The sequence below is a fragment of the Crinia signifera genome, chromosome 2, assembly GCF_055691185.1.
Source record: "Crinia signifera chromosome 2, ASM5569118v1, whole genome shotgun sequence".
In the NCBI taxonomy this organism is placed as follows: Eukaryota; Metazoa; Chordata; class Amphibia; order Anura; family Myobatrachidae; genus Crinia; species Crinia signifera.
The window spans coordinates 34,262,677-34,406,855 of record NC_139218.1 but is presented as its reverse complement, the minus strand read 5'-3'; the positions used below and the strand labels follow the sequence as shown (position 1 = coordinate 34,406,855).

General features: G+C 45.8%; 1 protein-coding gene across 1 annotated transcript; it reads left to right on the top strand.

Annotated features, from left to right (window-relative positions):
• The first annotated feature begins 26,812 nt into the window (after positions 1-26,812).
• Positions 26,813-88,892, top strand: MRPL39 (mitochondrial ribosomal protein L39). The gene is made up of 10 exons (XM_083171882.1): positions 26,813-26,969; positions 28,263-28,469; positions 44,278-44,417; positions 48,195-48,294; positions 71,043-71,110; positions 76,382-76,494; positions 80,039-80,104; positions 81,620-81,770; positions 84,233-84,280; positions 88,765-88,892. Exons 1-10 carry the CDS (start codon positions 26,819-26,821, stop codon positions 88,810-88,812), a joined length of 1,092 nt encoding a protein of 363 aa, XP_083028008.1. The 5' UTR covers positions 26,813-26,818; the 3' UTR covers positions 88,813-88,892.
• The last annotated feature ends 55,287 nt before the right edge of the window (positions 88,893-144,179 follow it).

Here is a 144,179-nt window from a genome sequence, read left to right as displayed (position 1 = left end):
AACTGCAAGTGGATTGCGATTCATGCACATTTTCTGTTGCTATTTCCCCTCGCACATGCTCAATGCCTACGGTACGCATGTGCAGTCATACGATATACGCTCAATTTTCAAACTCATTTATTAGAAATCCATGTTCAACAGAGCCATTAAACTGTAGAGACATTTAAAGACTTTAAGTCAATCATTTTTATAAAGGGAGCAGCAGAGTGATTCATACATCAGTCCAGCATTAACTGAAAGCAAGCGGCGATGTCAGTTGTTTGTTGCAGCTCTATATTTATTTCAATACTGATGAATGTGATCCGTGCACTGCAGGTGAGGCAGATGTTACGGTACTTGTTTCCTGGCACGGCCACAACGATCATAATCGCGGTAATCGGGGGGTAAAATCGGGGCCATCGCGGGCATCGCGGCCACTAAAAAAATCGGGTGCGATGGGCCAGACGCGATGCACGCGATTTCCCCATAGAGAACAATGTTAAATGGCTCAATTTACCCGCGATGACCACGATTTCCCATAGGAAACAATGTGAAATTGCTCAATTTACCCAAATTATCATAGGGAACAATGGTAAATGGGCCAAAAACACCCCTGAACATAAAAATGTCACCCCAAAAGTACTATACGCCACCCCGCGATCAACGTGAACCCGAAGCGTGGCGAGCGCAGCAAGCCCGCGAGGGGCGGCGGTACGCGTCCTCCGACCTTTTCATGCCCTACTATCCACGTCGGCGTGGAGTTGAGAATAAAATAGTGTGGCGAGCGCAGCGAGCCACCGAGCCTGAAGCGTGGCGAGCGCAGCGAGCCCCGCGAGGGGACGCGGATACCTTCACAGTTATACGCGTCCCCTCGCGGGCTTCCCAGGTGTCCATGGCGACGCGGACACCTGGGAAGCCCGCGAAGGGACGCGTTTACCTGTGAAGGTATCCGCGTCCCCTCGCGGGGCTCGCTGCGCTCGCCACGCTTCGGGCTCGGTGGCTCGCTGCGCTCGCCACACTATTCTATACTCAACTCCACGCCGACGTGGATAGTAGGGCATGAAAAGGTTGGAGGACGCGTACCGCCGCCCCTCGCGGGCTCGCTGCGCTCGCCACGCTTCGGGTTCACGTTGATGGCGGGGTGGCGTCAACTACTTTTGGGGGGACATTCCACTGCTCTGTGGGTTTTTTTTGGGGTTTCTGGCCCATTTACCATTCTTCCCTATGCTGATTTGGGTAAATTGATCCATTTAACATTGTTTCCTATGGGAAATCGTGGTCATCGCGGGTAAATTGAGGCATTTAACATTGTTCCCTATGGGGAAATCGTGGGCATCGCGTCTGGACCATTTAAGCATTTTTAGGTGCACACGACGCGACCGACCAGATTTTTCACAGTTTTCAATGCATTTCAATGGAAAAATCGGGGGCATCGCGTCGGTCGCGTCGCGGCCCACTAAAAATTACCCCCGATGGCCGCGATTGTGGCCGTGCTAGGAAACAAGTACCGATGTTACTTTGGATTTGGGTGGGGTTTTACTTCAAAGTGAGATCTATATTGCAGTGTAAAAATAAAGCAGTCAGTATTTACCCTGCACAGAAAAAATATAACTCACCCAAATCTAATTCTCTCTTCACATGTTACATATGCCCCACCTGCAGTGCACAAGGTTTTGTCCATCTAAGAAGGATTTTGTCAGAAAGAGTGAACTAGAATAAGGCCCTTAGTCTCTTTCAACAGCCATCTCTGAAATACTGGTTAAATGGTCAGGTCTGTGACATATCTGCTGTCAGGCTGAGACTAAGAAACTACTGTACAAAAAAAAATAAAAAAAAACATTTAAAACCCCCCCAAAAAATTGCTAAGCAGTTAAGTGGGTTTGAATAGAGTCATGTACTAGCTCTAAACTGCGACCCGATAATCCTTTTTCTTTACATTGCCGGAAAAAAAACTATTATGTCAGTAGTACAGTAAAATATTATCAACAAGAGCAACAATAATTCTGGCAGCGTTCCCACGACAGTAGCATAGCGGGGTCTGTCAGTATTTCCTCCCACCCCATAGACTCAGCACCATCCATCACCTACAGTATATTTCCAGCACGGAAGATACAAATAGCATTCTGCAGGTTTTACAACAAAGCAGACAAGGGACCTACAGTAATTCTGCTTGTCCCGCAGCTGCACAATAATCGCTATTTGGCGATTTAAGTACAACTGCAGATGCGCGCCCACCTTGGAGCACATGCTGCATGGCTCAAATTGCGGTTACATCCCGAAAGAATGAAAAGTGGTGGTGATGAGTGGGTGGCAAAGGGACGTTGGGGAGGGGGGGGGGGAGGGGCCTGATCCGGACATGCCTATGTGTTTTCTGGGTGGAGTGACATCACACGCAGCCGCTGAAAGGCAGAAAATGACGGCACTGTGTCTGCCTTCGCATTTCTGGGATGTGTTTGCATTTCTGCAATTCGATTGCAGTTATTGCATACCTCCCAACATCTGAGTCTGAGAAGGAGGGACATTGCACATGCCGAAGTCACGCACCTGAAATTTTGGGGGCATAGCCTAGAGACAAGGGGGCATGTCCTATGAGGGGCTCCCATGAGGCCACGTCCCCATTTATGCCACTATGGGGACATGGCCAGTGGCTCTGTGCCCCCAGCCCCTCTGTCTCCGTGAATTGATGCTGTGCGTCTATTCCCCCCTCTGCAATGCTGGGCAGGGGGCAGAGGCGTACCTACATATTCATAGGCCCCATAGCAAAAGTTTGTAAGGGCCCCCTATTTAGCACCTGATGGTGATAAATGTATGTAAAAAATATTAGTTAGACAGCAAAGATGGGCCCCCTTCAGCTCTGGGTCCCATAGCAGCTGCACCCCTTGCACCTATGGTAGTTACGCCCTTGGCAGCGGGGACTCCCGACTTCCCCCTACTGCGGGACACTGCTGGCACCGAGCGGGAGGCAGGACCATCCCAAAAATCTTGGTCGTCCTGTGAAAAGCTGGGAGGTATAATATTGTGCAATTCGTTTACAGTTATTGTGCAATTGCATTATGGGGAGGAGCTTGGCATGGTGGGTGGGGCCTTGCTCTGTGGTGGGTGGGGCCTTGCTCTGTGCTGCATGGCCCCCAATATGCGAGAGACGGCAGCTGCAGTTTTGCTTTTCTTAGTAAAACTGCAAATGATCCTATATTAGGCCCTCAGTCCATATTCTCTGGTTACAGTATAAGGAGAACATTAACAATAATTAAAGAATATTCATCATTTCACGTACAGTCCTAACATGCATAAACACAGTGAGAGAGTCTATACACAGGCTGACGAATACCAGGCAAGTGGTTTCTTTGTTTAAGTAATATCTCATAGTGCGACGTATTATTTAAAATATTAACACAAACATCAAGGGGCTTATATTAGGACACCTTTAGCAGCCATTCTTTTGCCTATAACATAGAATATAGTTTGAATTGAATTATTAAGTTTTTTGGTACTTCTTTCCTAGCACGGCGCCCGGCGGGTCCCATCGCATACCATAACTTAAGGTATGCGATGGGACCCGATCAGACCCAACCGACCCGATTTTAAAGGTTTAAAGACGTTTCCCGTACAATTAAAAAAATCGGTCGCATCGCATGCCATTATAATGGCATGTGATGCGATGCGACGCGACCGACCCGATTTTGCCATTGGACCCAATGTTAAATTGTACCTCAGACCCGATTTTACATTGGATCCAATGTTAAATGCCCCCCAGACCCGATTTTTAATTGTATACCCACCCTGATGGGTAATTACTATGTCAAATGCCCACCCATTGTTAACGCAACGCCACTGTCAACGTCAACCCGAAGCGTGGTACACATCCTCCGACCTTTTCATACCCCCACTATCCACTTCGGCGTGGAGTTGATTTTATATAGCCTGAGCCCGAAGCGTGGCGAGCAATACGTGTGAAGTAATGCACGGCCCCTCGCGGGGCTATCTGCCCTCCCCACGCTTCAGGCTCGGTGGATCGCTGCGCTCGCCACACTATATGAAATCAACTCCCCGCCGACGTGGATAGTGGGGGTATGAAAAGGTCAGAGGACGCGTACCGGTTGGCGTTGATCGTGGCGTGGCGTTAACAATGGAGGGGCATTTGACATAGTAATTACCCATCAGGGTGGGTATACAATTAAAAATGGGGTCTGGGGAGCATTTAACATTGGGTCCAATGTAAAATCGGGTCTCAGGGACCATTTAACATTGGATCCAATGTAAAAAAAATTCAGACCCAATGTCATACAATGGAAATCGGTGGCGCCGGGCTAGGAAACAAGTACCGTTTTTTTTTTTTTATTATATTTTTTTGGTACTTTTGCTAACATGTTGTTTTTTAGTTATTTGCGTATATTCAATCCTTACTTTTTTCTATTAAAAGTTACACCACCATCACAGTCTGTTGCATTTTACAATTGGGAGTAAAACACTAATAAAAAAGCAATAAGGAGTAACATGGCTATCTCTGCCAGACAATAATAAAAGGGGTGGACGTGGCCTCACTGCAAGTGGGTGTGCCCTTGCAGGAAAGGACTTAAAGTGGTCCTAGAGGGGTGGGAGAACTAATTTCCTCCTGTCACCTATTTACCCCTCCTCCCATTAGGCAGACCCAGGGCCAGTGGTAGGGTGTGTTATGATGTCCGCCTGGACACGGGGTGGAAAACTGGAGACAGGAGTCAGGCGTGAGCCCGTAGCCGGGACCGCCGGTCAGGACGGCCACAGCGAACCCTACTCTGACTCTGTTGAGTCCCCCGGGCAGATGACAAACCCCTGCAGGAACTGGACTTCGCCTGTGGCCGCCGCGTTCGAAGGAGCCGGTTATGCCAGCTCCAACCCAGATGCAGCTAGGTCTTAGGATAGGACAAGGGGCGAGCAATCGTCAGGGGGTAGCTCAAAAGGATAAACTAGCTACTGGGCCTGGCTGGGAAAGCACCCCTGACTACCGGCACCTGGCCAAAGACGGGAATGCGACCCAGTCACAGACACAAGAGACAGATGGGGAGTCACCAAACAAAGGGTAACAACAGACACGAATCCCCAAAGCAAAACCAGGACAGAACCAGGGGGCCCTACCTAGAACGGAACTAAAATGGCAGGGTATGGGAAAATAAATGTAACAGACTGGTAACCACCAGTGAAGGAGGCAGGTAAAGCCCACGGCGGGGCCGAGACCGGAACTCCCAAATGAAATAACAGGCTGGTCAGCCAATCAAATAAAAGAATAATGGCAGACTGCCAAAATGCAAAAGGCAAGAAAATAACCAGGCTCCACAGGAGCACCCAAGGCTGGGGGACAGAACGGGGCAGATCCAGGCACCAGAGAAGCTGAACCAGGGCAGCTGGAACGAGTGACCAGGAGCAGAATCCCAGACCGGCAGGAGCTTCAGAAGAAACTATAACCGGCGCCATGTTGTCTGTGTTCACCCCTTAAGAGGGATGGGGCCGCCAATCCACGGCCGCCCGCAGCACCAGCCCCCAGCACCAGCCCCCAGCCTAAATTAACTTCAGGTGGCCGAGCGCACACTACTAGTCCCTCGGCGTCCCCTGTTGCCCGGCAACCGCTGAGCGGCTGCAGGGGAACGCCGAGGACTGGATGACGCGCTCCCCTGCTGGGCGGAAGTGACGTTCAGCCGCCGGGCGGAAGTGCTATACGGACGCTCGGCGGTGCTGGGCGGATGTGTCCTGTGCACCCTCCGTGCACCGTCCCCCTGCCGCCGGGCGTCTGCCGCCCTGACAGGGTGTTTGGCATCCCCCTGCAAACTATAATGCTTTTTTGCTAGAATTACCGTACAGGGCCAAGGTAGAGGTGGAACTAGTTCGATCCTCACCATTACAGGAGTTTGAACTCAGTTCCACCATGTCCCCCCCACTTTAACAACCTCTTAATAATAATGCAACCTAACACCATATCATACCCCACACAGTGATTTCCCTTACACCGTATTATGCCGCAACCAGTAATGCCCTTTGCAATATATTCACTCATAACTTACCCCCCATCATTGGTGGCAGTGGAGTAGTGACAATTGAGCGTGTTAAAGGTGCATGCCCAAAAATAGGAGGGGGTTTCCTCACGGTCAGGGGCATGTCTTACATTGCAGTGCTCTGCGAGCTGCTGACCATGCCTTGAGCCCCTGCTGCTGACCATGCCCTGAGCCCCTCTGTCTGACTGAATAGACATTATGCACATACATACAGCTTCTATTCCCCGCTGCTCTGCTCAGCAGAACAGCGGGTAGCAGGGGGGACTCTCAACTGCAGAACACTTCCGGGACAGTCCCAAATTAACGGGACTGTCCTGCATAAATTTGAACAGTTGAGAGGTATGCTATAATGCCCCTTGCACCATATTATGCCCCACACAATTTTGCCCCTGACACAATATTATACCTCACAACATAATGCCCTTATAATTGCTCCATTACCCGTTTGTTTCCAGTGGTTTTTCAAGCTGCTGCTGTCTATCGTATTCCCAGCAATGGATGTACTGTATGTGCTTGCCTGCAAGTCCTCTGTTCTGTCCTCCTAAAATGGCCCCCACCTCCTCTAGCATCCCACAGAACTGTCGCTCATTTTGGATAGAACATTTTTCAACAGTATTCTATGCAGACGGCCTGATACAAACAAGGAATTAAATTACTGGATGGGTATTAAAAAAATACTGCAGTCACATGGTTTTGCTATTTAATTAAAGAACAGAAAATGAGACAGTTAATTTTTATAGAAATCACCAATTGTTAATTAGTTTGTGAGTGTGTGTGCGTGTTTGAACCCGGGGTGTGTCATCACCCTGTGTATAAACCCCCTGGAGGCAGCAGCTGGGAGGAGAACTAAATCCCCCAGCAGCCACCTCCCCTTCCAGCAGCCCCCTCCACAGTGGAAAGCGGGAGGAGAGACCCATCCCTCTAGAGATGGACAAAGTGACTCACTAAAGAGAGCGGTGATCAATTGATCGCTCGGTTCTTTTGAACGGCTCACTAGCACACTTTGGAAAAAAATAATGGTTATTTACGGTTTGAGTGTAGTATCTGTTAGTTTTATTTACAGAAGAAAATCCTACTAACCAAGGTCCTCCGGCGAAGTTCACTTCCTTTTCTGTCCGATGTAGTCCAGGTCTTCTTAAAAAAACAAACACCCGACTATTCCGGCCGGTACCCGTGACGGACTGAGGAGAGACGCTCATGTTTCATCTTCAGCGCCTCTCCTCCAAATGATTCTATTGGCTGCTTAGCGGCCAATCAGGAGCCGAGAAGTAAATAGTAAATGCAAAAAATACAAATAAGCCAAAAAAAATCGTATTTTCCTATGAAAATACGATTTTTTTTCCACTAATTCATCTTAGTAAATTTCCCCCATGGTGTGGAGAGTACTCTGCGGAGCTGGATGAACTACATTGCCCTGATGACTCATGAGTCCTTGCAAGTAGTTAAGTTCAAGAGTTCAGTGAGTTCAGCACTCAATGAACTCTTGAACTTAACTACTCAGCATCGGTGAGTTCACTGATTCATACAGCCCTAATGAGTCAATCAGTACAGTTCCTCTAAGCTACCATGTGTGGCACTGCTGTGCTTAGGCAAATGCATTGTATGAAAACGAAACTGAACATATTAACAATAATACCCCTTTTACACCAAAATCCCTGGTCGGTCCCTGGTCTTTGAACACGGGAGTTTCCAGGGTTGGACCCAGCTTCATACCCCATTTACACAGCAATGTGACCCAGGTCGGACCCAGGTCTGCACCGTTTACACTGAACCTGGGTCAGCCCTGATTTTCCCTATGGATGACATTAAACATGTCCATTTTAGGACTAATAAAATGCCATCCAACCTTCCCTCAATTATTTTAAATAAAAATTAAAAGACATGACAAGTTAGCATTGAAAAATGTTGGTTTGTTTATTTTGTAAAATATTTTTCAAAAAGTTTTATTCAGTGCTCAAGCACACACCCCAGCCCCCCCCCCAAATATAAATATATAAATGATACTGAATCCAAATATGATTTCTGTGTGCACTGCCCGTATCCTTCCTGACTGCTGTCTTTTGCCACTGCAGCGCACTGTGGAAAGGCATCCAGCACTTCTGGTATCCTTTCAACACTACCTGTATGTCCCAACCTGGGTTGGGACCATTTACACCGCCTACAACCCCAACCAGTGTTCAACCCTAGTCAGGACCTGGGTAGGAGACCAGTGTTACTGGACCTGGGTTGGCGCCTTTTACACCAACGCTGACCTGGGTCCGACCTGGGTCCAACCTGGGTTATTCCTTGGTGTAAAAGGGGTATAAGCCTCCAAGAAGTACTGAAGAACAACTGTTCACCTTTTAGTGAGCAACAGCTCACTCACTCTTGTAAAAGAACGGTTCAAAATAACCAGTTCACTCATGAACGACACATCTCTACATCCCTCAATATACAGCAAACGTACTCGGGATAGAGAAAAGAATTTACTAGACAACCCACAGCGCAATTTAAACTCAGCCCAGGAGATACAACAAAGCCTTCACCGTGGCTTTAAAACATAGAACATACAACAATTTTGTGTATATCCACTGGCGAGTTTACAGATATATAACACTTACACAATGTGCTAAGGTATATTCGTTTAGAGTCTCTGTGATCTAAAAGAAACTCAAAGGAGAAAAGACCATAGTGCAATATTGTCTGAAACAAGATGCTGGTTTGATGTTGTATTCAATGCACTCACATTTCAGATAGATATTGTAGGCATATCAAAAGGTCTTTTCCATCCTCTCCAATCTGTCACATGAAAATGTCCCTGTGGACTTGATTAGAGGTATATATAGTGCAGAGACGTTTTTTTCAAAAGTACAAAATAACACTTTATTAGATACACTCACATGTGGTAGGTAAAATCAAGCAGAAAAAAACCCCTCAGGGTGTCAGGATCCCGGAACTGTGCCCTGGAACATGCAGGTCCTTCAAGCAACCGACCAGCGGTGGATGTTGGAAAGTGCAGTCCCTCTCTTGCGGCCTCAGGAACAGGATCCGTTCGGTGGTGTTCACTCAGCTTAAGCGCGCTTTCGGGCTAATGTGCCCTTCCTCAGAAGCGTAGTGGACACCATCGGACGGGGCCTTCTTATACCCCCCCCCCATACAATTAACAGATTCTCATCAGCTGTGGCAGCTCCGATATCCCGGAAGCCGCGCTCCGATCTCAGTAGCCGGAAGTGACGTCACGGGTGTCACGTACATGTCCCTCCGTCAGTTTCCTGGCTGTGGAACGCAAGTTTTTCTTTCTTCCGGAACGCACCACCATTACTTATGACGCAGGTCGTATTCGATCCATTATTGGTGGAGACCAGGTTAGATGGTATATCATAAATAATGGGGCATGAGTCCAATGCACCCCGTGAGCTGATTGGACTCATGCCCCATTATTTATGATATACCATCTAACCTGGTCTCCACCAATAATGGATCGAATACGACCTGCGTCATAAGTAATGGTGGTGCGTTCCGGAAGAAAGAAAAACTTGCGTTCCACAGCCAGGAAACTGACGGAGGGACATGTACGTGACGCCCGTGACATCACTTCCGGCTACTGAGATCGGAGCGCGGCTTCCGGGAGATCGGAGATGCCACAGCTGATGAGAATCTGTTAATTGTATGGGGGGGGGGGGTATAAGAAGGCCCCATCCGATGGTGTCCACTACGCTTCTGAGGAAGGGCACATTAGCCCGAAAGCGTGCTTAAGCTGAGTGAACACCACCGAACGGATCCTGTTCCTGAGGCCGCAAGAGAGGGACTGCACTTTCCAACATCCACCGCTGGTCGGTTGCTTGAAGGACCTGCATGTTCCAGGGCACAGTTCTGGGATCCTGTCACCCTGAGGGTTTTTTTTCTGCTTGATTTTACCTACCACATGTGAGTGTATCTAATAAAGTGTTAATTTGTACTTTTGAAAAAAACGTCTCTGCACTATATATACCTCTAATCAAGTCCACAGGGACATTTTCATGTGACAGATTGGAGAGGATGGAAAAGACCTTTTGATATGCCTACAATATCTATCTGAAATGTGAGTGCATTGAATACAACATCAAACCAGCATCTTGTTTCAGACAATATTGCACTATGGTCTTTTCTCCTTTGAGTTTCTTTTAGATCACAGAGACTCTAAACGAATATACCTTAGCACATTGTGTAAGTGTTATATATCTGTAAACTCGCCAGTGGATATACACAAAATTGTTAAACGTACTCGGGATGTAATAAAGTCCAAAAGTTAAAAAGTCAATATAAGGGTAAAAATATATAATAATCCAGAGGTATGGAAGCCGAATTCTCCTGAGCTCACCCGGGTAGGAGGCAGGTAGAAACAAAGTGGACCGATGGAATGGACCTTAGGCTTTCTCCTCCTGGAATACGCTTCACTCTTATATTGACGTTTTAACTTGTTTTATTGGAATAAATACCTCAGACTTTTATTACATCCTAAGTACATTGCTGTATATGGAGGGATGGAATGAGATAAAGTCTAAAGATACTTTTTGAGGAACATAAGGACCTCTCTATTGGTGAGTGTTGTTCCCTTTGGAAAAGCTTGAATATTATACTTACCTACATCTATATCTAATGCACACAGGGTTCTTGGACAAGGTTGGTTCCCCGCATCACCTGCATCAGTATTAGAAGATTTCACAACATTTGCAAACTAATGGGATACTGTATATCCATTTCTTCTCTATTCTTCCAGAATGTAATGGAGATAGAGTGTAGGACGTGAGGAGAAATCGACGTCGATTTTAGAGGGACAGTGCTTCAGAATATACTCTTTTGCCTTTTAAAGGTAAAACCTACCGCGACCCCCTCATGTGATAACAGGAGGTCTGGTCTGGTCTGTAATGGCGGCCTTATCACTGAAGATCAGGGAAACATCCACTGCCCACCTATAACTATATGCTGCTGCCAATTATAGTGCGATTGGCCAATCCGGCGGAGCCTGGTTCTACTGTATTATGATAAAGGGGACAAACCCTTTTGCCTTTTTTTTTCCAGTCATTCTTCTATCCATTTATACTGTCTGCGCTACTAGATGTGGTGTAGTGAGTGCCTGGACACAAACTATACCTCACTGGGTGATTTCTATAATCCCTACTAACTGGCTGGCGGCCAGTATGGAGAAAGTTCCATTTGACAAAAACAAGGCGCATACATTCCGGCAGGTTTGGGATGCCTGGCTCTCCTGGAATGAATGAGTCTTTCATAAATTTTCTTCCCTTGTGTTTTAACTATTGGGCAGATATTTAGGGCCTGATACAGAGATGATTGTTGGTGTGCGGAATGAGCAATTACAGAATATCTGCGCATGCGTACCGTCTTGCGAGGGGAAAGAGCTTCAGAAAAAAGCATAAGGATCGTAGTCCCAAACCCCCTGCAGTTTGACCGACATGTACTGACAGTTGGTATTTCATGCCCTACCATCCACTAGGGCATGGTGGGAGAAAAAAATAGTTTGCCGAGCGCAGGGAGGCACCGTGCCCGAAGCATTGCGAGCGATGCGAGGGGATGCAGTGCATTGGAAACTGTGTCCTGTGTCGACATTCGGGTAAAAAACTGTGAAAAACTCCATTTCGACCTTTTTACTGTTGACCTATTGTTTGTGTCGACCTATTTACCTAGACCCATGTTGACCTACACCCATGTCAACCTTGACTCATGTCGACCAACTTTCTGTAGACTAAACGATACCAACCCTTGAGGACAAATTGGTCCCAATTTCCCCTGAGCTCCCCTGGGAGGGCTCACATACGATCTGGCATCTGATGTGCCATTTTTATGTGCATTTATCACATGTAATACTCCCATGGAGCTAAAGGCGGGAGGCAGGAGAATTAAAAAAAAAAAATAACATTTCAAATAATGGATGGCTCTCAGCCAATCAGCGGCCGTCCCATTTTATTTCATGTTTTTTTTTTTTATTCTACTGCCACCCACTGTCCATAGTCGGCTGCCGGCCAGCCAGGGATGCAGAGAGGAGAGAATGTCTCTTCTGCAGGCACATCCCCGCTCACGACTGCACATACAATTTAACCGACTCCTATCCGATGTGCAATGTCAGACACATCCGATTTGGGCCGTTGTAATTGGGTGAAATCGGGCCCAATTCAAGTGTATGGGGCAGTTAACCCAATTGTATGTGTATGCTTATGTAATTACCGTGTTATACGTATTATCAGTGGATTTGCAAGTAAAACTACAATATAAATATATATTAAATGTTGGACGGGGCGGCATTTACCTGATCACTGGTCACTGCAAATTAACAGCCGTGCGATAAGGTCTGTAAGGTAAGTTCCAGCCAGTAGCCTTCTGTCTTACATGTTACAGGCTGGAGCAGATTGGTGGGCGCATTATATCTCTCCAAGCTTTGAAAAATAGATGATGACAACTAGTGCACTTCCTAAAAATAAAAACTTCTGCTCTCCTTTCTTTCATCATATAAGGCACAACAGCAGAGCTGTAGGTCCATTTATACAGTACACAGACTCCAGCTGAAGGGGGCTGCAAAGGGGGCTTGTGAACTTGGACAGCAGTCAGCAGTGACTGTAGCAAATCTCTATAAAATGAGTGGAGAAAGATCTGTCCTAGTTTAGCAACCTACTTGGTGCCCCTCTAACAGCTGAAGCCTGGAGGCACGTGCCTCCAATGTCTCTGGGAGCTACACCTAGGGCCGGAATCAGCTTTGGGTGCAATTAAGCGATTTTTGCACAGTGCTGGAAGCTTCAAAGTGCAGTCATATCCCATAAGGATGCGATTGCAAATTTGTGTAACAGCAACGAGTGTCAGGGGGCAGCGACACAGCATGTCCCAGGAGTGGACGGGACAGTCATGTCAGGACCATTTCATACTTGCCTAACCTTTTAGAATGGCCAGGAGGCTCCCAAAAATCGTGTCCCCTCCCGGCCCCCACGGAAAGGTGGGCAAGCCTCCCACATGCCCCCAGAACTCCTGCACCCACTCGCATCTCCTTCGCACGCAGGTTCAAATACCGCAATTCACAGCTCTTTGGGAAGGGGTGGGGCTAAAAGGAAACAAATGGCATAATTTAAGCCCCGCCTCCTGCTCGTAGACCTGCAACTTGCTGTATTTGCTATACTGGGGGTGGGGCTCGATGACACTGATATCAGTCTCACCCCCAAACTGCAGCTGACAGTTCCAGGCTTCTGCCAGAGAGGAGACAAGTTGATTGACAGGAAGCCGGCATTTGTGGGTGCGGATTTGGCTCGCTTGCCCCGTATATTTGTTGTGAACTTATTTCAGAACGACATCAAGTTGAAGTAACTGTTTTTACAATCATTGAAACTGGAACAGTAGTTTAAAACTAAACATCTCAGAACTGTTCATGGACCAACAGCTGTGCAAAAAAATATCAACCTAATCCATTTAATCCAGGAAATACTGGTCTTCAACAATAAATCCAGGGCTTGTTCTGTTCCTATTAGTAAGGAGCATGGGGTCCCTCTGCTACAGTGGAAATTAGTGTGAGACAGCTGTAGCCAGGCTGGGCTGGTCGCATGATAACAATCATGGAGTTCCTTGTAACATACAGGGGCACCACCCCATGGTGGGAACAGTGCAGCTGTCTCTGGGACCTGGGTTCCTGACCAATTGACCACTAGAACCTGGCTTGACCAATCCATGGCTCTTCATGTTCTAGGTAGCCCAGGAGCAGTCTGATCCTATAGATGGCAATGTGAAAGCGTGATGTCATAGTTCACATAGCCACAAACCATCCCACCTGCACGCAGTGCAGATGCAGTAATGCAGCACTGCAGTGAGTGATTCGGCGAGGCATACTGCTGTTTGCCGGCTGTCAGGACCCGGGATCATTTGTGTTTCCGGCTGTGACCTTGGTGGCCCAGTGGAGGGCGCTGGAAGCAGGAACTTGGGGTTACTAGGTAACTGGAGTACATACACAGGACTGAACCGTAAGCTGGACACAAGGATATGGCTGGGAGAGAGTATTGGCTAATACCAGGAGCAGAGAAGCAGGGTCTTACCCGCCAGTGGTCTTAGCCAGGGAACCCTGCAAGGGGCTTTGGTCTTTGATGCACCCGGTAAGCAGGTCGCGACCCTCTGTTCTGATCCCCTGATCCCAACTGTGTGTGACTGAAGGTCTTTACTCACTGGGAATGAGTATAGCAGGTAGGTAATACTGGTAATAGTCAGTCTGGGTATCACTGGTATCGCTGTCAGTCTGGGAACCGAGAGTGCGGCCTGGGAGCCGGTAGTCTGTATGAGCCTGGGAGCCGAGAGTCTGCAGGGGCCTGGAAGCAGATGGTCTGTATCAGCCTGGGATCCGAGGGTCTGCAGGGGCCTGGAATCAGATGGTCTGGGTTGGCCTGGGAGCCCATGGTCTGGGTCGGCCTCGGAGCTGAGGACTGAGAGACGAGGAAGGTGTCAGACTGGGAGCCGATGGTCCTGTGCTGCAGTAATGCAGCACTGCAGTGAGTGATTCGGCGAGGCAGACTGCTGTTTGCCGGCTGTCAGGACCTTGGTGGCCCAGTGGAGGGCGCTGGAAGCAGGAACTTGGGGTTTCTAGGTAACTGGAGTACATACACAGGACTGAGCGGTAAGCAGGACACAAGGACATGGCTGGGAGAGAGTATTGGCTAATACCAGGAGCAGATAAGCTGGGAGCCCAGGGTCTGGGTCAGTCTGGGAGCCCAGACTTTAGCCAGCTTTTATTGGCTGGCTAAGATGATGTCATTGTTTGTTCACAACCTGTTGCTGGGTTTATGGATGCCATGGTCAGACAGTATTTTTGATGTGTTGTTGTAAACTGTCAAATCCTTGACAGTGCCAGTCACTTGCTTCTTTATTTTCCCCTCCCCTCTCACGGGTACCGGACACGGTCTGGACAGTCGGGATCCCGACAGTTATTTACTAGAGATGAGCGGGTCAGGATCCCCGAGATCCGACAGATCCGAGCCGGCTCGGGTGTTCCCGCCTGAATTCCGGACCAATAACGAGGCCGAACGTCATCATCGCGCTGTCGGATTCTCGCGGGAGCGGGATCTTATAAAAGACGCACGTGCGCCCGCCATCTTCACTCCAATCTTGGAGAGGGAAGAGGGTGGTTGGGAAGCTCCGTGTGCTCCGTGCTGTGCTCTGTGCCATGTGCTCCGTGACCTGACCTGTGCCCTCACTGCCCTGTGCTGTGCTCCGTGCCATGTGCTCCGTGCTGTGCTCCGTGACCTGCCCTCACTGCCCTGTGCTGTGCTCCGTGCCATGTGCTCCGTGCTGTGCTGTGCTCCGTGACCTGCCCTCACTGCCCTGTGTTGTAGACTTGTGGCCTGAGCCCTGTAGTGTGATTTAACTAACTAGGTGCTGCAGTGCTCACACGCAGGGGCTGCAGTGTCCACTGTTCAGGGGCTGTCCTGTGGCCCGTGCCCTGATGTGATTTATTTAGCCCTAAGCCCTGTGTTGTGATTTATTTTATTTAGCCCTGAACCCTGTGTTTTTTTTTGTGATTTAACTAACTCAGTGCTGCAGTGCTCACACACAGGGGCTGCAGTGCTGCTGAGTAGTACACTGTGTACAGGGGCAGCATTAATACAAGGGGCTGTGTCCAGTGTGACGGCCTATATCTTATCCATTGTCCAGTGTCACAAGTCACTCACGACATATATCCTGTGTCCTGTCCTGTGTGACGACTGACGACATATCCTGTGTCCAGTGTGACGACATATATCCTGTGTCGTGCTGCAGTGCTCACACGCAGGGGCTGCAGTGCTGATGAGTAGTACACTGTGTACAGGGGCAGCATTAATACAAGGGGCTGTGTCCAGTGTGACGGCCTATATCTTATCCAGTGTCACAAGTCACTCACGACATATATCCTGTGTCCTGTCCTGTGTGACGACTGACGACATATCCTGTGTCCAGTGTGACGACATATATCCTGTGTCCAGTGTGAAGACATATATCCTGTGTCGTGCTGCAGTGCTCACACGCAGGGGCTGCAGTGTCCACTGTCCAGGGGCTGTCCTGTGGCCCGTGCCCTGATGTGATTTATTTAGCCCTAAGCCCTGTGTTTAGCCCTGAACCCTTTGTTTTTTTTTGTGATTTAACTAACTAACTCAGTGCTGCAGTGCTCACACACAGGGGCTGCAGTGCTGCTGAGTAGTACACTGTGTACAGGGGCAGCATTAATACAAGGGGCTGTGTCCAGTGTGACGGCCTATATCTTATCCATTGTCCAGTGTCACAAGTCACTCACGACATATATCCTGTGTCCTGTCCTGTGTGACGACTGACGACATATCCTGTGTCAAGTGTGACGACATATATCCTGTGTCCACTGTGACGACATATATCCATTGTCCAGTGTGACGACATATATCCTGTGTCCAGTGTGACGACATATATCCTGTGTCCAGTGTGACGACATATATCCTGTGTCCAGCGTGACATATATCCATTGTCCAGTGTGACGACATATATCCAGTGTCCAGTGTGACGACATATATCCAGTGTCCAGTGTGACGACATATATCCTGTGTCCAGTGTGACGACATATATCCTGTGTCCAGCGTGACATATATCCATTGTCCAGTGTGACGACATATATCCAGTGTCCAGTGTGACGACATATATCCTGTGTCCAGTGTGACGACATATATCCTGTGTCATGCTGCAGTGCTCACACGCAGGTGCTGCAGTGCTGCTGAGTAGTACACTGTGTACAGGGGCAGCATTAATACAAGGGGCTGTGTCCAGTGTGACGGCCTATATCTTATCCAGTGTCACAAGTCACTCACGACATATATCCTGTGTCCTGTCCTGTGTGACGACTGACGACATATCCTGTGTCCAGTGTGACGACATATATCCTGTGTCCACTGTGACGACATATATCCATTGTCCAGTGTGACGACATATATCCTGTGTCCAGTGTGACGACATATATCCTGTGTCCAGTGTGACGACATATATCCTGTGTCCAGTGTGACGACATATATCCTGTGTCCAGCGTGACATATATCCATTGTCCAGTGTGACGACATATATCCTGTGTCCAGTGTGACGACATATATCCAGTGTCCAGTGTGACGACATATATCCTGTGTCCAGTGTGACGACATATATCCTGTGTCCAGTGTGACGACATATATCCTGTGTCCAGTGTGACGACATATATCCTGTGTCCAGTGTGACGACATATATCCATTGTCCAGTGTGACGACATATATCCTGTGTCCAGTGTGACGACATATATCCAGTGTCCAGTGTGACGACATATATCCAGTGTCCAGTGTGACGACATATATCCTGTGTCCAGTGTGACGACATATATCCTGTGTCCAGTGTGACGACATATATCCAGTGTAACGGGCTGTGTCGTGCTGCAGTGTCCAGTGACCAGGGGCAGTGTCCAGTGTCACAGGCTGTGTCCAGTGTAAAAAATCAGAAAAATAAATAAAAGTATTAAAAAATTTTTTTGGGGGGAGGATGATGGAGGAGGAAATAGTGGGAGATCAGCAACCTGATAGAACTTCTGAAGCTGCTACCACCAGTCAGATTCATGATGGCAAGGCCGATGGTCAAAGGCCTAGAGGCCATGTAAAAGCAAAGCAGAAATCAAATTTTACAATGGTCCATAAAAAAAAAATTAAGTCACGTGCGGAGAAAAATAAAATTGGCAATATGCCGTTCACCACACGCAGTGGGAAGGAAAGGCTACGGCCTTGGCCATTGTTTCTGACTGATGGTACAGCGTCTCAGAAGAATGATGGTAGCCCTTCTGCTACTACAAAAAAAAGAATGAAAGTTTTTAAGACAAAGGCGAGTTCACAAACGTCACAAATCCCAGAGGAGAGTCTAAGTGTGTCCGTGGATGCCATATGTGAGCCGGACCTTTCAAATACTGTTTGTGAAGAGGAGGTTCATTCCACCATTTGCATGCCCTCTGCAAGTGTGTGCAAGAGCATCCCCAGTCAAGATTTTGACCTGGTTATTGAGGATGCTTCTGAGGAATTGGATGTGGATTCTGTTGGTGAAGCTGGCACACAGAGGGATGCGGATGATGACGATGTTGGGGATGATGTTGTTTGTTTTAAGGCACCGACGGAGACAGTTGTTGTCCGGGGTGTGGAAAAGCCCATTGTCATGCCAGGGCAAAAGACCAAAAAATCCACCTCGTATGTATGGAATTATTTCTACCCAAATCCGGACAACAACTGTCAAGCCGTGTGTAGCGTTTGCAAAGCTATTGTAAGTAGAGGTAAGGACGTGCAGCACCTTGGGACCTCCTCACTGTTACAGCATTTGCAGCGCATCCATCAGAAGTTTTTGTCAAAAGAAACTGTGAACAAACATGTAGCAGCCCGCCCAGCGTCACCGTCCTGCTCCCCTTTCTCTGTTAAATCCAAGGTCCTGCAATCTCCTCAAACAACTGCATCATCCCCATCCTCAGAGATTATGGGATTGGGAAGTAGTCCTGCACCCAATGTCATGATCCTGACTGAATCCTCTCCTATCCTGGATTCCTCAGAAGCATCCTTATCAGGTACACCTGTTGCTTCTGCTGCTGCTGCTGGTGCTGCTGCTGCTGCAAGAAAAGGGACCAGGAATGCTAGTCCTGATCACTTAGCCAAGCAACTGACTGTAAGTCAATCCTTTGAAAGGGGGATGAAGTATGCCAGCAGTCACCCCGTTGCACAGCGTATTACTGACGCCATAACAACTATGTTGGTAATAGACGTGCGTCCAGTATCCGCAATTAATTCTGTGGGTTTTACCCAGTTGCTAGAGATCCTGTGTCCCCGTTACCAAATTCCATCTAGGTTCCACTTCTCCAGGAAGGCAATACCCAGGCTGTACACGGACATTAAAAAAAGCGTTGTTACTGTCCTTAAAAATGCCTCTGTACCCACTGTCCACTTAACCACGGATATGTGGACAAGCGGAACAGGGCAAACAAAAGACTACATGTCTGTGACTGCTCACTGGGTGGATGTATTGCCTTCAGCAGCAGCACCAACAGCAGCAGCAGCAACATCATCTCCCATTGCTATTCAGAGGCAGGCTACACTGTGTATCACCGGTTTCAGTAAAAGGCACACAGCGGAAAACCTCCTAGAAAAACTATGGGAAGTCATTGCGCAATGGCTTACCCCACTTGGACTCTCCTCGGGATTTGTGGTATCCGACAATGCCACCAATATTGTGAGTGCATTACATGTGGGCGAATTCCAACATGTCCCATGTTTTGCTCACACAGTAAATTTGGTGGTGCACCATTTCTTGAAAAAGGACAGGGGTGTTGAAGAGATGTTGTCCGTTGTTCGGAAAATTTGTGGACATTTTCGCCATTCTGCAAGTGCGTGCAGGAGATTGCAAGACTTGCAAGAAAAGCTAAATTTGCCCTGCCATCAGCTGAAGCAAGAGGTGGTCACGAGGTGGAATTCCACCCTCTATATGCTTCAGCGGATGGAGGAGCAGCAAAAGGCCATCCAAAGCTACACCTCGACCTATGACATAGGGAGAGGAACGGGAATGCACCTGAGCCAAGCTCAGTGGAGAATAATTTCCGTGGTGTGCAAGATCCTGCAGCCCTTTGAGGCTGCTACACGCGAAGTTAGTTCTGACACTGCCAGCTTGAGCCAGGTCATTCCCTTGATAGGTCTTTTGCAGAAGCAGTTGGAGAAATTGAAGGAGGAGTTGAAGTACACTGATTCTGCTAGATATGTTGGGCTAGTGGATCACGCCATTAGTTCCCTTTGCAACGATCCAAGGGTCGCGGATGTCTTACAATCAGATCTTTACATTTTGGGGACAATGCTGGATCCTAGGTTTAAGTCTTACATCGTGTCTTTGTTACCAATGGGAACAAATCTGCAGAGGTGCAAAGACCTCTTGGTCCAAAAATTGTCAGCTGAAGCGGAACGTGGCAGGCGCACAACTTCTCCTTCAATTTCTACCACAGGGGTTGCGAGGAAAAAGCTAAATTTTCCTAAAAGACCGACTGCTATTCAGTCCGGAAATCTATTTGACATCTGGTCCGGACTGAAGGAGCTTCCTAGCATCATGGACACGTCGACTGCCACAGACTATGATGCTATCACCATTGAAAGAATGGTGGATGACTACTTTGCTGATAGCATCAATATAGGTATGTCAGACTGTCCATTCCATTACTGGCAGGAAAAAAAGGCAATGTGGCATCCTTTGCACAAACTGGCTTTGCTTTATTTAAGTTGTCCACCCTCCAGTGTCTATTCTGAGAGAGTCTTCAGCGCAGCTGGGAACCTTGTTAGCGATCGGCGTAGGAGGTTACTTCCACAAAACGTGGAGAAGATGCTCTTCATAAAAATGAATTTCAAATTCCACGAACTGGACCTCCTTCGCCAACACTTACGTCCTCCTACTGCACACAGTCCTCCTGTATTGGTTGATTCCAGCGACGACGAATTAATTGTGTGTCAAGAAGAGGATGAGGCTGAGGAATCTGACGCTGAGGATGACCTCTTGTAAAGCCAGTTTGTGCAATGCCCATTGCCTTTTATTTTTCGTGGGGGCCCAAACAAACCAATCATTTCAGCCACAGTTGACAGTCCCTCCCGCTGCAGTCCCCGTCGCTGAAATGATTGGTTTGTTAAACTGTGCATGTCCTGTATTCAACATAAGGGTGGGTGGGAGGGCCCAAGGACAATGTCATCTTGCACCTCTTTCTGCGTCGTTTTGTGGGCTCTTTGGAGCGTCATTCATTTTAAAATCTTTGATGGATGAATGGTGGGGAGATGGGCGATTTATCTTGCCACCTCATCTATTATAGATTCAATGATGTCATCGGGGACATCCATGAACTCACCCTAACTATTATTATCGTACTTCTTTTTGGATGGGATGTCCCGGATGGATGGCTGGGTCGGAGGGCCCCAGCAAATGTTTTTCTTCTTCTTTTTTCATCTTTTTTTGGCTCTAGCCAGCCATACCAAACAAATTAACCTTAGCGGTAAATTGGGTGACAGATGTCGCAGACTCATTGACCTCACAAACACCACAGTCTAGGGTGGACTAGATCTCCAAACCTGGGGTCCTAGAGAGGTGGAGGAATTTGTTCATCTGCCACCAACTACCCCCCTCCCCTCCACCAATTAGGTGATAAATGAAGAGGCGACTGGAAATGTTCCCCAGTACACCAATCAGTTTATTATATTATCAATTAATAATTAATCAGAAAATCAGGCCAGATAGGGGTCTTATTAGATTTTAAAGTGATACAAACAGATACTAAATATATCTTTTACATATTCTCGCCTTTTATTTTTTTGACTTGAATTGACAAGCGCTTTGCTTTCCTTTTGTGGTGAGTCTTTCGTAGGACTCTTGTACAGAATTTTTTGCAGGACTCTTTTTTACAGGACTTTGGTCGATACGTTGGAAAGCAGTTGGTGATTTTGCACTTAATCGACGTTTCACCCTGGTTTCCTCACTTTTCTTTTCGGAAGACTTTTCTGAAGACTTCATCACCTTTTGCTTTTTGGGCGTGGAGTAAGTTGTACTCTCTGCAGAGGTTCCATTGCAGATCCTTTTCCTGGGAGACTGATCATTTGGTAGATTTTTCTGTTGCATTTCTGTACTATGGCTTGGTCATTTTTCTTTCTGTTTTGTACAATCGGACATGTAAATGTCAGGCTGGGTGGTAGGGCCCTACCTCGTCTTTTGGTGCCTTTTGGCTCTTTGGAGCAGAGACATCCATGGTCTTCGCCATTCCTCTAATTATCATATATTTTTATTGGATGGGATGTCCCGGATGTCGGGCTGGGTGGGAGGGCCCCAGCCAATCTTTTTCTACCTCGTCTTTTGGTGTCTTTTGGCTCTTTTGGGATATGATGGATGGATTGATGGATGGTTGGTTGGGAAGAAGAAGGCCCAACAGCTGCTGATGGTCAGCGTACTAGACCAAGCGCGTGGCTTCGGGAGGAACACACATCAAGTGGTGAAGTGGTGGAATGCACGCCTATACAGTCTGTTCAAGCTTGATAAGCAGGCAACTGTTCCCAGCATCCAGAAACCACTTGACCTCACGCCAGATAGTGGTCTTATTAGATATTAAACTGATACAAACAGATACTAACTTGCAGACACAGTCAATGCTGCACCAAACGCCCACTGTTCCTTGGCTGCACATGCCAAACTGCAAAATCAATCCACATTGGGCTCTTGGTACTTGTGTGGAGGTTCTTCTAACAGAGGAGCGCAGCTACAAGGACAATTTCAACTGCCACCCTATCTGCCCCTGCAGTGCTGCTCTGCTTCTAACATGTGCCAGGTTGGAAGTGTAAGGTCCACCTGTATGTGATGCCCACTGCTGTCGCCTAGCCTAGACATCCAGCTACCTCAGGATAACCTTTTGGCCCTACTACAGTAAATGAAAACGATTTTGTAAGCTATGAGGTGATCAAAATTTACTAGAAATGAGTGGAAACTAATGTTATTGAGCTTAATAACACTTTAGGGGCAAAAACAGGCCTGAAAACTATTATTTTAGCAATTTTTAGCATTTTTCCAAATAAATCCAGATCCAAAACCAAAACCAAAACCCGCAAGGGTGGTTTTGCCAAAACCAATCCAGATCCAAAACACGAAGGGAGATCCAGATCCAAAACCAAAACCAAAACCCGAAAAAGTGCCCGCCGCACATCTCTATTATTTACCCGACATCGGGATCGCGACTGTCAAAACGCCGACAGGCAGGTGCCCGACGGCCACCCGCTATTTTCCCTCGTGGGGGTCCACGACCCCCATAGAGGGAGTATAGAATAGTGCCCACAAGGGGCTTTGTTACACTCAACATGCTGTCTGAGTCCGGGCAGTTGGGATCCCGACGTCGGGCTAATGACTGTCGGGATCCCAACTGTCGGAACCCTATACCACACCCCCTCTCACAGCCATCAGCTCCAGCACCTCCTCATCCCTCCAGTGCGCCATGTCTCATCCCCTCTCTGCAACATTAAATGGATGTCACTTGTCACCTGATCTTATTCACCAATCAGCTTGCTTTTTTCACATCCTGTGTGAAAACCCCAGGTCATGCGTGTTCACACTGGCGGACACCCATGTAAGTCCCAGGAATACCCTGCAAAAATACCATGTGCACTTCCCGGGTCATTACACCCAGGAATTTCACACACACCCATTCACACTGAGACACGACACGGTAAAATCACAGTTTTTTGTGGCAGTTAGAATGGGGTGTAACACTGCCCAGCAACCCAGGTCCGACCGGGTAAAATCATTCTTTTATCCCATGTCAGAATGCCGGGTTGCTGTTTTTTTCTTTTGCCGCTTTCACACCACCCAGAGACCGGGGTCAACCCAGAAACAACCTAGGTCGAACCCGGGTTATTTGTGCAGTGTAAAAGAGGTATAAATTTAACTACTAATATTTTTGAGCTACCTTTAGTAATCTTAAGTCTGCCATTTTTATTAATATGTCCTTTAATTTTAACAAATGTATTGAGTCCCATTTTCTTCCCGTTTTTTTTAATTACTTATTATTTGTATTTTCTTAGAATTAATGCACCAAAGATTCATTATTGAATTCCAAGAAAATATTATAACATAAGTAATATATTAATAGATAAAAGGATAAATTATACTTTATTTTTATAACGCCATTATATCACTTTTATTGCTAGGGGTCGTCACATGTTTGTTGTCCAGGGCCCCGACAGACCTTAAGTCTGCCCTGGAGGCGACTAATGTGGGGTACACACCAGGACAATATGGCCCAAAACGAGCCAATTTAGATACAATCTCGACCGATTGTATGTAAATTGGACATGTTTTGGGCCATTTTGCAGCCCTTTTGATGCAATCCCGATCCGATGCGCTTCCCCGCGGGTCGGTCGGTCTTTTCTGAGATCCTACCTGCTGCAGGTAGGATTTCAGAAACGACCATTGTAGTGGGTGGGGGTCGCGATCGGATGACGATCACATTAGGGGCATTTTCGTGGCAGGTCGGTGGCGCCGTCAGCTCGTGAGCGGGTCGTACGATCCTGTGACGACCCGCTCACGAGCACCATCGTCCTGGTGTGTACCGGGCATTAGAGGGTATATGATTAATATGTATATAAATACATAAAGCGTCAATACAGAGAACTATAAGGTGATCTGGTTACCATGAGGTCTGCACATAGGACACGTGGTCACCCACTGAGGTTGGAGGAGAAGATTTGCACCCAGCGAAGGAAGGGATTCTTCACAGTAAGGGCAGTAAAGTTATGGAATATTCTGCCTGAGACGGTTGTGATTGCAGACTCAATGAATATGCTTAAAAAAGGTAAACACCGTCCCGCAAATGCACGGCCACCCCACAGCGCGAATCTCCGCACTACGCTGCGAGCAGATGCACCCACACAGAGGAAAAATCATTCATTGGTCGCTCAACATTGAATGATTTTTCCTCTTTTCGCAGATATCATCTGACATCATCCACCCTCCCTGAGCAGGAATGGGCATGCCTGTGTTCGCAGGGGTACGAACAGTGTTTTTAAGATTGCGCCCACTGAAAAGCTGGGTGGACCTCAGCGGCCAACTGACCTCTGGCTGCCAATCATTTTATGAACGTCCCCGGCCAGTGAAAAACTCACCAGAGGCGTTCGCTCCGGGGTTATCCCATGAGCATGAGTGACTATGCGTATGATTAGCCCCTGTACCATTGGGGATGGGGCCGAATACAGACCTGTGCGAACAGGACTGAATAAGCCCCTTTGTAGAGTGGAGAAGAGGGCCAGTGCGGGAGGAGGTGTCCATGGTGCTGTGCAGCTCCAATGAGTCCTATAGCCTACTCATTTCAGTGGGGGACCTACATGCTGAAACTCCACAGAAACTGCATTACTATAGCTTATTCCTTTCTACAACAAGTGGAAGCCTCGCTGAATAGAATGGGTGAGAGAAAAGATTGGAGGCCATAGAAATGAATGGAAAATACAGAACAATACCAGTTAGTATGCGCGTATAAGCCCCTGCTGGTTACACAGACAATGCACTCCCATGGAGGTTGGTGGCCACGGTAAGTGCAGTCTTATAAAGCACGGCAATTACAAAAGCAGCGTCCAACACAATGAAGGCACTAAGGGGCCCATTTATCAATGTTTGTGGCTAAATCCCTAAAAACACCCGGTTTCAGGGATTAGGCGGAAATATTAAGTATCACCCTATGTATGTAGGAGGGACCGCAGCAGGAATCTACGATCCTTGGTGCGATCCCCCTGCTTCGTCGCTGGCCGCATCCCCCATAGGTTTCTATGACATACTTGCCGACTTTTGAATTTGCCTCTCCGAGGAGAAGCCCGGAGAGGACAGCCGCATCTCCTGATTGGGGGGGGGGGGGGGCGAGGACAAGGCTGATGACTGAAAGCCCCAGGGCTAAAATGACGTGAAATGATGTGATTTGCGAGGGGTAGGGAGGGGGACCTGATTTTTGTGAGTCTCCCGGCATTCGGGGAGGGAAGGCAAGTATGTTCTATGGGGGATGCGAAGCTGCCCGATGTATCAACACCGGGCAGCAGCGATTTGCACCCCTGGACTACTGCCATTCTGAGATGGTGGTAGTCTATGGGCTAAGGATCGCAATGCTGTCAGGGCAGTGCGGTCAGCAGTGCGGTCAGCAGTACGGTCAGCAGTGCGGTCAGCAGGGGATCAGCGCTAATGGCGCATGTGTAGATCCGCTCAGCTTCCGACTCAGCAGAATGCAGGGACAGGCTCCTTTTGGAGCCCTGTTCCTGCGCCTCAGGGATGATACATCCCACCGATGGATCACATTTTACAATGTGATCCTGGGAGGTAACATTCCGCCCTGATCGCATTGTAACCGCGATCCATAATAAATGGGCCCCATAGCAACCACAGGCAGGCATCGAACGGCAAAGGGAAATTACACTCTCCGAGGTGTTCGCACAGGTAGGGGAAGGCGGGGGGCTGGCAGGGGCCAGCAGCAGGGGAATGCCCAGCATTTTAAGGGCGTCCCCAAGAAAACGCTGGGCGTTTCCCAGTACTTAAACTGTCTTCATATTTATTAATGTAACACTTTTTAACACTTTAATTGCCACCTCTCAGACATTTGTCACCTATACCTCTTATTACTGCAACACTTAACATTCCCTGTACGATCGCGTATGATCTGGATAGGTCCGAAAATACGACCTAATTTACTAAGCCTCCTTATTCTCAGGATTCATATTTTCCGATGCCATGCCTATTTGGCTTGCTGACAAATTTACCGGCAGCCAAATATGGATGACCGCCAGCATCGCACGGATCAGTCAGATCCGAGCGAAGCTTCTCTGTGTAAAAGATAGGAAAAATAAATAAATGTTAAAAAAAATGGCTTGTGGTTCCCCCGCTCAGCTATAACCAGCCCCGGGCTCTTCGAATCGGCGACCATCGAATGATTTTGTCCCTTCATGCATGTAATTTCTCTTCCCAGTCCTACAGGGCTGTGCAATAATTTATCTATGTGCTCCTGTAAGTGCAGCATATACGCCTAATATATTACAATATTTTCCTACTGCAGTTTGTGGGTGGAAAAAAAAAGGGGGGGGGGGGGGGGGGACACTATGTAATATTTACCACATAAAAATAAGGAATGTTGCTGAGGGTGAAAGGGTTCAGTATATGATCTCTGAAAATATACAATAGGGGGTACTGATGTGATTGATTATATAGAAATCTCCCACACCATATACTCTCTGGTTGCATTGCCAGTCACTGAGTGCCCCCTGGCGGCGGCAACAGGGATAGGCCGGAACCTTTGTAACATGTTTTCTGCGTGTTGGGGAAGGATTTGTTCGCGCACCCATAGGGCAGCATGTGTTGGGTATGAATGTCACATTGGCCGCTGCACCGGTACCGGGATGTGGAGTAGACCCAGGATGGCAGTGAGCTGCGCCCTGCGGGCCGGCCGGGGAAGTGAGTGGGGTTTTAGCCTTCTAACAGCTTTATGGTGTCATTATATAGCTGCTGCCTGTACCATGGCGCTGTACAGTGTACTGCCTGTGACTGTGTCAGTGCCTGGTGGCTGTAGTGACAGTCTGACCCCGTCCTGGCTGCTGTATGTGCACTCACCTCTGCCTTTCCTTCTATGTCAGGGATGGGGAACCTTTGGCCCTCCAGCTGTTGTTGAACTACACATCCCAGCATGCCCTGCAACAGTTTATTATGGCCAAATAGCAAAACTGTATCAGGGCATGCTGGGATGTGTAGTTCAACAACAGCTGGAGGGCCACAGGTTCCTCATATCTGCTCTATGTCAGGAATGGGGAACCTTCGTCTTTCCAGCTGTTGTGGAACTACACGTCCCAGCATTCCTTGTTACAGTTTTGCTATGTGGCCATTCTACATCTGTTTCAGGGCATGCTGGTATGTGCAGTACAACAACAGCTGGAGGGCCGAAGGTTCCCCATCCCTGCTCTATGTGATACAGAGCTTTCTGCTGCTTTCCCTACTTATATTCACAATCACTAACAGCAGTGTGATACATGGGCAGATACATCAACCATCGATGAACCCTTTTGCTGCAATGTTAGGTGCTCACCCATGTAACCCACTTCTGACCTTCCCATTGTGTGAGACAGCTGCTTTTCCTACTTATTTTCCACAGGCAAAAGTGTGATATAGGTGCGGATGCATTAATTAGCTAATGACAACCCCCCCTATGACAACCCCCCCCTATGCAGAAAGAAAGGGTTATTACTGCTTCTTCAAAATGTACTAAAGGACAGGCTAGCGATGCAGTTGGCTTCCCTTAGGGCTATTTCACACACTACGGCTCCGGCCGGGCGGCGAAAACCCGCACGACCAGGAAGCCGTGCCGCACTCAGTAGTTTAGAATAGTGGGGATGGCCACAGCCCGGCAGCCGTCCCTTTCAGTGGTGGGATCCGGCTACAACCGGGCGACCGGGCTGTGGCCATCCCCACCATTCTAAACACTATAGTGTAAATTAACCACTACTGTGCACGGCTTTTGGCCGTGCGGGATTTCGCCGCCCGACAGGAGCCGGAGCGTGTGAAATAGCCCTTAGTAGTCCCATGGCAAAGCAGTGTCTGGCCTCTCTTCTATGGTATTTAATAAATCGGCGTGTTGTGATTTTGTTTATATTCTCTGTGTGCCATAGAAATAACAGGTAACGATAGTAACAAGTATATGTTCCAATGACATCATTGTGCTTGTGGTAACTGAGTGCCTCTTTGGTCATTCCCTAGGTCTGTACTCTCTGGCCACAGCTGCTAAACTCTCCAATGCTGAAATTGCCCAAAGGCGCTCGGAGCTGTTTGAGAAAGAGAAGGAGAGACAGTTATCTCTTTATCCACGCACTGAGAAGATTGAGGTGAAGTACGTTGGGAAGAGCAATCCAGAGACCGTGTTTGTGATGAACAAAGGGTTTTCTACGCCATTCAACTGTGCCATGCGTGAGTAACAGGTTCTAAAGCTTTTCAGTGGGTCTGTTAGGCTAAAGCGCTTTGAATTGGTCTTCTTGCTACTGTAATGATGTTCACACCTGCTATTCAATTGTTGGCAAGACTGGATCACTGGGGTCGATATGATTCAACATGAGCTGACTAGCACTGGGAAGGAGCTCCCGGACCTATTCAATTAAACACGCTGCTATGTCAGACAATGCCGGTTCTTGCACAGGGTATTTAGTCGCGAGAACCCGCATTCTCAGACTTGGTTTTGCTGCGTTTGTTTGCGCACAAAACAGCATCACGGACCTCGTTTTGTCATAGTTCTGCTTGCGCTCCAATCCTTCTGTTGAGCATAGGAGAGCACTGATTTGAATAGGTCTAGGAGCTTCTTTCTGGCGCTATTCAACTCTCATTAGATTGAATCGACCACATTGTGTAGTTTGATAAAGCAAATGGATCAATACATTGCTACATTAACCAATTCTGGTGTTCATTCTAGCACCCTGCATCTTCCGAAACCTGTGCAGTTCCTCTTCCCTGCCTGGGGTGTAGCTCTCTTCTGAGTTGGTTTCAGCACAGTGTGGTCTGTATTTCAGCACTGATATTCAGACCAGACCTATGCACCACAGCAGTGAGCTACACCCCAGGCAGAGAAGAGGGACAGCTTGGGTTTTGGAAGTGCTAGAGTGAACTCTACAATTCCTAATGGTTCTTGATTGTACCTCTGGGTGAAATAATGGCATCATATACATTTGCCAATATTTCCCCCGTATATGTGTTAAATTACTGTATTTTTCATTAAATTTGATATAGTCTTTTAGCCATGCAATACCCTAATCCAGTGACTCCCAAACTATTTTGAATCATGGCACCCTAGTGTATCAGTATTTTTTCCCCCCTGTGCTAAAAGCTTCTTGTTGAGAAATTTCTAAAAAAAATATTACATTTATTTAATTTGTCATCCTTGGGTTCACTTATGTGGTGATGGACCAGATTTTCTTTTGTTGGTCTAAATATTTTATGATTGGCAGCCACAGGCACTGGTGTTACCTATTGCATTGACCATAAATAATATGAATTGGTCTGGTCCACAAATACAAGGCACCCCTGCAAGTGTACTGAGGCACCTCAGGGTGCTGCGACACACAATTTGGGAACCTAAACAATAAATTGTTCAAATTGTTACAAAAATGAAAATTTGTATATTGCCACCCTATTAATAAACTAAATTCCTAAATGAAGGTTGACGTCCTGAAATGGGATTTAATTTCCTTATAGTTTAAACTTCTAATACAGAAACAAGACCCTATGTAATTTCTTTAGGCCAGGCAGGGGGAACCTTAGGCTCTGCAGCTGTTGTTTATTTACACATCCCAGCATGCCCTGCTACAGTTTTAGCATGGCCAAATAGCAAAACTGTAGCAGGGCATGATGGGATTTGTATTTCAGCTACAGCTGGAGGGGCAAAAGTTTCCATCCCTGCTTTAGGCACTGGAGTGTTTAGTGTTATAACAAGCCGTAATATATGTACAGTTGTGCACCCTTACTACGGGTAAATTGGTACTTGTGTATTATCTGGGCGCCCGATTTTTTTAATCAGGTCGGAAAAATCGCGTCAATCGCATTGCATGCAACCAAATCGCATGCTATGCGATTTTTCCATAGGAATCAATGTTAAATGTTCCCAAATGTTCCCTGAGACCATTAGGGTCAATGTGAAATGCCCCCTCGAGCCACCGAGCCCAAAGCGTGATGAGCGCAGCGAGCCCCACTAGGGGACACGCATTACTTCACAGGTATTAGGCGTCCACTCGCGGGGCTCGCCACGCTTCGGGCTCGCTGTGCTCGCCACACTATATAAAATCAACTCCACGCCAACGTGGATAGTGGGGGTATAAAAAAGGTCGGAGGGCGCATACCGCCGCCTCTCGCGGGCTCGCTGCGCTCGCCACGCTTCGGGTTGGCGTTGATGGTGGGGTGGCGTTAACAATGAGGGGGCATACAAACAATGGGGGGGCCTTGGGGGCATTTCACATTGACCCTAATGGTCTCAGGGACCATTTGACATTGATTCCTATGGAAAATCGCGTCCATCGCATGCGATTTGGTTGCATGCAATGCGATTGATGCGATTTTATCGCAAAAAGTCGCATCTCATCTGATTGTATGTCTTAAGTTAAGGCATACAATCACAAAATCAAGTGCCCTGATATTACACAAGTACTGGTATATTTACTAAAATGGGAGTTCTATTGGCGATGGGATTTTGCTCAAAGCAACCAATAAGATTCCATTTATTATCTTCTAAAACAGTAATGGGAACCTTTGGCCCTCCAGCTGCTGTTGTACTATACATCCCATCATGCCCTGCTTCAGTTTTGCTATTTGGCCATGCTACAACTGTTGCAGGGCATGCTGGGATGTGTATTTCAACAACAGCTGGAGTGCTGAAGGTTCAACATCCCTGTTCTAGAAGTTGCCTACAGCCCTGATGTCCTGTATATCAGTATACACTCCTTAGTTCAGTGGGCCTGACTCTCACCACCAGTCTGTTAACCGTGGGGTGATTCAAATGTTTTTTTTTATGGGCATTTATTTGAGCAATTCAATTGTTGCTCTGATAAGTCTTCCATTACTTTATGTGCGCCCCAAATAGATTTGGTTGTGAATTTTGGCTAATCCCATCTAAAGTCCCGGCTAGGGTGCGTAAACTCAGTTGGGTTGCTTAAACCAATGACCAATGCGCACATAAGCGATACGAAATGTCTTCACTCTGGCTAATGGATGTCTAAATGGAACAATTGAATTGCTCCATTTTGGGAACCTTAGTGTTATTTACTGAGTAAACAATTGAATCTCTGCCAACGAGAAGTGGGAAAATTGCTCCTAGCTGAGTGATTGGTATTTTACCTTTGGGTTCTTTATGCTCCTTTGAAATAAAAGATCATAATTATGCTAATGAATGCTAATGATTTTGACCTCCATATGTTGGTATCTGATGCTGCAAATAAGTCTTGTAGTTCTTTATATAGGTTGCGGCTCAGTGGAAAAGGGGTCTCCAAAAAAACTAAAATCGTAATGGTTCACCCAATTCCCTTTTAAAAGCAGGGAGAACCTGATTATATCATTTCCAAGTGCCTGCAGAACTGAAAGACTGCACCTGATTGATTAGAACCATATGGTTCCCTGCCAACGTGACACAGAACCACCTGATGGTTCTATTCGCTAAAAGTATAGGGATGACCATCAGTGGTCATCAATTACATAGTTTGCAGTCATCGATGGTCAACACACTGATGCCATCCCTTGCTTCAGGGTTGGATTAATGATTCTAGCATACAGCTTGTGTATAGTGACCATGGATGGTGATGTGAAAGTCATGCTAGATTATCATTTTGAGGTTGCCCTGTGGACATCCTTATGATCATATACTGATGTTAAAATTGTATCAATGGCCTCTCTAGTGCCTATCGTTCAGTGACGTCACCGGGTTTCCTCGCTGGGCATGCAATCCTTAGTCGATATTTTAAATTGAGCTGCATGCACAGACGATGGAGGGGAGGGGGGTGGTGGTCGCTAATGATCTGCAGGAGCGCACCTCTTTCGTTGTTTGTAGCATACACACTGGGAGATATTTTAAACGATATCGCTCGGAAGGGACAAAATGAGCGATGTCCTTAAAAAATGTGCCCAGTGTGTACGCACCTATGTATTCGCTATATAATCCCCAAATCGCTCAGAAACTGTCTCCTGTATCAAGGAGCACTCACCAGGCAGATTGCAGTTATAAATCTTGTTTACTCCATGCAAAGAAAAGTCAAAGTTTCGACCCTCTAGGGCAGGGGTCTTCAACCCGTGGCTCCGCTGAGTTGTTTTGAGTGGCCTGCCTGTTAATGCCTTGTAAAAAAATAAATAAAAAATACTTCCGCACTAGTCCCTTTGCATGTGGGATGCGGCGAAGGTGGATGTGCAATGGCTGGGGCGAATGGGACTGTGCGCGGACATGCGCATTGTGTATTTCCTGATGCCGTGCACCCGTTCTGCCTGCACCTTTCAGTGAGTGACAACCGCCGCCGCCAGCAGCAGCCCTCTGACGGAGCTGCTGTGGTTCCTGAGACCTCTGCAAGGGACACAGAGATTCATGCAGGTTTCTTAGGGAAGGGTGAAGCTGGATAACGCGGTGCTGACTATGGGGCTGGCTGCAATGCTTTGCTGACTATGGAGGAGGGCGGGGGTGAGCTGGCTGCAATGTTGTGCTGAACATGGGGGGGGGGGGTGGATGGGCCGCAATACGGTGCTGACTATGAGGGGGGGCTACCTGGCTGTGTGGTGCTGACTATGGGAGGGCAGGTAGGCTGTGCAATGTGGTGCTGACTATATGGGGGGGGGGGGGGGGCAATACTGGTGGCATTTTGTGAGGGACACTACTGGTGGCATTTTGTGAGGGACACTACTGGTGGCATTTTGTAAGGGACACTACTGGTGGCATTTTGTGAGGGACACTACTGGTGGCATTTTGTGAGCCACACTACTGGTGGCATTTTGTGAGCCACACTACTGGTGGCATTTTGTGAGCCACACTACTGGTGGCATCATATGTATAAGCAGGAGTATAGGGGGCATTATAGTGCAATGGGCATTACGGTGTGTGGCATAATGTGTAATGGGCATTATGGATAAACAGTGTATATTGATTTAAGTAGCCTGTCATTGTTTGGGCTTGATTTGTGAGGAGTTCTAGGTCACTGTGTGGGCCTTCATGTTTATATGTCACTGTGCGGCCTTTTGCCAGCCAACTTAAGCGTGGAAGGACAATAACCATTTCTGCTGTAACCAATGTCTGGTCATGCAGGTTGCAAAAGTGAGATGTCAGGTAATGGTTTTCCTGCTAGTTCACACTGTTATAAATAGGCCACACCCCTTTTTGGGAGCACGCACTTTCGGCGCATGAAATTTCTTCAATATAGTAATATGTATGAGGGAGCTGCATTTTTTAATTGTATAGCAATAGTCCTGTGCTGACTATATATTGGGGGTGGGGTTTCTGTGCATGGGAAGCTGTGCCAGCTATGTATGTGGGGGCTGTGCTGTCTATCTATAAAGGGCTGTGCTTTATGGGGGCTGTGATGTCTATCTATGAAGGGCTGTGCTAAATACCACAGTAGAGATTAGTGGCCCTCGGGCGTCGTTGAATTTTTTAATGTGGCCCACACTGTCGTAAAGGTTGAAGACCCCTGCTCTACGGGTCTTTGTCAAGACAACAGCAAGTTCAACGTCCATGCATCAGGCAGGCTAAAGGCTGCTATATAAGTAATTATAAATAAAAGTTGATACTACTTCAATATACAGGTCGGGTCTCCCTTATCCGTGTATTCCACAAACCAAAATATTCAGAAAACCGTGAAAACACACAGCCCCTTTTTTTCATACTTTCCTTTGTCCCCCGATGTCCACGGCGGCCTCCGGGATCCTCTTCAGCTGCATCTCCGGTCCCAGGGGTGCATTGCATGAGCGCGAAATGCACACCTGGAACTGTAGATGCAGCTGAAGAGGATCCTGAAGGCTGCCGTGGACGTCTAGGCACCATCGGGGCTCCACCAGGGGATTAGGTAAGTATGAAAAAATAAATAAATTCCAAAATCAGAACAAATCCCTTATCCAAAATGCTCGTGGTCCCAAGCATTTCGGACAAGGGACACTCAACTTGTGCAAGTTAACAAGCAAAATATGCTCTGTCTCTTATTGATGGAAGCTCAGAACTGGCTCTGAGTCCTAGGCATTACTATGCTTTTTGAATGCGAGGATCACCCAGTGTATACTGTCCCAGCATATGTAAGTGGAAGCCTGTACACTAACATTGTCTTTATGTCTGCAGCTAGACTATCTGGACCATGCTCGGGGGAATCATTTTGTTGGTTTAGCCTGGTTAAAGTCACGTACAGGTAGATACAGAAAGCTGCCACTAGAGGGTGTACGTCTCCCACAGTTTGGTAGAACTACAAAGCTATTGCTTGTTACTGGGCAGCTAAACGTGTACAGTATAACATGAGAGTGACTATTGCTTGTTTTTTTTTACTTTGGCAGAAGATTAATCCTTTTTACTACCGGTTGTAGGTTTGGAAGTTGGGCTATAAAGTATTCTGCTCTAGCACACGTATGTAATCAATGCAAATAATTCAAAACTGGGGTGAGACCATGTTTCGTAAGCAAAGACATTGTTATTGCAAATCTAGCTGGCAGAATCAGGGAGAGCTGCTTTATCAGGCATGCTCTGTAAAGGTGTGTACACACGGTTAGATCTGGCATCCGATATGCCGTCGATTTCTACTCCTATAGTCTAGCCTGGCATTTCCACTGTATGTGAATGCGCATTGGGATCGGATCTGAACCATGTGCGGATGTAACATGTGCAGAGCGTTAGATTTGGGTGGGGTTTGTACTTCAAACTGATATCTATATTGCAGTGTAAAAATGAAGCAGCCAGTATTTACCCTGCACAGAAACAAAATATCTCCGCCCAAATCTAACTCTGTATATGTTACATCTGCCCCACCTACAGTGCACACGGTTTTGTCCATTAAAGAAAGAGTTTGCTTTTGCCAACCAAACTGAACCAGGCCCTGTTATGTATGGAACCACCCATATGCTGCGTATACATTTCTGCACAAACAAAAGTTTTCTGAGAGAAAACACAAATGAGGGTACTTGTTTCCTAGAACGGCGCCCACTAAGCTATTTGCTTAGTGGGCTATTCTGCGTAGTGAAATCGCATCGCATCGGCCATTTTAGGGCCGTGCGATGCAATGCGATTTTCCTATGTAATTTATTCACTGCTCCTCAGCCCCCGGCCATCGCATCGCATCTGCCGCAAAATCGCATGCGATCGCATGTGATTTTATAGGGTGTGTGATGCCATGACATTAGGTATACAATAATATGATTGTATGTCCCAAAAATAGGTTTAACACATCCCCCCACTATCCACGCCACCCCCGAAGCGTGGCAAGCAGCAGAGGAACGCTTCCTCTGCGCTCGCCACACTATATAGAATCAACTCCACGCCGACGTGGATAGTGGGGTAATGAAAGAGTTGGAGGATGCGTTCCGCCGCCCCTCGCGGGGCTTGCTGTGCTCACCACGCTTTGGGGTGGCGTGGATAGTGGGGGGGGGGGGGGCGTTAAACCTATTTTTGGGACATACAATCATATTATTGTATACCTAATGTCATTTTGCGGGACATGCGATGCTATATAGTGGTGTACAATGAGAAAAAAAATACATGAAAAAATCGCATTGCATGCCGCTATAACGGCCCATGCGATGCGTTTTCCCTATGGTGCCGTACGTAGAAAATCTGGGCGCCGTCCTAGGAAACAAGTACCCAAATGAGATGTACTAAGATGTGGAGAAAGATCAATGACCAACTTAACGACCCTGTTACAGGCTGTGGCCGCTCCAAAGATTAGTACATCTGTCCCCCGAAGTTTGTTGTTACTGTGAGCTCTGAATGAGTAGACACTTACGGTCGTTACCGCGTTGTAAAAAGATTCTGGTGACTCGCTATTTGAGACAGACCTTCCAATATGACATCTTCCACGTAAATTGTGATTGCACTTCTTAAAACCACCTTCGTCATCAGTCAGTTCCGCACAGGTTCTGGCAATCCTAAAGTAAGCGGTCTGTGCAGGAGCAGAGTATTCCTCATTCAGTGCATCACTGAGCGAGACCGGATCCGCCAGAACTGTCCTTGGGTAAAGGGGGTAATCTCCTTGTTCCGCTGGGGATGACCGCCACGGATGCGATGTGGGGTCAATGGCTAGGGAGGCACTGGCTAGTATCCGAACCAGATTGAAACACACACACGTATGAACACCAGGGTTCATGTGGGCATTATACAAAGTGAAGTGTTAACAATAACATTTATTAGAATAACTGAAAGATGATATTTATAAGTTATACTGGATTATGACAGTAGAGTAGCCTCTGCCTGCCCTGGCTGCACCTCACTGATTTTATACTTCTGTGGGTGCTGATGTTTGAGCACCCAAATGCCCCAACTGTAAGCAGATATCTGGTCGCACCTTGGGGCGCCTGCAACACAAACCGTTCAATAGCTCCGTCATTGTAAACAAAAACAATTGGATTCCACCAATTCATTAATGTACAATGACTAATGTAATATCCTGTTAGCTAAGGTATATTTTAGACACAGAAGATAACCGTAAGCTTTTACAGGGTGCTAAGTGATTGCGGTCACAGCCAGTTCACAGGACAGTGTTCCATTTATGGGCCTTATTTTGGTTCATTCTTTCTGACAAAATCCTTCTTAGATGGACAAAACCATGTACACTGCAGGGGGGCAGATGTAACATGTGCAGAGAGAATTAGATTTGGGTGAGTAATTTTGTTTCTGTGCAGGTAAAATACTGACTGCTTTATTTTTGCACTGCAATATAGATCTCACTTTGAAGTACAACCCAAATCTAATTCTCTATGCACATGTTACATCTGCCCCACCTGCAGTGCACATGGTTTTGCCCATCTAAGAAGGATTTTGTCAGAAAGAATGAACCAAAATAAGGCCCTATGTGTCCGGTAACATTGCAGATCCTTTAAATTCCTTCAGCTGGAATTGCTGTAACCTGTAAATGGAGTGTGGCCTTGTTAGCGTAACCTCTGCGGAGCACTCTGCTTTTTTCCCCTCCAGGCTGACCCTGTAACATGAATGTGACTTTCATGTATTATGTGGATTGTATCGGATCATAAAGCACCATGAGGGAAATTCCTGGTAATAGGTGGTTATTTCTTTCCCATCTTAATTCCAGTATTTGCAGTGATCGCGAAAACTCCCAAAAAATGATGGGTCCCTGGGACCCCTCACTTACAAAAATCGGGGTCCTTCTTGACCTTTTCTGGGTCCCAACGGAATAGAGCCTCCTCTCCCCTTCCCCAGCATGGCACATACAGAAGCCTCCTCCTCTCCTCCATATGGCATATACCTTTTTTTTGGTAAGCAAACATAGATTTGTGCACCTCAAAACTGTGGCTATTGGGTGGGGGGTGGGGGGGGGGGGGGTGGGGTGGTATCAATTGGCAATTTGCCCACTCACATAAAGCAAGATACACATATACTGGAAAAAGGCATAATGTCGGAATAGGGACACCTGTGCTGCACCAATCAGGATTCTGCCCCTGTCCATTGTTTCTAGAACAAAGTTAAAAGTAATGGCAGCAGGAACAGGAGGGATAGGGTTAGTGAAATCCCAGCAGAGTCTATAGGCTCCTCTCCCACAGGCAGCTCTGCCTGTTAAGAGTAAATTGGCGAGCTGTATCCTCTCTGCCAGCCGTGCAGTGAGGGGAGGAGAGGACAAGTGGGCCATTAACAGCCAGCACTCAGAGCCTGGAGGAGGTGACAGTGACACACAAGAGAGCAGCACCGCGAGGTAGGAGGGGGGGAGGGAAGTTTGCAGCCCGAGTCCTGCTAGCAATAAATCCCCTTACATGACACAGCCAAGCAGCCTGCTAAATGGACCACGCACCCCTCTTACCTATACTTTCTGCCCGGGTCTGCTCCATCATCACGGTCACACCTCCCTGGTTCTGGCCCCCAATGCTGGTTTCAGTTTCTCGTGCTCCGTCCTCACACCAGCCGCAGCTCTGTTCCCCTGCTGAGCAGCTGCTTCTGGTGTTGGCTCCAGCCGTCTGATGTTGAGGCACAGTGCAGGAGCCAGCTTACGCGGCTTCCGTGCACTGCTGCCTAAGACTCTGCGGTGACCGGGACCCTTTCATTGTCGCGCCCAGCAGATGTGTGAATCAGCCGTAAGTCACGCTGTGTCTTCTCCACGGTCGCATCACAACTGAGGGGGAACCGATCCCTCTGCCCTTGTCACACATATCAACACGGCGTGTACGCCGAAATGGGCGGAGCGGGTCCCAGGGGACCCAGCCATTCATAAAAAAGGGGGTAAAATACTCGCTATAGCGAGTATTTGCGAACCCTGATTTAGATGAATCACAAACACAAAACCTTAAATGTTAAATCACGTTGGGTCACGTTGGGTGGAACGCTGCAGCCGGCATCATGATACGTGGAGGGTTCCATTGTGTTGATTGTAGTGTTCATTCTTGTACCCTGCATCTTCCAAAACCTGTGCAATTCCTCTACCCTGCCTCTGTCCCTCTCTGCTGGGGATATGGTCATTTGGTCTACAGCATGATGGTCGACATGGGTTATAGGTCGACAGGTCATTAGGTTGACACAAGCATTAGGTCAACAGTCAAAAGGTCGACATAAGGTTTTTCACTGTTTTTCGAGCCAATGTGCCGACAGGCGGTATTTCATGCCCTACCATCCACTAGGGTGTGGTGGAAAATAGTGTGCCGCGAGGCACCGTGAGCGAAGCACTATGTCGACAGTCGTGCTAAAAAAAGTGAAAAACACCATGTCGACCTTTTGACTCTCGACCTAATGCATGTGTCGACCATGTCCCATGTCGACCTTTCCCCATGTCGACCTAATGCTTGTTGACCAACATGCTGTAGACCAAATGATCCCAACCCCTCTGCTGTATGCTTCTAGCACAGGTCTGGTCTGTATATCAGTGCTGAATTACAGACCACACCGTGCTGGAAGCATCACAGCAGGGAGAGACGTCCCAGACAGGAAAGAGGCACTGTGCAGGTTTTGGAAGATGCAGTGTTCTAGGGATGTACATTAGATTGTATTACCCACAGAGCCTCGGTTAATTCTATTTTTGCTCATCAGTATATACTGTGACACTGAACTGAAGTACAGGGCAGAGAAGGAAATAATGTTACATAACCGAAATACATGTAAACTAATTTTATAACCACAGGAGGCTGCTAAGAAATTCTGTTTTAATTGGAATTACTTTACCTCAATTTAAAAAAAATCTGTTTGGACCGGTGGAAAACATTTCTGTGGACCTAACTCTTTTCTGTGGGTGCCCTGAAGATCAGAACTGCCCAGTCTGCAGCAAATGATTTCCTAAGGCGGATTTTTCTTTAAAGACATTTCACTTTCATGCTTATTAACACGTCTGTAGCAAGTAACTCCTGATGCCGTTCACAACTAGCCGAAATCGCATTCGCTTGAATGAGACTATATGCCCGTAATATGGTATGGCATGCATTGGTGTGGGCGCAGTGCCCCTATTCATGGGGTTGGTTTTATAGTCTGTGGGCCAGATGTACTAAGCTTAAAAAAAGTGAAAGTGCCAACCAATCAGGTCCTTGTGTTTTAAAAATGACAGGAGCTGATTGGCTGGTAGTTTCTCTCTCTATTTTCTCCACTTTTTGAAGCGTAGTACATTGGCCCCTCATCGCTATGATTGCAGGCTTCCTAGCCTATTGTGTATGGGGCTTAAGTGTTCTTTTAATTTACGGTCTGGTTCAAAATGGTCAATAATGAATACTAATAATGTAACAAAAATATAACAGCTATTTTTGAATTCTGCGTCAGGAGAATTCTTTTCTTGGCCATTAATCCATCCACCCCCTCGCCCCTTATAAAGCTGCAGCCTTTATATAGTCCCGTTCATGGCGTCAGAATCTTATATATATATATTTTTTTATATTCCTTTTTTGACATCTATGATCTTTTGTCTGATTTTAGGCTTGTGCGTCTTTCGGCTCCTTTTCATAAAAAGACGTCGTTCTTTTTTAAATATTTTTCCCGAAAGCAGAACGCCCGTTTAATGATATGGTGTAGCCAGTCTCGGAAGCCTTGAGTCTCTACCTTTTATTTTACAGACCAGGGATGTCTATAATACTTAAATTTTTCGAGCGATTTTTGCTTTTCTTCTAACTGCTGCCGCTGCTTTTTCATTCATTTATACAGAACCCCTATATAATACAAGTTCAGGATACTTAATGGAGTTCTATGCTGATGCTCCAGAGGGTACTGTATTTTAAGTATACCATAGTACAGAATCAATAGAGTGATAATTATGTACTTTTCGCTCAATGTCTTTGACCTACTTGGAGAAAATAAGCTTTTAAAAGTATGAAATCCCCTATTTATTGAAATACAATTGAATAATATGTAGTCTAGGCATACGTTCGGAGAACAGAGGAGAAAATTGTAATATTATAGTCTGCTAATACCGCATTCAGTGACCTAGGCGCAGCTGGAGAGATCAGATATGGATATCGCCTTTTAAAATTTCGTAGTTCAATTAACTGTCTTCTTTTTGTTAATAATTCCGAATTAATTAGGCAGCAACAGTTAATTAAATGCACTCTACCAGAAAAAAAAAATGCAATTACATTTCTAATTTTATTTTTGGTAGCAGTTATACCCAAACCTGCTTCACGCTTTGTGTTCTTTCTTTCCGATTCTTTTATTGTGTTTTTTTTTTATGTTCTTTCAGTGCAATCACTTCAGTCTTTTTGTGTTTGCCCTTTGGGGGTTTTTGATGGGAGGATTCGATTTAAAAAAAAAAAAAATACATTGTTCAATACCTTTTTTATTGTTCTTTGCGTTTTGAGCTGAAAGCGGCTCAGTTTTGTCGTTTTGAGCTGCTTTCAGCGCAAAACCACCCAGTGGTTATTCAGATCTGATCGCAGTACAAATTTGTTCCCAAAATGGTCAAAACCATGTGCACTGCAGGTGGGGCAGATGTAACATGTGCAGAGAGAGTTAAATTTGGTTTGGGTGTGTTGAAACTGAAATCTAAATTGCAGTGTAAAAATAGTGTAGCCAGTATTTACCCTGCACAGAAACTCACACAAATCTAACTCTCTCTGCACATGCTACATATGCCCCACCGGCAGTGCACATGGTTTTGCCCATTTTAAGAATAAATTTGTACTGCGATCAGATCTGAATAAGGGCCAGTGTGTACAGGGCAGCGATGAGCGCTTATGTGCACTCTCGCATCATCGCTGCCCGCCGCCGTTCATCTGCTGGTATTACCAGCAGATGAGGGACAGGGTGGATGGCCTTCCAGATGTGTGTATGCATGGAGCGATTTATTAACCCCTTCCCGCCGCAGCATGTTTTTGCCTTCCTGACAGAGGCCTTTTTTTCAAATCTGACATGTATCACTTAAGTGGGGATAACTTTTTTTTGCTTTTACTTATCCCAGTGATTTTGAGATTGTTTTCCCGTGACACATTGTACTTTAAATTAGTGGTAAATTTTGGTCCATACAATTTTTTTTTTGTGTGAAAAATACCAAAATGTCGTAAAAAAATGGAACATTTTGCTATTTGCAAAATGTTACATTTTCTGCTTGTGAGACAAATAATCATACCACTCAAAATAGTTAATAACTAACAAAGACCATATCTATACTTTATTAAAAAATCATTATTTTAACCTCCTTTAATTTTTTTGGACACTAGGGGGCAGCAGCGTCTAAATTTTACACTACACGCAGTTTAACGCTGGTTTTGGCTGTTCACTTTTGGACAGCCAATCGCAGCGATCGCCCAAGACGGGGGGCAACCCTGCCCCCCCTGGGCAATGAGGGAGGATGTCTGCTTTCAGGGACAGCAGACATCGTCCCTCTGTCACCGCGTCTGTAGACGCGGTGGCACTTTTAAGTCATGACGTATATATACGTCATGTGTCGGGAAGTACATCCCGGCCATGACGTATATATACGTCAAATGTCGGGAAGGGGTTAATTATTATTATTATTTCAGCCCAACAATTTTCCCCATCATCGATAGGCAAAATCACCTAGTGTGTATCGGCCATTACAACCTGCATTTATGGGTGCTCTATATAGAACAGTTGTATCCTTCTGAAACAGGTGCTTTATAAATCTAAATACAGGCTCCAATACACTTTTCACATGCTATGTAAAATATTAGGCACCAGTAAAATCAAATAGTCATATATATATTTTTTTTTTAATGCGATGGCTGATATCGACCATCTGAAATGAAAGGTTCAGTTGCTACCCAGGTATGCCCAATCCGTTGCATCAGGTAGGACTGGGATGCACAGAGCTCATTGTGCCTGAGTCAGATTTCTAAGCATAGAAAAAAATGTTCCAAATCATGTTTCACAGCGGGTGGGCCCAATGCAACATGTGCAGAAATATTTAGATTTGGGTGGGTCCTATTCTTTCTGTGCAGAGTAAATACTGGCTGTTTTATATTTATACTGCAATTTAGATTTCAGTTTGAACATTCCTCTGCACATGTTACATCTGCCCCATCTGGAGTGCAGCTTAGTTTTGCCTGGTTGTGGGCCTTTTTTGCTTTGCTAACTAATAGGCCCATAGTGTCTAAAAGATGGGTATTTATATTTTTAAAGGTTTTGACCCAGTAGAATAAGGGGCTGATGGTACGTAATGGGGAGGCTTTGTGGAGTGCCGGGATTCATTGAGCGATGAGTAGATTACAGTACAGCTAATCTACGTTTGTGTCCTAGAAGGGGCACCAGGTGGACCAGCCTGCATATTGATAGATACAATTAATCTTGTTTAGCCAGGTCTCCCAACATAATTAGAATTGATTGTCTTGTTGTTAATGTACAGATTCCCAATGTTCTTTGCCTGTTTATGTAGAATTTCTTGGTCCATAGGTGCTGACCTTGTGCAAGCTCCCAGTAGGGCAGAATTAAGCCTGTTAAGACTTCAGGAAAACTTGTGTTTTTACTTTAATTATAGAACGTGTTTAAGAAAAAAACTATTCAATTTGAATTAAAAACATGAATTGGAAAACAAGCTTGCAGAATACTGGGCATTCATAATGCATGTTGTAGGTACAGTACTGTACGTCTGTAATGTGTGATTGCAGTAAGATGAGTTTTGAAAATGTAGATTCGGATACATTTTCGGAAGCAACCGTGATAGAAATGAAAATCTTCGCTGTTCCGGTTTTGGAACCCTTTGGCCAATATACAATCCATAATCCATGCTCCATCACCTGATGTTGGGGGAACAGGCCAACGATTGTATATGTATGCAGATCCATTTTTGGACAATAAATGGCTTCTAACCAGTTGAGGATTTACCTAGGGCTTACGTGCAGATTGACCCTTCATGTCCTACAAATTGTATAAGATCCAGAGAGTTCAGCTATAATAATACAGGTGGATGTTAAAATGACAGCAGGTAGAGGTGTGACGATAAATCATTTCAACAGTGCTGCAGTTGTTCTATCTGTCCTTCAATGTGGCAAACCACAGTTTCAGTTCATATGTAATGGATACAATTTGGGATGGACATTAAAAGCTGAGTTGGGATAGGTTGGTTGAGAGTGGCAAATTGAGGTGACGCAACATTTTTAGTTTTTAATACCTGTCATTAATTTATGTAGTCCCAGTGATATACATTTAAGCTTACACTCTAAATTCCCTAATATACAAGTAGGTACACACATTCACTTACACACTCTTGTGGTGTTTGTTTTTAGAACCTGTTTTAACTACCAGTACATTTGTGTAGTACTTGAGAAATAAAAATAAATAAATTAGGGAGAACATACAAACTACGTACAGAACTACGTCCACTCTTAAAACAAGCATGGTGCTGGTGATTGAGAGCACAGGAGGTTAAGGATTAAATATCCCTGTGATTGCCAGTGATACTATTAGGTGAGGATACTCGGTTTATCTGCTTACTGCAGGGGTGTTCCCTCCATGTACAATAACCTTGATCAGGGGGGGTAACCAGGGATAGAATGGTGAGTAGGAGTCAGCCTTTGCTGATATTGAGTTTGTATTCGCTTATTGGCAGCTATGGTACATGATGGAGTACAGTATATCAAACAAGGCTGGACTTTTTCATGATTTTACATATTTTCTCACGTAATGTGTTTGCCTTGCTTCCAGATCTCAGCGACTGGTACTGCACAAAGTCCGTGCTGGCCCTTGTGGACGGGGAGATTTGGGATATGTACAGACCGCTGACTAAATCCTGTGATATCCAGTTCCTCACCTTTACGCAGGAAGACCCGGAGGAAGTTAATAAGGTCAGTACCCATCTGTGCTGTTCATTTATTTACACTTACCTAACAGTGTTGAACTGACCACTTGGCTTACCCTTCGCTGCCTATAACAGGACGGTTACTGTAACTCGTATAGAACTCTAACAGCATCTTTGTAGCACTACAGGTACAGGCCTTGAAAGTAAAGTGCTCCCATTACTTTAACACAGCAGAATGCAATTCTGTATCCGCATCGCTGATGCATGAGGTTCTGGGGGATATTAGGCAAACTTACTATATTGCTGCGGTCACTGGGCGTTGGTGACGGTAGTACTTCATCCGTGGTTAGAAGGACTTGGGCATTTGTCATGTACATGGGAAACAACATTCATAATCGGCATCAGTATACGGACGCCAGTTCTGATTCAGAGATAAAGGTAAAGCTGCTCATTTGTGCGCTGCAGCTGTGCGCATATATGCTAATGTTTCTTCCGTCAGGAGTTTTACAGCGATGCCGGTAATGAGCGTCTGCTAGCATTATGTACATCAACACTGTGGCCGCTGGTAATAAGATGCTAGAGCCCTTTATTGCTTATGGGATCACCGTCGTAGGTGTAAACACTACCCAAAAACGGTCACGCCACACCTGCGTTTGAGTAGTCACTCCCTCCGTTACCTACCACAGACGCTCCCTTGCTGTCGGTCTATCCATGAATAAATCCTTAAGCCCCATACAATCTAGGTCATATTGTGGACAATATGGCCTAGTGTGTACGCTCCTTGTCATTAGCATGTCTGGGCGAGGAAGTTCCCCATTAACGATGGAAATGCTGCAGTGGCAGCATGACCATCGCTCACCTCGGAGATCGGCAAGTCTGTATGGGGCCTAACTGTGACCAATGTTACCGATTGCGGCAAATCCACAGGTCTTCACTGAGTGCAACATAAACCTTGCTCCCAGCACTGCGCCAGGCCCACAGTTCAAATGCAGCTTAACCCCTTAACTGGCTAATGCTGTTTGTTTTTCTTTCAAAAATCGTTTCGAGATTATTATTTATTTTTTAACTCAATTTAGGTAAATATGGGCTGATTTTAAATATGTCGATTTGTTAATAAAATCATACCGAATGAGCATTAAATAACACTTATTTACATAATTTGATTAATAGAGATGTGTGCACTTACATCTAGCCTCCTTTCGCACTAAGCAGCCCTACTCGTTACTGGAGAATTGTAATGATCTATTTGTTAAGCAGATGCGGCGGCAGTCACACACACTGAATATACCACACATTTTATAAAGCAGGTGCTGCTTGTGCATCCCTCATTTGCATATACAACGCTTTTGAACGGAATAAAGTCAAAATGATGACACCTGGTGCTACAGAGTCACACAGAGCTCGGGTGTTATGTATAACACGACGTAGGACAGGGAGGATGGATGTACGTGGGCACGACTGTACCAGTTATAACTTAACCGGTCAGTTCTGCAGTCAGTGCACAGCTACAGGAAGCTGCAGACACTAGTCCTCTGTCTGCAGAGGATTGTAGTTAATTGTTGTAGTGTGAGTTGGGGGAATGGGAGCACGGATCTTCTTACTTTAAACTATTGCCATTTGTCTCTTGATTCCCTCTGATTAACCCTCATGTGCCCATGTCCCAACATGACGTTCTACCACATCATAGTGGGACATGATGTTCTACAACGTCGTGTCCTGCCAGCTGTAGGGAAAATAAGCCACCTACTTATGGTCGCATAGATTGTAACCGCATCAATACAGAGAACTATTGTCTGATCCGTGCACCGCACGCAACCTTTTCGTTCCTTCGTATGATCAATACAACAGGGGAATTGACAGATCAGTGGTGAGATTGCTGTTAGAACCTCATGCTTCCAACAGATGCTCATGTGCATCCCTGTGTGCGGATTTCTCAATAGCATCACATTTACCCTTGTATTTGTACAGCGATCACCGGCCGTTGTGTGTGTGTGTGTGTGTGTATACATATCACAACGAGACAGGTCTGCAGAAGCCACAGTCCTTGCTTTCCAATTATCAATAGACTTAAAGCACCTGGATACAAGTGCGCTGCTTAATTACAGAGATACAATCTAGACTAGTAAAATAAATACATTGTGATACAGCGTGATAGTAACTGTGGACGCCCCACAGGTGTTTGTCCGAGCGTATTAGAGGATGAAGCAGGAGAACAGCTGCACAACGAGATCCTAATACATACTGACAACTTTAGCTGCACGGCTTCAAACCCATTGGTGTCCGTTCCTCTGTCTGTAGATTCAACTGTCATCAAACCGTATACAAAACCTTCCAGGTGTCTTTGTGATGGAGCCGTCAGTCACTCTGCAGTCTGTACATTTCCCGCGTTATTTTTTTATTAAAACGACTTCCCGTGTTACTAAAAACTCTGCCGGGTCACCTCGGTCCACCCCATCCCCGCTTTGTCTCTGCTGAATAATGACCTAATTTCTGGGGCTCGCAGAGTGGTCCTCCGTCCTCTAAGGTAGAGGTGGACCAATAAGCGGCCCTCCAGCTGTTGTGGAACTACACATCCCAGCATGCTCTGCCACAGTTTTGCTATTTGGCCATGCAAAAACTGTTGCAGGGCATGCTGGGATGTGTAGTTCCATCACAGCTGGAGTGCCGCTTACTGAACACCCCTGCAAGGTCTGTCCTTATTCTGTACATTATGACCAATTTTAGAAGGCTCTTTGCAGTTTAACCAATAACCCAAAAAGGGGATTTACCAAGCTAATGTAAGCTCTCACAAGCAGGGCCCTCTCTCCTCATGTACTTTTTCTTCTTAAGGTGCGTACACACAGGCATTTATCGCTGGCAATATGGTCGCTGAGCGATATTTCATGCTCTACCATCCACTAGGGTAGGCATGTCAAAACTATGGCCCTCCTGCTGTTGGGAAACGACAACTCCCATCATTCCTTGACACAATTTTGCTATTAGGGAGTGCTAAAACTATGGCATGGCATGCTGGGATTTGTAGTTCACAACAGCTGGAGGGCCACAGTTTGGACATGCCTGCACTAGGGCATGGAGGTGACAATATAATAGTGGGAGAAGCAGAGCGAGGCACCAAGCCCGAAGCATGGTGAGCGCAGCGGTGCAGTTTTTCAGTGTCTATGTCGACGGGGAAAAAAAAAGTGAAAATAACCTCATTGACCTTTTGACTGTTGACCTTACTAAAGTGGATTTAATGCTTGTGTTGACCCATACCCGTATTCTGTACCCTTGTGGCACCATGTAAATAATAATGGGAAATTTCCTGAATTAAAATAAAACAAAAGAAACCTAAAAGACAATTCACTTTTATACACAGTCTGCCATTATTATACAATTGTTTCCTCTTGCTAAAGTGATTTGCCGTGCACACTGACTTTGAGAATTTCCACTGTTGCCAGGTGCGTTTTACAGCGGACTGCCAGTAACTTAGAGATGGCAACCAAAGTTAGTGTGACCTGTAGAAGGTCTCTGTCATAACATAAAGCTGTTTCACTCCCTCAGTACCAAGTATGTTGGTACAGCCAGGAAAGCATACACCATACAAACATTAAACACTTATCACAAATGTTACCTAGGATACCGCGGGCCATGGTCCAATGCTTTCTATAGAGGATAGTGGTTGGCTAATATTGCTCCTGTCATGAAATAAAATGTGGTCTCTTCCAAACTGCTCCCATTCAGACTCTGTGTGATTTAGAAGTAACTCTTCCTGTCTGCAAATGTTTGCCAGTTGCCGATGTTTTAATAAGAACTTGTGCATTTTTAACGGGTTCCTGGGTTTCAGGCGTACTGGCGCTCCTGTGCTGCAATGCTGGGACATGTGTTGGAACAAGCGTTCAAAGATGATTATATGGTGAATCTCGTCAGAGCTCCTGAGATACCAGGTTAGAAAAGGTCTTTTCACATTTCTCTCATTCAATGACACGGTTTATTTCTCAGAGAACTATATTATGTGTGTACTTTTTTATTTTTATTGTCATACTTTTAATATTTACCTGTTTGTTTAAAATATAAAAAGCATCACACACATATATTTTTCTTTATTTTTGCATAATGCTTTAGAACAGGCATGTCCAACGTTGGCCCTCCAGATGTTGTGAAACTACACATCCCAGCATGCTCTGCAATAGTTTTAGCATTCTCTAATAGCAAAACTGTGGCAAAGCATGCTGGGATGTGTAGTTTCACAACATCTGGAGGGCCAACGTTGGACATGCCTGCTTTAGAACAATAATATTGTAGTTCTAAAAAAATAAGAAAAAAAATTGGGTTTAATATAGTGGTTCCTAAAGGTGTGTACAGATGGGCCGATGTGGGGAATAAAGATAGGAGATAAGACCAACTGTGTTGGACAAATGGGGCTCATCATCTGCATTTGTTTCCTAAAGGCCGCCATACACTAAGCGACTTCTCCGAGGAGAGTCACATCCAATACCCCCACAAGCTGCCCGGCGGCTTCCCAGGAGGCTCACATACGATTTTGCGCTTGCTGTGCCATTTTTACATGTGATTTATTGCATAGAAAGACTTTAGGGTGGCCCCAGATATAAAGTCATTTTGATTGATGCCAGTCGATTATATCTTCACTAGATTTTTCTAAATGGCTCCTGAATTCTGCGTTATTATATTACATTCTATTTTTCTTAAGAAAAGACGAGAAAAAAAACTACTACAAAAAAACATCCTAAAAGCAATAGCTTAAACTGCACAGTTTATACTGCCCAATATCAGAGGTTTTATCTGACACCCCCAGGCCCTGAGGTCTTATTCCCCATACACACTGTGCGACTCATGTCAGAGTTGCTCAGTTTTCTCATCTGAGCTGCTTATGTACAGGGCAGCGATGAGCAGTGAGCGCCGCTATGCGCTCCCGCATCATCAGTGCCGGCCGCCGTATTACCAGCAGATGAGCAGCTTTGTGGATGGCTTTCCATAGCGCTGTGCTATGGAAAGCCATCCTCTCCCTGCTGACAGCGCCGGGCAGGGGGAAAGCCGCTCATTGTGTAAGCACTGAGCAGATTTCCCCCCAGCGCTGACAGCGGTTGTTGCTGAGCAAAATCCCAGTGTGAATGGACCTTTAGGGGAAAAAGGCGCATGCTTGGATTTAACACCCCCCCAGCCTTTAACAGACTCCTCATTCCAGATTTTTGGTAAATTTTACCAAAGCTTCTGAAAATGAAGAAATAAAGAGTTGATCTCGCCCATAGAAATGCAATCGAGAAATGATTGACTGAATCTGCGCTTTTTAATTTTTTGAAGACCTTTTCTTCTCTAAAGCAGGATATACACTAGACGACTAGGGGCATTGTCCATATAAATATATTAGCGGCACATGCTAATATGGTAAAACGGTATTGTGCACTGACGTTACCGGGAACCGCTGAACATGTGGGTTGGTGGCTATGTAGCCAAACTCAACCTTCATGTTCACAGCAGACGGGGAGGAGGGGGTAATTAATGATGTGCGGGAGCACGAATCATTAACGATATTAAGTGTACACGCTGAACGATATCGGTAAACGGTATTGTTCAGTGACTTAACCAGAACCCGCTGAATATGTGGGTTGGTGACTATGTAGCCAAAGTCGACCTGCATGTTCGCTGCAGGGGGGGGGTGAGGTTGTTAAAAATATTAAGAGTAAACACTAGACTTTTCTAAGCCCTTCTGAGCGATCGGTTATCATTTCCCATCTAGTAGGTAGGCGCTTTAGATTACTTGAGTGCATCAAAGATATTTGCGGTGTTTCCGGCTGGGCCAAGCTCTCCACCCCCCCCCCCCCTTACCCTTGCCGCTTCTGTTTGCTGCTTTATCTCCTAGGTACAGTAGATGGCTACTCCGTACCTTTACCTTGCTCTTTTGTCTATATTCTATTTTCTTTGTTCTGTCTTCAGAGATACAAAACAACTCCATGAGTCTTAACAACTTGATGTGATTATTTTTCCATAGACAGGCATCTTATTATGCTCTTTTATTATGTACTGTTTGCTTGTTGCTGATTGTTTATATAGTTGTTTGTGTGTCATTTACATAATGCATCTCTTCCTCTGAATAATGTATTGTTTAAAAAAAAAAAAAATGGGAAAAAAAAGAAGAAAGGGAAGACGAGACAAAAGGAAGAGAGGTGACGACAGTACGGGGTTAGGGGAAGAATGTAGTAAACACAAGCATATTACAAGACAATATAAGTAGAACGGTTAGGGACGGCGTGAACTAGATAGAATATATAAACCCTTTGAGTACCAACATCTCTGAGTTGCGCAAAATATCCGCTATAAATGGTAAATTCACTTGGCACTCAAAGGGTGGTATTCAATGCGGCTGGAGAGCGGGTTAAATGGTGGGGATCACCGAAAACAAGCGACCCTCGCCGTTTATCTCCCGCGCCGGCCGCTCACCTTATTCTACGTTACGGGGGAATCCTCGTTGTCAGATGACAGGAGGATTCCCTCAAACAGAGAGACTCGCAGCTAATGCAGGGAGCCCGTTGCATTTAGCCACGAGCCTCGCTGTTTTAGTGGTCGAATACGCCGATTTCCCCCTCGCTCCAAAAAGCTAGCTTGGGGGAATCGGCGTATGCAAGGGGTCAGTGTAATACTGACCGTGCGAGCTGTCACAGCTCGCCCTCCGCATTGCATACTGGCCAAAGGGTTAAGAAAAAATATATAAAACTTGTAATGTTCTTTAAAATTATTTAATCTTTTCTACAGTTCAGAATAAAGACACAATTTAAATACACAATATGCTTTCGAACTTATTACTACACTTCATAGAGGTCAGAAATATTACTCATTGTGTGTGGATTTCATGAATACAGAGAGTGGGGGAAATTTACTAAGATGTGTATTCTACTTCACATGTGATGTTGCTGTGGGCAACCAATCAAAATGTACTTCTTATTTATTTAGCACCCTCTAGAACAGGCATGTCTATCGTTGGCCCTCCAGATGTTGTGAAACTACACATCCCAGCATGCTTTGCAATAGTTTTAGCATTCTCTAATAGCAAAACTGTGGCAAAGCATGCTGGGATGTGTAGTTTCACAACATCTGGAGGGCCAACGTTGGACATGCCTGCTCTAGAAGATAGAGGACAGGATCGGATTGATTGCCCATATAACATCACATATGAAGTAGAATTCACATCTTAGTAAATCCCCCCCCCCCAGTGATGGGTCTTGTTCCTTTACATGGATATACAATATTTTGAAGCTGTCTAAATATCGGTCCATGCTTCATAAAGGCCCCCACATACAGCACGATATTCAGGCATTTTCTGAGCGATTCTAACAAATCGCTCAGAAAATGCCTGAAGATGCATGTAAATCGCTGTGTATATAGCCCACACAGCGATTTACATGCGCGCACCCGCCGTTCTGAATCTGTCATAGATTCAGAACGGACGGGCTGTACAATTCAGAGCAGTCGCTCAGAAAGCTCCTGCTCATCTCCCGCATGTGTGGCTGCGGGCAGATGAGCAGGGCCGAGCGACTGCGGACGCCGCAGACCTGCCGCACCCCGCGCCGCAGAACCCGCCACCGCCACCCCTGACCCCCCTCCCCCACCAGCTGTAGCACCCATCGCCACCCCCACCTCACCTCTCCTCTCGGCGGCAGCGGGGCGGCAGCGCGGCGGACATGTTAAAAAAAAATAAAAATAAATTTAAATTTCAAAATGGCCGCGGCCAGCCAATCACGGCTCGCCGCGTCATTGCCCCGCCCCCTAGAGCTGGCTATATTAGCCAGCTCGAGACGGGGTAGGGGCAGTCAGTCCGACGGCGGAGAAGGAGAGAAGAGCTCCTGAAGTCCTGGGAGGCGCGGCCAATGCAAAAGAGCTTAAAAGGCCGCCGCCCCCAGGTGAAGAACACAGATGAAGAGGCAGAAGCCCTGGGAGGCGGCAGCCATGCAAAAGAGCTTAGGCGGCTGCCGCCCCCAGGTGAAGATGCCGCAGAAGCCCTGGGGGGCTGAGCTCCCCTGGGTGAAAAAAGAAGAATCAGATTAATAAAATATTTTAAAACCAGTGTTTGTGTGTTTTATTTTAATATTTCCTTTACAGGGGGGCTATAGGTACCGGCGGGCCTTTAATGCCCCACATGCTGGTACCTGTGGTTCTCCCAAGTACCAGCATGTGGGGCAGGCTTGCTGGGACCTGTAGTCCTACTGTAAAAGACAATATTACTGTTAAACAAGCAATCAACCCTGCACCCACCGCCCAGGGGTGCAGGGGATAGCCCCGGGCTGCAGCCCAGGCCTGGGGTGTCCTGGAGAGGGGGGACCCCCTTATTTGGGGGGTCCCCACCTCCCCAAAAACTCCCGGCCTGGGCTGACTAGTTAGGGTGGGTAATGCTTTGGCCACGGGACACCATCAATCGTGTCCCCTGGCTATGGCATTACACCCCCTGCTAGTGGAGCCTGGTGCTGGTCTCCGAAATACGGGGGACCCCTATTCATTTTGTCCCCCCGTATTTTGGAAACCAGGGCCAGCTCAAGAGCCTGGTGCTGGTCCCCAAAATCCGGGGGACCCCACGCACTTTGTCCTCTGGATTTCGGGAACCAGGACCACTCAAAAAGCCCGGGGCTGGTCATGCCTGGGGGGGGGGACCCCATGCCATTTTTTTTATTTTACAAAATGATTGTATGACAGGACGAGACGCTGGTCCCCGGGCTTGGTAAGTATTTTTTTTTTATGTCCGTTTCCACTGTACCACCAATGTTAAAAAGTTTGCATATGGGGGGGTCGGTCGGTGCAGGGGGAACCACTAGCCACCAATGATTAACTTTTTTTTGGGGGGGGGGGGGGGGGCAGTATTAGAGGGAGGTGAAAGAATACTTATTAAAGAAAAATAAGTAATGTTCAGTAATAATAACATTTTTGTGATGAAGTGCAGTGTTGTACTTCACTTTCTGTGACAGATTTGAAATCTCCCGTGCTGAATCTCCCAATTTGAATCTCTGACACAAATCTCTCGGTATGTGGCTCATTGGGGCAGATGTATGATCCGTCGTTATGGGGGAGAAGGGTATCAGCGCACGTTATGTGCACTGATACCGCTTCTCCCCCATGTATGATCGTGCCGGGATGCGGTAATGGACAGGGGCGCTATGCTCCCCTGTCCATATCGGCGCTGCTATCAAAATGATAGCAGGCCGAATGTATGAACGGTCAGCATCGCTGACCGTTCCGCACGAAGCCGGGTTTGGCTTCGCCAGCATCAGGCTGGCGAAGCCCTATCTAAACAGCAGGGACAGCGCTGTCCCTGCTGTCAGCTGTGGGCTGCGCTGGGGATCTCGCGTGAACAGCGAGATCCCGCGCATGCCCAGTGCGGCCGGCCGGGGGACAGGAGATAGCGCATCAGTATTAACTGATGCGCTATCTCCAGAAAGGGACATCGCTGAAGGGGGGAGTTAACGCTCCCCCGCTTCGGCAGACAAGATGTTAATACATCTTGTCGATGTCCCTTCCTGCTTCGCCTCGCTATTGATGCGAAGCAGAAAGTATCATAGCGGCGCGATAAGCGCTGCTATGATACATCTGCCCCATTGTCTGAAATGAGCCACAAGAGTGAAATCTCTTGTGCTGAATCTCCCGTTATGTATCTCTGGCACACATCTCTGCGTATGTAGGGCCCTTAAGAATTGTCCATGAAATTAGTTTGGGTTCATCTAAACCAGGCGCATATAATCTGCAGCCCTCCAGCTGTTGTGAAACTACACATCCCAGCATGCCTTGCCATAGTTTTAGCATTCCCTAATAGGCAAACTGTGGCAAGGCATGCTGGGATGTGTAGTTTCTCAAAACCTGGAGGGCTGCAGATTGGACATGCCTGATCTAAACCATCCGGATATTTCCCCCTTAAATGAAACCCCACTTTTTATTTTTTTTATTTTTTTAATCAAATAATGTAAATTTGTACACTTTTTGGTATATACTCTTTCTATTTCGTCATATAGGGAAGTTACAAGTTTTTTTTTTAAGCCTATCCCTCTTTGTAGCTCTTCTGGGCAATATAGTTTTTAATATCGCTTACTGTGTATGCTCAATATTGTTAACAATGCGCCATCAGTCTTCTGTACATGCATTTAACTATATCATCAACGACGGAGCTGGCACCTGATAACGTCATTGAACAGTACCGTACAGTGTGTATGCTCAATATCGTTTGCCTGCGGTACCGGGGAAGGATCCAAGGGAACATAGTTAATGACCTGGCATAATTTTTGCAAATCCTATATTTTCTGGCATGTGTACCTATAATTTTTAGTCCTTCGAGAGCCAACATCTCTGTGAGAGATGCGCAAAATATCCGCTAAAAAATGTCAGCTTACATTTGTTATATAAATTCAAATACATTTTTTTATGTAAAAAAAAAAAAAAAATAGTTCTATTTTCTATATAAGGGAAACGTTACAGGACATTATGATAAATACTTGCCAATTTTCACACCAATTTTGACAAATTCACCTGGCACTCAAAGGGATAATGATCACAATTACAGAATAAGTGATTCGCCGGCACATGCATCTTTAAGGAATTATTTGTGACATAAGTAACTTTCTCAGAATATGATTATTTGTCTCTTGGGGCAGTATTCAATGAAAAAAATTTGCGGTGCATGGCGAGAGATTTTTTTCTCTCGCCATGCACTCGCCGTGTTCCGGAGGGCTCGCTGCCTCTCCTGCTCGCTCTATTCAACGTGGTTAAGACTCGCCGCGAGTGGCGGCGAGTCTTAACCCCAGGGAGCTGGCAGGGAGCCGTGGGACGGTGGCAACCAGGGAGATTAAAGTCTCCCTGGCTGCCCCAGAACATATGTGGAGGGGAGGTGGGCTCCCCGGGACCCAGGCAGCACAAGCTGCCCCCCCCCCCCCCTATAGCCAGCGGGGGACCCAGTATTCACTGCACCCGATCGTGCATATGTAATGATCGGATGCAGTGAATATATGAATATCTAATGAGCGGCTCGAGCGCTCCGGCCCCCTGCTGGCTGCTCGGTGTAAAAAAAAAAAAAATTACATTTTTTTTAAAAAATTAAATATATATTCATGTGCTATAAGCACATGAATAAAAATAACATGCCCCTTCACAGAAAAAAAACCTGATTTTTTTGACACCAAAATTAAAAAAAAACCTTTTAGTTTAAAAGTTAGCTTTCCAGCTCTCCATGAAAAGATGGAGAATTGCTACAAGGAGAGAGACGGCGAAAATCACTTAGAAAGACGGCGAATATTTCACATTGAATAGGGTTGCTCGCTTTTGGAGAGCAAAATTCTCTGTCCAAGGCGAAAAAAGCACAAATTCGCCATAAAACAGGGCGAATTTTTCTCATTGAATACTGTCCTTGGTCTTCAGATATGTGCGCTCTCTTAAAGATGTTTAAAGAAAGTTTTTTGTTTTTTTTTATAGTAAAGAAGTGGACGGTACCTGCTATAATATTGTTGAAGTGAAGTTTATGGTGTTAGGGAACATTAGGGTCTGTAACACATGAATCAAGCTTTAAGAATGCCCTTTTAAATAAAAATATTGGTTACAGTTTTATATTGGAAGCTAATACTGAATATAATTTATTATTTTTGGGCTATCCAATTCTAGTCTGTGTTTTTTTTTTTTTTTTAAATGCGAATTAAGGTCAAGTTTTCAGGTGATAAAACATGGGATCCGGTAGAACTTTCTGTCCCCAGGGGTTTCCACGGAGTCGAACCATGATCCGCTATACAGATGTGTCCTCATACGTCTTCCCTCCAATATATGGTTTGTAAAGTGAGATGCATGAGTGAGCCAGCAGTTCCCGTTCACCTCAGCTAACGTCTGGTTGCTAGTGCTTCATCAGACCTTGCTGATTAAAATGTGGTATTCCCATATTCTGAGTGTGACTGGCTGGTTATGTCTGCACACGGTACGTGTTCGTGTTTTCCAGGAACACAGCATTTCGTATGCAAGTACAGCCACGCAGAGGCGTAACTAATAATTGTGCGCCCCCCTGCCGAAAATGCAGGGGGGCGCCCCCCCCCCTAAAAAAAAATAAAAACAAGCAGCGGGGAGCCGTGGCGCACGCGGGGGGGGGGATTGATGGGAGAGAGCGTGCGTGTGTGTGTGTGTGTGTATTTTACCTTGGGCCGCATCCGTCCGCGCCGGGTCCCGGCTCTCCCGGCTACTGCTGCTAACGAAAGTGACACTTGGAAAATGGCTGCCCCCATACAGCAGACGAAAAACTGTCTGCGGTATGGGGGCAGCCATTTTCCAAGTGTCACTTTTTGTATCGGTGAGAGCAGCGCTGCGGCAATAGCCGGGAGAGCTGGGACCCGGACGGTGCACACAGGCAGCCAGACAGTGACTCGTCCCGCAGCCCCCCCGGCGCCCACATACCCTCAGCGCCTCCCCGCTACGGCGGGGGCTGCGGGATGATAGTTACGCCTCTGCAGCCACGGTCCCACTGATGTGCAGCAGTAGTCGGTGCGATAGGGAATAGGAGGGGACTCCGGCGGTGCCGCTGCTGCAAATCCGTATGTACCGGCAGCCGGTTTTTAGTTATGGGGTTATGCTGTGTTGAAGAGGTGCACTCAGCACCTGCCTCCTTGCAGCTGCAGCATCAGCTTCCAGACTGTGTCCCTTTGCGTTCCCTGTCCCCTGCGTGTAGGCGGTCCCAGTCACGCGGTCTCCTGTGAGTGACAGCGTGCCCAGCGAATCGTAAGCCAGCATTGTGAGGGAAGCCCACACTGCGCTTGTGAGGAGAATGACAGTGCAGCTGGTGTGACGGGGAGAGCTGTCAGTGCACCCTGTGAAGTTGCCTGAGACTCGGCTTACAGACCCGCTGAAGGGGAGAGAGTGGCCCTGTCAATCACCGCCTCAGAGTTCATATCTAGCACCGCAGCACTAGCCCCGCTATAAGCCCTCACAGACCAAGACCGCTACTAGCCTGTACTCTGTGCAGACTTCAAGCCTGCTGCATAGACCTCCATCTATACGGTCATCATCCAGCTGCAGGATACCTATAAGTACCTGTACCATACACCTGTGTACACCTGCCTGTTATACAGTATATGGGCCAGATTCTCTAAGCTTCAAAAGTGAATCTCCCTGACACTCCCCACTCTGTGCACATTGCCTCTTCTAATATTCACTCCCCTCTTCTAAACACTCGTGAGCTCTTTCCTTACTTTTCTACTTGTACTTTCACATCCACATCCCACCACCAATATAAAAACCACAAACATCCACCTTCTAATCTTATTAGCTGGTGACATATCACCAAACCCAGGCCCCAACCACCTGTCCCACTCAGATTTAACTGGTTCCAATCCTTATTGAAATTCAGCTAACCTCATAAATATCACATGCCTCCCACCACACACCAAACAACTTAAATGTGCCCTATTGAATGCACGCTCTGTTTGCAATAAATTAACATCCATCCATGACCTCTTCATCTCTCACATCTTCAACCTGCTGGCCATTACAGAAACCTGGCTCACACAATCAGACGGGTGTGGTATGCTATTCCGACAGTCGAGATCCCGACTGGCCGGACTCAGACAGCGTGGCCAGTGCAACAAAGCCCCTTGCTTGAAGTTCACTCTATTAGGATTTTTTCCCCTTTCTCTCTGCGTGTTGCTGCTATCTATCGCCCACCTGGGCTTCCCAAAACTCAATTTCTGGAAGATTTCTCTACCTGGCTCCCCCACTTCTTATACTCTGACATCTCCACTATCATCCTGGGTGACTCCAATATCTCTATTGACAGTCTACAATCTCCGCTCTCTAACTTCCTCTCTCGACCTCTCCTAGTGGTCTGACTCCTTTACTCATGAGAGAGGCCACTCTCTTGACCTTGCTTTCACCATTCTGTGCCCAGTCTCTGATTTTACTAACTCTCTCTGATCATAATCTCATTACCCTCTCGCTCTCCTCCGTTACCCCAAGCTCACTGACACAGAACTCATGCAAGCCTACTCTAACCAACAGAAATACTAATGCTATTAATTTTCCACAACTTTCCACCTCTCTTCAACAACCGCTCTCACCAATTTCTTGATGCCCTTGACAAAGTGGCTCCAGCTTCCCACGCAGGCTTAGATGCCAGCCATGGCACTCGAAAATAACAAGACAACTACAAAATCAGTCACGTAAAGTAGAACGCCAATGGTATAAATCTTGTAATCTGGGTATATATATATGACTATCTACCACTCCTACTGCAATGCTTTGGACACTGCCAAACAAACATACTTCCAATCTCTCATCTCTTCTCATGCCACCAACCCTAAGGGGCTTTTTAACACATTTAAATATCTTCTGTACCCTCCCCCTGCTTCTCCACCAGCTACCACCAGTGCACAAGAACTTGCCTCCTACTTTAAGAACAAGATTGATAACACCCGAGATGAAATTTTATGCTCTTCTGCATCCTTTAACCTACTTACTTCCCCACCTGAACCCTCTGGCACTTGATTCAATTGACTCATTTGAGCCCACAACTGAAAATGAATTATCCACACTCTTCTTATCCTCCTACTCCACTACCTCTCCTCTTGATCCTATACCTGCTCAAGGCATTAAAACTCTCTCATTTGCTTATCCCAAGGACCCTTCATTCCTCCGCTTCTATAATCTGTCCCTTCAGGACCCTTCATTCCCCCACTTCTGTAATCTGTCCCCCTTGGAGCCTTTGCTGATTGGTGTAACATCGCTAATGTATTAATGCACATCCACTGCTGGTTAAAGCGCAAATGGTGTCAAAAATGATAATCCTTTATAACCTAGATTGTTATGTAATACAATGTAGTCAGAGTATTTGTCAATGATTAAAAGTGAAATTAGTAAAAAAAAAATTCCTATGTCAGACAGCTGTAATAATGATTATATCACTTAGATTATTCTTTTTTTTTTTACTTATGAATTTTCCAATATAAATTACAACTTAAATAAAAGGGAAGAAAATAATAAACGTATGTGGCCATGTAGGGATAAGCGAGGCGTTCGCCCTGCGGTAATTAGTGTGGTTATTACAGCGCGGTAATGAAACAAGCTATGTAATGACTTAGTAATTAGAGGGCTAGCGTAAGGTGGGCAGTGCCAGAGACTGAAAATGACACATTGTGATCTCATTACACAGCCTATACACAGCATCTGTCATAGTGAGACCTCGGCCTGGCTGGCTTTATAATTACACGTACCAGTTGTTTGTGTGTTTGCAGTGTTGTGATATTTTTCTTGCTAATCGTCACGTCTCCTATTGTCGATGTGATCAGGGGGTCGCAGGATCAGTCCTTGTTTCCATTATAAGCTTCTTTTTTTTTTTCTCACCCTAAGCCAGGCATGTCCAAAGTCAGGCCCGGGGGCCAATTGCGGCCCGTGCTGTCATTTCAAGCGGCCCGCAGCCTCCAGCTGGAAGTGGGCAGAGCATCAGGTGGGAAGCACAGCACAGGACACTAAAGGTGGGGCCCCGGCAAGCATGCCTTTACCTTGCTGTCTGCTGCAGTGAGGAGGTGCCGGCCGCCACAGTCAGATGTGTTTGGCGTCCTACCCCTGCTGCTGCAATTGTATATCACCCTACTCCACAATCACAGTGACAGCAGTGTTTGGGGATGGGGGCAGCAAGGGGGAAGCTTGCTCCCGTAACATGCAGAGCGGAGGAGGGCAGCAGCGGGAGCCCAAGCATCTCCTGTCCTTGCAGTGCCTGCTTTGCCTCTCCTTCCTCTGGCTCACACAAGGGGCTGGGAAACATACAGAGAAGGGAGGGGGCAGAGTGGGGGACATACAGTGAAGGAGGGTCAGGCTGGGGGACATACAGCGAATGGAGGCAGTGATGACTATTGAGAGAGGTGGGAGTAGGAGCAGGCTGGGGGACATACAGTGAATGGGGGCAGAGTGGGGTACAGAGTGAATGGGGGTCATACAGTGAATTGGGGGCAGAGTGGGGTACATAGTGAATGGGGGTCATACAGTGATTGGGAGTTATACAGTGTAGGAGGGTCAGGCTTGGGGACATACAATGAATGGAGGCACTGATGGACATTGAAAAGGGGGGCAGGCTGGGGGACAGAGTGAATGGGTGCAGAGTGGGGAACATACAGTGAATGGGGGCAGGCTGGGGGACATACAGTGAATGGGGGCAGGCTGGGAGACATAGAGTGAATGGGGGCAGAGTGGGGGACCATTCTGATGTGATTAATGATTCAAAGAATGTCAGGCAGAATGGTCGGCTCCCACACATTTACACTTCACCAAATCTGGCCCTCGCCGAAAAAAGTTTGGCCACCCCTGCCCTAAGCATTTCTATATTCTGGTATATATGTACGGTCAGCAGACATGGCGTATGGCTGGGAGATATCCATCATATTTGGTGTTTATGGAGTTTCCCCGCAGAGGCACTCTTCCATTTCAACATTTGGGGCAAATACAGCACTCTGGCATCTGCCCCAAGACTCCTCTGTGCATTGGATGGATGCGCATCCATTCACCTTCACCCGGCATTGCTGCTCAGTCTGCATAGCAGGGTAGGCCGCAGTATGGGGACTGTGTTCCCCGACTGCTCGTAGGACACTGCAGTTCGGAAGTATAAAGTTTTCCAATGCTGTAAACAGGACCTGGATCAAATTACCTGTTTTACTGGTTTGCATTGCACCCTTTACCCAGGTCCTTCTTGGGTCAAACCCTGCTGCAACCTGGGTTTGATGCCTGGGTCACTGCATCCGGGTCATTGTATGTTCCCATGCAGGAAAACGGGTTTATGAAGGCAGTGAAAAAGGGTGGTTCTCGACCTCAAGTACCCCCCACAGTGCACGTTTTCTAGGTCACCTAGTAGGTGCGCAGGTGCGCTCATTTTTCACATTTTAAAAGATAGACAGGTGGAGCTAATTATTTCACTTGTGATTCCGGGAGGAGATGTGGAAAACCTGCACTCTCGGAGGTACTTGAGGACCGAGGTTGAGAACCACTGCACTAAATGCCCTTTGTCTAATTTATACTTGGGATCCATGTAAGATGCACAGGCCTCTGTCTTGCAAGATACCATAAGAAAAATAGTTAGATATTCTTGTTTATGAGACCTGAACTGTTTTATGTCTTTAAAAAGTCCTATAGAGAGAGAGAGGTTTTGTGTGATCGCACTTGGTTAGAACAGTAATAAACCGCAAGTAAATTGGTAATACCATACTGCGCTGCTGGTGGGGTAGATGTGATGCACAGAGACATATACCCCCTTTCCACTGCCACAATAACCCAGGTTATTACTGGGAATGATAGGGTCAATAATGGTGCCAATCACTTAACGCATTTCTCAGCCTCAGGCACTGGCCGTTTCATCAGAAGGAAGCTCTTTCCTTTTGAAACGGCCAGCCTGACGCGTTTCAAAGCCGAAAAGGCTGTTTATAGCAGTGAAACGCATCAGTGAAATGTATAGCACCCCAACAGGATACCATTTCTGCATCTCACAATTCCAGCATCTCTGAACTTTTGTCTGATCCAGCCTGTTTGACCTTGGTACCATTGGACCATTCAATAAACTGTTTCAATCAGTTATTTAATAGCAGGGGTTATCCCGTCTGTGCCGGCTCCTCCTCTAGGCCCTGCACATACCATGTTTAATATTAACAAAGTTTAGCACATGCGACACCGGTATTAGAACCCCTGACCTATTGCACTGGTCACCTTACTGATGGGGCTATTTGCTCCTGCATGAGAATTTTAAGGCTTATGGGGTTATTGAATTTGTGCTGATAGATCCCGACAGCATTGAAGTGTCAGATCCAATTTTTCCAATGATCTGTTTTGTTGGAAACTGCCGCGGATTGTTTAATTATTGCCCGTTTTTCGTCAATGGACAGCCGATCCACGTACTTTCCTACACTCGGCAGCCGCAACATTGAATTCCCACTGTCGCATTACTGTCTGATGACCCCCTAGGGTCTCTCTAAAGGCCCATACACACTAGAAGATTTTCCTTTCAAAACACTTTGCCAAAATCTCTGATAGATATATCTGTCACCAAAGTAGTGCTTACACACTGAGCTATTTACATAATAGTCGGGGTTTGAATTACAATGGTTGGAGCAGGGGCCATTGTTTTCAGTGCATTCCTGTTCTTTGTGCCTGATTCAGAACGGACAGCTGGGCTGCTTATATTAGGAGCCCAACAATCAAGTAAACTCCACCCCGCACCACCCTGACCGGGCAAAATACCACCCATGTGCATGGCAAACATTTAATTTGCAGCCGTGCATGTAGGGAGAAATCCATTCACTTTGACAGCAATGTATATGTTATGCCATAAAAAATATACATTGGGGGGCAGTGGCGGTGGTAATATATACATTGCTGGCCTGTGAAAAATTGAAGGCATGGCTTTGTTGGACAGGGGACTATGCACACCATATTGCCCATTACACATTATACCACATACTGTAATGCCCATTACACAATGTCACACACCGTAATGCCCGTTACACAATATGTCACACACAGTAATTTCCATTACACAATATGTCACACACCATACAGGCTCCGTGCCAGGGGTAACATGCACAGTGCCAGGGGTAAGCTACTGTGTACCCTGCACTGTGCAGTAAAGGAGACAGCCAGACAGAGTGGTGGGAAACCTGGCTATCTCAGAGCAGGTCTATGCATCCATTGTGTGGCTATTTCAATGATGACCGCTCGCAAGCCAATTGGAACTTGTAGCCCAGCAGCCTTTCGTGCATCGGTAGCTCTTGATTGGCTGTCGGGCCCCAAGCACCAATTGGCTCACGAGTCACGAGCCGGCGCATAAATTGAAATAGCCACGCCACAGACGGATGGACCTTCTCTGAGATAGCCGGTTTTCCCAGCTCTGTGCCCGGCTGTTTCCGTTAGCGATGTAGGCAGGGACAGACAGCGGTACAAAGTGAATGGGGGGAGGGGGGGCAGTGGTGCCAATAATATATACATTGCTGGCCTGTGCTAGCAATGTATATATCACTGGCTAATACATGATCATTGGTGCCCAGTGGTACCGATAATATATACATTGCTGGCCTGTGCCCGCAATGTATATATTACTGGCTAATAGATCATTGGTACTAATAACATATACATTGCTGGGATGCATTTATAATCCCGGCATTCATTTCGGCGGTTGGGATTTTGAACGCCGGGATTCCGAACGTCGGGTTTTCGTATCAAACCCACATTGCTTGCCTGTGCCTGCAATGTATACATTAATGGTACATTAATGTGGCGTACACACTAGGCGATGATGGCGCAAATATGAGCCATCATCGCTAGTGTGCTGGTAAAACCAGCAGATGGACCACCTCGCTGGCGATGATGCGTGAGCGCGCATCATCGCTAGTCGGGGATCGCTGGCCCATACACACTTGACGATTTTCAACTGAAAATCGTTAAGTGTGTATGGGCCTTAAGCCAGGCCTGGCCAACCTGTGGCTCTCCAGATGTAGTCAAACTACAAATCCCGTCATGCCTTGCCACCGTTTTCCTATAAGGGAGTGTTAAAACTGTGGTAAGGCATGCTGGGATTTGTAGTTTCACAGGTACTCTTTACCTAGCACGGCGCCCACGATCTTGATCGTGGGCATCGTGAGGTAAAAAATCGTGTCGGTCGCGTCGTATGCGGGCTAAAGATGCCCGCACGCGACGCGATGTCCACGATTTCCCATTGAAAACCATGTTAAACATGGACATCGGGTCGGTCGCGTCGCGGCCGGCCATAAATGTGCACACGATGGCCGCGACGCGATGCCCACGATTTGCCATAGGAATCAATGTTAAAAGGCCCGATGGACACGATTTTAATGTTAAATGGCTGAATGGACCCGATTTTACCATAGGAAACAATGTTAAATGGGCCTTAGAGCCCAAATACTTACCCTGAACTCTGAAATGGCCCCCCCAATTGTTTACGCCACCCCACGATCAACGTCAACCCGAAGCGTGGCGAGCGCAGCGAGCCCGCGAGGGGCGGCGGTACGCGTCCTCCGACCTTTTCATAGCCCCACTATCCACGTCGGCGTGGAGTTGAGAATAGAATAGTGTGGCGAGCGTAGCGAGCCACCGAGCCCGAAGCGTGGCGAGCGCACGCAGATACCTTCACAGCTATACGCGTCCCCTCGCGGGCTTCACAGGTGTCCGTGGCGACGCGGACACCTGTGAAGCCCGCGAGGGGACGCGTTTACCTGTGAAGGTATCCGCGTCCCCTCGCGGGGCTCGCTGCGCTCGCCACGCTTCGGGCACGGTGGCTCGCTGCGCTCGCCACACTATTCTATTCTCAACTCCACGCCGACGTGGATAGTGGGGGTATGAAAAGGTCGGAGGACGCGTACCGCCGCCCCTCGCGGGCTCGCTGCGCTCGCCACGCTTCAGGTTCACGTTGATCGTGGGGTGGCGTAAACAATTGGGGGGGCCATTTCAGAGTTCAGGGTAAGTATTTGGGCTCTAAGGGCCATTTAACATTGTTTTCTATGGTAAAATCGGGTCCATTCAGCCATTTAACATGAAAATCGTGTCCATCGGGCCTTTTAACATAGATTCCTATGGCAAATCGTGGGCATCGCGTCGCGGCCATCGTGTGCACATTTATGGCAGGCCGCGACGCGACCGACGCGATTTCCATGTTTAACATGGGTTTCAATGGGAAATCGCGGGCATCGCGTCGGTCGCGTCGCGGGCAGACATAAATGTACCCGCGATGCCCGCGATGGGCGCCGTGATAGGTAAAGAGTACCGTTTCACAACATCTGGAGAGCCACAGGTTGTCCTGTCCTGCTGTTAGCCATATGTAGATTTCCCACTTATAATTGCTGGGAGTTGTAGTTCCGCTCCAGATGACTAGCATAGGCTGTGAGTCCTGGTTGGCATGCCTCACAGTTTATGAACAAGTGATGAAGATAGTCTTGTTCAGTACGTACACGGCCTCCTAGCAAGGTAGATTAGTCTACACGAGACGACTTTTCATCTTCGAGTCTTCGTGCAGTCATGTCTGTTTTGTATCTTTATAATGAAAACAATAAACAGCATGTTATTAAGAATTGATGAAGCCTGCGACGCGGAGGCAGAATTATGGAACGGAATGCCATCCATTATTAATTAATGGCAGATTTACAAGCACAAGAAGAAACATGCGACAGTGCCAACATCATCTGCCATCCCCAAGCTTGTACTTTGAAAATTAGATGATTTTTTTTTTTTTTTTTTTTTTTTTACTTTCTTTGGGGTGTTGTAGTACATGTGAGAAATGATCAAGGCGCTTCAAATCATTTAATGTGTGCAATTTCTTCACTCCCTGTAAAAAAAAAATGTCCTTCTGTAAATAAACTTCACAGGTCTGGAGATTAAAGCGGAAGTCGCTAGTAATTTAGCTGTGTGTTCTGTATTTATGGTCTAGATCGGCAGCCTAGCTAAGGCCCCCCATACATTAGCCCGACTTGTCCTAGGGACAAGTCGGACCCGATTTCCCCGGCAGCTCCCCGGGAGGTTTCCATCATGATAAGGCACTTGATGTGCCAAGTTGTGCATATGATAAATCGCCATGAGATTTATCATATAAAACTCCGGGGGAGCTGCAGGGGGAGAGCGGGGTGAGGGACACTGGGGAGCAACAGGGGGGGAGCCGGGCATTGTAGCTGTCAAATAGGCAGCGGGCGGTGGTGGGGCGCTGGAGAGCCGGGCTGGGGACACAGGCAGCAGCGGGCGGGGGTGGACGCCGGTGAACGGAGCTGGCCGGGCGCAGCATGACCGGGAACGGGGAGAACGCTGCAAGAAAAAAAAAAAAACCATTACAAATGAATTGGAAGCCAGTGATTGGCTGAGAGCTCTCTCAGCCAATTGCTGATTGGCTGAGAGAGCTCTCTCAGCCAATCACTGGCTTCCAATTCATTTGTAATGGGGTTTTTTTTTCTTGCAGCGTTCTCCCCGTCCCCGGTCATGCTGCGCCCGGCCAGCTCTGTTCACCGGCGTCCACCCCCGCCCGCTACTGCCTGTGTCCCCAGCCCGGCTCTCCAGCATCGCCCTCCCCAGCGTCTGTCACCGCTGACGCTGCCCGCTCTCCCCCTGCCTGGCTCTGGCGTCCCCCGCCCGGAGGCTGCACATAAGATTTAGGAAATCTTATGTGCAGCCGGTCCGACTGCCCGACTCCGATCCGATGCGCACGGGACCGCGCATCGGATCGGTGGGGCTGTCAAACCATGCGATTTGGGCCGATTTCATGGCCCGATTCATCCGAATCGGGTGAAATCGTGCCCAAATCGTATAGTGTATGGGGGCCTTAACCGTTCCGTGGATGATACAAGAGAGTGGGTGGGAGGGGTCTGCACGAAAGATTGGAAATAAAGGTTTAAAAGGGGTAAGGAGATTGGGAAAGAACTGACTATAATGTTAAATAATTTATTGCTAACATCACCCTCAAGCTTATGCACTAAGCAGTGGCCTGAAGACACGTGATGGTCAGTGGTGCACCCCCGAGTAGAAATAAATTTAATTGCAAACAAGATGGGCGCTGTAGATTGCTTGGGTTCTGCTGAGCGACCATCGAATGATTATCTCCTTGCGGCCCATAGATTTGTAAACGGCCTAAAACCATACAGTTGTGTTATCTCGATAAGGCTATACAGAACCATACTGTGGAATGTGGTGGCAGATAAGAACCACTTGGTCCGTCTGGTCGTCTTCTTTTCTTTTTTTTTATCATTGTGGGAACCTCAACCCTCTGTGTTCCTTAGTTTTTTATATGTCAATTCCAAGCATGTTTAATATTGCTCTTAGTGTTCCCTCTAGAAATGAGGGCGGGCAGGGCGCCGCAGCACAAGGGGGGCAGACCGGGCCCGCCGACGTCACAATTGTGGGCGGTCCCGGGCAGCGACGTCATGAAAAGGGGCGTGCCCGGACCGCGTCGTCGTGAAAAGGGGCAGGCCCGGCTGGCGCCGTCACTAAAGGAGGCGGGGCCGGCACGCCGAAGTTACCGTGCTGCCGGGGAAGCGCTGGGAATCGCCGTCTAAGGCGGTGCTGCGCTTCCCCATGCACACAGCCAGGGCAGGCACCACGCTGTTTTAACGGGGCGCTGCTAGCAGGGCAGGGCGCACTTTGCCCTGTAAAAATCGGGCAGGGCGCAGCGCCCAGCTAAAACAGCCTAGCGGGAACACTAGCTCTACTGTCAATGGGCCAGCTTGAAAAGCGATAAAATGGAGTGATAAACCACCAGCCAATCAGCTCCTACCTGCCATGTCACTGAATACCGCTCATAGTGTGTGTGTCTGTGTCTGTGTTATAACGTTGGTATTATTGTCACAGGATGCTTATTCGGATAGGAACAGCTTACGCTTTTAACTAAGCTCCTCGCAGATTTGCTTGGTTGACCCCTCGACAACGGGAAAGACCTTTCAGTATAAGAATATAATTTTGCAGTGAGTTATTTTTAAGAACTGCTCATTTAGATTAGCGCATGAATAAAAGTAATTTGGGCTTCAATAGATTTAGTGACAGTGGTGATTAGTTGGCCGTCATCCTTCTAACACGTTCTTGGAAATATCCTGCCATCGAACGTCATTTCAGAATTTAATTTTTTCGTGCACCGTATTTGTTTACCCCTTCAGTGGTGTGTTTTTTTTTTTTTTTTTGGGGGGGGGGGGGGGGGGGACCGTTCCCCACTGGGCAAGTTTTTTTTTTTCTTCTTGGGAGCTCTCACTAAAAAAAAACCCCACCAGTAAGGCTGGTTTCACACTGTCCGGCTCCTGCCGGACGGTGAAATCCCGCACGGCTTAAAAGCCGTGCCGTCCCTGCAGTGTGTAATGGACAGCTATGTGTCCATTCACACAGGACGGGCACGGGTAGCAGCCGGATCTTTCCACTGCAGTGTCCGGCTGCCGTGCCGTGGCCGTCCCGTCCTCACAGGTCAGTGTGTGCTGAGGGCGATGGGGGCCTTTCACACACACCGGTCATTTGGTGTCTGGTTTTAGCTCTCCACCGCCCTCAAACTGACGTCACTTCAGTTTTTACCCTCAAATTTACATAGCACCGGCTCACTGAGCCGGTGCATGTGAAAGAGACAACTGTCAGGCAAAAAGCCGGACAAAATGTGTCCGGCTTTTTGCCGTCCGGACAAAACCGGAGTGTGTGAAACCAGCCTATCTCCCGGGTCCGGGCAGCACCGCTGAACACTCAATCAGCCGCTGCCCGGCCCTGGTCGTCACCATGGCACTTGGAGACTTTTTCCACCATCAGGAGATGACTTCTTCCACCATTTACAATATTATTTTCAAGTACCCCCAACCGGTCTGCAGAGTACCCATCGGGGTATGGGTACACCAGGTTGGGAACCGCTGGGTTAGAGGTAATAATTAGTCTTTTAAGCTGGGCACATGTTCTGCTAAAACACAAAGCTATATGGTTGACTGTGATGTTACAGCCGCTCCCCCGCCGAACATGCATTCGATGACGATGTAGTGGTGGATTTGTTTACAACACACTGGAGCCGGTAACATCGATAGTGATATAGGGGGGTATTCAATCCATCTGAATTTCCTTGGCAGGCGAAAAATTTGCAATAAATCGCTGATTAGTATCCAATCACGGGGGGTTTCACCCATTTTTGAGGGGGTGAATCAGGATGGGCAAAAACGGCCACAAATTTGCTAAAATACGCAAATTTGTTGTAATTTCGCTGATCCATGTGGTTTTCGCCGATGCTGCATTTTTCGCCCAGGTGAAAATTCAGGTGTGGATCAGTTGGTCACCAGCAAGTTGTTAGACAGTCATTGGGTCGACATGTGTCTACATCGGCATGCAGGAAAGTCTACGTGGTTTAGGTCGACTGAGTCATAAGGTCGACATGCTCATTAGGTCTACATGGGTTAGGTCAACATGGGGTTTTTCACTGTTTTTTTACCCCAATTTATTTTTTACGCTCGGCACACTATTTTATTCTCCCACCACACCCTAGTGGATGGTAGGGCATGAAATACCGCCTGTCGGCTCAAAAAACAGTGAAAAAACCTCATGTCAACCTAATGACTGTCTAATAGGTTGGCTGTATGACCGTATCCTGACAAATCAGCACTGGGATTGAATAGGGCAAGTCAGTTTTGACCTGGCGAATAATTGGCCTGGGATTGAATACCCTCCATAGTGGGTACACACTAGACCAGGGCTGGGCAATTGCGGCCCTCCAGATGTTGAGGAACTACACATCCCAGGATGCTTTGCATTAGTTTTGCTATGTGGCCATGCTGAAACTGATGCAAGGCATGCTGGGATGTGTAGTTCCTCAACATCTGGAGGGCCGCAATTGCCCAGCCCTGCACTAGACAATATGCACAATAATATCATTAAATATATTGTTTACAAAAATCGTGCAGTGTACCCAGATTTAAATTGTTAACTTTTGTAAAACAAAAACAAGCAGCCCCAGGCCACACTAACCCAATCTCTGGTACTTGTTTCCTAGCACGGCGCCCAGATTTGCTACGTACGCAAACGTAGTCAAATCGCATAACGCAAAGTACTAGCATGCGATGCAATTTTCACGTTCCCGCTCCCTGTGATGTGATCACATGTGATGGGTGCTTGCACCTCTGGCATTGTTTTGCGTCACCCCCTGTATCCACGACACCCCGAAGCATGGCGAGCGGCAGCGGAACACATCCTCCGACCTATTCATACCCCCACTATCCATGTCGGCGTGGAGTTGATTGTATATAGTGTGGCGAGCCACCGAGCCCAAAGCGTGGCGAGTGGACGCGGAATTCATGTAAAGTAATCCGCGTCCCCTCGCGGGGCTCGCTGCGCTCACCACGCTATATAAAATCAACTCCACGCCGACGTGGATAGTGGGGGTATGAAAAGGTCGGAGGGCGCACTCGACACGCTTCGGGATGACGCGGATACAGGGGGTGACGCAAAACAATGCCATGTGATGGGTGCTTACAATTGTAATCACATCTGATGGCATGGGTGCTTGTACAATGAAATATCGCATCGCATTTGGTGCCATGCCATCCTATGCAATATTTCATTATATAAGCACTCTGTGGACATCGCATCGCACAGCACTATACACGGTACGCAATGCGATTTTCCTACGAAGAATAGCCCACTAAGCTATTTGCTTAGTGGGCGCCGTGCTAGGAAACAAGTACCCCCTGTTTTACTCTTATACTAGTTAATAATAATTGTTCTGATTAGCAGTGTTAGTATTTACGGCTTGTACATGCAATTTTTCAGAAATGTATATATTCAATTCTATTTGTGTATCATTTTCTTTAAAAAATAATCTTGTTTGTATCACGTGTTGCTTTCTTATATAGCAACACTTTATCTAATAGCAAATGAAGTCATCACAAATGTGTTGCTTGCAAATGTTAGCGGTACAATTAAGGTAACTGTACTGCCGGGGGGGGGGGGGGGGGGGGGGTTGCCCAAGTGTAAAAGCTTTTGAGAACCACCGGCCTGGATTCCAGCAGAAATGTATTTCGTTGTTGGACAGACGTAATATTGACACACTTGGTTTGGCAGGGAGCTACAGCGGTCCGGCATGTATATTACATGTTCCAGCGCATTGCTGCATGCCAAAGCTTAAGCTAATCCCGTCGCAGCGGCGGCTTACACAGAGATCTTATCCCTCTAACATCCTACATTTCAATGTGTTCTGCCTGTACAGTGATCTCTGGGGCCTTCTGCTACGACGTGGTCTTGGACAACAGGCTGGATGACTGGAAGCCGACAAAGGTTAGTTGGAATTGGACATGAATGTACGAGGTGCATGTGGTTCTGCTCCAGCTTTCAACCTTCACAGATCACAAAGCGACTTAGCCATGATCACAGCTGCGGTGCCACAACTTCATTTCAGTGATCGCAGGAAACGAAGTTGATGTCTAGAGGGTAATTGTTTTAGTTATGGACTAAGACCTATCAAAGGTGAAATGACATTAGGCGCTATGACATCACCTGCAACAGGTTTATGTGTGTGTGATTGGTCAATGGGAGCATTGTGTTCGTATTCCCCAATGTGAGAGAAAAGCCCGGCCCCTCTCAGAACATGCTACAAGATATCAAAAGGATAAAACACCTGAAATCGGTGTAATTTCTGGAGCATTTTCTTTGACTTGAAAAGAGGTTTGATTTATTTGGATTTCTTGTGGCCAGTTGGTGGCGCTGTTGATCTTCCAATTCCAACACACTGTAAATGTGTTCCATGAATAGCCATTGTTACAGAAATATCTGTGATGGAGAAAGGGGATTGTAAATGATCAGTAAATATAAGATCTGATACCCTTTCTTGTTACATTTAAATATATATTTTAATGCAGTGCTTTGTGCTTGTATTGTGACTGCCCCTTCACATGTTATGGGTCATGAAGTAGCCCTATTGCTCTCAGAAGAAAATGCTTCTTGGCAGCTTCCTCCCTTAGACCACAGGGTATAAGGAGTAAGCTGACCCGGTGAGATCACTGGAGAGCTGTTCTTTTCACGCTGTGTGTTATGTACAACGCAGCAGCTATCTGTCCTCTTGACAAATCCTCTTTTTAAATTTTATTGGTGCACAAAGTGTTCAAAAAATAATGAATTCCACAATAACTGAGGGCACGGTTTCCTGTTTTTGGTAATGCGCTAGTACGGAGGTCTTTGGTGTGCGCTATGTCTATTATATTCAATGCATATTTAGTAGGCGGTTTTCTGGCGCAATGGAAGGACATCAGAGTAGGGCGCCATTGCAGTAGAGCACTGTGCAGAATTATAAGGCCATCTAGTGGCGAGAAGAAGAGGACACAAGCTGAAGTACCTTAAATGCGAAATCATTTATGATTTGAAAAACTTAAACTTATATTGGTACTTCCTTATCTTTGTGACCACCGCTAACGCCCATGGAACTTACATACTGGCGGACCCGCGAGGGGATAATGGTGCAGCTAAGCATCAATGGTCCGCTCGCCACGCTTCGGGGGAAGTGGCACACTCCATTTGCCACAACTTTACTAAAGGTAATACATGGTGGCGTGGACACTGGAGGGTGCAAGTACCCGAAAAATCCTTATGTAGCGGTTGACGTAACTGGCGTAGCAGTGTCCGCAAAGATGAGAAAGTACCCTTATATTTTTCAGTGCATATCTGGGAGTATTTAATGGTACTTTTAGTACCAAAAAAAGGCTTCTGTTGGCAGATCCTCCATTTATTTTTTTGGGCAGCTTCACCCTTGTTTTTCCCTTTGGAAGTGCCACCCCTTTTTTTCCCTTGGCAGTGCCACCCCTTTTTTTATTCTTGGCATATCTAACCCCTTTTTTTTTTATTCTCGGCGGCTCCCCCCCCCCCCTTTTTTTAAAAAAAGGCCTGTGACTTCTATAGCACAATATGAAGGATGCCACTTAGCAGCATTTCCAGTAGCATAACAACAAATAGGGAGAGCATAGAAAGTATAATTACAATCTCCTGAAAATGGGTAATTATTTCAACATCGATGAACGCAAGTTTTCTGGTTATTCAAAGCATTTTTCCTCAGGAACTCGCTACAACAAACATCCTGGGTTTTAGCAGTGAACAGGAAAGTCTGCCACTTTTAAGCCCCGTACACACGGGGGAGATATATTGCTCAGTTTCTCCTTTTCATCAGCGACCAGAGATGGTCGCTGATGAAAGGGAACCTCTGCCGGCGGTGCCTGGCAGAGCAAGCTCCTGCAACCAGCGATTAGAATGGGGCTGAAAACGGGAGAGCGCACCTGGCGATTTATCGCCGGGCCATACTCCCATCACTGGCAATATGGTCGCCTGCGACCATATTCCCAGCGATTATAGCCCATATCGCCCCCCGTGTGTACACAGCTTTATTGTCGTCTATGTATGCAAAATACTATTGCCCCTTGGGGCAGGTTTAACAATGAGTAAAATTCTTGTCACCACTCATTACTAATGTTATATGTTGCGCCAACCAATAGGCTCCTAACTGTCTTTGTGTTTAACATATGATATGAGCTGCAAAAAAGATCTGGAATATGACCTGAAACGGCGCACTGCTGCCTATGAGCTGTACTTTCCCTTGGTTATCACCCAATAACCCTTCAAATACAAAACACAAAACAATAGGGATTTCCAAATCTTGGGCGCAATACTTGAATAAAAATGAGTCTGAAGCTCTGTATCTTCAGATACCTGAAGATACAGAGCTTCAGACTCATTTTTATTCAAGTATGGCACCCAAGATTTGGAAATCCCTATTGTTTTGTGTTTGGTATATGATATGAGCTGATGAGCTGATTGGTTGGAGCTCCTAAGATTATTACCGAGAGAGATTAATTTATTTCCAGTTCCTTATATAGCGCAGCAGATTCCGTTACAGTGTCTTATATAGCGCAGCAGATTCCGTTACAGCGTCTTATATAGCGCAGCAGATTCCGTTACAGTGACTTATATAGTGCAGCAGATTCCGTTACAGTGTCTTATATAGCGCAGCAGATTCCGTTACAGTGACTTATATAGTGCAGCAGATTCCGTTACAGTGTCTTATATAGCGCAGCAGATTCCGTTACAGTGACTTATATAGTGCAGCAGATTCCGTTACAGTGTCTTATATAGCGCAGCAGATTCCGTTACAGTGACTTATATAGTGCAGCAGATTCCGTTACAGTGTCTTATATAGCGCAGCAGATTCCGTTACAGCGTCTTATATAGCGCAGCAGATTCCGTTACAGTGTCTTATATAGCGCAGCAGATTCCGTTGCGCTTTACAATAGTAGACAGTGATAAAACAAACTGGGTAACGACAGACAGACTTGGAGGTAGGAGGGACCTGCTGCAAGCTTACAGTCTATAGGGACATAGGAGGGAAGCACAAGGGCAGGCACCAGTAATAGCATAGCAGTCCCACCAGGTTACAAGTCCAGAAGGGAAGCTATATAATACATAAGTGCCTCAGAGGGTTATGTGTGTAGAACTTAAATATGATAGGCTTGCCTAAAGAGGTGAGTTTTCAGGGAACGCTTGAAAGTTGGAGGCTAGCGGAGAGACTTATTGTGCGTGGAAGGGCATACCATAGGGTGGGAGCAGCCCGATGAAAGTCCTGTAATAGTGAATGGGAGCTGGTGATCCGTGCGGAAGAGAGACACAGATCTTGTGCAGAGCGGAGTGGTCGAGATGGGAGATATTTTGAGAGATCTATGCTGGTGCAGTATGGTTAATAGCTTTATATGCGACAGCAGACAATGGACAAAGTGCGCCCTATTAAGATGTATCCACCACCAATAGTGAGACCTGGAGTCTGGTCCCATATTTGGCTGCCTAGCATAACCTATTGAGGTCTTTGGCACTACATTAAGGAGTGATCTTGAATGTCTTCGGGATATTACTCCATTTCTTTATCCCTCGTTTTGTATGGAAATTTACTACTTTTTAGATGCGGTCATGCATCAGGATTGAGATCTACAAAGGATCCACTCCCTTGCTTTTGCCCACTGTGTCTAAATTGAAAGCTGTATTACACTGTGACTGAAACATCTTGTCCTAAAGTTGAGTTGCCTGCTGACGGTTACCCCTGAGGAAGTCGTAACGACGAAACGCGTTGGGTGTCCTTTTATACTGACCGTTATAGAATCCATGACTCCACACAGATGAAAAAAGTGTTTTATTGTTATATTTTATCTGTTTTATATTAAATTTGTTGTATCGTGACCACATTGTCACTATTTGTTCTATTGGTGGATACATCTTAATAGGGCGCACTTTGTCCATTGTCTGCTGTTTCTTCCCCTTCTCCCCCACTAACAGGGGGGACCCACTTAGTTGCTGCCCACCCATATATTGTAGCGCATTGAAAGGGTACTCCTCCTATTAGCTTTATATGCGAGTAGAAGGGTTTTATATTACATACAGTAAAATACAGGCAACCAATGGAGGGACTGGCAGAGCGTCTCACGATGTCAACACGTTGAAATTTGGGACAAAAAAACGCAAAAAACTTGTGACCTTTTGACTGTTGACCTTCCAACCCGATCTATGCAGGATATAATGCAACAGCAAGTTATACTTCACATGCAGACATTATGGGGGAAATTTACCAAGATGGGAACCAGACTCCACATGGACGCCGCCATGGGCAACCAACCAGATCCTGTCTACTATGTTCTAGAGGGTTCTAAAGAAATAAGAAGTATATTCTGACTGGTTGCCCACAGCAACACCACATAATAAGAATATTACTCGCTGTTAAACCTTAAAGGCCCCATACATCAGAAAGATATTGTACCCAATCGTACAATCTCAACTGGTTGTATGATGGATTGTAGGATTGGTCCTCTGATCAGAAGTGCTGCATCAGTTGATCAGTTGGGTTCATAGCTAATTGCATGTGCTTTTAAGCACATGCAATCGGTCGTTTGAATGATCATACAATCGGCATCATTTGAGTGGCAGTTTAGGTGCATACAATCGATTGTGAGACGACCGGTCGTATGCAGCAGCTGGATTGTATGACAGATTGTGATTACATTGTGTGTCCAAAAACAACCAAGGACTGCCGGCGAGTTGAAGGGAAAGTTGGACACGATCGTAAATGTAGACTGGTCTTTCTGATGTATATCCACCTTAAGGCCCCCTTACACTTGTCAAACTTGTCTGAGGGATTAGTTGGACCTGATTGACTTGAGATTTATCCTATGTGCAAGAGGATCGATCTCTTGGTTAGACCCAATGCGCACGGGAACGTGCATATGGTCCTACAGCTTCAGGCACATCAGATTTGGTCAGATAAATTTGGCCCAATCCATCTGAATTGGGTCAAATCTGACACAATCTGTGCAAGGGGCCCTTTTAGTGTTTAAAAAAAAAAAAGGGCTACTTTTTCATCTGGTTTGGTTTTGTCATTTCCAAGTAGCAGATGTACTTGTTACCCCTTGCCTGGTTGTGAATGCAGTGTGTATAAAGAGAGAGATACAGTAGCTCTTATGCAGTATTCACATTGTGTGACCAGTAAATAATACAAATGTTTCCCTGTTTTTTTTTTTTATTCTGAAGGAGAATCTTCATTCGTTCACGAAGGATGCACTTAGACTTATAAAAAAAGATCTGCCATTTGAGCGTCTGGAAGTAGAGGAAAAGGTTGCAAGGGAGATATTTCTGCATAATCCGTGAGTTACTTTATTCTGTTGTAATAGGTGATTGTCCTCTTCAAAAACCCTAAGAAGCTGTTACAGTATAAAAAAAAAAGAAACACTTATGGAATAACCTCCTTTCAGGACTTCCTATCAATAATGAAGTGGGCTTGGGGGGGGGGGGGGGGGTTCTATTCATTATAGGCATCATGTCAGTTTTTTTTTTTTTTATATGAACATGTTGGATATTTTTTCTGAAATGTGGCAGTGTGCATTAAGCAACTGCTGAAACATTTTTTTTTTTAATACTCAGGTTTGCGCACCACGGTACAGTCCGCTTTCCACATCAGCAGCACAAAGAACATGTTCATTCTGCTGTTCACAATCTAATTAGGCAGGGTATGGGGGCCTTATTAAAGATGCCTGGATGCCACAGCGCACTGAAGGTTCTTCCTAATAAACCAGTCTGTGAGATTCAGCATCTGATTGCTATGTTGCCCTGGGCTGATTGCTATGTTGCCCGCATTGCTGCTGCTGTGGTGGACGGAGCCATCTGATTATTAGTTTGCAAGCCCTTGGCAATGGTCTGTATTTTCTGCCTGCGTGTTCTTTCTCGGATTCACGCAGGGCAGCCTTGGGCCCAGTACAAGCGGATAAAGCCGACGTCTCTGCAGCCTATTGAACACTATTGTGATTTCATTTAGCTCGGGCCTATTGTGGCTGCACGGAATACACACAGCACCGGCGGCTTCGCTATTCGCAGGAATAACACTGAGTTGCTTGAAAACCACGGATCTATTCTCATGCTCATTTCTTGTAGAACAAAAGTTTTATAAAGAAATGTTTTTATGCACTTTAGTATTTATATGTTGTAGATTGCGGCCCTGCTGCTTTTGCCTTCTATGTCAGCCTCGCGATTGTGCCGGACTTGAAGTATGTTTCTGATAAATGTTTATATAAAAAGAACGTGTATAAAGGGCACATTTAAGCGGTGGTTGTGCGCTGTGCTGGATGAAGGCGTTATCGACAGGTCCTGACATATTTACAAGGCTGATCAGCTTTTTAATTAACACCCCCTCCCCAACACTTCGAGGTGTATAGGGTCAACTGTAAGTCGACGTGTATGAAGTCAACACAATGTCGAGTTTTTTTTAAGCTTTTTTATTTTTTTATGGTGCCAATTTCTAGATTTGTTCATGTGGACTCCCCAATTAATGTACCCATTCCCTCATGTGGCTCACCTTCCGTCGGGTCATATGCCTTGCTCCACTGTTTGGTTGGTACAATATGAAAAAGTAAAAAAAAAAAAATGAGCCGGAAAATCGGGAAACTCATGTTGACTTTTACGCGTGTCGATCAGGACCGTTTTGACCTTTTTTGCTTGTGTCGGTCTAAGTCTCTCATTATGATTTAGAATTTCCCCATTACGGTACAGGGTAAGGATGTATCTGTGCCTGAGTCTATATGGCTAAATCAAATTGACTGAGGGACTCATTAAGTCACCTGTGCTTAAGCATGCATATTCTTAGGACCTGGACTGTAATTCAGGTGCTTTGGGAAACTGCGTTAAAGCATTAATCAGGTGTAATTATAGGGCTAAACTGTACCCATTCCCACTATACACAGTGTAAGGGGGGCTGTTTGGTTGCCTGAGACCCAGCTACTGATGTCTGTGTGCTGTCAGTGCAGTAGATTATATGCCCAATATATGAATGGGCCCTTAAGGGTAGAGAATCCGCTTGAAAAACGATCCAGCTGTTGTGAATTGTACTTCCCAGCATGCACTGGCACAATACTGCTGACAATAGTGGCAGGGTATGCTGGCATTATATACATACGGGCATTATACACAGGTGCGGCAGTGTATACATACGGGCATTATACACAGGTGCAGCAGTGTATACATACGGGCATTATACACAGGTGCAGCGGTTATATTCATGTGGGCGTTATACACAGGTGCTGCAGTATATACATACGGGTGTTATACGCAGGTGCAATGGAATATACTGTTGGACGTTTGGTGAGTTCCAATCAGAGATGTGTATATATATATATATATATACAGGGGAAGCTAAATGAAATTTCGGTACTTGTTTCCTAGCACGGCCACAATCGCAGGCATCGTGTACCTTAAAGTTAAGGTACACCATGGACGCGATGGACCTGATTTCCTTTGAAATCAGGTCCATTTTGCCGGCAAAGGCAAAATCGGGGGCATCGCGTCGGTCGCGTGCATTAACATGGCCCCCGACGCGATGTACGTGATTTTGCCATAGGCTTCAATGTTAAAATATTTTTAACATTGAAATCGGGAGCATCGCGTCGGTCTTGTGCCATTATAATGGCACAAGATGAGATGGACTTGATTAAGTCCATTTTACATAGGAAACAATGTGAAATGGGCCAATATGATCCATTTCACATTGTATATGGCCCCGTCATGGGTGAGCGTCACCCCACGATTGACGCCAACCCGAATCGTGGCGAGCGCAGCGGTGCGCGTCCTCCGACCTTTTCATACCCCTACTATCCACGTCGGCGTGGAGTTGAGAATGTGGCGAGCGCACGCGTATACCTGTGAAGTTATACGCGTCCCCTCGCGGGGCTCGCCACACTTTATATTCTCAACTCCACGCCGACGTGGATAGTGGGGGGATGAAAAAGGTCGGAGGACGCGCACCGCCACCCCTCGGGGGCTCGCTGCGCTTCGGGTTGCCGTCAATCGTGGGGTGGCGTTGAGGGGGTAAAATTGGGGGTCTGGGGAATACTATACATTCAATCCAATGTAAAATGGGGTCCCAGGGGCCCTATTCACATTTGATTCAATGTAAAAATTGGGTCGGTCGCATCGCATGCGATGCGACTGAAGCGATTTTTCCGACACGATCACCCCGATGCAAATCGGTGTGGCCGTGCTAGGAAACAAGTACCTATATTTCTCCTATTGTCCTCTCTACAAGGTTATGAGGTAAAGGGTTTTTCTTTGGCCAGAGTTCTAAGTGAAATGTGTGTCCCAAGTCTAATGCTACCTACACTTGGAGGACACTATGGAGGTCATTCAGGTTTGGTTTCACCTGTGATTTTCAGCATCAGGCTGTCATTGATTGACAATCTGGCTGACGTCAGATCATTACTTGACTCGCCCCCCGGCTGCATTACCGTGCTAAGCCATCACTGGTGGTTCCAAGGAAGCAACAGTAACAGCACCTCCAGCCTGAATGACCCCTATATCTGTAACTTCGGAATGATCTCTGCTGACCTGACACCTCCATATTTAGCTAGGGCCATGGATCAGTCATTGCTGTAGTCTACTGCTGGAATACAAACCAGCTCTGTTAGCGGTATCGGTGGATTCAAAGCTCTAGCAGGTACAGGGAGTTCTGTGCAGGGTTTCCTATTTGCTGCGGTGGAGAAGGAGAGAACATTTTTTTTTTTTTTTTATCTAAAAGTCGGTGAAAGATGGGTTACAACTCGACTCTTAAAGGGAGTATCAAGGAAAAAAGTTTCTTCCCTTTTGTTACTTATTGGCACATTAGCTATGTTCTGTATAGAGATAAGACACGTGTTTCTCTCCCAGGTACAAATTGATCTTGCTGGAAGAAAAGGCGGCGCAGCATCCCCAAGGGAAGGTGATGTTACACAGGTCAGTGTTTATCTGAACTCCCATACACAGGGGCGGCAGGAGGAACAATGGGTTATGTCCGATCCATTTCCCTGAGAGTAAGACCAGTAGAGTCCAAACTGATCCGAAGGTTCTAAGGCTGGGAATGGAGAACACTGATTAAGGATAACGTAGCTACCCACTGTTTAATAGACAGCTATGACTTGGCCTTTCTGTACTGTCCTTTGATTCATAGGTTGCCTTTCAATTTTGGGGCGATGCTGAGATCTTTTAAGCGTCCCACGTGAGAAGGCATTCTGCAGGTTAATGGGGTTATTCAGACCAGATTGCTGGGCTGCGAATCCTAGGCTGGGCGGTTATGTATAGACTGCTTATACCTACAACTTGCATGTGCGATAAAATCCAGAATTATATTTTTTAATTGCTGGCCGTATGGATGGAGTCTAACGTCCGCTCTGGCCCCGATCAGCTGGTTTTAATCGCACCAGCTGAGTTACACACAGACCAGAAAATGCATTATATGATGGGTGAGTTGTGAATATATTTGCAGATAATCGCAGCATTGCACAGCGCGGGATTTCTCTCTGGCGGGGCGGCGGCTATCTGATCACGGAGAACCGATCCAGGTCTAAGTAACCCCCAAAGTACTTGTCATAAGATTCTGCCCCACCTGCGTGAGCGCTAATATCCCTGTATGTCCCAGTAGGGGGGAACATCCCAGTTCCTGTTAGATTACTTTCTTATAGATCAACATTTTTACTCCTAAACCATAAATCTCTATTGAGAGTTCTGCAACTGGTTGCAGCATGGGAGGAGGGACCGGGTGGGGATACTTTTGGGAATGACATGGGTATGTTAGAGGAAGATGGCATGGCGGGGGTGTGCCCTAATATATTATTACTAGGCTAGTGATGTCAGACTTTGTCTATGCAAGCAGTATATATAGAATGTAGTAATGTGCTGTATATTACTCCCAGTGGTCAGTATAGTATATATCGAGTCAAAATGTGGACTTTGGTCTCCCATTATATATACCAGTTTATTTGATTTCTCAGTGGCTGATTGCTTTACAGCTGCTTAAGAGCCACGGTGCTTGTCTCTGCTTGGCTGCAAACCAAGGTCACTTCCGGAGCCACGGTGCTTGTTCACACAGTCTTAACTCTGATTGGCTGCAAACCAAGGTCACTTGTGGAGGACCATGGGGTGCAGCCAATCAGGGATAAGTCTTGGTCTGCATTTGTGACTGTGTAAAACAAGACTCTTCCCTGATTGGCTGCATACAACGGTCTTCAATCTTTGACCATGATGTGCAGCCAGTCAGGGACAAGACGGTGAACATGGTCCATGGTTAATAAAATAACCACCATTAAATTGCAGATTAAGCTGCTGTAGATAATGTGTACTGTTTGCTGCACTGTTGATTCCACTAGTAAGAAAACCTATACATCTATAGTGTAACAAATGAGTCATGGATTGCTTTCACCTGTTCTACCATTCAAGTGACTCACGCCAACTCTCTTGCCCTTATTCCTGCAGATTTGGTGAATTTGTGGATCTCTCTGAAGGACCTCACATTCCCAGGACCAGCTTTTGTATGCAGTACGAGGTCACAGCCGCACATTCCCTGCCCATCCCCTCTGAGCATGTTAGACGCTTCCAGGGCGTTTCCTTGCCTGGGCAGTTAAGGGTAAGGCATAGTGTCTGTGAGCACGCCTGGTCTTTGTACGCTGAACTTGCAGGTGCCTGGATCACGGTTTTCCTTGCAGGCACTAGGTGGGTTACTCTGGTTCACTCGCAAAGGCAAATTCACTCTCAGGTGGACAAAACCATGTGCGCTGCAGGTGGGGCGGATGTAACTTGCAGAGAGAGTTACGTTTGGGTGGGGGTGCACTTCAAACTGATATCTAAATTGCAGTGTAAAAATAAAGCAGCCAGTATTTACCCTGCATAGAAACAATATAACACCCAAATCTAACACTCTCTGCACATGTTACCCCCCCTGCAGTGCAGCATGGTTTCGTCCATCTGAGAGTGATTTTGCCTTTTCAAATGACCCAAAATAAGCCCCTGGGTGCACTGTATCTAAGCTCGTACATGCTGTTATGACAGACAAAGCTACTGAGGGGATGCCGTCTCCACTGGGAGCTTTATTGAATATAGTATTTCCTGCAGCTAATACACACCTTGGGTGGTGAGATGCAAATTGCCGGTTACTCGCTCATTTGCTGAATGGCTGCAATAAAAGTCCCGGCTTCCTATTGTGCATCAGAGATGCGAACAAGCTTTTCTGTCGTCTTCTCTGCTGGTGGCAACGATACGGGGCCATGGGCGGCTTGTCTGGCTCGGCGAGGGCAGTGTAACTTGGGAAATATTTTTACTTGGACTCTCACTTTAAATTAGACCATAACACTGCATTGCAGTTTGGCAATGTTCCTATTACTGTCTTGTGTTCTAAGTGTTTGCCTGTATTGTGTTCATACCGCTGAGATCCTTTGATTATTTAGGCGTTCAGCCCTTGACGCAAATCAGTGTTCAAAATCTGAGAGACCATTGCAAAAAAACATTCACGTACCTTTGGAAAGGGTGCATTATAGATTATATAGGAGATACTCGTGTGTTCTAAATGTTTTTATTTTTTTTATTTTTAACCATGTCTATACAGTTTTAAATGAACATATTTTTTCTTTATGGCCTCACATTGAAGTCCTGCTATTCAAGACCAGGATTCTATTGTATGAATCATTGTGCGTAGTTGGATTCTCTCTTTCATGTCCTTCATAATGAGGAAGGACGGCTGTTTACAAATGCTTCAGAGAACCCCAAGTGGTCGGAGACTGGCTTCTTCGTACTTGCTGAGTGCTAAGCAGAAATTGCAGCATTCCGCTGGACCCAGAACAGCTTGCTTTTATTCCTCCCTTCTTAATAAGGAGCTGGAGTTTCTGAATTATTAACTCCTGCGTTGGATTTGAAAGGCCGTTCTGTTCCGTGTCCCTGTGTAGGATCACGCTGAGCTGGCAGTTTGTTGTCAAGGCCAAGGGAGGAGTGTTGTGGCAGGTGCGGATGATTGCTGAACGCTTCTGAGCATGCTGTAAGTCAGGGGTAGGCCCTCCAGCTGCTGTTGAACTACACCTCCCAGCATGCCCTGCTACAGTTTTGCTTTTTGGCCATTTTGACACTGTTGCAAGGCATGTTAGTAACCCCAACCACCACCTGCTAGAATGTGGTGTAATGCTACTGTACATTTTAGCACCCTGTACCTTTCTAGCACAGTTTGATCTGTATTTCAGTGGAAGAATACAGACCAAACTGTGCTAGAAGTACCACTGCAGTGAGTGACATCCCAGGCAGAAAAGGGGAACTGCATGGATTTTGAAAGGTGCAGAGTTTTAGAATGAACACCAATTACAGTACAGAAGAGAAATCTCAGTACGTATGGAGCTGTCCTAGTGAGTTGGTCAAGTACGGGAGCAGGTGTGGACTGGATGTGGCTTCTGATTGAATGACCGCAGCTCCTATGCAAGCAGGTGCTACACTGACTCATTTCCATTCTAGAAGCTGGCAACTCCCACCCCTTGTCCCCCTACTCCAGCCCATAGCAACTAATCTGCTTCTACCTTTAATCTTATAGAATGTATGTGGTAAATGCTATCTGCAACTTACAGTATACACTTGTTTTTTTTAGAAGGCGTAACACATTCCCCTAGAGCAGTGGTTCTCAAACTCGGTCCCCAGGACCCCCACACTGTGCACGGTCTCCAGGCCGCCCAACAGGTGCACTCATTACTGACTGACACATTTTAATAGATCCACAGGTGGATCTTTATTCTGTGTGGAGACCTGCAAAACATGCACTGTGTGGGGGTCCTGAGGACTGACTTTGAGAACCTGTGCCCTTGAGGGAAATGTATCAAGCCGTGTAGAGGGATAAAGTACCAAGCAATCGGCTCCTGCCATGTTGCAGACTGTGTTTGAAAAGTGACAGTTGGGAGCTGCTTGGTTGGCATCACGCATGAGATAACTCCTTTTTATTGAATGAAGAAAAATGAATGTATTTTTTTGTTTAACTAATATTATTTGCGTTAGCGGAGAGAGTTTGCCTGAATCATTCCCCACACGTACTGTAGATGACTGTCACTCTCTTTGCCACAGGCTCATCACACAGTTTGGAATAAATTACGAACAAGAGCCCAGAAACTGGTAAGAGGACGTCATTTCACAATGATACAAACTTGTTACATGTTTGCTGTAATGTGATTAATTTTTTTTTTTTTTTTATATTTATCTCTTATACCAACCAATCCGCTCCTGCCATTTTGTGAACAAAGCCTGTAACCTGGCAACTGATTGGATGGTACTTTTAACTCTCGATCTCTTTGATCTGTCTCCTCTCAATGGAGACTGTTGCCTCACGCGCAAACATTTGCTGAGGCATGAGACACGATGTACCTCATACCTTAGCAGTGGAACTCTGTGAATGTTGCTGCGCACGTTGTACAGATCACACAGCAGCCTCATTAATGGCACTGGTTGCTAGTCCTATCAGTGTGACACGAGTATTGGCTGCCTTTACCATGTTTAGCTATAATGTCAAGTCACTCAGCGCCTTATAGAAAAGGAAAGGACATATGTTTTTGCAGCTTTTTTGGCACTCGTTCTGTTAAAAGCCTCACGGAACACACACGTTGCCAGCAATTCCGTCTGTCGGCGTATTACCGTTTATAGTGGAACTATAAACACTTAAAATAACAGTTTATTTTAGTGACAACTATCTAATCCTGCGTCTGTTTCTGATGAATGAGTAATGATTAGTGACAATGCACTGGGATATCATTGGCCTATGCTGATTAGTAACTGCCGTAATAATGATGGTTTCTTCCCGGTCGGAGGTTTAAAGGGGCACAGACCTGTTTGGGATATGTGCAGGAGAGTGCATGTGACGATACGGTCTGTAGCAGCAATGCGCACTTACCCTCCTCGAACCTCTACCTTTTCTAATGTCAGGTGAATCAATCCTGTCCAAACCTATGTTCCTCCAGCTGTTGTGAAACTACAAGTCCCATCATGCCTTGCCACTGTTTTACTATTAGCAAATGCTAAAACTATGGCAAGGCATGCTGGGATGTGTAGTTTCACAAGCTTGGCCATGCCTGTTTTAAAGAATACTTGATAAATGCTAGCTCAAAGCTGCTTGCTATGGGCAACTTCTTCACTGTATAGAATGATTGATTGCAAACCCCCCCCCCCCCTTTTTTTTTTCTTTTCATAGTCCTCCGATTGGTATCCAGTTTAAAAAAATAAAAAAAGTCAAGTGGTTTTCTGCGCTGAAAACCCCAGCAGGGCGTAAATAAACAACAACCTCTCCCATGGTCCCTGTGACGCCTTGTGGTTTCCGCTCCATCTTTCCACTGGGGTGCGGGGTGCTGGGGAGTGCAAGGGTTCCTGGAATAATTATTTAACACACGCACACGCATGCACACTTGGGCTTACACACACGCTTACACATGCATGCTTACACACACACACACTTACACACTTTTACACACACGCACACTGTTGCAGGAGACAGAATCTTGATGCTGGAAGACCCTGCTTCAGAATGTGAGTAATTGCAGCCTAATTAAGGTAACTGGAAACTTCCAATTGCTTAATTAGTCCTCAAGGGGGCTGCCAGAGCAAGTCAGGATGTATGTGGAATACAGGCGCAGTGATTTCTATAGAAATCGCCGCATCCCGTGTTCTGTCCTGCAGTTGGATACCAAACCTGCACCGCGGGCTCTTTTAATTTTCCCGCCCACAATTGGATTCCGCCGATCGCGTGAAAGTGTATCCTGGTGTTATCGTGTTTTCCAACAGACAAACGGCTGCCTGATCCCCTCTCTGCTGATCATGGCGACATAATAATGAACGGATCCAATCGTTAACACTTTTCTAATTTCCTAAATTATATATTTAATGACTAATATGCAACCTCACAACGATTAGATGTAAATGGAGAAAGCAATTAACCAGGTGGATTTGGATTAACCCCCCCCCCCCCCCCCCTTCTAATATTTCTCAGCTCCTAATGATAAGAGTAAAATACATTGTGCAGGTACATTCTATTGATTGGTTGCTGTGGACATCTTCTAGACCTGTCCGCCCCGAGCAGGCAGGGGCACACCTGCATTCTTGGGTGGTTCGCCCAGCGTTTCTATTGGCGCGCCAACTGCTTTTTTTGTTGCACGCCCATGAAACACCGGGGGTCCACCATGGGACGCCCCCTGCCGGTTAATAAGGCAAAAGAAAAACTTACTGAAGGCTCTCGCTGCGGGGGACTGAACATGCGCATTAGCACCTATTCACAGTCCCTCACCATCAGGGATGGGGACGAATTCGGACCTGTGAGAACAGGTCTGAATCGCCCCAAAATTGCGAAGCACTCCTTACAGCACATCGCTCTGCCTCTTACCCGTTCACACTGCCCCTGAACCCGCGAGCATCCGGAGTCCAACCCTGGTCAAGACCTGGGTTGAAATCCTAGGAACGTTGGACCCAGGAAAATCTTTCAGGACCCTTTCACACTGACCAATTTCCCGGGTTGTTGCTCGTTCAGCACTTTTGGATGGGGTTGTTTGCTTTATGCGGCTAAATCATGACTGAGTGCAGAAGGAAAAATGGAATATTCCCCCCCCCCCCAATCCCCCGTCACTTTACATAAACAATTGAATTCCTCCCTGAGGGCGGTATTCAATCCCCCGCTGCTATTTCCGATGGGGGAAATAGCGGCGGGCGCCTATTCAATGCTGCCTTTCCTGACAGCATTGAAGAGGCATTGCGGCAGAATGGACCCGACTGCTTTTAGAAGCAGTCGGGCCTGTTTTGCCAAGTATGGCCGTGGATTGCCGAGATCACAGCAGTAGCTCCATGATCCACGGCCGTTTCCGCGGACACTCCCCCTTTTCGTTGTTCGCCAGGCGGGATTCAAAGTCGAATAACAGGCCAGCGAGCCAAGAATGGGCCGGGGTCACGACTGTCGGCCCCCAGGATGGAATACCTCGCTTCTTAATGTGTTCATTGGGAAATATAGTATCTGGGGATATTCATGCTGATCATGAGAAACGTTAGTACAAGTTAGTACAAACGTTAGTACAAGTGTGTAAACACTCGCTGGTACCTGGCCCCGTAATATGTGCCCTGCATTACTGTTCTATCTGACTATTGCTGCGGTACTATGATTAAACTTAGCAGTAAAACTGAAATTTGATTGTATAAAGGACATACATCAATAAAGTAGAGTACTTGTGGATGTTCCATCTGCGCTTTCTCCCCCAACCCCCCCATCTCTGTTCTCCTCTCCAGTGTGCTGTGGTTACAGCTAAGACTGCAGGAACGATAGCTAGCAGGCAGGAACACAACAGACAAGAATAACTCTGTCTGAACTTCTCTGTGTCCGTAAACAACAATTGATTGAACGAACCTGTCAGAAAACATCCGTTACCTCTTCATGGACCTGAGACTGAATCAGGGCTCAGGTGTATAGAACGTGCCTGTCTTCTCACTGCAGGCTGGGAACACATCAGTACTACAGATAAATACACCGCATGCCTCTGTTTTCTGACACCACCACATGTTACATACTGTAGGTGGCTCCAAGTTCGCACACATTACATTTATTACACCCTTTGCAAGCATTGTATAACATCATCATACAATGGCATTAATGGCACAAGGCTCCCAACACGCATCGGCTTATATACAAGTGTAACTATATCACTGTATGAATAACAGTTACAGTATATTCACATTGCGATTACCAAGTAAAAATGAATCCTGTACAGCAGTGATGGGCAGCGGATGGACCTAGGGTGGGTGACACCTGGGTGTGGCCCATATACCCCTACAATGATGCCACAGTGCAATGTGGCAGCAGTCTAGGCCAGATTTGCATGATCAAACATAATGGAATAGCCCGCAAGTTGTAGGCATGATTCCAGCAAATTAACCTATACCGTTTAAGCCAATTATATAGAAGGTGTAACCAAGGCAACGTGAACGTCTTGCCGTTACAGGAGTCTCTCGGCCAGATGTACTAAGTTTGAAAATGTAAAAATATGGAGTGTGTTAAACCACCAGCCAATCAGCTCTTAACTGCCATGCTACAGGCTGTGTTTGAAAAATGTCAAGAGCTGATTGGCTGCAGCATTATCCCTCTCCGTTTTATCACTTTTCAAGACTTAGTGCATCTCCAGTACATCTACTGGAGGAGAATAACTGGAGAGGTTTGTGGAGTCTCCTGGCACTAATACGTACAGCATAAGGAACATCTGAGCCCACTGTTATTACAAAGCCAGTGATGTATAGATTATTGCAGCTGTGGGCAATGTCATTTCTCAGAGGCTTCACAAACGCCCTACATATTACCAGAGGCTGCATGTTGTACTGGTGCAAACGGCATTTTCAATTTAAAGAAAGAATATTTGGAGATTTGTTGGACCAATAAACATTATTAGATCATAATTGTGGTGTTTATAATGAGGCTTCCGTGGTTTCTGTTGCCTTTAGAGAACTATCACCCCCTTGTGTCCAATATACCTACTGTACAGATTTCTTGGCACAAAGGCTGATCATATCTTGCAGCGTGAATGTATAATTACAGCATTATCATATCCGTACGGTTACAGTTATATTTCCTGTCCCCACAGGTCACGGAGAAGGAAGCGAAGGAGCCAGAATCGGAACCTTCTGCGTAATTCGGAGACCTCTTTCACTTCTAAATTGTTTTTGTTTTTTTTGTATATCCAAATTAAACTGTTTTTCCCTTTTTTACTTGTATATTTGTCATGTCAGGTTATTGTCAATGAGTTGACCCATCATTCCATGTTTCCTGTTACTCTCATCGGATACCATACACTTGCGATTTTGCCTGATTTCACCTGATTTCTTGCTCCGATCTGCCGGAATAGGGTTAAATCGGGTTGTATGGGGGCCTTTAGATTTGCGTGAGAAGGTGTTCAAACTGAAATTTTAATTGCAGTGTAAAAATAAAGCGGCCATTATTTAAATATATCATTAATATCATTAAATATAGTGTTTGTTTTCTCAAACCCAGCTTGCCAGCGTGGTGACGCACCGTTCTGGACTCTCCGCACTGTGTGGCTGATTTAGACCTGGTTGGGGAGTGCGCAGGCACATAGGGGCAGATGTATTAAGCCTTAACAAGAGATAAATGCAAGGGTGATAAAGAGAGATAAACGTCCAGCCAATCACCTGCCAACTGCCATGTTACAGGCTGTAATTGAAAAAAGTCAGTAAGGAGCTGATTGGCTGGACGTTTATCTCTCTTTATCACCCTTGCATTTATCTCTTGTTAAGGCTTAATACATCTGCCCCATTGTCGCTTGTGTGAATGTGCACACCACGGGAGTGAAGGCCTTCAGCAAGTTATACACTCGCTGGGGCATTCACATAATGGTGGATAGGCAGGGAGGGTGGTCCCGCAGAAATGGGGGGGCGTGCCCATAGAATCGCTGGGCGTACCTATGCAAACGCAGGTGGCTGATGTCACATGTCAGTGCCCGCCCCCCAGTTGGCCAATATCTGTGCAGATTAAAAATATAGGCTTACTTTTATCTGCGAGGAGGGGGGGGGGATCATTGCATGGTGAGCGACCACCGAATGACTTTTGTTCTGTGCGGCCGCATGCTGGCGGATGTGTAAGCGTATATGCATCGTATTGCGGGGATTCTGCTGGAGGGGGGGGGGGGGGCGCAGTATCAACAGGGGAGATGGTAGGATGATAACCTGCTCTCTAGGTAGCGTATGACCTACTGTACCTCCTGTGACCCCACTTTTGAAAGCATCAAGGGCACGGAGGCCGCTTTCCTTGTGTTGAGGAGCGTTCTATTCCAATCAGCGGAGTCCTTAAAAGCCTCTTCAAAGCCCTTCAAAGCGAACATGTTCTGTAAAGTGCTTTCCTGCGCATATTTCACCATTGAGAATGGAGTCCTGCTTCTACACGAGCGTCTGGTTATTAGGAGAAATGTGTCGTGCTACTTTGTAGAAGTACAAAAATAGAACAAAAAATAACTTCAATTCTGACCAAAATAAGCAAGAATTTTTTAAAATAAAAAATAAAAGAAATAAATACGCAGGGCTGGCCACAAAATTAAGGTATAGTAATTTTAGGAAGAACAAGTTGCATACAAAAATAGCTTTTGGCCTATACAGGGTTTGAGATACAATAGAATATTAGCATACTATTCGTGCGTACTCAAGGTCCAGTAGCTGACCTCTTCCGTGGTGCAGGGCCTTGTTCACCTGTCCTTAGGTGCTGGTGCTGCCACAGCAAAGTGCTGTGATTTGTGGTACTGTGTGGAAGGGGAGGGGCTAAAATGATGCACTTCACATCTGATAAGCCCCGCCTCTCCATGCAGAACCACAGTCCAGTATTCTTTCTCCATTGTTGCCCATACCACTAAGAAGTGGGCAGATTATGGGGTATCCGCCCAATCTTCCTGGGTCCAGTAGACAAGTTCTGGTGGTGGCCATTATCCAGTATATGCGCCTGTCCCCGATCACCCGCAAATAGAGCTTTCCTAGAGGTTCTGGGTATTCGTACAGCAGTGGTTCCCAAACTTGGTCCTCAAGATCGCCAACAGTGCATGTTTTTCAGGTTTCCTCACAGAATCACAAGTGAAATAATTATAATCCACCTGTGGATCTTTCAAAATGTGTCCGAGAGTAATGAGTGCACCTGTGCACCTGCTGGGTGACATGAAAACCGTGAACTATGCTATGACCGAATGCATAGTACTCGCTCTTCCTTCGTTCCCCGTTGTCTATTCTCTAACCACAAACACTGATGTATAAATGGTCAAGAGGTTCAGTTATTGGTCAGATAAAATACTAGGTGTAAATGGTCAAGAGGTTCAGTTATTGGTCAGATAAAATACTAGGTGTAAATGGTCGAGGTTCAGTTGTTGATCAGACCAAACACTAGAATAGGGAAGACATGAGGTCTATGTGACTTTGACTGTGGAATGATTACTGGCACCTGATGAGGTTTTTGGGTTATCTTTTATACCTCTTTCACTTTGTAATGCCAAGTCTGACCCAGGATCTTTTAAACCACACCTCAACCCGGGTCAAGGTGGCAGCTACTCGGCAATAAACCGAGTGAATGGGTATTATACCCCTTCTAGTTCACAACAATAATCCGGGTAATTGGAGGGTTGCTGCCAGGTCAAGGTGCGGTGTGAAAGGACCTCCTCTAATAACCTGGGTCGACCAACCCGGAAATTCGACCCAGGTTATAAGAAAGGATTAAATGGGTGACCCAGGTTTAGTGTGAAAGTGCCAGACTCGAGATCAGGATCCCGGGTCCGACCAGGCACTGCGACCTTTGAAAAAGCCGCCGAGACACGCAGGTGGGGAAACACATCAGATCAGGAACATCTTCTGCTCACTGACATTCTGCCAGCGGACATTTCAGCACTCAAACCCCTCATGCGTGGCAACTAGATGAGGGCACGCCAACACAGGCTCCAGTGTAAATTTGAGGAAGAGTCCAGATCACTGCGAAGCGTAAAAGGCATTCCAGTTGGTGACGCACTAGAGAAGATAAACTACTCCCGGGAATGGGAACTGTATCTCATTTGTGCTACAGGAGGAATAACCTATGAGTATTATCTAACAACTATTTTTTGCCACTAACCCATTGCCAGCCTACTAACACCTTTTCATTATGAGGTTTTGATTGAACTAACCTGCATAACTGCTCAAAGTTCTACAATATTAACATCTACCGAAGAATTCCAAAGAACTAACTGTTGCCATGGAGAATATCAAAAATTGATACTTGAAAGTGATTATATTATCAATTTAACCCCTTAAGTGGTGGGTTTTGCTGGGGCAGGACAAACCTACCAGGTAAGTGCTTGTACTATAAGGCATCATACAACAAAAACATATGTGACATGTTTTTGTTGTATGATGTATTATAGTACAAGCACTTATGCACTTTCCATTCATATATTTGTTTACAGTCACATGTATGCCCGTCCTCCTCCCCCGCCTCTACCCGGCTGCTAGAGCAGCAGTGATGTCATCAGACAGAGCCTGCAGATCCGGTGGCCAGCGCGGGAGTTGGAAAGGTATTTAAACTTTTCATTTATCACATGTATTTGTCTTCTGCACCTTGATGAAAGAGCCACACCGGCTCAGAAACGTTGGTGACCATAACCAGAGTTCTGGTGTCATTTATTTGAGTGCCGCTGCTCCCCCACCCTGCTACATACACAGTCAGCGGCCAGCTGACTTGTCACGGAGGGCATCTGATATCATCGTTTTGCAGCATCTACAGCCCCAAGTCGGAGTGCCACTACATCCAATTTCTATATATATATATATATGTGTGTGTGTGTATATGTATGTATATATGTATATATGTATGTATGTATATATATATATATATATATATATATATATATATATATATATATATATATATATATATATATATATATATATACTGGGATGGATGTAGGCGGCACTCTCGGATTTAGTGAAGCAAAGCAAATTTATTGTGGCTCCAACATGTTTCGGGCGCCCGAAACATGTTGGAGCCACAATAAATTTGCTTTGCTTCACTAAATCCGAGAGTGCCGCCTACATCCATCCCAGCATCTACAAGAGCTTACCAAAGCTACAAGGAAGGCACCGGGTCATACTAAAGACATCCATAGGAGTGCCGGGCACTTGGAATGATATATATATATATATCCAGAAGGGCCGTCACTCTGGGCTGAAGTGAGCTGAAGTCGGTAGCTTGCCCCGGTGCCAACTTGCAGAGGGCAGCAATGTAGCACTGCCCACAGAATATAGAGAAGAAATAACTGGGCACTCGAGGACTCACAGGTGCAGGTGAAACCAGACCAATTTAATCCATATGAGGTCTTACAGGCGTCGTCAACGTTTCGGGGGCCGTACCCCCGTCGTCAGGACCAAGTGCAGACAGTGTGAAGTACTTCACACTGTCTGCACTTGGTACTGATGACGGGGGTACGGCCCCCGAAACGTTGATGACGCCTGTAAGACCTCATATGGATTAAATTGGTCTGGTTTCACCTGCACCTGTGAGTCCTCGAGTGCCCAGTTATTTCATATATATATATATATATATATAACGTGGGAAATGAAGCGGCACTCTCCAGTCTTTGTAACTTCAAACAAGTGAATACTTTATTAATCCGACATGTTTCGGGGGGTAACCCTCCCGTCGTCAGGGATATACAGACAGTGAAACAAAAGGTAAATTTATACAAAACGTCAGGTACATCTTAACCAATCCTGTGTATTATACTTAGAGACAGACACTCCCACCACACCTGAGACTATGGCTCCAATTAGAGACCAATGTCCATCAAGGCTGTGGTCTGGGATGACGTCAGTGACTCAATCAAAAATACTATAATAAAAAGTAAGGCAAACAAAACGTGTACAAAAAACTAGAATACATAAAAAAATACATAAAAACAGGAAAGAATTTAAAAATACAAGCAGAATGTTACGTCTACACATTAAGACCTATGTTAACCAGAAGAATATTCATTACGGCATTATCCTAAAAAAAGGGAGATCTTTAATAGGTATGTTACGACACAAATTAGACTGATGTTAGGTAAATACAATCTGAACATGGGCAAGATTACAATATATAGATGTTTGAGAGGCTTTACAGAAAACAGTGTAGTCCCAACTGTTCGTTGAGACCACGGGGTGACATGGTTTCTAGTTTCATAATCCATCTACTTTCCAGTCTCAATAATAATTGGCTTCTATTCCCACCTCTTCGGGGTTCCGGGACATGATCTATTATTTTTGTGCGTAGACTTGCTACAGTGTGTCCGGCTGCAAGAAAATGCCGCGGCACAGGTTGATCACTGTTTCCGGACGATAAAGCTGAACGAATAGCCAACCTATGATTGGCCATTCGTTCCCTGAATGTGGTTTCTGTCTTCCCTACATACACAAATCCGCATGGACAGTATAAGAGGTATACAATAAACTTAGATAAGCAATTGAGAACATGTTTGATGGGGTATTTCCTTCCACTGTACGGGTGTAGGAAGGAACTACCCGTCAACATTGAGCTACAGGTGGTGCAACCAACACACCTGTAGCATCCCGGAGTCTTAGAGAGAAAATGAGCAGGGGGTTTAGGTTTCAGAAAATCAGTGATATCTGTTTTAACCAAGTGGTCCCGTAAATTTCTACCCCGTGAATAGGCTGGCATCAGCCTTGTTTTATAAAGAGCTGGTAAATCACGGTCTGTGTTAATAATGGGCCACATATTTTTAATGTATCTGGTAATGGTATCACTGTTTTCTGAAAACTTGTTAATCCATGGTACAATGGTATTAGCTTCCTTGTCTTTTTTAACCCCACTCAAGCACTCAGCTCTTGGGATACCTAACACTTTTGCTTTAATTGATAGAAGTTCTGTTAGATGGTAACCCCTAGCAACAAACCGCTCAATCATGGTATCAAGAGATTTGATGGTCTCATCAGGATCGCTCACTATTCTCCTCACCCGGAGCATTTGTGAGAACGGTAAGCCCCGACGTAGTGGCAAGGGATGGCAACTATTATGCATTAGTAACGAGTTGTGATCTGTTTCCTTAACATGTAAACCAGTAGACAAGACGCCTCGAGAGATTTTAATTTGGACATCTAAGAAGCTAAGGGATTCATGGCTAGTGACACAGGTAAATTTAACAGGGTGATCAGTAGCATTATGTGAGCTGAGAACCTCAAGCAGAACGCTTTCCTCACCGGACCATAGAAACAGTAGGTCGTCGATGTATCGTACATACATCGACAGATGTCCGCTCTGATGTAGTGGGGCAAAGAGTTGTCTCTCAAGAGCCCACATAAAAGCATTGGCGTACGATGGGGCCACAGAGGACCCCATCGCACACCCCAACAGTTGTAGATAGTACACCCCGTTAAAGTAAAAATAATTTTTAGTTAGTATCAAATTCAATAATGATAAAAAAAGAGAGATGTCTGGTCCATCATACAAAGGGTTATTGGTAATGAGTAGTTCCACAGCCTGCATCAACATGGCATGGGGGATGCAGGTGTAGAGACTGGTTACGTCTGCTGTACACAGAATTAACCCATTCTCAACCGGTACCATGTCCTGCAAGCGTTTTAATAAGTCATTGGTGTCTTTAAGATAAGCAGATGTTGCCTGTACGCAGGGATTGAGTAAACAGTCAAGGTACACAGAGACCGGCTGATATAAAGACCCCCTGGCAGATATAATGGGTCTGCCAGGGGGATCAACCAATCTCTTGTGTACCTTGGGCAAGGCATAAAACAAGGGTACCTTTGGGAAGGAGACAGTCAATGCTTTAACTATAGGTTCAGATAGGATCCCATTAGCATGGGCGACCTGTAACAATGCATCTAATTCCTGTTTAAAGCCCTGTGTTGGGTCAGAGTCCAACCTGGCATAAATGGAGGAGTCATCCAATTGTCGTTGACACTCCGTCACATATGCCAGGGTGCTCTGAACCACAATTGCGCCCCCCTTATCTGCCATACGTATAACAATGTCCCTACGTTCACTGAGATTTCCTAGAGCCTTACGCTCATCTGGAGATAAATTACAATGCTTTTTATTTGATGTTACACAGATATCGGGAGCTCCAAGCAATATGCGTGAAAAGGCTTTAATAGAATGTGAATTCGTGGGGGGATCAAAGGTAGATTTTTGGGCTAGTTTACGTAGGGGAACAGGTACAGTGTCAGTAATAAGTCCAACATTAGATGTGCGGCCAAAATAGTCTTTTAAGCGTAAGGATCTTGTAAACCGAAAACTGTCTATTTGCCATTGAATGGAGTCATGAAAATTAGTAGGAATAAAAGTCAAACCTTTAGAGAGGACTGTAGATTCAATTGCCGTTAAAGGAGAACCCGTGAGATTGATCACCAGATCTTCTACTTGGGTTTTCTTGCGGTGGACCGACCTCTCCCTCTCGTTTTGTTTTCCCCTCCTTGTGCGACGGGTTTGTTTTTCAGCGTGACCAGTCGTCGCGGGCGGCTGCCTAAAGGGATAGCAGCATCGTTGGAGTAGACTTGTGTAGAGTCAGCATCACTCGCAGAGGTACTGGAATCGTGAGCTCTGGGCCGGGGGGGGCGACCCTGTCGGTTTCTGTAGGACTGGGCTCTTGGACCTCGGGAGTATTGTGGGTTTAGCCATGGATAAACGGAATTGTTATCATAGTCATTTTGCACCTTACGTGCCTTGTCTCGTTTAAAGCAGATAAGTTCTTTGGTGTAGCGGTCGACAGCTGTGTCAATCTTTTCCAGCCAGTTCGTGTTTTTATCGGCTAGGAGTACAGGTTTTTTATCCGCATCGAACTTCACCAACTCTGCTTGTGTTAAGGACAATTCTTTGGAGGATTCTTCCACGACCAAAAGTATGAGGTCCATCGAGCATTTATTAAGTATCCCTAGCCATTTTTTGCAGAAGGCAGGGCTGTGACGGCCAATTGTCGGGACATTTCTCACTCGGAAGCCTCGTGGAATTTGCTTTTGTCTATGATAATCGGAGAGAGTGATGCCGTGGTATAGGAAATCGGTCTCACGTTTTTTCAAACGGAACCACTCATTGTACAGTTCGTTACAATCAGGTGTGGTGGTTTCACCTCTTAGGGACCTTGTGAAGAGAATCCTATCCACCTCCACATCCGAATAACTGAAATGGTCTCCCGAGTCCAAATTGGCAAAAGGAGGTCCAGTGTCGGTACCAGTCGCCATCTTGCCTTTCACTTTAGTATCGGTGTGCAGCAACAGCAATGGTAAGCTTGTATGTAGCGATGTCCCAGGTGACGTCCAGTCAGGGAAAGATGTGGTAGGTGCCTTGATTGGGCCTCAGTTGCGGTTAGCTGAAGTCCAAAATAGTTTGGGGTAGATCCGGCACTCTGAGGGTACACTTCACCTGATATACCCTCAGAGTGCCGGATCTACCCCAAACTATATATATATATATATATATTCTGATTGTAGTATCACTTCCAAATAGAATGATGAGATCACAACTCACCTAAAAATGTGTTTTTCACTTTCTACTGATATAAAAGAAAATGAAAAACTGATGTAGACTACACAAGTTTAGGATAAAACACTTGGTACTTGTGTAATATGTGGGCACCCGACTTTTTTCATTGTATTGCATCACATCGCACAACTTAAGGCATGCAATGCAATGTGATTTTTCATTGTAAAGACCAGATTTTTATTTGTATAGTCACCCATGGGTGATTTCATACCCCCACTATCCAACTACGCATGGAGTTGATTTTTATATAGTGTGGCCAGCGCAGCGAGCCACCGACGCAGAATACATGTAAAGTAATCCGCTGCGCTCGCCACGCTTCGGGCTCGCTGCGCTGGCCACACTATATAAAAATCAACTCCATGCGTAGTTGTATAGTGGTATGAAATCACCCATGGGTGACTATACAATAAAAAATTGCAGTGCATTGCATGCTTTAAGTAGTGGCATGCAATGAAAAAATCGGGCGCCCAGATAATACACTTACAGTAAGATCTTATATTTTTTTGCTTTGAACAACTGAGGTTAAGAAATTCATTGAAATTCCACTAAAGTTAAACTCTGCTGAATCCTTAAAGATTCATATTAAAAGTGTCACACCCCTGATGAAGTCTCATAAAGAGATGAAACGCGTCGGATACTTGTTATGATCCATAATCTCAAGAAAATACTTCTGATACAAGATTTAATAATAAAAAAAAAAAGCTTGTTTTAATGCTTGTTTTTTAATAAATGTTTTATATTTAAGATAGTCTTTGTTGGTTATGGTTATATAAGAAAGAGGAAAGACATAAATTATTTTACCATTTGTATTTGGGCGCTGTATAACACTATTGTTTTTGATAGTTATATATATATATATATATATATATATATATATATATATATATATATATAAAATGAGGACCGTTCTAATCCATGAACCTGAAGCTATTGTAGGACTCCCAGCATGCCATCTTGTAAATACGCAACTAGAGAACCGCATGATTGCCTCAGCGTGCTTTAAGGGTTTATCCCTATTAGGAACGTGTGTAATACTTCTAACGATAGCAGCTGTCATACCTTATGTTTTTTATTTTGGCTATATATAAGTAACTGATACAGATGCTGCTTCGGGAATTCTCATCTTGTTTGCAGAGATTTGTAAATTGTAGCGTTCTGGCTGTTCTCCATAAACAGGAGCCAGATTGTAGCCGTGCTGTCATTTGTCTCTGCCTGGAACATCTGTTTGGCAGACCTGACCTCTCATTCTGCGTATCACGAGGAAACCTTAATTCCATTTTTTACATGTTGGGTGAAATATAAGCCTGTAACTGCATTAGTTTTCTAAACCTAGATCAGATTTACACAATACACAAAAATATGATTCAGAAAAAAGGAAAAATCAGTAACCCGTCCCCTGGTATAATTTCACTGCAGACAGATTTGTTTTTAAAATGTTCTGGAGTATTAAATGACTGTTTCCTCCAACTGTTCAATTGTCAGTCAACCAAAAAAAAAACCAGACCTGAATTATTTGACCACCCACAAGGCGGCTGAGCTGTGACTGATTTGATCCCAACGCAATCCACGTATTGGCTTCAGCACAGTAGCTGTTCCTGGCGCTAGTGGGAAAAAAAATGCTGGTCTGTCGGGACTGTTTTATGGGTGTTCACTACTCAGCCACTTTCCCAGCTGTAGAGTCTCCCGGTGGACTAGCAGTGCCGCCGCTCTGCCTGACAATTCATACTGTGATGTGTGTCCATTCTTCCTAATGTTTCCGCTTAGAGGATGTAAGACAATGGTGTTGTGGGGGGTTCTCTGTGCACCAATCAAAATCCCGACGCCAGATTCCAGACAGCCAATATCATGAATCAAAGCGTCGGTGGAGGTTAAGGTTTGGGTAAGCAATTGTCGGGATTCTTGCTATATCGGAATGCAGGTATCGATATTCTCACCACGGGGATCCCATGTCACCAATGGCGTAGCTACTATATGTGCAGCTGCTATGGGGCCCAAAGCTGTGTAAGTTACATGTGTCATATACTGCATATTTTTCATCATTGTACAATAGGGCCTACAAAATGTCTACAGTATTTTCGCGACTGCACATCACAGACAGAGGGGGATACTCCCGTTACACGGATTACTCAGTAAGGCGCCATCAGGACTGTGTCTTCTTCATTACGGTCAGCGCTCTGATTACTATGGCGCCTTGCTGTGCCCTGCAGCTTGCGGTAATGGGAACAACTGGACAGAAAGTGGTGTCAGGCGGGCAGAGAGCAGTGGGCATCCCGGCTGTATTCAGAGCAGGTCCGTGGCTATTTAAAATCGCATGCCAGCTCGCCTGCCAATCAGAGCTGGTGGTCCAGATGCAATCGGGAGCCACCGCTCTCTCTCCTGGCTGGCTGGCTGGCTAGCAGACACAACATTTGAAATAGCCGTGGAGCTGCTCTAAATACAGCCAGGCTGCCCACCGCTTCCGCCCAGCTGTCGCCACTCACAAGTTGCCACTTTAACCTTGGCAATGAGCATTTAACCCCCCCGCCCCTTGGCTTTGAGCATTTCAATCTTCCTTGGCATCGAGCATGAAACCCATAAGGCATTGAGCATATAACCCCTGGCATTAAGCAAGAAGCCCCTAGCAATGAGCATGTCCCTAAGTGGCACTTACTGTATGTGGCATAATATGTAATGGGCATCACAGTGTGTGGTATAAATGTAATGAGCATCACGGTGTGGTATAATGTGTAATGAGCATCACGGTGTGTGGCACAATGTGTTATGGGCATTACGGTGTGTGTAATCCTGGTGCAGTGTGTCTATGTCTGAGTGGCTCTAGCTGTTGCAGTGTGTCTAAGTGGCACTGCTGTGTTGATACTCCAACCACATTGTAGCTCCAACCAAAATATCCACCGTGAGGGGCGCTAAAATCCTATGTTTGCTTATTCTCTGTCCGGCCCTGCACAGACGTGTGCAGGTGTTAATATCGCAGACACCAGTGGATGACCCACACTGCGAGCAGTGCTGCTAGGACGTGGGTCTGAGTCTCACAACGGCCCAAACTGGGTGGAGTTTGTATATTCTCCCTGTTCCCTTGCTTTCCTGTGGTTTCTTTCCACAATCCAAAAATATATGAGTAGGTTATTTGGCGCCCACAAAACAATTAACGTGTGCGTGTCTGTAAGAGCACATGCCTGGACAGACTACATGGGCCAAGTGTTTCTCAACTGCTGTCTAATTCTGTTTCTATGATTGTAGTTAGTGACTGGCCTCAAATAACATTTTGTCTTCCATTTGATATTGTCTGGTTTTATGTTAAGTGCATTACCTTATAGGTCTGAGCCGTGAAGCCATTTCCACATACAAGTGTATAGAAAATATGTTCTGAGTAACATTTCAGAATTCCTTTCTTTTATTACAAGGTCGAGGTGCGTTCACAAAAGTGGCTAGAGATGGACGCAGAAGAGAACAGGAGGGAACATTGGTGTTTTTTCTGATTTATTTATTTTTATCTGTTTTAACCGTAACCTTATAAACACCAGGATCAGTGCGACACGCTGGAGTGCCCCAGGCGGGGGGGCACCTCAGCGCTCACCCTCTCCACCATGGGGGGGTCGATGCGGCCGCTGCCATTTTGATCCATGGGGGGGGTTTGGGGGATAAGATGCCACAGCATCACTCCACGGGGAGGGGGAATTAGAGATGCGGTAACAGCCGCAGCTCTGGGCGGGCATGGCGGGTTAGTGGTGTGCGGGCGGAGCAATCCAGGGGCAGGGGTTTGGCTGACTCACCTGCTCCAGACGCAGGCTCCCAGCCGCTTTCTCCCCTCTGCTGCAGCTGCTATCCACAGCCTTCCAGTGGTCGGCGCACTAGGCAAATGCCTAAAGCTGCCTAGTGGTGGCGCCGGCCCTGACCAGGACATACATTACCCTTTTAATTTGTTACTTTATTTTTTTGCATATCACTACTACAAAGGTTTTAAATTTTTCTCCTTTCAAAGAAATCACATTTATATTCAAGGAAAGAAAAAATAAAGTTTTTTCGTTTTAACAAAACTTTTCTCATTGCGTGTCTGGGCTACATAAGTGGGTAACACACTGTAATATTCAGATTATCAAAGTTATTAAATATAATCTACAATACCCGACTGTCCCCCTTCTATAGCGGTTTCCTGGCCTCCCGCACCTCTTATAGATTTTTTTCTTTTAAACCACAGGTTCTCAAACTCGGTCCTCAGGACCCCGCACGGTGCATGTTTTCCATGTCTCCTCACAAAATAGCTCCACCTGTGGATCTTTTAAAATGTGTCAATGAGTAATCAATGCACCTGTTGGGTGACCTGGAAAACTTGAACCGTGAACTGTGTCGAGAAGTTTGAGAACCCTTGTTTTAAACTGTAAAGGACCATATACACTGGGTGACTTTGAGCCGAAAGCAGCTCAGTTTTGCTGTTTGAGCGTCTTTCAGCTCAAAAGACGCCCAGTGTGCATGGGGCAGCGGTGATCGCTAATGCGCGCTCCTGCATCATCGCCGGCCACCCCCACTCATCTGCTGGTATTACCAGCAGATGAGCGACAGGGTGGACGGCTTTCCGTAGCGTCCTGCTATGGAAAGCCGTCCACCCCCAGTAAAAATCGCTTAGACGGGAGAAAATCGTTGAGTGTGTAGGCACTTAGCGATTTTCAGCCCAGTGATTTTCCCCATCTTCGCTGTGCATACACGCTGGGCAGAATCACCCATTGTGTATGGACCTTTAATGTATGTTGTTTATATGTTTTGAAGGTTATTTGTGCTGTGTTTGCTATTTTGTTTGTTTATCGCTCAAGGCTACTTACATTTTTGTCTTAACCTTAAACATTTATGGACTGTATTTGTTTGTCTGAATGGCCGTTGCTTTGATTATTTGTTGTTAAATGTCAGTTTGCTTTATTACATGTTACAAAAAAAAGTTTATAAAATCATTTTTTTTTTTTTTATAAATAAGTGGGATGGAGACGTGAAGTTACAACATTTTAACTAATATATTGTAGTAGGAAAGGGGAAATATAAGCTCCATCCTGTATTCTGAGAGCTGATTTCTCCAGTTATATGGCTTATGTGCATAAATAAGGGTTCACTGATTATTATGTTAGATACTTTGTGCAAGAGCTATGTAATACCCCATTCATACGGCTAATGCCGCCGATTAGGACACGGGTCCATTCCAGGAGTGACCCCACCATTTGCAGTCTGCAAGCTCCTCATGGGGTCCGGCTTATTACCGGGTCGGTGAAGTCACAAGGGGGCAGGGCGGACCAACAGCGCATCGTCGATGGGCGGGAACGAGGCAGCACTTGGTACTGACAGCGCTCTTCCATACTTTGAACAGGACCCGGGTCGCTCGAACCGGTTACACATTCACACCGCATCATGCCCTGGGAAGATACTACACTAGGGGCTCCCGGGTGCATTTCTATGTGGGACGAAGACCATAGTAACATATACAGTAGGTAGACTGGGCAATGCCCAGAGCACTACGATACTAGAGGCCTTCGAGTAGGGTAGGCTGGGACAGAGGGAATCTACTACTTGGGCTGGAATCTCAGGTGCTTCTTGGAGAGCAGGCAGAGAATGCTGGCATTCTGTTTGTGAATTGCATCCAATAAGGGGTTACCAGGCGGTATACGGCCATTAGATGGACAGTGTCTAGGTCAACAGTCCCTGCAACACTGACGGTGCTTCTGCAGCAGGGTTTTCTCTGCACCGCAGCTGCAACCAGTGATGTAGCTCATGTGCAAAATAATACATCTGTGACTCAGGGCCTCTCTCACATCTAGATCTCTATGCATATTTTAAATCTGCTCCACCTGTGGTGCAACATGGTTTTACTAAAGTACATTTGTATTTATCGCATGTAATACTTCTCAACCGGAGCTGCAGGCAGGAGAAAAAAAAATTAAATGAAGGGGCAGCTGCTGATTGGCGGATAGAGCTCTTACCACCAATCATCGCGTCCATTCTTTTTTATGTTTTTTTTCTACATTCCCCTGCCTGCCGCTCACTGCCCTCTTGGGATTCAGAGCGGGGAGACTGCCTCTCCTGATCGGCGCTTCTTCGCTCTGCAGATAGGTGTGTGCATGCGGTGCCTGACTCATATTTGTATGCAAACCCTGTCTACATACAAATCTGATGGTTCAAAACCTGTTCTTCATATATCCACCACTTAGCTGCAGCATGAATGACAAGCTTTGGTGTTTGGAGGAGGGGCAGAGATTAATGCCTGTTGTGGCGGTCATCACTTTGTCTCTTTACAATATATTCACTACAGAGGGAGAACTAATTACTATCTGGTATTGCCAGTCACCAACTTATGGTTCTGCCAGAATTATCACTAGAATTATTATCTACACGTAGGATGGGTAATTGTACAAGGTCCCAGAGCCATTCAGTAGAAAGTTCCCCTGATGAAGTCTTGCATAAGACAAAACGCGTTGGGTATTTGAATTCAAGCTCACACTGAAACATCAGTAGCACTAACCGGAGAGGGTGCTATCTATGAATTCTGGGTGTAATTCAGACCCTCTAGCATGTGCCGAAATCACTACCCCTTTCCGATGTTTGGGGTCTCTGCATGCTGGAATATGTGCATGTGCAAAACCCCTGACTGAACGTATATGAGACCAGTGTTTTATGGGCGTGCCCAAGCCTGCTTCGGGTGGGGGGGGGGCTGATATCACATGACATCAGTGCCCACCCCAAATTCATCGGGAAGCGTACGCTAAATAAGTCATTCCAGGCTGAACAATGGAAAAATCATTTGATGGTGAGCCATACTTGTGTCTGCATGCAATCGGATGTGTTAGCGAAACCATATGCTTGAATGCTACTGAGGGGATTCGGGTGCCACCAGCTCCCTGGCCTGTGCCCCGATGCTGCCTACTGGCTATTCGCCGCTGAGTCTCAGGGAGGAACAAATTGAGGGACCCGGAGCTGGTGTTGTCAGGAAGAGAAAAGTGAAACTCAGCAAGGGGGAGCTGGTGGGTCAGGGTCAGCTGGCGGGAATAGCAGGGCCAGTCAGCGGTGGAGCTGTGCAGTCATAGTTTCACGGCTCCTCTGCCACTAGAAACGGCACTGGGTGCCACGTAAGTTAATAAATAAAATAGAGGATTTGGGACTAGGGGTAAAAATTTGTAGATGTGTAGGAAACTGGCTGCGGAATCGAGACCAGAGTGGTTGTAAACGGTGCAGTACCGAGTGTGAGACCAGTTCTAAGTGGAGTGCCACAGGGGCCAGTGCTAGGGCCCCTTTTATTTAACATATTCATTAACAATATTGGGGTGGGTATACTCCGCAAAGTTTCCATCTTTGCTGATGACACAAAACTGAGCAGAGTAATTAGATCAACCGAGGATGTCTCCGCACTTCCGATCGATCTTAATAAACTAGACGAGTGGGCTAAAAAGTGGAAAATGAGGTTCAATGTGGATAAATGCAAGGTTATGCATCTTGGGAAACATAACCAGTGTGCTAGTTATAACCTAAGCAGAGAGGCTCTGGGTAAAGAACTGGGAAAGGATCTAGGAGTCCAAATTGATAACAAACTGGGGTGTAGTGCTCAATGTCATGTAACAAATAACAGGATACTAGCGTGTATAAATGAGGGTACACACGGTGAGCTGTGCACTATTTTTTTTATTTGATTTTGCTTAAAGACGCAAAAATCAAATCGAATGGGAATTGAAAGGTTTTTCTACATTCGATACAGATTCAATCCCAATTTGCGCTCCTGTGCAGTGTCTGCTTGAGCGCTGCCTCTACAATCCACTATATAGATATATGTATAATACATACATACAGTAGCATGCTGAGACTTTTTTGCAGTTGTGCTCTAGAACGTCTATCTACTGTATCTCTATGTGGTCAGAGCTGCCGTCATTCAGAACGTAGTGAGAACTGTATGTTGCCTTGCCCTGAAATAACACTCGGCATGAGTTCATTATTCACCATTCCCTCATTATGGCGAAATACATTCATTACAGTTCTTAACTATCTTCTAATCCAAGTAATTTTTAATGCACTGTGTGGCTAATTAGTGTTTCTTAGTAACAGGAGCCCTTGGTTTAGTCTGCAATAAAATATTGATCTTTTAATCCTGGAAACTGCTGTGCTAGTGAAGATGAGCGAGCGAGAGAGGGATATAATGCCCTTCAGTATCTCCTCCAGCCCTCGTTGGAAGCTTTTATTTTACAGCCTTCATGAAACTAATATTATTTATAGTCCTTTTTATTGAATGCATTTAGCGGTGTCTGAGTTATTAATTGAACAGTGGGCAGTTCATTCATTTCTCCACAAGTTTTGTTTTGTAAGTAAATGTTTCACATGTAGATGCTTTATGCTTTTATATCCTGCGGTCTGTAATCTGCATGTGCGCGTTTGTAGCATCTAGTATGTGTACACTTTTTTTCCCCCTTACAATTGGCTTAAGTCATTCTACATATAACTAGTATGGGTCATTGGGTTGACCGCTGAAAGTCTACAGGTCTTCGGGCAAAAGGGTTGGAAGGTTGACACGAGGATTAGGTTGACAATAAAAATGTTGACATGAGTTTTTCAAGTTTCTGTCCCGATTGTCAACACAGTTGACATGGGCACCGTCTAAGTTTGCTTGCTACACTCGCCATGCTTCTGGCACGGTGCCTCGCTGCGCTTGGCACACTATTTTATCCTCTTGCCACGCCGTAGTGAATGGTAGGGTATGAAATATCCACGGCTTAAGAAAACGTGAAAAACTCATGTTGGCCTTTCTACCGTCGATCTTCCCATTGTCGACCCAATGCTTGTGTCGACCTTCCGACCCTGTGGACCATACCTATGTCAGGTGTCGACCTTCAGTGGTCGACGCAATGCATGTTGACCTTAATAGAGTAATAGGGATGACCTTTGACCTTTTGCTAGTTTGCCACTGGTGGTCGATGGCTGCAGACCTGGGACTGGTAAAACAGTCAGGGCCCACCCTGGGGGTTCAGAGCTGTTGATACGGTGTGTGGCGCTAGAGGGGGTGGGGCATAAATTGGTGCAAAATCCGAAATCAGTATAAAATTATAATTGGCAAAATTTGGATTGGGGGGATGAGTATTATTATAACATGCCAATCTATTATAAATTATATGAGTCCCTACTTTTGCCTCAGTATACAGATGTAGCAGACACATACTAATCGTGGCAATGACTAAGTGTGCTTGACTGTGACTAGTCGCACCCACTCGTCATCAGTGGTGGCTCTAGAGGAGAGGTTGCCGCACAGATCAAAATTCTAATGTGGGAGCCACACCCAGTGCCACCAACTGACTTTCCAAACGGACTCACTGGCAGTGGGTGTGGCTTCCCCGTTTGAATTTTGACCTGTGCTGCAGCCCCTCCTCTGGAGCCACCACTGCTAGTCATGGTTCCGGCAAGGTTCCTCATTCCCCTATCACTGCACTCGGCATGTGAACCAATTCTCACAGGTTAATATTTGGATGGCAAATTATTTAAAAAGTTTTTTTTTAACCCCGTCCCACCTTGTGTTGACGATGTGTGTGTTGACTAAAAACATATCGACCAATGGAACGTGTTGACTTTTTGTTTCTGTCAAACCCGTAGATGTACAAGTCCGATTGCCTGTGCCTCAGTGATATCCCGACAGCTCCCCCCATCATTAGGGCTGTTTCAAGATATTTCCCGGGCTGGTTTTAATTCCCAATCCGCCCCTGAAGTGCATGGTACTTTATCACCGGCCAATCAGCTCCTGACTGTTACGTTACAGGCTGGGTTTAAAAAGGGACAGCCAGGAGCTGATTGGCCGGCGATAAAGTACCAGGCACTTTATCACTTCTCCTCCCTTATCACTGCTTCGTACAGCTACCCCTCAATAACAATTTTGTTTTATGGAACAAAAATGACAAAATCTCGATAAATGATTCTGTACCAGATAACACTAACTACACATTATTGTATTACTGTGAATCGCAGAGCACAATTAATAAGGAGCAGTTGTGTTCTTTTACAGACAAATAATTTGTGTTGACATTGAGAAGTAAAGTCTGATTGCAAAGCAAATATTTGGGAGGAGACGGCACTCTGATATTTACAAGGCAATGAATCGTCTCCAGACTTGGCTTCTGCTTTGCAGGGCGAAGTCATAAGCAGGCCGGGCACGTACTGTGATATCTATCGGTGATAACAGTCATGTCTCGGCATTAGAGGAGAAAAAGGGTTACACTTTGCTGGATGTATTAGGGCGAGCTGTTACAGTAGATGGCACAATTTGACAAGGAGCCAGGTTGGATCTGGACGGGAGCTGAGATTGCTACATACTGTTAAGAATATAAACACATTCCAGATTTACCGTTCAGCAAGCAAATAGGCCCGGCTAACGACATGCGTTCATCACTTATTTATCTAATCAGGCCTTACAAGCTGCTGGCGTATAGGATCTGCATCTTGTGCATGAAATATGAGTTTAGTATATGATGTTTACAAGATGACGGGGTCTATTGCATTGTAGCTGGAGAATGGAATACTTTCTCTGCTATATGACAGGTGCATTCATCTCTCCACATCACATGCTTGTTTAGTCTCCTGGAATGGCCGCCAGGCACCCGAAAAATCCAATAGCGCTCCCGCCGGTATGCGGTCATCAGTCGACATGGTCAAAATGTCATCATGGAAAAAGGCTGACATGAGTTTCTCATGATTTATTTTTTAAATGGACTTGTTTGTACTTTACCATCCCAGTGGGCATAGAGGGCCTTATTCTAGTTCACTCTTTCTGGCAAATTCCTTCTTAGATGGACAAAACCATGTGCACTGCAGGGGGGAAATGTAAAATGTGCAGAGAGAATTAGATTTGGGTGAGTTCTTTTGTTTCTGTGCAGGGTAAATACTGGCTGCTTTATTTCTACACTGCAATATAGATCTCACTTTGAAGTAAAACACCACCCAAATCTATTTCTCTCTGCACAAGTTACATCTGCCCCACCTGCAGTGCACATGGTTTTGTCCATCTAAGAAAGTGTCACGGACCCACCGGTCGCCTGCTCCGATACATCAATCTGAGCAGCTCCGGCCGTGACTGGGGTTCACTTAGGACATTCGGGTCCTTTCCTTGAGGTACACTGCCACCAGCCAAAACCTGATTTTAGCGCTTGAAACTGCGCAAGGGGCGGCTTGGTTTGCACCTGACCACACAATACAATATAACAATGGTAACGTTTTTAGCGTTTCTCTTCTGAGGCTAATGAGTCTTAAGAACACAGAACCAGAAATGAGAATATTTATTATTTATTCCTAGAAATACTACAGAGCTTTAAAAAATGGTTACAAGATATTACAATGATTTTAAAAGTGCACACAAGATTAAATGCAATTTCAGAAATAAAATAAAAGGGAAAAATGACAGAACCGTATCTTACACTTAAGTACCAATCCTGATGTGGGGGGGTTCTCCACAAGAAATCTCTGGTCGCTTACAGCCTGTTTGCTACACCCCCAGGTAGTGACAACCGGGTATTTAAAGGTACAGAGGTTTTATCTGCAGCCTCCCTCATCCCTCCCACCCTTGGGATTTTTAACCATTCCCTTGTTGAGCCTAGGGAAGGTCCCTAGATATACGATCTTTCCCATAAAGAATTTGTCCCTGCTTTGAAGTAGATTTTATACATTCCTCAAGTGATAAGAGGTAATTTAGTGGAGGGCCAGAGCAACTTTGGCCTGTTGGCTGGACATTATTGCTCTCCCCCCAATCTGGTTTATGAGGGGTCTCAGATCTTATCTTAGATCCTAACTCCAGAGGATTTCTACAGATGTCAAACAGAGGGAATACAGGCCTCAAACTCAAACCAGGGTCACCTACAGTTTACCCACATAATAAGACATGTCCTGATTCCAATACTCACAGGAGACATAACTTTACAACAATATCAGACACTGCCCAACCTAGCATAGCTAGGAAGCCCTATACACATCGCTATATGTGAATGGCCTATTTGGGCCAGATGCACTAAGCTTCAAAAGAGATAAAATAGAGTGTGATAACCAACCAACCAATCAGCTCCTGCCTGACATTTTTCAAACACATCCAGTGACATAGCAGGCAGGAGCTGATTGGCTGGCTGTTTATCACTCTCCATTTTATCACTTTTGAAGCTAAGTGCATCTGGCCCTAAAGCTGACCTGATCAGTGGTGTAACAATAGCCCAGCAGACCCCGTGCTGGCGGCGGAGGCACGGAGTAAGTGTGGGGGCTATCGCGCTGCTCCACTGTTGGCACGTGCCATACCCCTCCGCTTGCTGGATCTGTGGCTGGGACCCACAATTCTACTAGTCTGCAGTCCCGGCGCTCGTACTGCTAATAAAAAATGGCCCTCACAAAATGTCCGCCCCTTACAGCAGACAGAGGCGGCGGCCTCTTCTAGCATCTTTAAAAATGGGGCGGCCATTTTGTGAGGTCAATTTTCATTAGCAGGAGGAGCAGACAAGTAACAAGGGGTAAGGTAGGGTTTTTTTTTTTAGCTTTACTTGGGGGAGGGGGGTGCACATTTTATAGTTACGCCACTGGACCTGGTCATATGCAGGTCATAAGAACGGTCAAACGAGCGATCATATATGCTTAAAAGCACATATGATCTGCTTACTACCGACCGCAAGAGGGGAGTTCAGGCCATAAGGCCACACCCCCTTACCTGCAAGGCCATGCCCCTTTTGCTGTCACACATTCTGAAGAGATCACACTGCGTGTGTATAAATGTATGGATTCCACTGACTCAAAAAAAAAAAAAGAACAATACTGGATACAGTCTAAATAACTTTGGATCCCATGAGACAATGCCCTAATATGTTGTATAGGTGCACATGTTACAGCCAGTGGTTGTGTTCTGCAGCACTTTTTGCTACTGTACTGATATCTTCTCATCTTCATCCGTCAGTGAAGCTATATCGCGCAGTATTATTGGGAAAGTGACATAATTGGTCCTAAACCTGTAGGCATGTTTTGCACAGAACACTTTTCCCCTCAGGCCAGGGCTGTCTGAACAGCATTGTAGTCCCTGGACAAAGCAATGCGCTGGGACCACTACTCACCCGTCCATGGGACCCAGTCCAAAAATAAAAATCAGAACATGTCCCTCCCGCATTCCTGTGCTGTCTCTGCCTCCATACAATGAATGGCTTTCAGCACTCTGAGTAGTGGACAGCTCCAGTCATCCAGCAATCCGCATACTGATTCATTGTCTGGCTGCAGGCTGGGAGGTGTATGGGCCGATGGGTCGACCAAATTAAAGTCAACATAGATTGGGTTCACAGGCCTTCGGTCGACGCAGGAAAAAGGTTGACATGCCTAAGATCCATAGGGTTGACCAGCATTAGTTCGACATGGGTTTTTCACCCTTTTCTGTCCCAAATGGCGACATGGTGCTCCGTGTCCCCTCGCATGGCTCGCTGCGCTTGCCACGCTTCAGACACACAATTCTATTCTCCCACCACGCTCGCACGTGGATGGTAGGGCATGAAATACCCCCTGTCGGCACATGTCTGCTAAAAATAAATATATGAAAAACCCATGTTGACCTTTTGACCGTCGACATTCCCAGTGTCGACAGAATGCAACATATTGTGTTAACCTTAGGCATGCCGACTGTTTTTCTGTGCCATGTTACAGGCTGTATGCGGAGATTGATGAATACTGAATTAGCCCCATGGTCTGCTTATGTACAACTGGGAGACTGCAGTCAGGGCCGTAACTAGGGATTCTGTAAACGTACGGTCGCTGTACCACAGTCCCTGTATCTGTCTAGTACGGTGCCTGGAACTGCACCCTACAGCCAGTATCGCTATCGTATTAGCGTATTGGCACGCTGGGCAGCTGCCCAGGGGACCACACTCCTTGGGGCCTTCAAGTAAGGATAAGCTGGGCCAGGGTGATATCTGTAGCTGTTTGGGAGACAGGTAGAGAATGTTGTCTACCAATCAGGTTGCAGCACTACCTGCCTCCCAGCCTGGAGCCAGACTGTGAATTACTGTCAGCGTGCTGATTGGTGGATGGCTGTAGTCCACCAATGAGAGTGCTGACACACACTTAGTCTATGGAAGCCTGTGGAGAGACTGTGCGGGACTGCAGGAGACTTTTGGGTGAGCACGTGGATCTGCGAATGATCCTGAATCAGCCCCAAAGTATCAACCATTTAGCTCCCAACTGCCATTTTTCAAATGCAGTCTGCAACCTGACAGTCAGGGGCTACACTCTTCAAGGCTTAGTACATCTCCCCCTCAGTGTGAAACCATGGAACACACAGCATAGGGTAAGATTACTAAAGCTTCTAAAACTGAAAGAAGGTGATTTTGCCCATAGCAACCAACCAGATTCTCTCTATCATTTCTCTATTGCAAGCGTGTCCAAACTACAAGTCCCATCATGCCTTGCCACTGTTTTGCTATTAGGGAATGCTAAGACTATGGCAAGGCATGCTGGGATGTGTAGTTTTACAACAGCTGGAGGGACGCAGTTTGGACATGCCTGCCTATTGCATCTTACAAAATTATCACAATCTGATTGGTTGCTATTAGAGATGTGCAGGCTCTGATTTACTCTGATTTCAAAGCAGGATCTTATTGGCTATCCCAAATCACATGACAGTTGTTGACCGTTGATAGCCAATAAGATCCTGCTTTGAAAACAGAGTAAATCAGAGCCTGCACATCTCTAGTTGCTATGGGCAACATCACCTCTTTACATTATTGGATGCTTAAGTAAATGTACCCCTATATGTGCCCTGTGTATGGACTCAGAGATAAGAATGTAACATTAGTCAAAATAAACAATAAAAAAATATTTGCACAGAACATTTTTATTCCCATTTCCCTAATGATCCCGGTGAGATACACGTTCTTGGATGATGACCTTTCCTGACCTTACCGAGGAAGGTACCGCCTGCCGCTAATTAGCAGGTAAGGTTAGGTGAGGAAGACTTTATCATCTCTGTAATTGCTGATTGTATTAATCAGCGCAGTATTGAGCATTATTACAGCGGTGTAATTGCCCGTAACTCCCAAATCTGTACAGCCTTCATCAGCGGATCACTCCCAGCTCATAGATAATGTAGAGCATTCAAAGAAAAAATATATATACAGTATATATCTTCCAGATTATTTATAAATGCAACAAGAAGTAACGTTTCTTTACAAAGTTTTATAGTAACAGATCATTTTATGGAAAAATTGTCTCATTTTACTTATTGTATTCTGTACAGATTTTCCGAACGACAGTTGTTGCAAATGTCCAAGTTCATTCTCCGCCAGGGAAAAGAATGATTAACCTATCTGACCGCGCGGGGATCCTGCCGCTCTGCCTGTGCGCTGAACAACAGAATCATTGTGTAATAGGCCCACATCTGTGAGCCCTGGACTGTCATGGCTCTGGTGGCATTTATTCAGACGTTTGTCAGTGGTATCTAATAAGCAGAGAAGGGGCAGCTTATTATACTGCTGGGCAGCATTAAATACCAGGGGATACTGTACAAGATGAATCTTTAAAACTTGGGGTGGTCATTGACAATTGGAGTTATACGTTTTGGGGCCGATCCAGAAGTATTTGTATGGGCACACTTGCTGAAGCATTTGCAGGGGATGGGGGGGGGGGGGGAAGCTCACTGTCTCACCTGCTCCCCGCTCCCTGCTTTCTATGGTACCTCTCCTCGGTGGCTCAGTACCGCCCTTCAGTGGCCGGCGCCCTAGACCTGCCTAGTGGTGGCGCCGGCCCTGGGCACCACAAAGTTTAAAGCTCACAGCCAAGCACTGCCGGCACCACTGAGTAAGGAGCAGAGACTGAGTGGAAAGGCGCCGCTTCTCTCTGGACATCACAGAAATCCCAGCGGCTGCGGCAGTGACTTTAAAATCCAATGAGAGGTTGACCGTGACTTCAGTAGCACCTTGCGGGGCGGCGCAAGCGGCGGCTGTGTAGTGGGGCAATGGGAGACACAGCTGAATCCTGCTGTGCTTCAATTCAGGGGGAGAGTGTGGTGGCCCCGGCACAATCACCCCTGTTGCCCCTCCTTGGATCCGGCCATGTCTGAAGGCTTGAAACATCTACATCATATTTTTATGTCACGTTCTACGTTATACAGGTGTGTTTGCCATAAACAGAGGTGACATTTAGCTTTTGGCTAGGCATAGGCAGGACACGACATAAATATTTAAAGACCTATGCACTCGATGCCTCCGCACCTGTTATGGCAAATTATTTCTCATCTATAATGTTTGCTGTCACTTTTGAGGCTTTTCCAGCAGCGGATGGGGAAGCAGCAGGACGCCTGCTGGTGAATTATTAATACATGGATTAGTATTGGCATTACGACCGGGATTCCATATTTAGTTTTTTATTTTGCTTTTAAATGACTGAGGAGAGCTGGTGCAAAGCGCATGACAGTATGGCTTGTGGCTATCTGGCACATACTCAGAGGAATATTACAGTGCACACATGTTATAAGAGGCTCGGTCCTTCAGTGGCTGATGCCTATCTGAGGCTGGAGGCTTTCACTTCTCTGCGCGTGAGTCTTATCTCTCTAAGGAACCACCTCTACAGCTCCACAGAACGTCACCACAGACCTGTGCTCAGAGAACGTTCTAGTTCTAAATAAAATATCAGCCAGATGTTTGGTTTAATAGGTTTTTATTTTATTTTTTACATTTGGTACTCTTTACCTAGAACGGCGCCCACGATTGAAATCGCGGGCATCGCGGGTAAAATCGCGGTAATCGCGGGCATCGCGGGTAAATCGCGGGTACATCAAAATCGGGTACCCGCGATTACCGCGATTTTCCCATAGAGAACAATGTTAAAAAGCCTGATTGACCGCGATTTTAGCGTTAAATGCCTCAATGCCCGCGATTTTCCCATAGGAATCAATGTTAAATGGGCTACAGAGCCCAAATAGCCCCAATTAACCCTTAAATGTCCCCCCAATTTTTGTACGCCACCCCACGATCCACGCCAACCCGAAGCGTGGCGAGCGCAGCGAGCCCGCGAGGGGCGGCGGTACGCGTCCTACGACCTTTTCATGCCCTACTATCCACGTCGGCGTGGAGTTGAGAATAGAATAGTGTGGCGAGCGCAGCGAGCCACCGAGCCCGAAGCGTGGCGAGCGCAGCGAGCCCCGCGAGGGGACGCGGATACCTTCACAGTTATACGCGTCCCCTCGCGGGCTTCACAGGTGTCCGCGTGGCCACGGACACCTGTGAAGCCCGCGAGGGGACGCGCTTACCTGTGAAGGTATCCGCGTCCCCTCGCGGGGCTCGCTGCGCTCGCCACGCTTCGGGCTCGGTGGCTCGCTGCGCTCGCCACACTATTCTATTCTCAACTCCACGCCGACGTGGATAGTAGGGCATGAAAAGGTCGTAGGACGCGTACCGCCGCCCCTCGCGGGCTCGCTGCGCTCGCCACGCTTCGGGTTGGCGTGGATGGTGTGGTGGCGTAAAAAATTTTGGGGGACATTTAAGGGTTAATGGGCTCTGTGGCCCATTTAACATTGATTTCTATGGCCAAATCGGGTGGATTGAGGCATTTAACACTAAAATCGGGTCCATCGCGGCTTTTAACATTGCTTCCTATGGGAAATCGGGAGCATCGCGTCGCGGGCATCGCGGGTACATTTATGGCCGGCCGCGACGCGACCGACGCGATTTTTCAGGTTTAACATGGTTTTCAATGGGAAAATCGCGGGCATCGCGTCGGTCGCGTCGCGGGCAGGCATAAATGTACCCGCGATGCCCGCGACGGGCGCCGTTCTAGGTAAAGAGTACCTTACATTTTATTTACAGTTTCTTATATAGCGCAGCATATTCCGTTGCGCTTTACAATTGGAAACAACAGTGATTAAACAAACTGGGTATATACAAACCGACATGGAGGTAGGAGGGCCCTGCTCGCAGGCTTACAGTCTATAGGGATAATAGGAGGGTTACATACAGTAAGGATAGAATTCCATAGCATGTTTAAATGGCCAATTAAAGACATGGGGGGGAGTTGTATCAAGACCTGGAGAGATATAGGGGGAAATTGGTACTTATGTAGTATCTGGGCTGCCGATTTTTTGATTGTATGCCTTAAGTTAAGGCATACAATCAGATGCGATGCGATGCGATATCGCATCGCATCGCATACGACCATGCGATGCGATGCGATGCGATGACCCGATTTTTCCATAGGATTCAATGTTAAAATGGACTGAGTCCATTTTAACATGGAATTCAATGGGAAAAAGGGGTCCTTTTCATACCCCTACTATCCAAGTGGGCATGGAGTTGGATATAAACCTGTGGCGAGCGTAGCGAGCCACCGAGCCCGAAGCGTGGCGAGCGAAGCGAGCCCCGCGAGGGGACGGTATTCTGTGTCCCCTCGCGGGGCTCGCTACGCTCGCCACGCTTCGGGCTCGGTGGCTCGCTACGCTCGCCACAGGTTTATATCCAACTCCATGCCCACTTGGATAGTAGGGATATGAAAAGGACCCCTTTTCCCATTGAATTCTATGTTAAAATGGACTCAGTCCATTTTAACATTGAATCCTATGGAAAAATCGGGTCCATCGCATCGCATCGCATCGCATCGCACGCGATATGGTCGGATGCGATGCGATGCGATGGACCCGATTTCAAAATCGGCAGCCCAGTTACTACATAAGTACCGGGAAATTTACTAAGATGTGTATTCTACTTCACATGTGATGTTGCTATGGACAACTACTTATTTATTTAGCACCCTCTAGAAGATAGTAGACAGGATCTGATTGGTTACCCATAGCAACATCACATGTAGAGTACACATCTTAGTAAATTTCCCCCATAATGTGGAGCAGATTCCCAAAGCAAACAACTCGGCTACTACTGTAGTTATCCTTTATCTAGCGGAGTCTTTGAAATGAAGGGGGTGATTCAGACCCGCTCGTTGCAGGCAGAATTCGGTCCTCCGGCTGATGGGGGGAGGGGGTCTGCACATATGCAAACCACCTGAGCTAATGCATTCGGCAAGTGCTCCTTCTCTCTCTTTCTCTGCACTCCTGTCTCTCTCTCACTCTGTGTTTCCTTACCTGGATGTAGTGCAGGGTATAGGAGGATTTAGTGTAGTGATGCAGTGCAGGGTATAGGGGGATGTAGTGTAGTGATGTAGTGCAGGGCATAGGAGGGATGTAGCGTAGTGATGTAGAGCAGGGTATAGGGGGATGTAGTGTAGTGAGGTAGAGCAGGGCATAGGAGGGATGTAGCGTAGTGATGTAATGAATGGCATAGGGGAATGTAGTGTAGTGATGTAGTGCAGGGCATAGGAAGGATGTAGCGTAGTTATGTAGAGCAGGGTATAGGGGATGTAGTATAATGATGCAGTGCAGGGTATAGGGGGGTGTAATGTAGTGATGTAGAGCAGGGCATAGGGGGATGTAGAGCAGGGTATAGGGGGATCTAGTGTAGTGATGTAATGCAGGGTATAGGGGGATGTAGTGTAGTGATGTAGAGCAGGGTATACGGGGATCTAGTGTAGTGATGTAATGCAGGGTATAGGGGGATGTAGTGTAGTGATGTAGAGCAGGGCATAGGGTGATGTAGTGTAGTGATGTAATGCAGGGCATAGGAGGGATGTAACGTATTGATGTAGTGCAGGGCATAGGGGGATGTAGTGTAGTGATGTAGAGCAGGGCAAGGGTGATGTAGTGTAGTGATGTAGTGCAGGGCATAGGAGGGATGTAGTGTAGTGATGTAGAGCAGGGTATAGGGGGATGTAGTGTAGGGATGAAGTGTAGTTATGTAGTGCAGTATACGGTGACACACAGTAAGTCATGTGCTGTGGAGGCGTCAGACATTCTATCACTGTACTAACTGCATCATTGTTCTATAGGGTAGGAGGGCCCAAATCATATTTTTGCACCTGGGCTCAGCTCTCGCTAGCTCCACCATTGGTACAGCCAGTACTATTTTTCTGGAAAAATAGGTTCAGGAACTCCAGGTCTGGGGGTGGATCAATTAAATAAAAAAATAAATAAAATAATATATATATATATATATATATATATATATATATATATATATATATATATATATATATATATATATATATATATATATAATAGAGAGAGGGAGGGATATATTGTATTGTATTTAGAAACAAAGGCACTCACAGGTGACTTTAAAATAAAACTTATCTTATGGAAAGTACATTTTCAGTTCCTGAGGATGTCATATTTAATTAGAGGTTCAGGAACTGAGTTCCTGCTGGTTCCTGCTGAAAAATAGCACTGGGTACAGCGCCACCTTGTACTAAGCAAAGTCCGGGAGGTAGAAATGAGAGCCCACCACTGAAGGGCTAGCAAAAAGAATGAGGCACAGAGTCTAAAATTTAGGGGCAGCATATTAAGCCTGATACAGTGGAAGGTGATAACCCAGCAGCCAATCATCTCCTCCATATTTCAAACCCGGCCTGTAACTTTCCAGTTAGCAGCTGATTGGCCGGTGCTTTATCACCTTTCCCTGTATCACTTCACCGCGCATGATAAATCTGCCCCTTAATAACAAGGCAGAAAACGACGTGTAAACGCCTAAAAATAATACAGCAGATTCTGCACACAACAGAGGAACAGCGTGACTTAGGCAGGGCCCAGCCATACTGTATGTAAATGCTAACCTTACAGTCATATGCTCATTCCCGAAACGGTTACTCATCCTGGGTCCCTCCCACTGCTCAGCTTGGTTCTGGTAATAGGGAGTGCAGCATGCTGCTAATGCTAATATGTAGGAGTCTGTCAGAGTTCAAAACCCCTATCACAATTAGCATTAACAGCATACAGCCCACAGTTCATCTCAGGACAGGTGGCAGCCAATCACAGGGCTTGGCTCATTCGTGCTGCTCCTGTATAGAGAAAACACATGTACAGTATATGCAGAATCAGTTATTACATTGAGAATGATACAAAGCGTAGAGGTGTGGGGCTTACTGGCAAATATACTGTCTGTACTGTTTTATAAATGGTTGCCCAGCAAGAACCTCGGCTGGAGGAGCGGGGCCAGGGCTGAGAGGGGTGGGGCCAAGTGCCGCAACAACCTGTTTTGTCATTTCGGGGGCGTGTCGGTAACATGGTTGGTACTTTACCTATTTCCATTTTTCTCTCTTTAAGGCTTAGCATTGGAGAGTGATAAAGTAGGGCGATAGAAAGGGCAATATGTATCAAACCAAGGCGAGAAATAAAGTGGAGAGTGATAAAGAACTAAATAATCTGCTTATAACTGTTACGTTACAGGCTGTGTTTGAAAAAAATGACATTCCGGAGCTGATAGGTTGGTATGTTACCTTTCTCCGCTTTATCTCTTTCCAAGCGTTGCTTCATACCTCCTAAAGTACCAACCAAATTAGCCCCCAACTGTCATTTTTACCACACAGCCTGTAATGACCGTTATGGGCAGATTGGCTGGTACTTTACCTTTCTACACTTAGGGCCAGATGTAACAAGCTTCAAAAAGTGATAAAATGGAGAGTGATAACCAAACAGCCAATCAGCTCCTACCTGTCATGTTACAGGCTGGGTTTAAAAAAAATGACAGGTAGGAGCTGATTGGCTGGTACTTTAGGAAGTATGTAGCAATGTTTGGACAGAGATAAAGTGGAGAATGCTAAAATAATATCCTATCAGCTCCTAACTGTCATTTTGTAAACAGCCTGTAGTAACATAGCAGTTTAGCTGGTACTTTATCTTTCTTCCAGACAATCTTTCTCTAAGACTTGATAAATCTCCCCCCCCCCCAAATTGATTGCAAGCCGCTGGTTTAATGAATTCAATATTTCTGCCCTGAGTTTCCTAATGTACAGATATGTTTTACCACCCAATGAACACAACTCCTAAACATTATACGTGTAACAGTATATCGGTGCCAATCCTGCATGATAATTATAGACAGCATAACAGTGGTTCCCGATCCCCCAACACTTCCTACGCTCAGTTGCATATCACCATCCCGGATATTTAACGTGCCCTTACTTTATGTATGTATAGCGTCTGAAGGCCATTCAGTGTAATGAGTATGGGATATTTATTAAGCGCCTCATCACAAATAGAAGCTCTAAACCTATGGCACTTCTTTATGGCCGGCTGGGGTGATACAGTGATCACACATATAGTTGATTTGTGACGCTCCTGAGTAAAGGAATGAAATCAACACTTATTTTCCGAGTCGTCCTGAGGCTTTATCGCCCAGCGGCGCAGTTTTTAAGGAAGGTAAATATTCTCCAGTCTCCGCGGAGCAGACACATTTTGCTGTATGAATTACTGCTTGGTGGTTATATCTTAAGCACCCAGCGAGCGCTATATTTTCCTTTCATATTTATTTGTGATGCACCTGAAACTGCCTGATTTATTTCGATGGCTCATTTGGAATTGTTATTACACCGCTGCCAAATACTCCGAAAGATACTTTAAAAAGCCGCCTTCAGCCAATCGCAGAGGCGCGCTAGGGCAAAAAAGTTAATTGGAGTACTAAAAGTAAATGTAGCATGAAAAAAATGATAACTCATAAGCACCACGATATTAAACGGGCGCCGTAAATCAACCCCCAGAGACTAAATTACAGGACACTCCATTCGCTGGCAGTGTTTACTTGAATTGCCTTTTTCTCCAATTCCGATGCACACACAGATCTTGAGCGACCCTCGAGAAATGATTTTTCTAAAGTTCCTTTATCAACCCCCTATCATCAGGGTGGTAACGGTTTTGCAAAGTACATCAGTTTCCACAACACGTTACACACTCCAAACTAATTGGTTTTGCTTTGCAGCACAGAGAAGGGGGGGTAGAGAGACATTTGCTTTCTTCGGATGTGTAAATATATAATACATCATCATGGGAGGCAACAGAGCGGAAATAAAAGGATGTTGTTTATACGCCTTGTGTTTTCTTTTTGTTGTACTTTATTATACAACAGCACTTTTGATTTTTCAGTTATTTTAGATTTGTTTTTCACTTCTTGTCACATTACTTTAGTTGAGAAGCATCTGGCGGAATGCTACTGAATAAATGTAGATGTTATTTATAAGGAGCTGTGTACGGCAGCCTAGATATACAACAAACAGAACCAGAATGCAGACTGTTACTGATGCTAAAAAACATTCCATATATATATTTATGGTATACAGTAGCTTTCATTTAATTCTCTATATTTGTATGAAGATGGGTCTGAAATATATTATTTTCTACAGAGCTACAACTAAAAATTATTTTTCTTTAATAGAACATACAGTATATTGATTCCAATTCCATTTTTATAATTATCAGGTTTTCTTTTTAAACTCCTAAGTCTACACCAGCTCTTTACCTATCGCTGCCCGGACTGGCAGTCCCGGAGGGTGGGAACACCTCCCAATGGGATTGCCTGTTGTGTCTATGAATGACAGGCAGGACTTCCAATGAGAAGTCATTGCCAGTCTCAGTGAAATTAGGGCGAGCTGCAGCCCATAGGTAATATCCACCACTGGTAAACACTTACATCATTGCTGCTGTGCTGGTGAGGAACTTGCTCCTTTTACTGTCTAACTGTCAATGTTGGAAAGTAATAAAGTGAAGATGTGACATAATGCACCCAAACAGCTTCTTACTGTTATTTTTCTAGCTCAATCAGTTAGAGGCTGATTGGTTGAAATGTCTCCACTTTATCTCCCCTCCAAGACTTGATACATACCTGACTTCCTTTGTTGCTCCACTCCCTGGCACCCTGATGCTGTCCTTGTCCAATCATAGGATCAAACAGATTACATCCTTCCTCTAATTTAGTGCATGTATCTCCTGAAATGCTCTGTGCTTCTGTGAATAGGCTGATAATCAAACATACTATTTTTAAACTTGGTTCCTATTTACTCTGGGAAAACCTGTGTATGTACGTTACTAATAGTTCAAGTGTAATAAATGCACCAGGTTACTTACATAAATTATTTGCCGGCATTGGGACTGCCTTCACAACCTATTAACCTACCCCCCCCCCCCCCCCCCGGACAGGTTACCCCCCCGGACCGGACACTACAACCTCCGGAATGCAGAGTTTGATGTCCAGTCCGGCATTCTGGTGTCTTATCCAGGTCCGGTTTTTACCTATACCCGAGACTGGGAAACTGCGTCTCACCACCAGAGTAATTACTGCAGCCTTAGTGCACTTTGCAAAAGGATATTTTCTTCCAGAGATATTAAGAGGAATTTGAAAATGTCACCCTGGGTCGAGTGTCAGAGGAGACACCTCCTTTGGTTAGCTTTGTACTGTATGCAGCATGAATACATTGCTTAGCACAGATATCCGACCGCAGCAATACACAGACTAGCTGGGCGCAGGGCTGACAATAAGACAAGTCAATGAATTATACAACAATTGCAATGCTATTGCCTTTTGTCTGAGCTCAAGTGTCAGAGGCTGATGTACTATGGGAACAGGGAACAGGCCGCTCTGTCAGTACGATGTTCCTGGCAACAGCAGACCTGGTTTAGAGTCCAGCTCTGAAAATATTAAATCATTTTTCTGTAGTTCTAGTATTGATTAAGGTAGCCAGGTAATACAAGTATAAAAAGACATGAGTAGTAGAGCTCAGAGCTTTCATCTTGGTCTATGCCAACCTTTGCACTGAAATCCACAGACATTATACAGTAGATCTAAGGGTCTATGCTTGAAGAGAGATACATTATCAGCTCTTAGCTGTCATTTTTCAAGCACAGCCTGTAACATGGCAGTTAAGAGCTTTGGGAGGAGTTGCCTATGGTAACCAATCAGGATGGCAGAAGACTGTCAATTGGGGGGGAGGGGGTAGCAGCCGTTTAGCGGTGCTGTATGCTGTCCGATGGTTGGAAAAAGGTCCGATGATGGACAAAAGTGGGCATGGCAATAACACGGTAAATGCTAAATCACATCAAGGTAGCCCCGCCCCTGTTGCGCTGACCCGGGTGCTCTCTCCTGTATGGTGCTGAGGCTTGCGGTAGGGGCGGGTTAATGGAAGATACGCAAGTCGAGTCTATAAAAACAGCACCGCAATATTGATGATCACAAACATTGTAAACATGTTTAAAAACATTTGTGACAAGCATATTTCTTACAGTCAGTGGCGGCACCGGAGCTGGGGCTGCAGCACAGTTCCAAATTGAAATAGGGGAGCCGCAGCATCTGTCAATGAGTCAGTTGGGAATGGCAGTTGGTGGCAGTGGGTGTGGCTTTTTGCAAGTAAAAACATTTGAAGATTCGATAGAAAAATGTAGGACATGTGGACATTAAAAAAATAAACTAATAAAATACAAAGAAACATAAAGGCTACAAAAGATTTACTGTACGATATCATTTTTTTAAAATAAAACTACTGGGATATTTTGTTGAGGATTCCAGCTGTTTTCCTGTGATTCGCATCTACTGTATATACCGTCCATTGATGTATTTTACGTTAGTATTCACACGGTTTAAGTCTTAAACACCAGCTGCAAAAGCTTTATGGTATAAGACGATTGGTAAGCAATCCTCTGCAGCCTTGCTCTCCCGGGTAGTTACAAATCTATTGCCTTGCAAGTGCAAATCCTATCGATTGGCTCTCTTGTGTGTTGTATAGCCTCTTTCAGCAACTCCTTATCTTCATCTCTCACTGTTTAACTCCAACGGGAAAGGACAGGGCCTACGTACCAAGGCTGAGCCTGCCTCTACGGCTGCTATCCAACATCACCCCTATATCTCAGTTGGTAGAGTCAGAAATATATTACCAAGCTGTGGAAAGCAACCAATCAGCTTCTGTCATTGTACTAGACTGTACTAGAACAATGTCCTATTTTGAGGTGTACAGATCATGGCTGGATTTGTCTTTCCATGAAATTGGGGCCCTTTTGGCAGTAATATTACAGGTATGTGGAACCGCCTTACCTTGTGGCATGGATTGGATGGGTATGGGTCATTAGGTCGACACTGTCTAAGTTGACAGTCAAAAGGTCCACCGCTATTGGTAAGCAATTAAAAGGTCGACAAAGGAAAAACATCGTCATGCATTAGGCGACTTGGTCAAAAGGTCAACATGGAAAAACATTGGCATGAGTTTTCATGGTGTCTGTGTCGACATCGGTCGTCACAGACATCTCCCGTTGCATGCCTCGGGCACCGTGCCTCACTGAGCATGGCACACTATTAAAGTGTGAACAAGTTGGTTTAAAAAAAAAAAACATGAAAAACTAATGTCGGCACTTTTCATGTCAACCTTTTGAACATGCCAACCTAATGCATGTTGACCTATCTATTAGAAGGTTCTAAATAAATAAGACTAGTGGATTATAAGGCATGAAATACCGCCTGTCGACAAATGTCGGCTAAAAAAAAGTGAAAACCCCCATGTTGACCTTTTGACTATTGACCTTCCCATTGTTGACCAGATGCTTGCGTCAACCTTACAACCATGTCGACCGTATCCACGTTGGCCTATTTCACGTGTCAACCTTAGCCATGTCGACCTTCAGTGGTCGACCCAATGAATGTCAACCTTACATGTGTAGACCTAATGATCGTATACCATTAACCCTTCCAGTGCCAACATCTTTGTGAGAGATGTACAAAATATCCGCTTAAAATGCCAAAGCCGCTCACATTTGTTATATAAATTCAAATGACAAATGTTGTGTAAAAATAGATATATATCCTATATAAGGTAAACACATACTTGCCTACTTTTGAAAACTAGTTTCAGGTAGATTATAGTTGGAAGTAGAATTTTGCACAGCGCCCCATTGAGGGGGCGTGTCATGCTCCACCCAAAGGGCGTGTCTATTTCCATATATGGAGATATTGTGAAAAGAGATTGTGAACCTGGCACCTAGAAGCGTGGGTGTGTACTGCTACATCTGAGAGGGATCGTGTAAAATGATTTATATCGAAATGTAGATGATCCCCAAAGCAGTTAGTAAGAGCTACTATACTTGGTAAAGTGCTGAGAAATGGTGCTGATGATTCAATGTAACTGTATCTATCTATCATTCCTTTTTTCCCAAAAATTGTAACAGTGCAATGTGGGCTAGGTGACATGAGGGAGATTGCTAGACTAATGAGGGAGAGAGGGAGATTGCTACTATTTCAGGGAGTCTCCTGCAGAATGCAGGAGGGTAGGCAACTATGGGTAAATGTTACAGGTTATTATGATGAGTACAAATGTTTGCTTGCCAATTTTCACACCTATTTTGACAAATTCACTTGGCCCTCAAAGAGTTAAACAAACAAGGCTGACATGAAATGTGAATTTCCCTTTGCATTGGTTTAACACAAGCCTAACCTCCGCGACTGCCTTGCTACTGCAGTAGGCCTCTTGCTGACAGCACTATCGGAAGTGGTAATTGGTGTCATACACTTCCTCTATCTGAGCTTTATAACTGTCCTTTAAGCTCGTAGGATAGCTCACTTTTATTACGTCAGGGGCGGCAGCATTGGAGCTGAGCAGCCGAACGCCTGGCTGTACCGAAAGGTAAGGGGGAAAATGATTGAGTATTCTAACTCCCACACTCCAGCGATCTGCCTATGCAAATCGCAGCCCAGGGGATTTTTTAAGCAAATTGTTCATGCAGACTTTTTTGTCTTTCGCCACTGAATTTTACAGTCATTTACAGGAACGATAGTAATCCCTTTCATACAGCGGAGGCTGGAAACTCCAGTCAGACCACATTAGTAATATTCTTACAAGTAGTGATCAAAGACTTTGAATTGTGATAAATGAAACGCCGTACTCATGCAAATGAACAATTCATAGAGGCAGATAATAGGACAAATGTACGATATAAATGATTCAAAGTAAATCCCAAAGAATAAGAAAGAAAAAAATTAGCACATTGCATTTATAGGCTTATGTCGGAGGCCGTTTTTTTAAATAAAGCTTATTAAAAAAAAAAGGATCAACTGTAACACAAGCTATGACTCTCATACTGTGGCAACCAATAATAAAATTGCCTATCATTTGTGACTACAATACAATTATACTTTATTAGTTCCTTTGTTGCTCAGTGTTCTCTGCATATCTATCTATTTATCTATTATGAATTTACAGTGTGAACGGGACACAGGTCGATTGACCCCGGTTACCTGTTCACACTGCACAGCAACCCAGGTCTGACGAGGGATTAACCCTTATTTTAACCCCGGTCAGAATGCCGGGTTGCTGTACCCATGCAGTTTCTAAAGGCCCTTTCACAACGCATGTCGACCCTGGTCGACCAGGCAACAACCTGGGTCCGACCTGGGTTATTTGTGCGATATAAAAAGGGGTATATAGGGAGGAGGCAGCGTCAGCTCCAAATGCTGCCTTCTTCCCCGCCCCCTGATGATGCGCTGCCACTTTGCTCCGCCCCCTGATGATGCGCTGCCACTTTGCCCCGCCCCCTGATGAAGTCAGCGAACTAGCTTATTGCCTGGTCGCAGTGGGGGACCTTAGGAACATCTACTTCAACAATCTTTGTTACACGTTAATGACTAGCTATCCCATTTATCATGCATACTGTATACTACTTGAACCCATATGAATTTTTATTTACTTGTATTACAGGACTGTCTGCGCCGTTGTATATTTGCCTGTATATATATAATGCTGCATTCTCATTGCCGCCCCTGCAAAATCCCGGGTTTTTGTTCCTGTGTTTTTGACGGGGCACAGAGCAGCTCAGCTCTACAGACCCCATTCATACTGCACCCTAGAAATTCCCGTGTCTGCCCCGTTCACATTGCTTCCCCTACTATGCCTGCCATCAAGTGTGTGGCATCTCAGAGCAGCTTTGATTGGATGTTTAAAAAGTATCTTTGATTGGCTGATTAAAAAGAAACTTTGAGCAATGCAATGAAATTTCGGTACTTATGTAGTATCTGGGCTGCCGATTTTTTGATTGTATGCCTTAAGTTAAGGCATACAATCAGATGCGATGCGATGCGATATCGCATCGCATCGCATCGCATGCGACCATCGGATGCGATGACCCGATTTTTCCATAGGAATCAATGTTAAAATGGACTGAGTCCATTTTAACATGGAATTCAATGGGAAAAAAGGGTCCTTTTCATACCCCTACTATCCAAGTGGGCATGGAGTTGGATATAAACCTGTGGCGAGCGTAGCAAACCACCAAGCCCGAAGCGTGGCGAGCGAAGCGAGCCCCGCGAGGGGCCGGTATTCTGTGTCCCCTCGCGGGGCACGCTACGCTCGCCACGCTTCGGGCTCGGTGGCTCGCTACGCTCGCCACAGGTTTATATCCAACTCCATGCCCACTTGGATAGTAGGGGTATGAAAAGGCCCCCTTTTTCCCATTGAATTCCATGTTAAAATGGACTCAGTCCATTTTAACATTGATTCCTATGGAAAAATCGGGGCATCGCATCGCATCCGATGGTCGCATGCGATGCGATGCGATGTACCCGATTTTGAAATCGGCAGCCCAGATACTACATAAGTACCGAACTTTCTTTTTTGCATTTTGTGAGAAAAACCCGGGTCTAGCCTGTTCACACTGCCATACACCCGTGTATTACCCAGGAAAAACCCTGCAAAAAACCAGTGTGTAATTCCCGGGGCACAACACCCAGGAATTTCACAAAGACCCTTTCAAACTGAGACAGGACACGGCAAATGACTGCTTGCCCTGGCAAAAACCCGGGTTTTTGCGGCAGTGAGAACGGGGTATTAGTGTTCCATCTAGTTTGGCAAACTATTAAAAGTCCTATTGATTGGTTGCTGCTGCTTCCAGCTGAGTTCCATTTAATGTCATGCAGTAGGTGCATACAGTACGACGCTGCTTTTATGTGCAAAATGTCTCTTTATTTTCATTAATGATTTTGACCTTGCTAGCTTTATTTACAGCACTTCCACACGTTGGCACATTAGTGCGATCTCTCACTGTCTCCGCAGAGCTGCAGGTGCGGACAAGCTGCCCGGTTGTGCCGGTGTCCCTGTAACCTTTATAACAGCAAGCTGTCTACAAATACCGCATCGGCCTTTTCTTTTAAGGGTGTTACCGCACATCTGCCAGCAAATCATTGCTAGAACAACAGAGAAATGTTTCACTGTAATAATGTCTCCGCTGAAGCCTTAACCCTTTGAGTGCCAGCATTGCTGTGAGCGATCCTCAAAATATCCGCTAAAAATGCCAGCGCCGCTCCCAGCGACTGTTCTTCTTGGTGTAATAATAAATACAAATACAGCCAGGTCAGTTAATTGAAGTTTAGATAAATATTACACCCCCCAAAAAAGAACAGTCGCTGTGAGTGGCGTTGCCATTTTTAGCAGCTATTTTGAGGATCTCTCAACATTGGCACTCGAAGGGTTAAGCCTTGAAAACCGTGGTGAATAAGTGGGCAGCAAAAGTTAAGCTGGCCACACACTCTACAGATCAATTGTCCGATCTGTCTTGTTGGAACAAAATCCTGGTAATGGATGAGAGCAGGTGACAGTTGACCATTTGCTTTGAAATGCCAAAAACTGTCATTCAGATATTACCAGGTGTTTGTTCCAACCAGCCCAATCTGACAATCGATCTGTAGATGTATGGCCAGCTTAACATGTATTGATCAAAGTATCACTCTCTGGCTCACAGTCAGCTGGGATGTTGCCCATAGCAACCAATCAGATTCTATCTATTAACTTCTAGAAGGTGCTAAGTAAATAAGAAGTAGAATCTGGTTGCTATGGAAACATTCCATGATCACTTGAACTCCCATCATTGTAAATTTACCTCAAAACCTCTTTCTGGTTTATTCAAGAAAGTTTTTCATGCACAATTAAAGCAAACTTTGTATTTGTAGCAAAAACTTTCATTGTTCAGACTTGGGGTCTTCAGCTGCTGTGACACTACAAGTCCCAGCATACTGAAGGATCTCAACTAATTGAGTTGATATCAGGTGTCACCATGGTGACGGAGCCTGCAGCTATAGGGCCAGATGCACTAAGCTTCAAAAGTGATAAAATGGAGAGTGATAAACAGCCAGCCAATCAGCTCCTACCTGCCATATCACAGGCTGCGTTTGAAAAGTGTCAGGCAGGACCCGATTGGTTGGTTTATCACTCTCCATTTTACCACTCGCTGTGCTGCCTTCATGTTTGTAAATACACAGCATTAGGTATTTATTATGAACTTTCTGATATATATATATATATATATATATATATTAATAAAATAACAGTTGGTTTCTATGAGCAGAAACTTCCTAACCTAAATGTGCGTCATTAATTAAGTTCTAGAACCATTAAAGTCTACATCATTATTATTATATTTTTTACCTTAAATTAAGTTACAACTATGCAAGCTGACATTTTTAAGGCATTCAAAATAGACACATGCTATATTCCATAGCAGCCAGCCAGATGCCAGCTTTCATTAGTCTGGCTGCACCGGACTGTTGAAAGCTGATATTTGATTGGATTGCAGAGGCAGAACTCTGGGAAGCAATGGAGTCATCTGCTGCCGGGCTCCTGCTCTCAAGGGGGCACCTCTCCACCAGTGCCAGTTTAAATCCATTCATTGCAAGCCATCAAAATCGCTTCTGTGGCTGAGTTCCGAAATATATATGTGTTCTCCCTCTCTTTCTGTATACAGTATATAGTATATATTTCATAACAGACTATATATATTTTGAATAACATTGTGTGTGTGTGTGTGTGCGGGGGACACCAATATTCATCTTGCCTCCGGGCAACTGGGACAAACTTACGCCACTGATTGGATGTGCGGGTTAGAACTTTGGGACCAGATTATTCAGTGAGCCCCAATGTTTGCATCTAATAAACCGGTAAATATCCCATCTCCTGCCTGCTGGGAGCTGCCGTATAGAACCTACGGCTGTCCACGTTTGCAGCAGCAAGAGGCAATCTGTAACTGCTGATAACAGTCTGTTATTTTCATATAAATAGAAAGCTGCTCTAACCTTATGTCAGCCAGCAAACCTCATTTCCTGTAACAGTGAGATGATTTAGTTCCTCAGTGATACTTACCTAACCGTGCCCAACATCTCGCAAACCTTCGCCTGATTGTCAGTGTAAGGAGACCAGACTTCCTATGCTCTTTCCTGTATGGTGCTGACGACGGGTTATGTGTCTCAGGACTGCCTGGTTTCTGCTGAAACAAACCATCCGGGCGTGTAGGTGTTCTATCTCCCCAGCCTGCTCTCTGGCCTGTGAGGAGTCACAAAAAGTCAGCCCCAAAGAGCAGGAGACCCTTATATAAATGGTATGGCAGTGACTCATCGCCATAACGTTGTAGTTTCTGTAATTTCCCGCCCTTTTCATCTCTTCTCGGAACAAGGCAGAAAAAAATGAAGATTATGAAGATGTAATTTTTTAAAGAAATAAAATAAGGGATTTGACAACAAAAGAAATGGACTTTCCTTAGCAGGGTTTATGTAAAGTAAAAAGTACCTGCCGGTGATAATGATGGTAATTGACCCATCTGCTTGCATGAAGAACTTCCCATGTTATCATGGTGGGGTTTCTTGGTGGGAATACCGAACTGAATGATCGAGTTATCTCAAATAAACATTGTCAAATCAGTCATGTGGCAAATTTTCCATGGTTACTTGATAACTTAACTTAGCGCCACTGCTGTTATTATGGGGTATGGCATACCATTAAGAACTTAGTATTTGGTACACCATACTTCTGTGGTAGTCAGACGGGGTATGGCCAGTTTTTTTGCATACGCAAACTGAGTGATGTCATGACTTGGACACGCTGCTGGACACTGAAGAGGAGCCAGGCTGCCCTCAAAGAGCAAATTATTATACCAGCAAGATAAGTGTGGTCCGGCTGGGCTGGGGAGACTTGGGCTGGGGGGTCGAGTCTGAAGAGGATAATGAGGCCCCGCTGAGGAACAACGGGAGGATTGTTGCAGAGGGGGCGCTGAGAGACACAGTGGTAGTGAGGGTAGGCTGAGGGACACAAGGTGGTTCTGGAGCAGGGCTGGGCAACACTGGCCCTCCAGATGTTTATGAACTACACATCCCAGCATGCCTTGCACCAGTTTCAGCATGGCCACATAGCAAAACTAATGCAAAGCATCCTGGGATGTGTAGTTCATTAACATCTGTAGGGCCGGTGTTGCCCAGCCCTGTTCTGGAGTGACAGGAGGCTGGAGTTATGGGACTGGAGGCTGGAAAGACAGAAGGCTGGAGGGGACACAGAGGGCAGGAAGTGACAAAGGGGGCATGAGTCTGGTTGAAGCTCTGATAGTTGATGATGACATATACATCTCTCTCTCTATCTTTCTACACAAACAGACAACTTATTAGTGAATACTGACTGAAGACTTTGCCTGCCCAGGGAGGATCTATTTCTTCAGATGTTCCCCGTTGCAATGACATCACCATATACGCAAGTATATTTGAAATAGAATGGAGAGGAATGCTCCCAGAGTGAGGAGGAACAGGTGGCGTGTCATGCTGTCACTCCCTCGTTTCGCATCCTGTGACATGGGGCCACTCCATTTTTTTCTGTGTGTGCCTAGAGTAATGCTAAGGAATTTTTTTCTACTTGCACCATCACATTTCATGGATCTTCTCCCTGTAATTCTATATAACAGTGGGGTGAGGGACAAGGATGATGCATTTCTTGGTGTGTCATGTCATCAGTTGGGACACTCGGAAATGTTCCTGGAGAGTGGGTGAGTAGGACACAAGATTACATTTTAAGTGCACCTCTCCCAACTGCCCCCTTTCTCCCTGTGAATAGATCCTGTGCGCATAATGCAGAGTGGGGTCTGCTAAATTCCTGCCCACCGCTGGATACTACAGGTGGAACAGTTGGACAGTCCCTGGAAAACGGGACTGTCCCACTAAAATTGGGACGTTGGTAGGTATGACATTACCATGCACAGACAATGTAAAGCAATACACAAAAAATTGCTCCACTTAAATGTGTTCCCCTGCCCAACCTAACATGTGTTCCCCTGCCCAACCTAACATGTTTCCCTCTGCCCCACCTAACATGCAGGGCCTTATTAAAGGTTCCAGGTGTCCTTGGCTAATACACATGTAGCTCCTCTTGAAATGCTGCTAAACACAAGTGTATGGGCACTCGTGGACTCTCCAGTCATACTGCCCATGTGCATGTAACAGGTGATACAACTGGCATGTAGGATCTAAAGCTTGTGGCGGGGGAAGGAGGCTTTGGCTTTAGGATGCCCAGCTGGTGCTGTAGTACAATGTACATAAAGTAATGGTTCCATCAATAAGTTACATTGGCACAGACATCTGGCAGTCACCTTAAGAACTTTACCCCCCACAGTACATTGGGACCGGTGATAGCTAACAAGCATGGAATAAATGAGGCCTTAATTGTATTCCTCAGATGTTATCTGCAAGGTGTACCCCCCTCTGAGCCCTGGCGTCCTAGGCTGCAGCGTAATCAGCCTATTGGTAATCAGGCACTGGGGACATGTGTGTTCCACTGCTCAAACTAACATGCGTTCCTAGGCTCACTACTCGTATATACAGTATATATATATATAAGTATATGTATGTGTATGTATATATAAATATGGTGGTGTAATGGTTAGCATTACTGCCTCACAGTGCTGAGGTCATGGGTCCGATACCCACCATAGCTCTAACTGTGCGTAGTTTGTATATTCTCCCCGTGCTTGCGTGGGTTTCCTCCGGGCAATAAAATTAACCCTAGAATGTCTGTGTGCGTATGCGTGTATATGTGGTAGGGAATATAGATTGTAAGCTCCACTGGGGCAGGGACCGATGTGAATGTTCAAATATTCTCTGTACAGCGCTGCAGAATATGTGTGCGCTATATAAGAAACTGTTAATAAATAAATAATAAATATATATATGGTGTACAGAAGTGGTCATTGTTACCAAGCGCACATTACAAAATCCAGATGTAAACATGATGACATTTAAATTCTTCAGTGCTAATTATCTGCCTATACAAGCCTACATCTCTGCTGACTGATAGGCGGAATGATGAAGAAAGCCAGGATTTCTGAACTTATAATTCATGTTGCATTTCTACAATTTTCCGCTAGTCCTGATTTATGGACGGGGTGACAAGGTAATGCCGGTTCTAGCGACTGTTTATCTACATGCATAAGCTCATTTCTTATAGAATGTCATTACACTGTGACTGGTGGCATCTTCATTCTCAACACAGAGTTGTGGACGTTTCTCTACAGTTGATGTATATAATGGAGATTACTTTCTATTCTGAGTAAATGCAAAAGCCTGGGGGAATATCATAAATTATCTCTCACTGGATTTGATGATTATGTGAAGTGTTAGTATTTCACCCAATGTATATGTTATTTTCAGTCTTACATTGACCACGGGAGAAACATGAGACACAAATGCCCTTTTATTTATCTCTACCTGGGATGTCCCCAGCATTAAAATATTGCTCAGGGAACTTCCCACCGCTTCATGCTGTAGTACAACAGACTGCTGCTGAGTATAGAGAAGGTTCTCGTACATTTCAGACGTGCATGAAAAGCCACATTTCAGGTCCCCCAGGGAGTAGCAGTAGTCTAGTCTGAGCATGCACAGACTCTGGGAAAATGGCGTGGCGGACATTTTTCTAGTGATGTTTGCATCGCTGCCCCCAGCAGCAGGGCCACGTTGTGCAGTCTGAGCACTAGAGTGCTCAGACTACACTGTGCATGCGCTGATCTCTGCAAAAATGGAACTGCTGCCACCTTCACTGGACTCCGGAAGGTAAGTAATAAAATAACTAGGTGATTCATTGTGCCCTATGGGCGCTCTTCACACCGCCGTAAGGGACTCCGCCCACTTAACGTGTGTGAAATCTGGTTTGTATTACATCGAGGATTACCTGTATTGGTACTATAGTTAGAGGTTTCATTTTTAAGATAAAAAGGGCATATGATTGTGAAGAGGGTGCAGGTTATTTTGTTGGTATGAACAGTGCTTACAGACGATGGGCGTCTGTGGTGTTGGTGTTGTTGGTTGCAGGGGTAATGCGGAATGGAGAGGGGCAGGTGCAGTGTTTTGGCAGGTGGATGTGCCGTGTGTGTTGAAAGGGGGGGGGGGGCTTGGTGTCGTTGGAGGGGCGTTTTTTTGTGTTGGTGGGGGAGGGCTGGTGCGGGTGTAGTGGAGGTGTGGGAGGGGCGGTTGTCGCGTTTGAGCAAGTGAATGGAGGGGTGCTGTGGGTGGTGGTGGAGGAGCAGGTGCGGTGGTGTTGTGTGTGTTGTAGTATGGTGTGTGGCAGAGGTGTTCAAGTATAGCGGGGGGTGCTTGTGGGTGGGCTAGTGTGAGGTGCGAGATAGTGTGGGTGGTGGAGTTACACATGTGGTGGTCCATGTGGGTGGTGTGTGTAGGTGTGGTGCTTGGGTGCACCGGTTGCGAAACATGCATTTGCAGGGGTGCTGTGGGAAGTGTGTGGTGTGGTTGGGAGACAGATGGGTGTGTGAAGGTTGGGTGCAAGGGTGCTATGGGTGTGAAAAGGCATTAGGGGGTGGTGTGTTGTGAAGTGGCGGATGGGGGGATATTGTGTGTGGTGGAGTGTATGTGGGGTGGTTGGCCATGTGGGTGGTGTGGGTTCATAGATTTTCCCTCCCTGACCCCTTTATTAATTTGATATGTTCCCTTTATAGAAACTCCTCATCCCGAATCATTTGCAAAGGATCTCTTTTAGACCCCTTCCCTATATCTCGAGGAACAAGGCAGGGTTGCCTGCTATCACCCCTGCTCTTTGCCCTGGCACTCAAACCCTTAGCCACTGCCCTACGCCAGACCCCTACTTTTGGAGGCATTCGGGTGGGGAGTGTGGACCTATGTGTCTCGCTATTTGCCGACGACATGCTACTATTCCTAACCTCACCGGAGCACTCCCTGCCCGAAGCCCTAAACATTATCCAGAACTTCAGCTCGTTCTTAGGCTATAAAATGAACATAACCAAATCCGAACTTATGATGCTAAATGGCCCTCCCCCGCTCTTCCCTGCAGGGTCAAACTTACACTCAATTAAATTACGATCTTCTCAGATAAAATACCTGGGAATATATATCCCGAATCACTTATATAAACTATACTCATGCAACTTTAAACCCCTAATGATATCTATGGCTGGATCCATGGATTCATGGACGTGGCTACCCTTATCTCTGTTGGGAAGAGCGGAGGTAGTTAAATCTATTATAATCCCCAGGTTACTCTACGTTATGCAGATGATTCCTATGAAAATATCCAACTCGGACGTTAGGCGGTTTAACTCGAATGTATCTAAGTTTTTGTGGAAAGGGAAAAGGACCAAAATTGCTTTAAATAAGCTACACCTTCCAAAAGCCCTGGGTGGTCTCAATATCCCTGATCTCAAACTGTACTCCAAATCCCTGTTGCCTATTTTCACGCTGGGTTGGCTGACAGAACTTGGGAACTACTCTGATTACAACCTTGACTGTGCTCTGCTCTACCCGTTCTCCCCAAGTGCTCTGCTACACACCCCAAAACCTAAACTACCCAAACATATAATTCAAAACAAACTATTTATAGATATACACATGGCATGGTGATCTGTCTCAGGCGCCCTGGGTCACAGCCCCTGATCCCTTGGCTTTCCCTCTGGGGCAATCCGATGCTTCCCCCTAGTCTGGAATGCTCTGGTTTCAGAAGACTTTTCCACAAAGTCCTAAAATGTGTTTCCCAAGTATTTGATCCAGGAGGCCGCCTGTATACCATCTCCGAGCTACAGAGCATATTCAACCTCCCTTGCTCATCCTCCTTCCCTCTTCTCCAACTTAGTCATTATACTCGCTCCCTCCCTCCTATTAAACATACTGAACCTGCTACGTTGATGCTATCCGGAGCAGTGGCCAAGTTCCAATGGGGTAAGTTTAAATCAAAGATGCTCTATGACCCTTTAGCAGCTGTACCAGCAGCTAAACACCAGACCCAAGTAACTAAATCATGGTTGCAAGATGTTTCTTTATTAACAGATTTGAGCATGATATTTAAATATCACTACAAAACTTTAAAGATTTTAAAATCATCGATACTACAGAAGGTCCACTTGAAGTTTCTCAATATCAACGAAGCTTCTTTGTCCAGGATGAGGATGGCTCCTGCCTAAAATGCCGATCACCAAATCATCCCTTGCTCACAACTTCTGGTCCTGCAGGCACCTAACACGTTTCTGGAACAAGATAGTTAGTTATGTTAGACATACTTTTCGATTCAACGCTAATCTTGATCCTCTTCCCCTTTTATTTGCTAACTTTGATTCATGGCCCATCCCCCCTCCCTCTGCCAGACTTATCCCTATCCTTACCCTTATTGTTACTGTAGCGAAAAAGGTTATCCTCAATTCCTGGATAAAATCCCACCTACCCGCGGTGACGGAGGTGGAAACGCTACTGTTGAAATACTTATACTATGACAAGTATGATCTTCTCAGACACGCCAATCCCTCCTCTCCCTCACAGTTCTATTCCACCTGGGGCCATTCATCAATTGCCGTACCCCCGCCCACAAAGCTGAACTCTGTAAACTACCGGAGTTACCAGTAGTCGCAATATAATCATTCAGATGACGCATTGCCGACCGTATGTAACTGATGATCTGTAGCTGCAATCTCCTCTCTTTCCATATCCCCATTTCCCCATCCTCCCCCCACCCCCACCTCTCTTCATCTTCCTACCCCACATGTTCCCACCCTTGTTCCATCATTTAAAAGTTAGAAAAGTTTAGGCTTAGAGACGTATGTTGTTTATTCTCAGGCCCTTCAGTAACTAACAGAGATATCTAATTGTGTTAACCCAAGTGCCGTTTTACTGTTCAATTCCAACAACGTTGGCCACTGGTGTTGCCGAAACTTGTTTAAATGTGTATGTTATCTCTAATGATATGTCTGATATCCCCCTTCAGGTAACGGTCATACATGCAGTCTGACAACATCACACAGTAAGGGGAGATGTACTAAGCCTTGAAAAGTGATAAAATGGAGAGTGATAAACCACCAACCAATCAGCTCCTACCTGTCATTTTTCAACACAGCCAGTGACATGGCAGTTACGAGCTGATTGGTTGGTGATTTATCACTCTCCATTTTATCACTTTTTAAGCTTAGTACATCTGGCCCAAAGTAACACAAAAGCTCCTGTCTACACCATAACATGTCAAGTGTGAGACAGAGAATCCTTGGACTCACTATACTGAATTCCAGAAACAATTGGGACGATACAGTATTTGTACCAAGTAATATTTTTTGGAAATAATTGTACATGTAGAAGATGTTTAAAATACAGGATCTAAACACTCCTTCTGTCTGCCCAACAGAGGTACGTACAGTGAGAAGCCCAAACATTTGTGTCTTGTAACAGGGGTTACCATAGCAACCATGAAAATAAAGTCATATTAAACTGAGAAAAAAAAGAGTCGAAGTTGATCACCGCACCAAGTTTCTGTTTCCTTAACTCTTGCGTAGCCGAGTATGTTGTAGATGTACAAAAATGTTGCCATAGAAACGATAGATACTGGCTATCACATCGTATTTTAAAACAGGTAGATTTGTTTTACTGTCCATTATTTCAATGATGCCATCCTCATAGTTGCCGAAAGTGCTGACTTGTTTCCTTAAAGGGGAAATTGGCTAAAATTGGAGTTCTGTTTCACTTGGGATGTTGCAACCAATCAGAATCTACTTATTTATTTAGCACCTTCTAGAATAATAGACAGTATCTGATTGGTTGCCCAAAGCAACATCCCATGTGAATCAAAACTTCCATCTTAGTAAATTTCCCTCAAGTTAAATGCAATTCCTACCATAACTTCCTTACTTATAGGTCAGTTTTTTTTATTGAGGAAGCATAATTTAACATGCAAAAAGCATGTACAGTACAGTTACTGTGATCAGCATTTTTAAAGTGGTTTACCCAATGAGATGGTACGATAGATACATCTATATCCTTGGTCTGCTGAATAGAAGCAGCACTTTCATTGGTTCTGGCAATAAGTGAACGGCTACCCTGAGTTATCAATGAAATATGGGAAATCTGTTGTAACATTTTATTTTCTCTTTCAGATATTGGGCAGGATGCTCTACATACAGCAAAAATGCGGTAAACCCCGGTTATCTGGGTTTTTACCGCATTTTCGTATGAACTGAAACCTACACGCCACGTTACCTCTACGGGGGATATCGCCAGCAAAAGCTGGTGATACCTCGTAGATGCCCATGGGCTTTTTGTCGTGACCCCCACAGCCTCGCACCGCCCTGCTGACATGTCGCCACCTGTGCAATTGCGATTATTTCGATGTGCGGCGAAGTGGGGCTGGCGGATGTTAGTGCTTCCCTGCCATTGAATGGAAAAGGTTTTTTCCAGTTGAATATTTTCCACCTTGTTTTTTTAAAGTTTCAACAAATAATTTATCCAATTTATTGTTTATTAAAATAAAAATAAAAACAGCTTTTACGTCCAGGAACAAGTTGTGTATAATCGACAGAAAAGAAACAGCCAGTGGTACAATTATGTAATATTATTGTACATAAATAAAAGAACATTACTAAACAATATTGTGCGGATGAAGCATCTGTACACACAGCGGGGGCTCTGTCCGTACTAACTGCAAACATAAAATGTTTTTTTGAAAACAAACAAATGTATTTTGTGAATAGCATGTGGCTTGGCACGCCGCATAAAGCGTGCCAAGTAATGGAGGAATGGCAACGTGATGGGGGCTTTGCCTCGTCACTCACATACATTACAACGTGCATACTTACCTACCCTCCCTGAAAAATCAGGGCCTCAAGCATTTAGCGGGGCCACCACACCAGCCCCCGCACCCCCTCTGCTGGTCAAATACCGGCATTCCCGGCTCTTTGGGGGAGGGGGCGGAACTTAATGACGGCAAGCCCCGCCCCCGGAAAAGCTGCAGGGAGTCTTCTCTCCGGGATTCTTAAGGTAGGCAAGTATGCAAGGGTGGCAAAGCATGCATTGATTGCCTTGTTTGTGACATTAGGGGTTGCATGGCTGTGCCTCCTCTGCACTACCAGACAGAGCCCTACAGAGCCCCAAGCCCAGGTTAGGGTCACAAGCAGTGGCGTCTCCTACCTTTTTGGGGGAGGGGGGCTACCTCTGGATGCAATTTCCGAATTTGCACGGCAGCCCACAGAAAGGCGTCCCGGAGGGAGGGAACACCTAATGTGGACTGCCTTGGTGACTGGCAGGTCGGGCTTCCAATAGGAAGTCAGTGCCAGTCACAGTAAAGCAAATGCAGCCTCACAGACTGCATCCGACTTCACTACAGTGGCGGATTTTACCTGGGGGGGGGGGGAGCTGCAGCCCTGGAGCCCATAGGTAAAAACCGCCCCTTGTCGCAAGCGTGTTGTTTTATTGTGTGTGGTAAGGGCGCCGCCCTGCTGTAGAGTCGCCCTTTTACTCTCTGATGGCTGGTCACATGCTGACATGAGTGGGGTGTGGATCATTTGCTCGACAGTGTCTAGGTCGGCAGTCAATAGGTTGACCACTATTGGGTGACAGGCACATTGTTGATACATCAAAATGTCGACATGCATTAGATTGATGTCATCAATCGGTCAACACAAACAAAATATTGACATGGATGTCGTATGAGTGTACAACGTCCCCTTGCATGGGGTACTAATATTTACTCCCTCTATGCTCACTAGTTGGTAAAAAAAAAAAAAGAAAGTTGACCGTTTTCCATGTCGACAAGGCATAATTGAGATGCATTGTGCCTCATGCCTCAGTTAAATAAAGGGGCCCCCATGAAGTAGTTGTCTAATCAAAGTGTATTTATTGTTCTGAATGTCTGCATCCACTGAGTGTTATGCTGCCCATACACTAGGGCGATATAGCATGCAATCAGTAGCGTAACTATAAAAAGTTAAAAACAGCGCCCCCCCAGCCATAAATTTTGGGACCCCCCCCCCCTAACCCTGCCTTACCCCACTGGTGCTGCTTGGCATTGCTGCCGCCGCCGATGTGTGGCCGGGACCTCATATCTACTTGTCTGCTGTCCCCGCTCTCCTCCTGGCTGGATCCTGCAGTACTAATGAGAAAATAGCTCACACAAAATGTCCGCCCCCAGCGTCCTCAAAAAGTATCTGCTGTTAAGGGGGCGGACATTTTGTGTGAGCTGTTTTTTCATTAGCACTGCAGGAGCCAGCCAGGAGAGCCGGGACCGCAGACTAGTAGATCTGCGGGTCCCGACACCCGGCCATACACCCGGCGGCGTCAACGGTAAGCAGCACCAGCAGGCAGTGCAGCACATCGATAGTCCCACATCTATGCGATAAATTGAAACATTATATACACATCGAATGGGTCCCCCGACGTGATGCGCGGGCCCGCCGGTCGAATGTCTCGTCGATAGATATCATGTGCTGCAGATAACATTTACCGAATTTCAGGAGCGAATGCAATTGGTGGGTGGAGGGAGCACTTTCAGTGGTGTCGGTTTAGGGAGATGGGGCCAGAGGGAGCGCTGGTGGAGTCTGTTGGAGTATTGTAGCACTGTGATAAAGACCTAGCAGGGGAGGGGAGTGTCAGCGGCGGCAGAATTTGAAAAAAAAAACAGTTTAAAACACTGGGCGGCCCTTTCATTGGCTGAGGTCTCTCAGCCAATGAGAGGGCCGCTCAGTGTTTTCATATTTTTCCCAAATTCTGCCACCATGCTGACCGCCGCCGCCCACTATCGCTCTTTCACATCGCTATGCAGCTCCGCTGCCTGCCCTCTTCCAACACCCAATGTGCCATCACAGATGGCATGTGACATTGGGTGGTGGAAGAGGGCACTTTTTGCACCATAAAATGCGATTGGAGTTGATGGGACATTGCACTTTGATATGGCGTCGCATTTATTCGCATAAGTGTATGGCCAACATAAGTGACTGATGCACTTTGCGCCAGATGTACTAAGTTTAAAAAATTTTTCCCCCCTGCCAAAAAAATTGCAGCGCCCCCCCCCCCCAAAGAAGGGGCAAGGCAATGGACTACAGACACCGCTGGCTGAGCTGACAGACGACTCAGGCAGCAGTGAGCGCTGAGCTGGTCCCGCTCCATGCATATCAAAGGAGCGGGAACCGAGTGCAGTGCATATTTAATGAGCGGGTTCGTGCCCCGTGCATATTGAATGAGCGGGTCCCCGCCCATGCATATGTAATGAGCGGGACCCGCTCATTACATATGCATGGGGCGGGGACTAGCTCATTCAACATGCACTGCACTGGGGACCCGCTCATTCCATATGTACAGGGCGGGGCCAGCTCAGTGCTCACTGCTGCCTGGGTCGCCTGTCAGTTCAGCCAGAGTCGCCCACCACAGACCCTGCTGGCGCCGCTCCCCCAAGCCTCCGCGGGGTCTGCCACATACGTAGCTACACCTCTGCACCAGCGAATCAGTTGCTAACTGCCATGTCACTGGCTGAGTTTGAAAACGGAGAGTTACGAGCTGATTGGCTGGTGGTTTATCACTCTCCATTTTATCACTTCTCCATCTTAATACATTTTATGATGACTCGTGTATAACCTATCTCAGTGTTCTAGCAAAAACAATGTTGAAATAATTTATTTTTAAGTACACTGCTCCTTTAAAAGTGGTTTTACTACTTCCAGTTTTTAGTAAGTTGTCTGTATGGAAATGAGTGAGAAATTTCACGCCAACCATTGTATTTTTTTTTTGCTTTTTTTTATTCCAAGCAAATAGGTTTTTTAATCTATTCTTTGCCACTGCTGAAAGTTTTATATCCTCAGATAAAATAGATTTATAATGGCGAGATTCTCCTCAGTATTATTTTAACACCAGCAACTATTTTACTGTATTGGTTCAGTGCAAATTTCATGTTTCCAGCACAGACAAAATGAGCAAATATGATAACGTCAAATGCAAACAGTACAGAGGCTGCCGGACCCCTGGAGTATTGTGTACACTGGTTGCAGAGGCACAGTCCAGTCTAGTGGAAAATCACTTGTTCTCATTACAGGGCTACAGTCTGTTCCTCTGATATTCAGTCCTGGAGAGCACATCTCTAGAAGTACATTATAATGCTACAGTAGGGAAAATCCAAAGAAGCGCAAGTATGGTATATATCATATATAATGAAAAAATGAAGACACCACCGACCATTATAAATGGACAATATATACCGTACCAGTTTTAAAACATAGGTTCTATAGTATAATGCCTTGTCAAATGCAAAATAATGTTTTGATTGGAGCTCATTCCACAGAAAGAGGGAGAGTTGAGAAGTTACCATAGCAACCAATCAGCGTCTAATGTTGTGTACAGATGCTTCGATCCCAGCGGCCGTCAATACTGATTCAATATTCCGGGGTGCCAGAATCAAACAGGAGGGGGACGTCGGGAGGACGATGAAGGTGTGTGTGTGTGTGTGTGCTCTGCATATACCCCCTTTTAACTCAAATCCTGGATCCGACACGATATTTGGAACACGGATCCAAGTCAGGACGGATCCAGGATTTGCACCATTTACACTGCAGTGCCTACCCGCAGTGTAAATGGGGTGGCGCTTGGAGATGAAATAATCTCCAAGCACCGGGACCGCCAATCACCCAGCCGGGACCACCGTTCATTACGTTGAGGGGCAAACCCAGCACCAAGGTAAGCTGCTGGGCTGCCCCTAGTCCCCGTGCACCCCCACCAAGCCCCCATCCACGTGGTGAATGGATGACACACACAGGCATCCACTCACCAACCTCCATGGTGACCGCAGGACGCTGTGGTCCGGAGGTTGGGCATCCCCCATTGCTGTAAACAGGAGACGGGTGGGATGACCCAGCGTACCCATTTACACTGCTCTCTACCCAGGTCCTGCCCGTGTTCTACGCTGGTCAGGAAGTGGGTAGAAGCCCCATGTAAAGGGACACGGGTTAACCCCTTTTACTTTTGTAAAATGGGTATTATACTGCCTTCGATTGTTCAGATCAAAGCAGAATAGTCTTGCCTGCCAAGTCTATTTCTGCTTTCAATCCCGATGCCGTGGGGCCATGCGGCCGTGCATTGGGATTGAATCTGCATCGAAGGTAGTCAACACCGTTCAATTTTGATTCGATTTTGCTTCTAGAAGCAAAATCAAATAAAGAAGGTGTCAAAATCGACGTGTATACGCCCTATAAGGGGTAATTTTACTACTGATTGGTTGCTACATCCTATCTGTTGTCTGCTAGACACATAAGAAGTAGAATCTGGTTGGTTGCTATGGGCAACATTCCATCTTCAATAGAACTCCCATCTTGGTAAATATGCATCTATATGTTGTTTTTTAGACTCTGCAATATAAATAAACAAGAGTTACAAGCTGATTGGTCAAGTTTTGGTACATCAAATCGGGGTAGACGTACTAAGCCTTGGAGACCGGTACAGTGAACAGAAATAAAGTAACACAGCCAGCCAACCAGCTTCTAACGGCCATGTTACAGGCTGCTTTTGAAAAATGACAGTAAGGAGCAGATTGGCTGGTAGTTTATCACTCTGCAAGACTTACTACATCGGCCCCACATCTCCTAAGATGTGATAAAATATACAACTGTTAAATGTGTCAATGTTGCCACTAGGGGGTGAGGGGGTGCAGGTCTCACTGGGTGACACCATCCATGGTGGTAACACCAATATAATAGACCTCCTGCTATTTTGGTGTCACCCCCGTTGATGGTTGGTCACCAAGCAGCACTGATATTAGGGAGAGGTTGGGGGCTGCTTTTGGGGAGCTGGGCAAGCACCCAGCATGATGAAACTGGGGAAGGGGGGAATGCGGTCTCACCCTAAACATCAGACAAAAGCGGCTTCATGGTCAAATGCACACACGAGGAATCCATGGATGGCGTGTTCCTAGTGACATCCCTACTATAGATCTCTTTTAATCCAGAAAGTCTACAGATTTAATAAAGATTATAGAGAGATAGATTGGAGAAAAGTATACTACCAACAAATCATCTCCTTAATGTCAATTTTAAGCCTGTAAAATGTAGAAGCTGATTGGTTCTTTATCTCTCTACGAGTTTTGACACATTTTTTAGCACATTTTTGATGTTTGGTCTGGCATTCCGCCGTGGGGTCCGGTTCCGTTTTTTTACTTAGTTCCTCGTATATCATCTTTATTATATGAGGCCCCTAATCTGCATTGCTCCTAACTGAATTTATAAGATAATGGGGAAATTTAATAGGATGAGAGATTCAGAAAGTGAGAGATTTGGTAAGAAATCTCCAGGTTTTTTTTAAAGTGGCAATCATATACATGGCAAAACCAGTTTGATTTTGCAGTGTAAATGATTGCCGCTTTAAAAAAACTGGAGATTTCTTACCAAATCTCTCACTTTCTGAATCTCTCATCCTGTTAAATTTCACTCCATATATTCCCAATCCCTTAAATAGTTTATACATTATTATAAATACATTTATTTAAAAAAATTAAAAGTAAAAACTATATAGCAGTTTATTACATTATAATAGATAAGGCTGCAATTATTGGCAACGTACATTTGGACAATTGTGTGTGTGTGTGTGTGTGTGCGTGGGTGTGTGTGTGTGTGTGTGTGTGTGTGTGTGTGGGGGGGGGGGGGGTAATGAGAATGTTATACATGGTTGCTAAATAATACATTTTGGTAATGAGGGACAATTGATTAGGAATTCAGAAAAAGTTTGTGTTCCATAATCCTAGAACCAAATTGCCTCGGTCATCTCTCTCGCAGATACTTTGGAGACAAGATTTCTTCCTGCAGGCAAATTGGTAATTGGAAAATGATGTTGGGGAGTTATTAGTGGCTATAGGGAAATAGACAAACCTTTTATTTAGATTAAATAATGAGCTATGAGAGAAACAGCCTCAGTGTAATAAGATGTTCATCAACTAATTCTAAAATATGTTCCAATAAAGACCTCAAAAGCAATACAAGTTAGATTACATTTTTTATGATTAGCATAGTGGGCACGTCTCTGTGTATTAAAGTTACATTAATTAAACAAGTCTAAAATTACTGCAGCACAGATAACTTTACTGCTTTGTTGTATAACT

Excerpts from the sequence above, each read along its gene's own strand:
- MRPL39 (XM_083171882.1), top strand. The coding sequence starts at position 26,819 with ATGTTTTCTGCGTGTTGGGGAAGGATTTGTTCGCGCACCCATAGGGCA. Across the intron at positions 28,470-44,277 it reads GCCATTCAACTGTGCCATGC|ATCTCAGCGACTGGTACTGC; the intron begins GTGAGTAACAGG and ends CCTTGCTTCCAG. Across the intron at positions 80,105-81,619 it reads GGGAAGGTGATGTTACACAG|ATTTGGTGAATTTGTGGATC; the intron begins GTCAGTGTTTAT and ends TTATTCCTGCAG.